The 144179-nt window shown below is 39.7% G+C and overlaps 2 protein-coding genes across 3 annotated transcripts; both read right to left on the minus strand.

Moving 5' to 3' along the window:
- Positions 1-20756: 20756 nt before the first annotated feature.
- On the minus strand, positions 20757-63537 carry LOC149244879 (putative disease resistance protein At1g61300). Its single transcript, XM_089436396.1, has 2 exons — positions 60871-63537; positions 20757-20939 (listed from the first exon to the last, which is right to left on the minus strand). Exons 1-2 carry the CDS (start codon positions 63535-63537, stop codon positions 20757-20759), a joined length of 2850 nt encoding a protein of 949 aa, XP_089292522.1.
- Positions 57175-115260, minus strand: LOC149244880 (putative disease resistance protein At1g61300). Of its 2 annotated transcripts, XM_089457585.1 has the most exons (4): positions 112232-115260; positions 111918-112033; positions 60481-60571; positions 57175-57400 (listed from the first exon to the last, which is right to left on the minus strand). In XM_089457585.1, exons 1-2 carry the CDS (start codon positions 114969-114971, stop codon positions 112014-112016), a joined length of 2760 nt encoding a protein of 919 aa, XP_089313711.1. In that variant the 5' UTR covers positions 114972-115260; the 3' UTR covers positions 57175-57400; positions 60481-60571; positions 111918-112013. The 2 variants fall into 2 exon arrangements, with proteins under 2 accessions (XP_089313711.1, XP_089313712.1); XM_089457586.1 differs by lacking the exons at positions 57175-57400; positions 60481-60571 and adding an exon at positions 103857-104145.
- Positions 115261-144179: the final 28919 nt, after the last annotated feature.

Here is a 144179-nt window from a genome sequence, read left to right on the forward strand (position 1 = left end):
AGGAACTGCACAATCCATACTAAGGAATTTCCTAATTAATAGGGGCCTAATTCCTCAAGAAATAACGTGTTGTAGCAGCTACAACCACCCTCCAAAATTTTGGCTCGCATGCAAATTTCGGAGCCTACCTTGGATCCTGCGATCGATCATCCTTGGTTGCTTGTTGGTAAGATGATGATTTCAATCTCCCCTGCTTGATCTTAAGAGTTTTCCATGTTCTCATCTTTATGTAGCATGTGTCATCTTTGGGCATAGGGGTTGTTGTTTGTTGTGAAAAGGGGATGTTGTTTTGCTTCAAGGGAAAGGATGTGCGTATGAGTTGTTATCATCACATAGACATGTGCCACACTCACTTCATTCACTCTTGTCATGAAGGTTGTTGCCTCAAGAGAAGTATTCTTATGCATTTTGGATGGTCTATGTTGTGTCACTAAGTGTCTGTGTGTGATCACAGTTGAGCCCTATCATTGTTTACATCTATGTCATTGATCTCACACTTAGCCATTTCCTAAGAAACCTAGCCTTATCCAACCTCCCGGAACTATGCACTTTGCTTCTGCAACCATCAAGCTTCCTCCCTTTCTTGCTGAAACCCTATGGTGCATAGAGACCCTAGCCAACACTGCTCTCCAAAAATGTGCAGAGTAGTCGGGTAGCCATCACTTCTCTCCAGAAATGCACAGAGAAGTCTGGCTACCATGCATTCAGAAATTGTGCAGAGGTGTCCTCCCATGACCCCCATCCAGCAAAAGTGTCTCGTGCCTCAAAACTGTGTAGTGTTTTCCATGTTGTCTTGTCAATCTGGCATGCAGAAACTGCGCAGATGGGCCTCCCAGGGCCTCATCCCAGCAACAATCACTACCCGCTAAAGTTGCATCGATCTACCTCTCAGTGACTACAGGAAGAGGTGACATGCTAAGATTACCCCCAAGGAGTTAAGGAGAAGGACCAAGAGACTAAGTGAGGGTAAAGGGCAGGACCACATGCAAACTCGATTGGATGCATGATCATCTTGATGGTAAGAATGGTAAGTAAAGAAATCCTTTCGAAGTTCATCTCCTAGAGTCTGCAAGACTACCTGTCGTGCTCATATCATCGTGTCTTTAGTAGCACACTAAAACACCAAAAAGTCATTTCATGTGTTTCCTCTACATGTATTGCTTCCTTTTCAATTATTTTACCAAATTTAGCATGTTGATTTCTATGTCATGCTTTCGACCTTGTTCTCGTGATGTTGAAGGTTTGTGTTTGAATTATGTTCATTATGTAAACATCTATTGCACTCACACATGATGTTGTAAGCACTATCACGCAAGTGTCGTCATGGTCGTCTGAACGTATATCCGAAGTGTCTCACTTGTCACTTTCACCATTAGACAGTCCCGCAGTCAAGCACACTGAGCATATGTTATCTTGTTGGTTCAATATGTCTTGTCGTCAAGTCATGTTGAGTGTGTGTTCACAATGTCATGTATACACGAGTTCACTCACTCACACACTCAACCATTTTTCCGAAGATCTGTCAATCGTACCACCCTCTATCAGTCAAACCTCCGTTGTGCTGCACTTCCCATTGTCAGCCCTCGGTGACTAAGTACTGCTACCCAGAATTGCACAGAGCTTGAGGCTGCCTCCCATGTAGTCTACACTGTGCGATATTAGAATCAACATGGCTAACTGTCACGAAAAACATCGCAGAAGTTTCCCAAGAATCCATCTCAATCTATGCTTCTCGTAAGCCAATCCATCAGGCCTCCCACTGGTCAACTAGAGAGTTTGATCGAGTAGTGACCTCAGGCTTCACTCCTACAAAAAATTGCATAGAAGTTATCAACATTCTTGACTCCACTGACTGAATAAATTGTGCAGAAAAGAGGGACAGACACCCGCTTCTTGTCATTGCATTATTTCTAGAAATTGTGCAGTTATGTCAGTCAGCCCCCCTGCCAGTCGACCTGCTACTCCTCCTGAAAATTGCACAGTTTTCCTAGAATTTCCACCAATTCCCCAACACCCCGCTCAGTCTAGAAACTACACAGACATGTTCATCATGACTCCCTCCCAGTTCTGCATAGTTTTGGCTAGCAAGCTCCCGCAGCCCCCTCACAACTTCCCCTGAAAATCTGTTTAGTTTTGACTGCCAGTGTCCTCTGCTGCCCGCACTGCCTTCCCTGTAAAATTTGCACAGTTCTGCCTCCCAGCTGATCCAGATCCTATAGAATGTCACTGTTGTTTTGGACTGCTCATCCCAACCTCCCAGTGACCTCTACGCAACTTTCCGTGAGAGTGCCCCGGAGCCCCACATCCTGGCCTGACATATGCTCTGCATTATTTGAGAGCCTTTTCCTCTCTCCCAGTCACTTGCACCCATAAATGAAAGACAATGCATCATAGCAGACTAGTTGATTTCTGGATTTGATGTCATCTCGTCATGATTGGTTGTAGAAATAGGTACATGGATGAGACATGGTGCAACGATGAACGAGATGAACAAGGGTCGTGTGCTAGAAGAATTTCTCGTGTTTGGACAAACACATGAAGCATGCCAAGTAGCAAGCTAAGGAGACACATGTGCATGAATAAAATATAAAGCAAACACCAATGCCAAAGAAGATTCCACACACTCTGCCATGTGGAGGTGAAGCTATGGTACACCACGATCACACTCGTCACTCAGCATCACAACAACTCAACATGAACAAGCACAACCAGCATGTGCATACATGTAGTGTCATGTCAAGTTGTGTCATGAATCACCTTTGCCACATCACTACTTTGGCCATAATTGTGTAATTAATGTAATGTAACGTGGAAGTCCAAGAGACCCACGGATGAAGTCAAAGAGTCATGTATGTTGAACAGTCATGAGGGTGTTGGAAATACTGAGAGGGGGGGTGAATCAATATTTATTTTCAATTGTTATTTTTACCAGTTAAATCATTTATACTTAGAACACAAAAATGAATAATAGGAATAAATTCTTTTATTAATATAATCTTTACAATAAATCAAGTAAAATATATAAGGCTCCAATCTGTTGCCAAGCACCAACTTGGTCTTTTGTGAGGCTCCAACCTCTAGGGCTCCAAACCTATCTTCGCAAGGCACCAACCTTGCGTTTAGGAGCACCAATTCCAAGGACACCAATCCTTCCAATTCTGAGGCACCAACCCCAAGGGCTCCGATCCTATCTTGTCAAGGCACCTACCTTGTGTTTATTTGAGGCTCCAACCTTCAGGGCACCAACCCTCTGGGCTCCAACCCACTGCTATATTTTGTCTAGATATGTTTGGTAGTTATTCTCTGCTCCCGACATTTTCTTCACTGGATCCTGTCAATCTACAGCTTCACTGTAGTCTCCATGCTACCTCATTAATGACAACCTATCCTCATATGAAGGAGTCTTCACAACTCTTCATATTTCCCACATAGAGTCTGAAAATTTACCTCGTGATGATATCAAATAGCCATCATGATCTCTAATAATGTCTCCACACAACTTCAGTGTGTCTACAATGAACTACACTAAGCTCTGCACAAAAACCAACTCTCTCTTTCAAGCCTCTGTTCTCACTGTCACAGTAAATGCTTCTGGCATGATTGCTTCTCACTGTTTTTGCTATCGCGATCTCTTACTTCCCATAAACAAATTCACATACGCTTCAATGTTGGTGCTGGCTACTGCTCCCTTCAAGCGATGTTAGATGAAACTTTATTTTTCCCTTCACAAAATTGTTCTCAGCTTGCATTATGTACCTGATTAATTTATCACTCGTCTGAGCCTTTCAAAGGTTAACTTGATCAACAAAGTTGCTCGTCCTTCGGCCTCCTCCTATCCCGCTAGACCTTCAGCTTCCTCTTGTCCTGCTAGACCTACTGCTTACTCTCTTTCTTCCAGTTCTCACGTTTTGAACTTTCCTTATTCTCTGTTATAGATGCCTGATACGCCTGACCTTTGGCTTCCTTTTTCACTCACTTGATCTTCGACTTCCTCTATGCTCGCTCGACCTTCTGGCTTCCGTCTTCGATCGCTTGATTTTCGGCTTCCTCTGCGCTCACTCGACCTTCTTCGCTTGCTTGATCTTCGGCTTCCTCTATCTCTTCGAGTTCACCAATACTCAAAAGACACGTTCATTCGGAAGAGAGGCCGAATTATAATAGTGTTGCATATTAAAATTATATCATAGAGGCCCTTTTTAATATTCATACAATAGACTCGTTATTTACGGAGGATTTCATAGGAGAGGCTATACCCACAAGGAAGTCCCACATGCCACGTCACTACCTCAATTCACAATCACAACTTTCGGAAACTCCCACAATCGCAACCCTTTGGCTTCACGATATAAAATTGTCGATGCCCCTATTTCCAACAAATGCGATATTCCAATAAGCTTCTTTTGATAACTCAACTGGGTCCACAACTTATATCACAAACGATGGTCAGGTTCACAAGACTTATTGCAATCGGCAGTCCAGCGGTGTCAACCCTTTTGAACTTTGTGATTCAACGGATGTGATATTACATTAAGTTATTGCATAGTGGTGTAGTCGGGTCCACTTAGTCCCAAGTCTTATCAGATTAATTCTCCACCTTTGATCTCATATTTAATTCGGCAGTTGTTGATCCACCCGATCAACAAACCGAATCGTCGATCCTCCACTGTTTGATCAAGGCGCGCTAGATCCAATGGTTCATAACAATATTGGCCTGGGAACTTGTGTGATGCTTAACTACCTTTACAGAGCTAATGAGGATTATAAATCCTTGATCTATAAAAGTTCGGGTCCATTCCTGAGATTAACATCTGATCATTTTTTGACCCAATATCCATTGGATATACGAGGTCATCAAACCTATGGCTTGCGGGTCTTCAACTAGCACACGGGTTAACAGAAGGCTTAACCCTCACCATTGACCATGATCTAAGGGTTAACTATGAGATCGACAGCTAGGATTGAGTGCGGGACTTCACGCACGATCAAGGAAGTTCGTACTTTCCTACCCCTTCTCTTCTGATAGTTGTTGCTCCTGTGACTTCTCTTCACTCTTCCGCTCTTCCAATAGTTGTTGCTCATGTGGCTTATCTTCATGTGACCTACAATAACTCTGTTTATGCTCCTCCGTTGTTTCTTCAATATTATTGTTAACTCCTATATTAACACTGTTTATGAACCTCCACTGATGTGTTCCTCTTTGCTTCTCGTGGCTTCCAGTGACCTCTTCCTCTTACACTTTGGCTTTATGATGGCTTCCGATAAACTACTTCCGATGAACTCTTCTTTGACTGCTCTTGTTCTTGACTTCCAATGGTTTCCACTATCTTTCCAATGGCTTTGCTTCTATTTCTTCATGGATCTCCTCTGCTTCTCCTTGGCTTCATATCATCATTTAGTATCCTGGAATATTTCCATATTGACATCAATGATAATCTAGATCAACAATCTCCCCCTTTGTCATTGATGGCAATATTCTTCTTCTCTCCCCCTTTGAATCAATGGCAAGGGAGTGCTTAGGGACTCCCCCTGTTGAACTGCTCCCCCTATCAAACTGCTTTTGTTCTTTATGAATAGTAGATCTTCATTGGTATGTTACTCCCCCTATCACAGTGCTCTTCTTTTCACTCAAGATAGAAGGATTGTTGCCTCATCATCCACTAGCACATTACCCCCTCTTCATGTCTCAGAACTTCTTCATAATGCTTTCAACAATGCTTAAATATGCTCCACTTCAATGCTTCCAAATAGTTTGCAAATAGCCACACACCAAATGTTCAAGTCCAAGTTTTTATGCTTCAATCCATATTCTATTGTCTCCACAGTCAGAATTAATAGGCCTTCATAGTCCAAATCAAGAGAAAATTCCATTGAAATTGTCTTTCTTGCTATCTCTCTTCAGATCTGAGTTCCTTTGTGTCTCTATGTTTCTTCTTAAGTCACTACCATCCAACATTTCAACATCATTTCAATTGGATGAAATGGTGAGAGGTTGTGCCTCAATGTTGATATTTTTCTAAGTGACCAGTGTCAACTTGAGTTATATTTGACTCCACAACATTCTCCTTGCTACAGTCCTTTTGATGAGCCCCTTTTTTTTGTGTTCTTGCAAGTTATCTCCACTAGAATATTTTGATATCCAATCTGTGACTTTCTTTTAAATTCTTTCTACTGATTGACAACTACTCTTGCTTCAAGCTCCATTCCTAGATGTATCTATTTGTTTGAAGGTTGCTTCTATTTGTGTCCATAATTTACCTATTCTTACATCATATCCCTGAGTCGAGACACTCAACTTCTGTAATAATAGCAACATAGTTATTTTCCTTACTAACATTAGATGGCCTTCTCTGCTACTCCAATTTATGCTTAGTGATAAAGTGAAAAAAAACATCTTCAACAACAGTCCATTGGATGGATAAGAGATCATGTTCTTTCAAAGGAATGTTCCTAAGAAAATGATCCATCAAAGAATTATTGTCAATATAGCTCATCAAGGATTACATAAGTCCCATTCATAGATGGCTTCTGCAAGAATGCTTAATCATCATAAGCTCCCCTAACTGTATGCATGATCTTCCTTTTGGTAGAGTCTCCCCATCAAATGCTTAGATTATCAAAGATCAGGTCAACAACATGTGTTGTTGGCTAGAGAGTTCAAGGGACTTTCGAATTGTATTTGCTTCCTTCTCCATACTTGTGTAACTTTATTATCTAGCATAGTTCTAGCTTGAGAAGGTTCCCAAGTCAAGTTACAATTACGTGCCATATGATCAATGTTATGACACTTGAAGCATTCTATGTTGTTCATGAATATGAATTCATGACTTCTTCTTGCAAAATTGTTCCTCGAAGATTGTTAGGGACCATAATATCTATCTTTATTATATTCCCTACAGTCTTTTGCCATGTGTCCAAAGTTTGTACAAGCATAACAATAACCAAGAAATAAGCTTTGGTACCTGGGAGATGGAGATTTCCTTGATGTACTTCTGAATTATTTCTGCCTTGAGATCCTTTGATGATAACCATTGCTTCTCACATCCTTGACATCATCTACATTTCTTCTTGGAGCGGGATTTATTCCATTGTTGCCTTGACTCTTCTCCTTGCCTTTGCTAGAACTGGGAGCATCAACATTTGTTTATGGCTTCCTCGCATCCTTTTTGTTTGAAGCATTATCACTCTTGCTTGAGGATTCTCCTTCATAGCCAAGACCTGATTTATCAAATGGAGATCTTTGATGGTTGAGCATGTCATCCAAGGCTTGAGAACTCTTCAAGATTTTGTCCATCCCTTCAACCTTTTTCTTGAGGGAGACAATCTCTTCTTCCAATCTTTCACAATCATTATTCTTCTTAGCAAGTTGTTTCTCAGTTTCTTCCTTGATATGAGTAGCTTCATTTGCTTCTATTTTAAGGGAGATGATATATGACTTCATTTTGAATATTTCTTCATTTTCTTTTGCTAGACTGCTCTCTGTTTCTTCCTTGATTCTTGTAGCTTTACATGTTTCGGCCTTGAGAAGGTTGATGTTAGATTTTAATTTGAAGATTTCTCCATCCTTTGATTTTAGTTGACATATCATGTTGTTTCTCTCCTTTTCTGCTTCATCAACCTGCCCTTCTATGATTTCCAATGCTTCCATTGTCTTCTCAGCTCCTTGTGCTAACTTTCTTGCTTCTTGTAGTTGAGATTTGAGAGAGGAGACCTCTACCTTGTACTGACCAATCTCTTCTTCAAGTTTTCTCAAGCTCTTGTGCCTTTGTTCAAGTTGACTTGACAAGGTATCTTCCCATTTCTTTGCTTTATCCAATTGATTTGTCATGGATATGACTTCTTTATGATGCTTTCTTTTGCTTTGATGAAATTCCTTCTTAAGCTTGGCAAGCTCTTCATCCCTTTCTTGTACTTGAAGCTTAACAAGGTAAACTTTCTTCCTTGTTTGATCTTGGTCACCAGCTAGTGCTTTCTTATTAAGTTCCTCGTTTTCCTTTTTCAAATTGATAATCTCTTCCATGGCAGCCATAAGTTTAGAGAGGAGATCTTCTACAAAATATTTTTCATTCTCTTCATCTTCTAGGTCTTCTTTAGCCTTGATGTCATCAATATTATCTTCATCTTCCTTGACGGGCTCTGGATTCTCTTCTTGTTTTCCATCATTTTCTTGACTAGTGATCATTGTCAATGCTCCTTTTGCATGAAGATCATGAAGTTTGTCCCATATATCCTTCGCTGATGAACATTTTCCTTACTTGTTCTTTATAGAATCAGGTAGCCCATTCAATATTGCCTTCATTGCTTTTGCATTGTACTCCTTGGATTCTCCATTCATCATGTTATTAGTAATTACTGATTCTCATACTTCAATGCCTTGAGTCTTTAAGAAATTCCTCGTTCTTGCTTCCCGTATATCAAAGTTTCCATTGAACCATGGAGCCTTCACAAATTGATTGACTTCTATTTCAGTGGTAGAGGAAGACACGCCTTTAGGAGGATTGGAGACTTTCTTCCTTGGCTTTGTCATTTGTGTTCTAATGATCAACCTTCAAGCTGTTAGGCTTTGAGTGAAGATACTGGCTCTGATACCAATTGTTGAATCAGTATTTCTTTTCAATTGTTATTTTTACCAGTTAAATCATTTATACTTAGAACACAAAAATGAACAATAGGAATAAATGTTTTTATTAATATAATATTTACAATAAATCAAGTACAATATATATAAGGCTCCAATCTGTTGCAAAGCACTAACTTGGTATTTTGTGAGGCTCCAACCCTATCTTCTCAAGGCACCAGCCTTGTGTTTAGGAGCACCAACTCCAAGGACACCAATCCTTCCAATTCTGAGGCACCAACCCTAAGGGCTTTGATCCTATCTTGTCAAGGCACCTACCTTGTGTTTATTTGAGGCTCCAACCTTCAGGGCACCAACCCACTGCTATATTTTGTCTAGATATGTTTGGTAGTTATTCTCTGCTCCCAACATTTTCTTCACTGAATTCTGTCAATCTACAGCTTCACTGTAGTCTCCATGCTACATCATTAATGACAACCTGTCTTCATATGAAGAAGTCTTCATAACTCTTCATATTTCCCACACAAAGTCTGCAAAGTTACCTCATGATGATATCAAATATCCATCATGATCTGCAATAATGTCTCCACACAACTTCAGTGTGTCTACAATGAACTGCACTAAGCTTTGCACAAAAACCAACTCTTTGTTTCAAGCCTTTGTTCTCACTATCACGGTAAATGCTTCTGGTGTGACTGCTTCTCACTGTTCTTGTTGTTGCGATCTCTTACTTCCCAAAAACAAAGTCACATACGCTTCAATGTCGGTGCTGGCTATTGCTCCCTTCAAGCGATGTCAGATGAAACTTTATTTTTCCCTTCACAAAATTGTTCTTGAAGTTTCATTATGTACCTGATTAAATTTATCACAGGTCTGAACCTTTCAAAGGTTAACTTGATCAACAGAGTTGCTCGTCCTTTAGCTTCCTCCTGTCCTACTGGACCTTTGGCTTCCTCCTATCCTGTTGGACCTACCGCTTACTCTCTTTCTTCTAGTTTGCACGTTTTGAACTTTCCTTGTTCTCTGTTATAGATGCCTGATACACCTGACCTTTGGCTTCCTTTTTCACTCGCTTGATCTTCGGCTTCCTCTGCTCTCGCTCGACCTTTTGGCTTCCTTCTTCTATTGCTTGATCTTTGGCTTCCTCTGTGCTCACTCGACCTTCTTCGCTCACTTGATATTCGGCTTCCCAATCTTCGGCTTCCTCTGTCTCTTCGAGTTCACCAATACTCAAAAGACATGTTCATTCGGAAGAGAGGCTGAATTACAATAGTGTTGTGTATTAAAATTATATCATAGAGGCCCTTTTTAATATTCATACAATAGACTCATTATTTACGGAGGATTTCATAGGAGAGGCTATACCCACAGGGCGGTCCCACATGCCACGTCACTACCTCAATTTGCAATTGTAACTTTTGGAAACTCCCGCAATCGCAACCCTTTACCTTCACGATATAACATTATCGATGGCCCTATTTCCAACGGATGCGATATTCCAATAAGCTTCTTTTGATAACTCAATCGGGTCCACAACTTATATCACAATCGGTGGTCGGGTTCACAAGACTTATCGCAATCGGAAGTCCGGTAGTGTCAACCCTTTTGAACTTTACGATTCAATAGATGCGATATTACATTAAGTTATGTCATAGTGGTGTAGTTGGGTCCACTTAGTCCCAAGTCTTATTGGATTAATTCTCCACCATTGGTCTCATATTTAATCCGATGGTTGTTGATCCACCCGATCAACAAACCCAATCGTCGATCCTCCACCATTTGATCAAGGCGCACTACATCCAATGGTTCATAATTATATCATCCGAAGAACTTGCATGACACTTAACCGCCTTTACGAAGCTAATGAGGATTATAAATCCTTGATCTATAAAAGTTCAAGTCCGTTCTTGAGATTAACATCCGATCATTTTGTGACTCGATATCCATTGGATATACGAGGTCATCAAATCTATGGCCTGCGGGTCTTCAACTAGCACACGGGTTAACAACAGGCTTAACTCGAGTCGTTGACCGTGATCTAAGGGTTGACTATGAGATCAATGGCTAGGATGGAGTGTGGGACTTCACCCATGATCAAGGAAGTCCATACTTTCCTACCCTCACTCTTCTGATAGTTGTTGCTCCTGTGACTTCTCTTCACTCCTCCGCTCTTCCAATAGTTGTTGCTCCTGTGGCTTATCTTCCTGTGACCTCTGATAACTTTGTTTATGCTCCTCTGTTGTTTCTTCGATATTACTATTAAATCCTCCGTTAACATTTTTTATGCACATCCGCTGATGTGTTCCTCTTTGCTTCTCGTGGCTTCCAATGACCTCTTCCTCTTACACTTTGGCTTCATGATGGCTTCCAATAAACTATTTCCGATGAACTCTTCTTTAAATGCTCCTGTTCTTGAATTCTAATGGCTTACAATGTCTTTCCAATGGCTTCCCTAATGGCTTTGCTTCTTTTTCTTCATGGATTTGCTCTGCTTCTCCTTGGTTTCATATCGTCATTTAGTATCCTAAAATATCTCCATAGTGACATCAATGACAATCTAGATCAACAAAGGGAAGTCGAACAATCACAAGGGTTAGTTTCACCCTTGGCTATATATACCCCTCATTTGTACATGCAAAGGACTTTTCACCTTGACTCCTCCCACATAGCCTTGAGATTTTGTATTCTTTTCTTTGAGGAGAAAGCAGTGGCTTCAACACCCCACTATCGAGGTTAGTGATGTATGGTGTACGAATGTGTCTTGGAACTTTTACTTAATTCAGAAGCCTGTTAACAGGCTATCATGTTTTCACACGTATTGTATTCGTTTGTAAGACTATTCTTTGGATGCTTGTATTGCATGTTGCTTTAACATGTATTAAGATAGTTGAACTATTTTAGTTGTTTTAGTGCATATGTTGTTGGAAATTTGTTGTATCAGTTGTTAATGGTGTCTCACCCGTGTGGACTACTTAGCCAGACAGTAGACAAATTCATTCTTGTAAACTTGTTATAACGATCTTCACACTTGTGTTGTCTGTTCACTTTGTGTTTGTGACTATCGCATCTGTGTGGACTACTCTGCCAAAAGCTGCACATGTCCAATTGTGTTGTGTGTCTCTAATAGAGTTGGGACTATTCCCTTTCGACTTGAGACTCACTCTCACCTTCTCCCTCTACAGTGAAAGAAATTAGACATGAGTTACACTAAGCACTCACTAGGCACACGAACCTTGTTGTTTGAAGACTAAGCATACCACTCTCATGTTCTAGCAAGCAAGAGCTAAGGCATAACTTTAAGATAATGGAAACCAGACCATCATACCGGATGGGACTTCTACACCAAATTGGTGTGAGGTCTAGTTGGGACTTCATACTGGGTAGATCCCCTAAATGTTGGCGGGTCTAGCACCATCAACACAACACAAAAAAATTGAAGCTTGGCAGGTTGATAAATTGGCTAAATATTGGCCATAGTCAGTCAGTGAAGTAGTAGGATAGATTATATAAGTGTAGGTTGTACTAAGACTTGAGCAAGCATACATATTCATTCAGATTCTTTGATTAATGCAATACAGATAGGAAGGGGTTTTGAGTAGTTGATTTCCCCTATATAAATCTCTGTGCATATGTATGGACTCTTGATGCATGTCTATGTTTTTTGTTCTCAATCATGAATTTCTTTCCGCAGTTAAGTATAGTAGATTTGAGTCTTATGTCTTCATAAATTACATGAGCGGCTTTTAATCTACATAGGAATTTCTACACTTGGACCCTTGACCAAGACCCTCCATGACCAAGTCAAACCTTTCTTCTATAAACTTCTGCAAATTTGACCTCTAACAACTTCTTCTACAAATTTGACCTGCAAAACAACTTCTTCTACAACTTTGAACTTCCCAACAACTTCTTCTGCAACTTCGACCTACCCAAAAACTTATTTTGCAACTTCGACCTGCCCAACATTTTTTGTAGAAATCCTAACCCTAGCACGTGAGAGGAATAATTGTGTATTTCTGTTCCTTTCTTCGTCGCTTGGGTATATTCTCTCTCCTATAGAATTTGGCTTCCAAAATAGCTCTTCTTGATGACCTAAATTTACTTCTGCAACTCGGATTTACTGTAGCGGCATGAACCCTAATCCCTTATCACATGTGGACATAAGTAGCCCAAAAACAATCCTAAAACTCAACTTCTTCTTCCTCCTTCGTCCTCATCTTTTTCACACTTCTTCACTTCCTTGTGATCGAACTTGTGTGAGTGAAGTGTGTATTCTAAATGAGGTCGAACTCTTCTTTATATAGGCTTCTCAATAGGTCAAATTCCTCCTTTAGGCCGAATTGTCTCATGTAGGTCGACTTGATCTTTGTGCCATGACGAGGTCTCGGAGGGTCTTTTGACTCAATAAATTTTCTTTTACAATATGTAACATGGGTCTTAAATACAAGACAATGACTCAATGACTTTATGGAAAACCTAGAAGCACTTAATGGGTGTTTTACCTATAAAATAAATTCCCTTGAGAATGAAACCCATGCCTCAAGACTCACAATAATAAGTTTATTTTTCTTTTTTCATTAAATAGATAAAATCATAATTACGTATGTCATTATGAAGACCGAACCTAGTTATATATTTCAACAATCCTTTCATTAAAATCCTCCTTGACTCTATCTTGAGTTATTAATTAAGCTTTAGGAAAAAAGGTTTTACTCTCTTGACGATTTTGGACCTGCCAACATGTCAGGGGATCTCCCCAATAAGAAGTCCCAACTAGACCTCAAATCGTTTGGTGTAGGATTCCTAGCATTGGGTAGTGCAGTAGTGCCTTGACTACGGTAGTGCGCAGAGGTAAGCAATATATCTTTGTCGAAAGTAAATGTGTGACCTTACGGCGAGTCAAGAGATATGCATGGGGGTTCTGACACATGAAAGGGAAAAGGAAGTGTGTCCCTTAGAAGCTTGTAATAGTACGTAGCCTGAAAGGAACACACGAGCTGAATGGCATCAAAAGTTGGAAAACAGAATAATCGACAATCCAGACTGACAAGTTAAACCAACAATATGACTTCAACAAGATTCATACAATCATATACAAAATAGTTCATACAAAAATGTGTAAGTTAAACAACATACATTGCTAAAGTAACCGAAATAGTTGAACTACAATAACAACATATGCATGAAGACATGTTGGCTCTATTATATATATAAAGTGAAATTTCCATTCATACATACAACCATGATAGCCACTAGCCCTAATAGTGGAACATTCCAGTCAACACCACCTGCTCCTCCAAAGAGATGTACTCGCTCTACGTTGTGGAGAAGCCAAGGCTCATCACAATAATCTCAAAACCCTCTCTAAGAAATTCCTAGCAAAATCTTGGCTCCTAGAATTCTCGTTCTATGAGTTATGAGGTTCTATATATAGCAAAGGGTGAGGTGACCCTTGACATTCCCCTTTGAATCTTGGACTACCCTCATGACTCTTCAACTTCATTACATATAACTCCTTACATTACATAATGATTGTTTGCATTCCACTAATGACACTTGGAATTTCACTTTACATTACATTTGATTACAACAGATACAGCTCATAGTAGTGAGGTGGTCGAGACAAGTGATAACACAACTCGACATGACACTCTTGACATGCACTGGTTGACTGTGGTGTCCATGTCAAGTTGTTGCGCTACTAAGTGATGGATGTGTCCTGGTATCTACTTTGTCTTCACCTCCACATAGCTTGGTGATGCGGGGTCTTCAATCGTCTTGGTCTTTGCAAGATGGTTCCATGCATGTGTTTCTTTCACGTGTTGTGTATGTGTTTCATTCGTTCGTCCAGCTGCAAGTATGTCTTCTAGAATATGAGCTCCTTCTTCATTGTCTTGCCATGATTCATTAGTATACCTGTTCCTGCGATTCACTCATTATGGGATGACATTAAATCCAAAAATTTCCTAGTCTAGCACAATGCATTATTTTCTGTGTTAGGGTCCAAGTGACCAAGAGGGAGGACATGAAATTGAAACTACGCAAAGAACAACTTAGGATGGGATGAGGAAATCCTGGATCTCGGTCTTCCATGTCGAGAAAAACTGTGCAGTGATCATTGGGCAGTGGAATTGTGCAGTGACTGTCACTAGTGTCAACTTCAAGATGGGACCCTGAGGGGGACAAATTCTGCGTAGTTTCCAAAGAGACGACAGAGAGGGGCTACAGAGGGACTACTAGCGAGTTCTACATAGTTTCTAGGGGGAAGACAGAGCAAGTCTACTAGGCATTTCTACGTAATTTCTAAAGGGAAGACAAAACAGACCTACAGAGGGATTGTTGGTCAGTTCTTCAAAATTCTTGGGAGGAAGACAAGGCAGAGTGCAGGGGAACTGTTGGTCAGTTATGCACAATTATTGGGAGGAAGACAAGGCAGAGTGCAAGGCAATTGTTTCGCAGTTTTCAAGAGAAGAGTAGACAGGCCACAAGGAGACTAGCTAGGAATTCGGTGCAGTTTCCTGAGGCAATGCAGAGAAAGCTAGTAGAGGACCAACCGGACATGAATTTTCAATTTTTGGAGATAGTGCAGAGCAAGGCAGCATACGCCTTGCTAATCATTTCTACACAGTTTTTGAAGGCAGTAAGGGAATCAGCTTGGCATGTCTATGCAATTTTGGAGAGCAGTGCAGACCTAGGTCTCAGTGTAGTGTAGGTTTCTGGCAGTCCAGAGGGAGGCTTGATGACTTTGCTTGAGAAATGCGCATTTCAGCTACGTTGTGGAGGCAATTTCTATGCAGTTATGGCCCTCTAGGAGGCTGACAGGTTTCTCACTTATGGGATTGCGTAATGAAGTTGGCCCAGGGGAGAACCTCAAGGACTGTGTAGTTCTAGACAAAATAGCAGCACCACTAAGAGATGAGACCGCGCGGGGCAGTTCAGTCAGGGTCCGGGGAAGTGAAGTTGTTCCGTCAAGAGATTTTTAGGAAAATGGCTAAGTAGAGAGGCAATTGAACTTGTGATGACTCGACATTGTATTCACACACTTAGAATACTTTGAAAGCATAATGACATTAACCACGGAGACAACATAGCAAAGTGTGACACTCTGTGGGACTGTCTAATGGTGAAAGCGACAAGTGTGACACTTGGGATAGACCTTCGGATGACTACAACACTTGCGTGACAGTGCTTACAACTTTGTGTGTGAGTGCGGCGGGTGTTCATATAGCTAAGACAACCCAAACACACAAAGAGAAACCTTCAAAATCACCAGAACAATATCGCAAGCATGGCACAACAATCAATATGCCAAAGACGAAAATTGGCCCAACAAGTGAAAGGGAGCAAGACATGTAAAGGAAACACACTAAATGACTTTCAACATTTGCAAACATGTATGTCATTGAAGACAGAATGATACGAAAATGATTAACAATACTTGAAGCTACTCTAAGAGATGTACTTTACTTACCTTACTTACCCTCCAGATGGTTATGCATTCAACGGAGTTTGCATGCGGTCCCGATCTTTTATCATAACTCAGTTCCTTGGTCTTTCTCCTCAACTCCTTGAGATTCATCTATCATCTCATCTTTCCATGTGGTCATTGAGAGGTAGATCTATGCAGTTTCAACGAGACGTGACTGCTGCTAGGATGAGGTCCTAGGAGGACACTTTTGCGCAGTTTCTGAATGCAAGGTAGATTTGGCAATTGAGGGACAACACTATGCAGTTTGTGGAGACAATGGCTTTCAGCTGAGGGAGGGACACTAGAGGAAACCACATAGTAGTTTTGGATGCCAAGTGAGCTTACGGTCTCTGTGCATCACACAATTCCAACATGCAAGGGAAAAAGCTTGAGGGTTACAGAAGCAAAGTGTGTGGTTCTGAAAAGATGGATGAGGCTAGGTTGCTTGAGAAACTGGCTAAGTGTGAGATCAATGAAACTGATGTAAATAGTGATAGAACTTGACTATGATTACACACTAGAACACTTAAGGATACAACATAGACCATCCAGAACATATTAAACATACTCTGCTTGATCCAACAACCTTCATGACAAGAGTGCATGAGGTGAGTGTGAAACATGTCTAACTAATGAGAACAACCCATACGCACAAATATTTCCCCTTGAAGCAAAACAAACTTCCCTTTGCATGAAAAATGGTAATCCCCATGCCCAAAGACGACACCTGCTACATAAAGATGAGGACATGAACAACTCTTACGATCAAGGAGGGGGGCGTAAGATCATCAACTTACCAATAAGTGTCCAAGGAATGATCGATCACAGGATCCACAGTAGGCTCTAAAATTTTCATGCGATCCAAAATTTTGGAGGTGGTTGTAGCCACTACAACATTAGCGACACACTAGTAGAACTCTAGCTCTCTGTATCGACCTTGTTTTGTGAAATCGAGTCTAAGCCTTCCGGAAGTATTGTTCAATTCTTTGATTGTCATGGCTTCCTCATTAGCTTGAGTGAAATATGTAATCCCTACCTTTCTCTTGATCAGTCAACACACGTACCAAGCCAAGTCAACTGAGTTGTTTCGATTGGGGATGAGGGGTATATTGATGCACAAGTAATATGAATGTCAGAGTTTTAGTTTCATATCTAGTGTTGCTCCACTGCCATTAGACCTGGACAGTACCCGGGTGGAGTCACGTAGGAACATAAGCATTGCTCTGCTGCCAGTGACCCTGATAAGTACTTGTTGGCTTGAGGGGGTCTAACCCAGGTTTAGCGTTAATTAGCAAAACAAATCCCTACTCTATTGGACCTTTCGGCATCAGCCCACGAAGCATGGACTCAAGTCTCACCTGAAGCAGTATGGGGGGATGTTGGAACCATGTTTCCACACCCTAATATGGTTATGATTTTGTTTGATTCCCTTTATCCCTACCTTCGCGCAGATTGCTTCTCTCTAGGGCTTGCAAGACGAGCCCTCTATTCCAGGCTTCTATACCTCCACAAAAGGGTATGATTGACCTTCGTGTAGCCCTAACCTGCTACTAAGGTACCTTCGCACTGCTATGGCAGCATGACGTGTAGATTCCCAATTTACTCTAGTGACTTACTTATCTTATCCAACAATTATAGTTAACACAACGTAAATAGATAATCGTAAATATGTTCAGTTATTCAATATAATTTCATTCATTCATGCATCACATAAGAATAACAAAGGAAATTCATACATAAAATATCCAGATGCATCAACAAAAAAAAGATATGGAAATTGCAGAATATCTCTCTTTATTAATACCTTCCAAGTGTTTACAAATTTTTTCCACCCTGCGCAAATAGTTGCAGCGGCCCGTGCACTCAGCTGCAGACTTCTACCCTAGGCCTCTGCACACTCACTTGTAGAGCCTATACCTACGTTATGACCCAAGACTTAGAGTTCTTGCTTCAAAGCTATGACTCCCTTACTTGTTGTGTCTCCCAAACTACTTAGAGCTTATCGCTTTTTATACAATCCCATGGTTCGCGGACCATGGGTAGATCTCTTAGAGCTGATTTTACTTTACAAAACTAAGGGCAAGCTACCCTTTAAGACACATGACACCTTTGTGCTCTACGACCACAAAATGCAGAGTCTTTACAATTATATTACAAAATTTTACTCAAACATGGGCTTTTAGCCCCAAAACTGTCCTTGGGGGATCCCACTTCCAACAAGCCCCCAACATAAACATCGTGACTTTCCCTCGAGTCACTCGGTAGGAACGGATATCTTTGCATGAAGCTCATCCAGCTCGACCCGTATGACCGCAACCTCGGTCGTGCACTGAGCTGCCGCATGCTTCTCATATTCAACTGTCTTCTCAGTCACTGCTCCTCCATTGTCAGCCTGAAGCTTTTGTTGCGTCACTTCCAGAGTCACAAGCTTGCCTTCAATATTTCATGTGAGTGCATAAGCTTCCTCTAGCTAGGGCTTTAGTCACGCCTTCAGCACTGCTTCCTTGTGTAGCAATGCGTCCACCTGCTCCTTCAACTACTTGGCTTCCTGCAGCTTGGCTAGCCTCTGTGTCAACATGATTGTTCATGTTGTGCCCTTAACTTCATCGTAGCGTTGTTGTAGCTTGTGTGCTTTCGTCTCTAGCCTTTATATGTATGGTTCCTCCTACATGATTGTCAGCACCTCAAATGATTGCTCGAACAACTGCGTGCAGCCTGCTACTGCACTTTCCACCGCCGCTACTGCTTCTATGATAGTGGTTTCCTATTGTTCCTTTACCTCTAGTGGTGTTGAAGGCTGGGCCCTCAACTATAGCTCTGTAATCTATAGGTTCAACTCCAACTGAACCCGCGTTATCTCAGTGTGAGTGCCGCGCTCCCCTGTGGCCAACTTGTGGATGCGTACCTCGACTGCCTCCTCCTTTGGAATGGCCAACTCTAGGACCATTCTACATGCCTCCTCAACTACCTGCATAATCTTCTTTCTCTGAATGGTCACCTCGATCTCAACAGCGACGGTAGTATTTCTTTGTAGGGCCATCTATTCATTGTTGATCCGTTGTTCACTGATCACCTGGACGACACGGTGCTCTCGAGCCCTCAGTTCTGCAATTACTCCATCTTGCAAGAGGTGGAGTGCTTCACACGGAAGCCCTGCCAAGTTCAACCCAACTTCCTTCAGGGCACTAACAGTGGGCCTTTCAACCTCATTTTACATGGTTAGTTCTCCATCTGGTAGCACTATCACACTAGAAGCCTTCGTGCGCAACATATCGGCAACCTCTGAAGTGCTAATTTCCAAGCTGGTAGACACCGTACCAGCTTGCAACTCGTGGGTCTATAACTCCTGCAACCTGGTCTGTATGGCCCCTAGGATGATCTTTTGTTGTTGTTCAAATTGTTGTAGGACCTCCGTGGTGACATCTCTGACTATGTCACCGATATCATGTAAGTTTCCCTTTGTCAATGTGATAGGGTCCAACGAGGTCTTGGTCGCCTTGGATTTTTTTCTAGACCCTCCCTTCTCTAGCTCTCTTGGGCGCTTAATGTGAGCAGACGTCTCTTGAGGGTCCACATCCTGCTATTCTATGTCTTCCTCTTTTGTCTCAAGTGAAGGTGACCGTGCACCTTTGTCAAAGCCCCAGTCTATGCCACCTTTCTGTTTTCCTGCCTGCTCAACCTGGGTCCTCTCAGTGGCCTCCTTTTTCCTCTTCTCAACCAACTGCACCATCTTCAACTTGGCCTCCTCCTTCTTCTTCTGCGTGGCGAACTTGCTTCCACCCACTGCCAAGTCCATGGTAGTGCACCACTCCACTGGCCATTAATCAAGAACTGCATTAATGGCGTCATCTGTGACCAGATATGGCAAGTCGTGCCACTTTTGTGCATTGTCCTTTTGCGCCCTGATGGAGACTCGATGGAAATCATATTTGAACCCAACATATATGATCTAGGTGGATGTTGGTGGCCACCCTCCTATCCCATTTGGACACCCACAACTGTCTCTTTCAGTCTTTTCAGTTTCCTAAATTGTAGCACAGTGTACTATTTTTAGCAGTTTTTCGGGTCCTGAACTTCCGGAGCTGTTTTGAGGCCCTAAACGAAGTTTTTTGGGAAATCTAGGGGCAACATGGGTCCATGGACCAATTTTTCCCTTCCCAAAGTGGTAGTTCTCGGATAGATCTTTCTAACAAGCTATTGTACGCGTCAAACGAAGATCGTATGCCAAAGTTACGACCCCGGGAAATTGATGTACCAATTTACCCAAACAAGGCCCACAATTTGGTGTTTCATCTTCTAGGGTTAGGTTTTGGGATGTGAAGGGTTTTCCATTGTTTCTCCACAATAAATAGGCCTTCGATCCTCATTGTAGCACAGTTGAGAACAGTTCAAAGGCATGTAGCCGCCACATCTCTTCTCAGAGATAAGTTACCATCGCCCCAACTGGTTTCTTTCCATTTCTGTTTGTAAGCATATTTCAGTATTTTCCATTAATGAAATGAAGTATTATTTCCGCTACATATATGTATTTATGGTTATCTCTGTAATTTGTTGCGTTCCTGTTTAATACCAGATCAATATATCTACATGTTAGTGTACACCGTGGGTGACAATTGCAGCTTGTGATTAATGGTCATCCTAATATTCATCTCCATCAAGATCCAGAAGATCTTGTTGTCCTGAACTCACTACGTGTCCTTGGGTCACCCACAACTAAGTGTACTTCACTGCTTCAGGGAGGTCTGGCACGACCGAAGGGAACTGGAACTTCCACATCACCTTTCTTGCAAGGATCTGTGTTGCTACCTTCACAGCGGCATCACAGATGTTGGAGATAGCGTACCCGCGTGACTTCTTCACCAGCTTAAATTTCTCCTTCATTGACTCTGCGAGAGCCTGCTCACCACCCTTGTGTTACACAGTAATTTGTCACTTTCCTCATCTCAGTCCCTCTGCTGTGTCATGTATCAAATACACATGTCCATATCTTCCCACTTATGCAAAAATATTAAACAGTGCTCTCTGATGCTGAAGAACTGACCCTTTTTCCTAAGTTTCAGCATCGTCGCTAATAAGACATTAAAAGGTGCAACTATCCCTTGTCATGTACTGTCTCGTCGTGACACTGTCGTTGGTTTACATGTGTTTCCTGTGATAGTGTAATTTTAGGGCTTGGCACGAAGCTCCCAGCTATTTACAGTGACGATTCATCTTAACACATTGCCTCTTTGCGATGTCGTCACTGATCCTTAATTCATGACTTGCGACAACCCAGATTTGGCAAATTTGTTCAAACAGTCAGCCTTGTGTGTGTTTCTAGAGTTGGTTGTTGGGTTAGTTTGGGTCGCTTTTCCTCCTCTGGGATGGTGGTTCCACCTCTTGTGCAACCTCCCTTAAGGATAAGCTCCTTCTCCCTCATTTAATGGAGACTCCTCCTATAAAATCACTCACCGTTGCTATGATATGCTAGTTCTTTAGTTCGGCAGTGCTGGCTAGTTCTTTTGAGTTTGCTTTGAAACTAAGTAGATAGTTTTGGTGTGAGTGTGATAAGTGTGGGATTGCTAATAGTTTGGTAAGAGGTTGTGGAGTGCCTTAACCTTGTATTAGAGCTTGTGAGTGAGAAAGAGATATCATCTATTTGGGAGACCCATTCTTGAGAGTGAATGCTTGAAGAAACATACTGGCTCGACCCTCTGAGAAGGCTTGTGACGTCAAGACTTGGTTGTAAGCTTTGCTCTTGATTCATTTTAATACAATCAATGATGATTTCTTATATCTTGTGTACAATTTACTTGATAGCTTATGATTTCTTATATCTTGTGTACAATTTACTTGATAGCTTATGATTTCTTAGATTTATAAGTAAATAGATCATTGTTGTTCTTGGTTACGTGATCTGTTGTTTTCTTGTGTTGTTTTAGGTTTATTTCTCATTGAGGAGAAAGACATGAAAGCTAGAGCAACACAACGGAAACTTCATCTACCACCAGTTTGAGGTAGGCCTCCAACGATTACTATTTAAGGGAATCAATTGTTGTTTTGTCTTTGTTGTGACTAGACCCACTCTAGGGCTAGAGGGGTTGCCTCTGTCCACCGAGGGAACACCTTCCTAAAGGGCTTAGGGTTTTCTGTTATATTTTGGGGTTTTGCCTATGGTTTTAGGTTTTTTAACCTAATTTTCAAATGTATAGTGCATTTTTCTCAAATGGATCTTATACTGTGGTTTTTCTGTCCATAAATAGGGACAACGGATACGTTTAATGATTAATACATGCTTGGTCCATATTTTCTACAAGTCTTCTTTAAGCCCTTTTCTGACTTACAAAAGATGAAAAGATTGTTGAGTTTTCCATTTTAACTTGTTAAATGGAATAATAGGCGGTCCACTTTCAGCTCTTTTCTGAAAGTATAAACATGAAAATATCACCGTATTTTTGTCGTTTCGAGTTAGATATTGGTTAAGAAATGACATGTCTCCAATCGTTTTTTTACTTTTTCGGATCATAGCCACTAATTACGAAAAGTACTCCTTGATCGTAATGGTCAAGCGGTTCTCTCAGGTATTGTTTTCTACTTTTTTGGGCTCGAAGGACACAAATTTACGAAAAAGGACCCCCCTGGATTTTTCTTTTCCGTGTCTTTTTCAAACCCTCTAAACATGAAAAATACTTCGAGTTTTAACTGTGTCAGACTCGTTAAACCCTGACGACATTGAACTCGTCACCATGACGAGACTCAAGCTTCTCCACTCTAGGGCTCATTAAACTATTACTAGGTTGGATTCGTCCAAAGGACGAACTTATATCACAAGCATATGTTATCCCCTTCAAGCTTGTTTTTCAAAAATAACTGGGGTACTCACTAGCAATGGTGGGGAAAATTTGGAAGTCGTCATTGGTTACCTACGGCAGCTTGTCACTCTTGAACATCGACACTTTTTCTTCTCTTCGGGTTGGGATATCCTCACATCGTCATTGGCCTTCCAGGGTTTTTTGGGTTGCCTTTTTACCTCATTCCATCTAATCCATGTTGTCTCCATCAAACCTCCAATCCCTTGGCACCAAAATGTTGTTGCATTCCGTAATCATGTCGTCGATATGTTCAAGAGTATAATCCTTCTGCAGTTCACACCCTTACCTCCTCCTCTGATGCTATATTTCACCATCTACCACTTGTTCCTTATCTCGCATTGTTGATGGGGGAAACATTATGGCCCTCTTGCAACAAATCGTCTCCTATCGACATCAGCTCATTATCCAGGAGATTAATCTAGAGATCCCTTTCGGTACCTTGGAGCTTGCATGCCTCAATGGTAAGTTCTTCGCACCTGACGACAGACTTTCATCATTGGTCTTCGATTGGTTGATTCCATGAGCGTTCGAATTCAACCCATTTTTCACACTTTGTGGATTGTACTAGCAGTACCTTGAGAGCCATTGGCATTATTGATGGTTTCTCTCACGCTTGTTAACGATTTTCATTATATCGGTAATCAAGCGACTTTCTATCATGCTCGACTTTAGCACATCTATTCGCATGCTAGAATTTGTACTAAGATCAGTTAGGGTTTCAAGACCCCGAACTAAGATTACATATGTTCGAGCTACGTGGTTTGGTTCGTGATTACATACATGACTCTTTAATCAGATGGTTGTGACCATACCTTTATCATTATATATGGTCTTATCAACTGGGTGGTTGCGTCCATACCACAGACCAAGTTTCATATGTCTTTTGGATGGCTGCATCCATGCCTAGACTACATGTATCTCACTATTAGAGATATCCGTTGTACTTGTACCTGCAGGTCCTTCAAGGTGGTGTTCCAATTCGGTCATGGTTTCGTAAAGCATTTCACCCCTCCCACTCTCTCGAGCTTCATGCTTTAGGGGGCATCTGTTACACAATAATTTGTCATTGTCCTCATCTCAGTCCCTCTGTTGTGTCATGTATCAAATACACATGTCCATATCTTTCCACTTATGTAAAAAGATTAAACAGTGCTCTCTGATGCTGAAGAACTGGCCCTTTTTCCTAAGTTTCTACATCGTCGCTGATAAGATATTAAAAGGTGCAACGATCGCTTGTCATGAACTGTCTCATCGCGACATCATCGCTGGTGTACACGTGTTTCCTGCGACGGTGCGATTTTAGGGCTTGATGCAAAGCTCCCAGCAATTTACAGCGACGATTCATCTGAATGCATTGCCTCTTTTCGATGTCGTCGCTGATCCTTAGTTCATGACTTGCGACAATCCAGATTTGGCGAATTTGTTCAAACATTCGGCCTTCTGGGTGTTTCTAGAGCTGGTTGTTGGGTCAGTTTGGGTCGCTTTTCCTCCTCTGGGATGGTGGTTCCGCCTCTTGTGCAACCTCCCTTGAATGATAAGCTCCCTCTCCCTCATTTCATGGAGACTTCTTCTCCTATAAAATCACTCACCATTGTTATGATGTGCTAGTTCTTGAGTTCGACAGTGCTGGCTAGTTCTTTTGAGTTTGCTTTGAAACTAAGTAGATAGCTTTGGTGTAAGTGTGACAAGTGTGGGATTGCTAATAGTTCGGTAAGAGGTTGTGGAGTGCCTTAACCTTGTATTAGAGCTTGTGAGTGAGAGAGAGATATAATCTATTTGGGAGACCCATTCTTGAGAGTGAATGCTTGAAGAAACATACTGGCTGGACCCTCCGAGAAGGCTTGCGACGTCAAGACTTGGTTGTAAGCTTTGCTCTTGATTCATTTTAATACAATCAATGATGATTTCCTATATCTTGTGTACAATTTACTTGATAGCTTATGATTTCTTGACTTTATAAGTAAATAGATCATTGTTGTTCTCGGTTACGTGCTCTGTTGTTTTCTTGTGGTGTTTCAGGTTTATTTCTCATTGAGGAGAAAGAAACGGAAGTTGGAGCAGCGCAACGGAAACTTCATCAACCACCGGTTTGAGGTAGGCCTCCAACGATGACTATTTAAGGGAATCGATTGTTTTTTTGTCTTTGTTATGACTAGACCCACTACAGGGCTAGAGGGGTTGCCTCTGTCCACAGAGGGAACACTTTCCTTTATCACACCTTGCCACCAAAGATCATCGCTGGATTCTCACCTGTATATGGTAGGCACATTATTCGGTGAATCAACCTATCTGTGATGGGTATCATCTCCTCCAGCCACAAACACCCATCATGCACCAAGCACAGCAGATGCTTGATGACCAAAATTGTCACCGGGGTGCAGTTATAGTGCGGCGCCCAGAGCAGGTTGAGCAACCCTGCCTTCTCTATGCCCTAAATCCACCTCCACGGCTCCAATGCATTCATTCCCAGAGCAGGTTGAGCAACTTAGCCTTCTCTATGCCCTAAATCCACCTCCACGGCTCCTATTCGTGTCTATGATGTAGCGCATTAGCTACTCGGTCGCCAGGTGCGGTAACTTCTCATGGTCCGCCAAGTCCCAGTCTTCAAGCTTCAATATCGGCACCTGTGCCAAACACGGACCGTCGAAAGAAATTTCATCCGGTAGCAGAGGGGTTTGTAGGGGATTCTTACTCTCATCAATGTCCTTTGGGAACTTGGACTTTGGCTTGCGCGGAGGGACATACTCCAGCAACTACGTAATAGGGTCCCTACCCTGGGCTTCAACCTCCTCCACTTCCATTCCCACATCCTCATTGTCCATCGAGATGTCTTTGATATCTTCCTCCTGTGCTTCTAGGTTTATAGCCTTGCCTTTCTCCTGTGCAGTGGGTTTTGGTGGGTTTCGCCTTGGTGAGGCACTCACCGGTATCACAGGTTGCTTTCCATTCTTGTCCTTCCCAGCTTCCTTGGTTGGAGTTGGCTTAGGTCTCGGCATTCTCAGTGACTTAGGGACCTCTACCAATACTTCAGGCACTTCCGGAGCAGCTACTTCTGCCTCTCTTTCCATTACCTGTGCTCACTCTTCTACTACTTGCTCTGTATTTATAATTTCTATGGGTGCTGACATGATCTTCTACAGGAATTCTTGTGTTTCCGTCGGCAAAGTCTCAAATACCCCAGTAGCTATTAGAAGCTCGTATTGCTTGCAATTCGTATGCACCTTAGAGCTCAACAACTCGATTCTCAAAATTCAAAGTGTTTCTTGTTGGACATCCACTTGTAATTTATAGGGCATTTTTAATTCAAATCCGACCGTTCCCCCCAAAATCGGTTCATTAATGCTGGATAGGCGGCATATTTTCAAGGATCTGAGCCATAAATTTCGTTTTAAATGTTGGTTTCCCCTCCATTTGGCATCACTTCTGTCATCAAATCATGAACTGTGACTTCAACGGTCACTTTCCATCTGACCTGCGTGATTTCTCCCTGGGGAACGCAGCTCCCTCTGCGCTGTTGTGGACCCAGTGACACTTCCTTGCTTCGCACCATCTTCCAATCGCGCAACTCCCTAACCTGGGCAATGTAGTTTATAATCCCGCACCTCCTTTCACCTGCCTTGAGTGCTAAGACTGTGCTACCTTCATCTAGTCACATGGCCAAACCGCCGATGTATGGCTTTAAGCGACTGCCATTCACCTTTCCTGGAAAGGGTTCTCCATTCAATTTGACCAGTTGTACCACTCCTCCATCGGTAATTTCCTTAATGACATAGGGCCCTAACCAATTCATTTTGAATTTCCCTGGAAATTTATCAAACTTACTATCATATAACAAAACCAGGTCCTTTACCTTAAATGTGTGCAGCTTAATATGTCGATCATGCCATGCCTTTTTGCGCTGCTTTTGGACCTGTTGGTGAAATCCAACTAAAATTCTCTCTTCCTCCAGTTCATCCAGTTGTTCGAGCCTTTCCTCCAGGGCTCCGCAATCCGTCATACCTGTGAGCACTACTATGCGCAAACTAGGCACAATATACTCCATATGCATTACCGCTTCAACCCCATAGACAAGCCTAAAGGGGGTTTGTCTAGTCAACGTCTTGCATGTCGTTTGATAAGCCCATAATATTGTAGGTATGCGTAGGTCCCAATAACTTCACTGAGCATTGTAAACCTTTGTCATTGCATTTTTGAGCACTTTTTTGAATGCCTCCACTGTCTCGTTAGCCTATGGGTGATAAGGTGTGCTCTTCTGGTGGTATACCTGAAATTCCTCCGTCAACACACTGATCGTCTCATACAGGAAGTGTGTACCGTGATCACTCATCAAGACCTTCAGACATCCAAATCACATCAATACATTCTCAAAGATGAACTTTGCAGCGGTCGTGCATGTGCAATCCTTCAAATGTTGTGCCTCTGCCCAACAAGTCAAATATTTTGTCGCAGTGATAATGTACCTTGCTCCCATCTTCCCTTGTGGCTGAATGGGTCCCACAAAATCTATTGCCCACTTCTCAAAGGGTTGCAATGTCATCTGAGGGTTCAAAGGCATCTAACCCCTCCGCGATGGCCTGCCAATCCTTTGACACACATCACATGCCTTGCAATATGCTTTTGAGTCATGATGAAGGGTTGGCCACCACAACCTTGCACGTAGAATCTTCTATGTGGTTGCTCTTCCTGCATAATTTCCTCCCACGGAGCCCCCATGAGCGTCTACGAGGATGCTACTTCTTTGGAACTCAAGTACATATCGTCGCAATATCTCATCAGTCCCCATCTTATACAGATGCCCAACAATGATAGAGAAATCTGCCACACACACCACTAATTCCTTCTTTTGTTGGATAGTGTATCCTTCCAGAGCAGTTCACGTTGTTAGGAAGTGTATTATATCCTCGAAATGACCATCCACGACATGCACTACAAATAGATGCGCATCGGGCAATCCCTCCTCCAAATTAGTGGGCTCTTCCCCTGTTTTGATGTGCGACAAATGGTCTAGTCCCACGTTCAGTGGTCTAGGCTTCACAAAAACTTCAAAATCATACTCCTGGAACAATAAGAGCCACCTGCAAATTCTCCCAGCCAACACAATCTTATTGACCAAGAACTTCAGTGTGGAGTGATCCATATACATCTTAAAATGGCCTCCAGCAAGTAGTGCCTATACTTCTAAAGCACATACACCATGGCTAGCCCTTCGCGCTCAGTGGTGGAATAGTTCTTCTCCACTTTGGATAATCTTCAGCTTGCCGAAATGATAGGATGGTCAAAGCCTTCTCTACTAGCTAGTGTCAGGACTGCTCCCAGAGCTATACATGACGCATCGACATGTACATGAAACTCTTTCTTCCAATCCAGGAAGACTAGAATCAGCACAATGACCATCTTTTCTTTTAATATATCCAAGATCTTCTTACAGTCATCGTTCTAGCAGAATGTGACATCCTTCTTTAACAATTTATCCATAGGTGCGGTGATCTGGGCATAGCCTTTGATACACTTTCTATAATATCCTGTATGTCCTAGGGTAGCGCATAGTTGCTTCACATTCCTCGGGGCTTCCAAGTTTAATATCACCGCTATATTTGTGGGACCTACCATCAGTCCCTATCTGCAAAGCACATGCCTCAACAGGTTCCCAAAAGGAACGAAAGGCAGACACTTCTTTAGATTGAGAACGATCTGGTATCTTCGACGGGTATCCAGCATTAGTCGCAAGCTTGATACATGGCGTTTAACCATCCCAAACACAGTCCAATCATCAAAATATACCTCCAGGAGCTTATAAATAAATTCTTTGAATGAAGCAAAAACTACGCGCGAGAAGATCACATGCGCATTCCTTAATCCAAAAGGCATTACAGTGTACTAAAAACAACCCCACTCTATCGCGAAGGTTGTCTTTCTCCTATCCTTCACACGATTTTGATCTGGTGGTACCCAGAGAACCCATCAATGAAGGAATATGCTTATGGGCCATCTACATTGTCCAACACTTCATCGGTGAACAGAGTCGGGAAAGGATCATGCACACAAGCGTCATTCAGCTTTCTGAGATGCACACATATCCTTATTTCATCCTCTTGCTTCTTCTCCTGTACCACCATTGGGCTTACCCAGTTGGATTCTTCCATAGGCTTGATGATGCCTACCGCGAGCATCTTGTCTAGCTCTACGCATACCTTCTCCTTATATTTTAGATTGAGATGGTAAGGTCTTTGCTTAACCGTCTTCGCATCTGGTTTTAACATAATTTTCATCATTCATAGGTCCCCAATTATCCCCTTCAGATCCATAAACTTGGTAGGTAATAAGTCCTGGTATTTGCGGAGCAATTCGGCGACCTTATCCACCATCGTGTCGTCCCAGTAGTCCCCAATCTTCGTGAATTTGTGTTCTACCTCCATACCAACATTTACTTGTTTCATTTTCAAAGGCACGGTTTTATCAGGGCTCTCAATCTGTGGTCCTTTAACTTTGCAGTGACCTTCTATTTCTCGAATGTTAATCTTCTGTGGATCCTCATCTCCTTCTTTAGCGGTAAAGCTGTAGCATTCTAGCGCGTGACTTAGTTAAGTAGCCCACTCAGGCTGAATCAGGTCCAAAGGATCGTGTGGTATCTGAAAGATAGCTGCTTTCACTTCTTGTAGCGCCTCATCAATATAGTCAAACCCGTCTTAAAAATTGAATGTCATCACAAAGCCCTCACTCAGAACATCTCATTCACTGGTACCATGCGTAGCTTATTTTCTACGTACCAATTCATCGGGAAAACATCCAGGGTATGACAGAACAAGTGCACCCACTCAAGTTGGGGCTTTTCTCCATAAACCTTGGCCCGTTTGGCCAAATGTGTGTGGGGATCATCCTGCCCAACATACTTATCTGTCATTCGCATCTTAGGCTTCTTGAATTGTGTTCTCATCATCCTCCTACATTCGTGCCAATTATCAAAGCTTCCTTTATGTGTACCCCACCATCTTGTGGGCGTACCACGCAGTGCCCAGTCCAACACCTGGAAGTGTTGCTTTTCTGGTACCTCCCTTTCAAATGCATCCAAAAAGATATCTACCTCATTCAGGTCATCATAAGTAGGCAAGTTCCTTACCTCTGAGGACACACAGCACAACGATTGGGTCATCATATTTCAATTCAACGTAGTCGCTTCATGTAACCGATTCTGCCAGTTTTCTATCTCCTCATTGGAGTATGAAGTTCAGGAACCCTTGCAATCCCAAGTAATTCGTCCATCCGCGATGGGATTCCCCCAATCTTGATCTCGCATCGTTATCTTATAGATACAGTCCAAATTTTCATCACTCTCATAATCGCAGACTGGTTCAGTATAGCACGATCCCTCCCCCGGATCTAGGGGTACTATTACGTGTAGCAATTTCCTCTCAAATATCATCTTCCACTTAGGTTGATTATTCTATTCATATCAGTAGCCCAGTCAATTCACAGGAGCGTAGGATAGGGATTGTTGTCATCCACTATCTCTATTACTTCAAAATCAGCCAGCGTGCTCGCACCTTCAATATCCACAGTCACTCCCTGCAGTCGTCCCATGGGGATGATCCTCTATTGATTTGACATCCTCAGTGGAATCGGAGACCATTGTAGTGCAGGTCTCCCCATCCGTTCCCAAGTATGCTTTGGTAGGATGTTTGCATCTAACCCCAGGTCCAAAATGACCTAATCCATCTCATACTCTCCTATCTGCATGGTCAGCCTCATCTCCCATCCCATCCTTGTCTTATGCTTGCCAATCTTTCGTACTATGCACGACTCACCCAGCACGGTTCCAACGCATCTATTAATGAGCCCTTGTAACCCTTTCACAGTCTTACTATTGCGCAGTAACTTCATACAGGTCTCCAAGAAAGTTGTGAGCATATAAGGGTCCATCTCCTGATCAGGTTTATCCTTGCTTCCTGAGGTGGAGGCCTCAACAAAGCTCTTCTTAGTTTTGGGTGTGGAATCCCCCCCAAGGCATGTTTGGGGCTTAAAGCCCAAGTTTTGACCAAGTGCATTGTAAAGACTCTGATTTGTGGGCGTGGAGCGCAAAGTCATAATAGAGTCACAGGGTTGTCTACCCTTGTTTTTGTAATGTAATGTTAGCTTGAAAGATCCACCCATGGTCTGCAGACCATGGGATTGTATAAATAGAGCGAGGCTCTAAGTATAGAAAACAAAAGTGAGGAGATAGAAGCATGATGAGTCTAAGAGATTGAGTCAAAGTGTAAAGTGTGTCTTTGGGTCGTAGAGTAGGAGAAGGCTCTACAGCTGAGTGCACAGAGGCCTAGTAGTCCACAGTTGAGTGCGCAGACTCCTGCAGCTAAGTGCATAGGGCAGGTCGAGTATGTAATCATTGGAAGCATTAATAAAAGAGAAGTTTTATCATATTTCTGTGTATCTTTTCCTGTTTTATGTATTATTGGGTAAAACTTGCAAGTTTATTGTTTATTTTTTGCGCGAACTCATATGAATGTGTTGTATAAATAAATATAACATAAGGCATCCATTTACGCGAAGATAACTAACTGGTGTAAGAAGATAAGTAAGATCACGGGTGTGACGTAGGGAAATAGTGAAAAGCGTTGCTCCAGCAATGCGGAAGCCCCATAGTCCCCGGTTAAGGTTGCGCAAAAGTGAATATATCAGGGCGCCATGGACCGGGAAGGGCGCGAAGTATACTGCACGTAGGGTCTAATAGTTGGACAGAGTCAACCTCTCATACATCTCAAGGGTGAAAAACCTGGTTCCAGCACCCCCCATACTACCTCGGGTGAGACCTCAGTCTGCGCTCCGTGGACCATTGCCGAAAGGCCCTGTAGTACATGGATTTGTTTGGCTAATTAACTCTAAACCTGGGTTAGGCCCCAACAAGCCAACACTTAGCTTCCATGAAAGTTTCACTTATGATCTCCAAATAGAACTCCTGTCGCAATTCCACTTCTGAGCACTATATTTATGTTTGGATCTTCTTCGCGTGGCTCAGACTTCATCATCTGTAGGTTCTAATTCGATAGAGGTGGTAGCGCCCCTTTGTCACGTTTCCTAGCTATCAGCGTAGGGCAATCTTCCATCTCATGATCAAACAGCGTGCAATACTTGCACGACGGACATGTTGGGTTAGTGAAATCATGGGCATATTGTCCTGGTCCTCTGCAATTGTAGCAGATCAACTATCCTCGACCTCTGTTAGGTCCTCCTCCACCTCGGCCTCGTCTGCACCCCTGAAATCCTATCCACGCCTTCCCTGCTCTTTGGTTAGGGGGTCATGTTTCATCCTGAACCCTATAGGAGGGAGTTCTATCCATCATTAATTCATAACTCCTGCAATTCCGCTCATCATTCCCTACCGACCTACAAAATTTGCAGAATAGTTGTTGCGGTGTCCGTACAAACTTCTGCAGCAAATGACAGTTTTTTGTGGCATGTTTTCCTGCTACCTGACATATAGCGCACCACAATGCAAGCCCTGCGCTCGGTCCTGCTTGAGCCTTTGGCCTCAAAGGAATTGCTCCTCCTCCTGCAATATAGTTCGTAAAGACAGGGCAATGATCTTTGTCATGACCCTGATTCTTGCATTTCAAGCACCATATCTCCTCGCACACCTCTGGTCGAACCGTCCTATCCTACTTCAGACTTTAAATTTCAAGGCACATATTCTTCAACTGCGCATGGATCTGCTAAACTCCTAGATTTGGATCTTGCATCGAGGTTTCATGTAGTCTCATGGCAGTCTCCAAGGCCTACGCCTGAGTAGTTATCTTCTGTTGTGACGGCGCAACCCTTAAGTGCGATAGTAGCGAAGCCACAAACCACTCGCAACGTTGTTCGTCTGTCAAATTCATGTTGGCCTCGTGGATTGTACACTTCAACCTCTGATATAGTTCCCAAGTCATCTCTCCTGGTTGCATCACAATATCCTTGAATCCCACAATCGACTGCACCTCAAATTTAGGCCTACTGAACTCTCTATTCAGTGTTGTCTAGATGTCTTCCACTCCAGCATTCGGGTTATCATCAAATTACTTGATATACCAGGTTAGCGCGCGATCTTACAGAGCACTAACCAATGTCGCCTTCTTTATATCATCATCTGTAACACCTTGAGCTTCCCATACAACTTTCACAAAGAACAAGAATTGGTTCGAGTCCTCATTCCCCAAGCCTTTGAACAAAGGCAGCTTCACTGAGTTTTCGATATTAAACTATGGTGGAGGTGGAGGTGGCATGAGTGAAGTTGGAAGTGATGGTGGTGAAGTTGGAGGTGGTGTGGGTGGAGGTGGTATTCATAGGAATCCTTGTATTATTAACTAAATACCACTTTGCGGAGAAACCTTCACTATCCCTTCCTCATAACCTCGTGGAGGTGAAATCAAGGGACTATATTCCAGACCATTTTTCTCTTTGTTCATATAAGTTTTTCCACTTCGTGTAGTTCTGAACATCAAGGTAGCTGCATAACCATTTTTCACACAATAGCATTTTAATCCAGGTATTCAAAGATCTTACATACTTACCTCGCGGTCCTTTAAAAAGTGTCACTCTGCCTCGCTGTAGCTGACTAAGGTGTCAACTGCGAATTCAATCACAAATCCTCCTATGACGCGATCGAGCCAATGATTGACATCACGGGCAATCTTGTCCTCAGATGCCTCCAATTTTTGTATTAGCTCCGGGGTCCAGACAATAGGACCGTCAAGTTTCCACCTTCCTTGGCTATTTGCTAGCTTTGTGATCCACTCTTATATCTCAATAGGGAAGAAGCAGAAAAATATCTCGTGGATCTTTGTATACACGAATATGTCCAACCATTGTTCCTTTATCAGTCGCGAGTTTCTGTTCTCCTGCGCCACGAACTCGTGGATCTTCCTATCCAACCAGTCTCTGATATCCTTCTTAGTTGGATTCCAGTGATACGACATCACACATCTCTTATGCAGATTCTAGTCCCGGAAATGGAACCATTTGTTGGCTTGAGGGGGCCTGACCTAGGTTTAGCGTTAATTAGCCAAACAAATCCCTACACTACTGACCCTTTCGGCATCAGCTCGCGGAATGCGGACTGAAGTCTCACCCGGTGCAGTATGGGGGGATGCTGGAACCAAGTTTCTGCACCCTGAGATTGTTGTGATGTCGTTTGATTTCCTCTATCCCTGCCTTCGCGTAGGTTGCTTCTCTCTAGGGCATGCAAGGTGAGCCCTCTATTCCATACTTCTATTATTACCTCCGCGAAAGGATACGATTGACCTTCGTGCAGCCCTAACCTGTTCCTAAGGTACCTTCATGCTACTATGGTAGCGTGCTGTGCAGATTCCCCAATTTACTCTAGTGACTTACTTATCTTATCCAACAATTATAGTTAACACCGTGTAAACAGATAATCGTAAATGCATTCAGTTATTCAATGTAATTGCATTCATTCGCACATCACATAAGCATAATAAAAGAAATTCATACATAAAATATCCAGATGCATCAACAAAACAAAGACACGGAAATTCCAGAATATCTCTCTTTGTCTTGATGAAGTCTAGGAAGTTCGCGAACTGAACCTGCGAGCTTGCGCTACTCCGCGTAGCCGTCTGTCCTTCACAACTTGTGTGACTACTTCTGCGCAGCTCTGTGAAGAGCGTGAAGATGTGTTGTCTAGATCCTTTATCCTTACTGTGCTATTATTATAGATCTTAACTTAATTGTGTGGACCCAATATTCTCATTAATCATTCAACATTCATAACAAGTGTGTGCAATCATAAAATTGTAAAGAGATGCATAAATATAATAGAAGCATAAACACACATTATTTTAGAATCAACTTATCTTTTATTAATCCTTTATTCAAGTACAATCCCAACTCTGCCCTGCACACTAAGCTACAGGGGTCCGCGCACACAGCTATGGACTCTATTAGGCCTCTGCGCACATAGCTGTAGAGCCTCTTCCTACTACTACAACCCAAGCCTTGGACTTACAGACTCAGAGCTAATTCATCATCCAAAACTTCTTGTTTCTTCTCAAAGCTAAGACTGACTTTACACTTAGAGCCTTGCTCTATTTATACAATCCCATGGTCCACGGACCATGGGTAGGCTGACATACCATACATTAAATTACATTATTTTAGGGCAGACAACCCTAGACTCTCGCGCTCCACGCCCGCATTTCGCGGGGTATTTACATTGCACTTGACCAAAATTTGGGCTTCAAGCCCCAAAAACATACTATGGGGAGATTCGCTACCCAACATGGCCCCAACAAAATCATCATGACTCGTCCCGAGTCACTCTGTTGGTACGGAAATCTTCGCGCGAAGTCCATCCAGCTATGCCTGTGCTGCACAAAGATCCGTAGCACACTGCTCTGTCGTCTACTGGATTCGTTTTGCTCGCTTGGCCAAATGCTCATTGTCAAGGTCAATTCCTTGTCGCAGGTCACGCATCGCTTTCATTTGTACGAGTTTTCCTTTGATTTCGGCCATGATGAGGAAGGCCTCATCAATCCAAGGCTGGACGTGTGCTTTAAGTACTGCCTCATTTTGGCACGCTGCATCCACTTGCTCCTTCAATGCCTTTGTCTGTTGTAACCTCGCGAGCCACTGAGATAGGACCACTGTCTACGCCGTCCTGCGCACGCTATCATATTTCATTTGAAGCTCCCACGTCTCTGTTTCCAACCGATATTTGGTGGGGTCCTCCTATAAGGTTGTGAGGACCCCGAAGGATTCTTCCAACAATGTGGTGTATCTCTGCATTGCCTGTTCAATTTCTTCCAACCCTTTTCAGATATCGTTGGCACGCTAATCTTAAATTTCTGGGGGCGTAGAGGGCTACGCCTTTAATCGTAGTTCAGCAATTGGTTGAGGTCTAGCTGGATCCTCGTAGCTTCCTTCTTCGTCTCGCAGAATCCACTGGCCAATTTGTGGATCTGCATTCCTACTAGCAGATTTGTCGCAATTTCCAGTTCTGGGACGTGGCGACATGCTTCCTCTACAATCTGCTCCAACTGTTGGTTCTCAGCCACCGCTTCATCACATTGTAGGCTAATTTGTTCATTGTTGATTCATTGTTCACTTAGCATTTTCACTGCACGTCTCTCCCTAGCGCGAAGTTCTGTCGTCGCTCCGTCCTGTAGCTGGTATAAAATATCCCGCGAAAGGGCAGCTAAGTATAGGCTAAGTCCCTTGATCCATCCTACCACGGCTCTAACCTCCATGTTGTCTGCTCTCAATGCTCCTTCCAGCAGTGCGACGGTGTTGACCATTTTGGCCCGCAACAACTACTCTGTTGCCGATGCTCCCGGGGCACCGTAGACGGCTACTTTTCCTTCTTATGGGAGTCACACCTGAAGTCCCTGCAGTTATGCCCTGAGTGCCCCCAATACATTCTACTGCTCTGTCATTGCTTCTTGGAGTGCCTCCCTAGTGACCTCATGAAATGTGTCGCCAATGTCGTATAGATCACCCTTTCTCAGTGTAATAGGCTCCCCATCCAATTTGGAAGCCTTGGTCTTCTTCCGTGGCCCTATTCGTTCTGTCCCGCGCGGCCGTTTCAATTGTGTAGAGGTGGTGCTTGGGTCCACGCCTTCCGCCGTATCGTCTATCCCATGTCCTGTGGTCAGGTCTAGTCCTCTTTCCTCCTGTGTCGTGGTGGCCCCAGCTACTGCTGTTTTTTCGGCGGCCTTGGTCTGTTCTGCAGCGGCCTTTTCTTCCTTGCAGGAAGCCCTTACCTCCTCGGCTAACTGCTCGTTCAACTTTTGTTGTGCCAACAGCTTGGCGGCATCCTTCTGTCTTTGTATCGCTGCCTCATTGCACGCTACCAAATTCGAGGTGCACCATTCGGGTGGCCATGAGTTGAGCACTGTGAAAACAACGTCATCAATTGCGATGAACAAGAGTTTGGTCTAGTTCTACTCTGGATCCTTTCGCACCTTGATATACACATTGTGCATAAAAGCCTTAAAGTTTGCAAAGCTCCACAAACTGCCGTATACCGTGGGGGATAGGTGCAGCCATTTGTGGATCCACAATCGTACGCTCACCTCCATGAGTATCCAAAAGATCTTGATCTCGCAGATGCATGTGGCATGCCTTGTCGCCCAGAGCAACGCATATTTTGTTGCCTCTGGCAAGTCCTGGTCAAGGGAGGAAACTGACTGTCCTCCAGCAGTTCCCTTGCAACCAACAAGATGGATAAGAGCAACCACGCGTAGTGGAAGGTCTAACCCTGCTCCTAAGCCTCCTTGCAATTAGTCAGGAACTCCTCGCAGAGGAACTACGCCCAGTTGAACTGTACCCCCTCGGTGCATTGTTCGGCCAACGCGATGACCATTGTTGGTACCTCATTGCCGCGGAATTTTCTCATCACTTTTCCTACCAGCAACTGAGTGGCTACGCGCACCCCTTTGTCTTGAATGCTAGTAATCACATAGCCCCTCTGCTTCTTCTCTAACTTGTATTTCTTCTTCATGGCTTCTGCGAGCGCCAAGTCTCCACTTTGGCCAGCTATTTCCACGGGGTCCCTTCTCGTACATGGAAGGTTTGAAATCCTATGAATCAGCTCCGTCGTAATGGGAATTGGCTCCTCCAGCCACAAGTACCCCTCATGCACTAGGAAAAGTAGTTACCTGATGACAAATATCGTGATTGGTGCACGGTGAAAATGCAGAATCCATAGTAGGTGGAGTAGCTCGACCTCCTCCACCCTACGCGGCCATTTCCGTGGCTACAGCGCTATAACTACCCCTCCTTGCTTTGTTTCATAAGTTGGCTAGTCTCCAAATGTGGGAACTTTTCACTGTCCGCAAGGTCCCAATCTTCAAATTTCATCATGGGTATGCGGCCCAGGACTGAACCCTCAAATAGAATTCCATCTAGGAGGAGTGGGGTTTTGAGTGCGCTCTTAACGGTATCCACGTCCTTGGGTACTTTTGCTTTCCCTTTCCGTGGGGGGACATATTTGGGCAGTTTTGCTACAGCGTGCACTGGCTGAATGTCTTCCTCCACTTCTTCATCTAGTTCAATCTCTTCTACAAAGGCCTAAAGATCCTCCTCCTCATCATCTGTCTCAATATTAACTATCTTGCCCTTATCTTCCATAGTCAGTTTGTTGAACTGCGGATTTCGCGAAGACATATGGACCAGTCCTGCCACCTGTGGATCCTTTTTGGACCTCAGCGTCCAGGGCGATTTAGGGATTTCTAATACATCCCCTACCAGCAGCGTAGAGCTCTACGCGACACCCTTGGTTGTTGACAACATTCTAATCAGGGAATCCTGTGTCTCCTTCGGCAATGTTTCAAACCATGGACTTGCTCTCACAGCGTCCAAATTTGTTAGGTTCATACCCAATTGATAGCGCAGCAACTGAATTCTCAAAATGCCAAGGGTTGTTTTGTGGAGAGCCACCTATGATTTATAGGCCCTTTTGAATTCAAATTCGACCATTCCCCCCATATTCGGCTCATTAATGCGAGATTGGCGGCAGATAGTCCCAAATCTAGTTCTGAATTTGTGTCTTAATTGCCTGTTATCTGCTCCTCATTGCCTTAAATTGGACATCATGTCATGAACAGTGACACTAACGGTCATTTCCCAGCCTACCTATGCGGTAGCTCAGCCCCCTATGTGCGGACGCGACCCGTGTGTCATACTAATCCTGCGCGCAACCCGTGTCAAAGAACCTTGACTATATCAGGATGAAACAAATCTCTAAAGAATCCAAAACAACAATCAAAAACACCCTGAACCAGTGGCAATGGCAGCCAGCGTGGAGCGACGAGGACCTCGATCAAAGCACGCTGACTGAGGACCATGGAGACTGCGCAGGAGGTCAAAGTAGCCCCTGAGAGCTCCAGATCGGGAAAAGGAGGCATTTCTCCTAAAAATGGCATAAAAGGCCTTATAAAGGAAAAATCACATCGCAAAAGGTTCAAAGAGCGGACTTAAGGCCAGGGTGGAAGGACCCCCGATCAGTGATCTCCGACTCATCACATCGGAGGCAAGCATGTATGCGATATCGGAACCCCAGACTTGGCGATTGAGATAATGCGATTATGTGATTGCGATAATCAGTGATTGGAGCGATCAACAGATCGGTGGTCGGCATGGCCAAAGGAAGGAACCCCCGGGGCCGTTGCAATTGCAATATGCCGATAGCAATACACCAATATCGACGGTTGGCGATCAGGCGATCGGTGATCTCCGATACAAAGGGTTTTTAAGCCCCACGCCATGCGATAGCGATTTGCGATAGAATGGCGGACCTGATGGGTTTATAGGGGTGATTCCATAGAATTTGAAGTCTGGATTTTGCGCCCGATAGAGTATTTCTAGTAAAACTCTGTGTATTGGAATTTTGTTCCATTTTCGAGTTTTTCCTGAAGGAAGGCCCCGATTCCTTTCTAACTGCTCCTGATCATTGTGCCACGCTACAAGTGGGTGTTTTATAGACAATGATGCATTTGTAAGGCAAAGAGAGCCACAAATTCACAGAGCCAGATGGCCAGTCAAAGAGACAAGGAGCAGAAGAAGCACAACTGCAGAAGGTGAATCGACAGAGGTGAAAGAGGAACCGAGCGGCATGGGTTCAAATGACAAAAAGCCATGAATAGAGACAGAATACATAGTTAAGTCGGAGGAAGTCTGGGAGACAAGGGAGAAAGGACCAAAATCCCGAGAGGAGGATGGAATACTGAGAAAAGGTAGTGAAGCAAGAGAAGAGCAGAAAGAGACAGATGGCCGAGCTGACCAGTGACAGCATCAAGCACCAAAGCTTGAAGATTCAAGCCATCCCATAGGGGAATCTGTCCATACTAAGTATCACATTTGGCTCTGTCCATTGTAGACCCAAAGGTCACAGAGCTGGTAGGAAGAAGAAGAGTCTGTGCACTCTAGTGGCTTGGGAAATCCAAGAACCACCCTGCCAAGCAAAACCTGCTTCAGGAGAACCCACATTGAGTCCCTGCATTGTAATTCTTTGCTAAAGGCACAATAAAACAAGGCCACCACTGAAAGTTGGACCGGAGACATAACCCTGGAGAATAGGGTGAACTCCTTATTAAAATTCTTGTGTCTTTGTGTTTACTTACTGTATTTCCATGTTGTCTTTCCATTTAAATATCTGTGTATTGGCAATCTAATCGATCCGTTGCTTAAATAACACAGAACACACACCAGCACATGAGTTTGTAATACCTTTTGTTTAATAAATCTTCAACTGAGGTCACTCATAGGGTGATTATCAGATCAAGTGGTATCAGAGCTGAGGGGTTGTAAGGTTAGATAAGCTTATGTTTGTTTAGCTGTGAATGCTCACTAGATCAAAGCTCAAATTAGGAGAAGGAGAGTTGGTGGAAACTAATCCTGAAATTGGGAGAGTCTATTCTCGGAAGACAATGTCAGAGGAAGGTCCTATAGGGCCAGACCCTCAATTCATAGAAAGTTTCCTAGCTATAAAGTCTATGGTAGAAGAAATGTATAGGGACTTTAGAAAGCATAAGGATGAAGATTCATCATGCTCTAAACAAGATAAAGAAGAAGATGAATCTCATTCCCATGACCACTCAAAAGGAAAGGGGAAAGAAGAAAGCTTTCCTACACCTCCTAGTAGCCCTGTGCATAATAAGAAATCATATTTGATTAAACTATATGTTAAATTTGATTTGCCTATATATGATGGAGAGCTAAATGCTGAAAAGTTGGACAATTGGATTAGATAAATTGATGTGTATTGCAGAGTACAGAACATAGACTCAGACAAGAATAAGATTCAACTGGCAAGCCTACGCCTAGGAGGCACTGCCTTGGTTTGGTGGGAAGGCAGAACCCAAGCTGATATGAAGAAGCATGGTAAGACCATCTCTGTCTAGAGTGGATTTGTTGCTGTAATCAAAAAGCAGTTCTATCCCTTGGCCTACATGCAACAAGCCATGATGAGTTGGCAAACTCTTCGGCAGTTGAAAGGGAAAAGTGTACAAGGGTATACTCAAGAATTCAAAAAGAGAGCATTGATGTTGGGTATCTCATTAGACTCACCAGAAACTCTTTTAAAGTACATTAGTGGTCTACACAGCTACATGAGGCATACCATCCTCATGTTTAATCCCACTAATATAGATGAGGTATCGGTACAAGCTACTCATCTAGAAGCTAGAGGAAAGAATGGAAATCCAGAAGTTGGGGGACCATCCCAACCCACTGTAAGCAAGAGGAAGGAGAAAAGAAAGTAGAAGTGGAAAGAAAGGAAGGCTAACACTGCGCACTCACTGTAAAAAGGAGGGGCATGATGATGAGCACTGTTGGATTCTGCATCCAGAGCTGAGACCTAAGAAGTCCAAGGGCAAGAAGAAGAAGACTGTTGCAGCTATTCAGAAAGATTTGGGGTCAGACTTGAGAGATGAAACAATCATTGCAGCCACAGGTATAAAAGGTAAGAATTCTGAAGCATCTACTAGTAATTATGCTCAATCTGTTATTGATGAAGAACATGAGAGAAAAAGGCATGAGCTTTTCCATATTAAAGTTGTTTCCAAAAATCAAAAGATTGATACTTTGTTTGATAGTGGCTCACAAGTAAATCTAATTTCTAAAGCAATTGTAAAGAAATTGGGATTAGCAACTACACCTCATAAGAAGCCATGCCCATTATGATGTTGAATAATAAAGCACAACTACAAGTGACTAGACAGTGCAAACTCAAGTTTTCTTTTGGGTCAGCATTTGTAGATGAGGTTGAGTTAGATGTAATTCCTTTTGATATATGTGGAATTGTTTTAGGAAGTCCTTACTTGTATGATAGAAAGGCCATTTTCTATAGAGATGAAAACAAGTATCTACTTGTTAAAGATGGAATTGAATACTTTGTAAGAGCTCATAAGCTCAAGAATAATTATACTCTCATAAACTCAGGACAGATGAAAAGAATGATAAATTCATGCAAACAATTCTTACTAATGGTTGTAAAGGAAAAGAAACCTAATAAAACCAATGTATTTGAGGGCTGTAATGTTGATCAGCAGGCTGATATAAAAAATATTGTTTCAGAGTATGATGTTCTGTTTCAGGAACCTAAAGGTCTGCCACCCAAAAAGGAAATAGTACATGATATTATTTTGCAGCAAGATGTTCCTTTGCCTAACATTGGGATGTACAGGTTTTCTGCTTTAGAGAATGCTGAAATTAAGAAGCAGGTGTAGGAATTGATCGATATAGGGTTCATCAGGCCTAACACATCACCATGTGGGTCACTAATCGTTTTGGTGAGAAAGAAAGATGGCTCGTGGAGAATGTGCATTGACTACCAAGCACTGAAGAAGATAACAATCAAAAATCGTTATCCCCTTCCTCGCATAAATGATCTTTTAGATCAATTAAAGGAAGTTGTTTATTTCACCAAGCTGGATTTGCACAGTGGATACCATTAGGTTAGAGTTGTAGAGCAAGATGCATGGAAGACTGCTTTCAAAACAAAGCAGGGATTGTATGAGTGGCTGGTTATGCCTTTTGGCCTAACTAATGCTCCTGCTACTTTCATGAGATTAATGAATGATGTACTCAGACCTTTTCTTGATGATTTTGTTTTTGTGTATCTGGATGACATTCTGATTTTTGGTAAAACGTGGGAAGAACATTTAAGGCATGTTAAGCAGCCATTAGATGTTTTGAAAAGAGAAAAACTTTATGTTAAACTCTCCAAATGTGAATTTGGCAAAACCTCTCTAAATTATTTGGGTCACATAGTAGGGGGAGGTGAATTGAAAATAGATCCCTCTAAAGTGGCAGTCATTGTAAATTGGCCTAAACCCAAGTCTGCTACAGAAGTGAGAAGCTTCTTAGGAGCAGCACAATATTGGAGGAAGTTCATTTCGAACTTTTCCTCAATTGCAGCTCCCTTACATGCTTTGACAGGATTGAACAAGGTGTTTCAATGGGGAGGCGAACAGCAGAAAGCCTTCGACACCTTGAAAGAAAAGATTAGTACAGCACCTGAACTAGCACTGCCAGATCTACAAAGACCATTTGAGATCCAAACTGATGCCAATGACTATGCCATGGGAGCAGTGTTGACAGAGCACGGTAAACCCATATGTTACCATTCTGAGACTTTTAATCCTGCGGTAGTTAACTATCCTACCTATGATAAAGAATTGTATGCATTAGTTCAAAGTGTGAAAAAGTGGAAGCATTACTTAATAGGAAAAGAAATAGTGATACATACTGATCATCAGCCACTTCAATACCTACACTCCCAAACTAAGTTGCAGCAATCAAAACACTACAGATGGATGGGTTTTCTACAACAGTTTCATCTAGTCATCATATATAAAAAGGGCATACATAACAAGGTTGTAGACATGTTATCTAGACCCATTATAAATGCATCTACCATACTTAAGCATAATTATGTGCTGCATGAAAGCTACATGGAACAATAACAATATGCTCAGGACATGGACTTTAAAGACGTATATGTAACTTTGAGTCAAGGCAAAAGAATAGAAGAATTGGACTATCACATGAAGGACCAACTCTTATATCATTGTGGGAAACTCTGCATTCCACAAACTGATAGAGTAAAGATAATTAGGGAGGCACACACTTCTCTGATATCAGGGCACTTTGGGGTAAGTAAAACAGTTGCACAGCTACAAAGGTTCTGTTATTGGCCAAGAATGAGTGAGATAATTTCTAGATATGTAAAAGGATGTGCTATGTGTTCTAAAAGCAAGCCCAGCAATACAAAACTAGGCTTATACACTCCATTTCCAGTTCCTTCTCACCCTTGGGAAAGCATTTCCATGGATTTTGTTGGAGGACTGCCTAAATCTAGGAAATGTCATGATTATCTATATGTTGTTGTGGATAGGTTGAGCAAAATGTGTATTTTGATACCCTATAGTAAACAGATTACAACTGAACAAACTGCAAAATTATTCTTTGAACATGTATGGTTTCATTTTGGATTACCCACTTCTATTGTATCTGATCGAGACACCCGATTTATAGGGAAGTTTTGGTCAAGTCTGTGGGAACTAATGGACACCAAATTAAAGAAAAGTACAGCTTTTCATCCACAAACAGATGGCCAGACAGAAGTAGTTAACAGGACGGTGATCCAGTTACCGAGAGGATATTGCGGCAAACATCCTAAGCTTTGGGATGAGCACTTGTGTTATGTGCAGCTGCTTACAATAGAGCCAAACACTCTTCTACACAGAGATCTCCTTTTGAGACCTGTCTTGGTTTCCTACCAAGGTCTCCTTTGGATTTTGTCTTTGGTAAAGACACCACATTTGATGGACACAGTGATGTAGACAAGGCAACTAGGTTCATTGAAAAAATCCAGGAGACCCACCAAGCAGTACAGGAACAGCTGGAAAAGAGCCAGGCCAAGTACAAGGCTAGGCATGATAAGCATTGGATTGAACATAGTTTTCAAGTTGGAGACCAAGTCTGTCTGTATATCAGCAAGGACAGGATGCAAGGTGAAGGTAAAAAGGTAAAACCTATCAGGTATGGACCCTTCAGGATACTTGAGAAGATTCGTGAAAATGATTTTCACCTTGATCTACCAGCTTACATGCACATCTACTCAGTCGTGAACGTAGATTGCTTGACGTTGTTTGAAACTTCAATGGTTGAGGACCCTGAAGAGCAAAGTCAATTACCTTTTGTTGATGACTTGCTACCTGAATATCTTAGTGAATTACGGGAAGACACAGTGCTGGACAGGAAGGTAAGGATGACACACAGTGGACAAGTGGAATACCTTAGGATTGGGATTAAAGGTTCGAAGCCGAGCAGTGCGAAGTGGATTGAGATTGGAAAATTGGAATACCTCAGGATTGGGGTTAAATGTTTGAAGCCGAGCAGTGTGAAGTGGATTGAGATTGGACAAGTGAGACAGCAGTTTCCTCACCTAGTAGATGCTTGAAGAAAACCAACTTTTAGTGGTCCAAAAGCTTTTTCAGTGGGAAGGTCATCATCCGAATCGGATCCATAAACGACTGTCAAAGAACCTTGACTATATCAGGACAAAACAAATCTCTAAAGAATCCAAAATAGCAATCTAAAACACCCTGAACTAGTGGCAATCGCAGCCAAAGTGGAGCGACGAGGACCTCCGTCAAAGCGCACTGACTGAGGCCCATGGAGCCTGCATAGGAGGTCAAAGTAGCCCCTAAGAGCACCGGATCGGGAAAAGGAGGCATTTCTCCTAAAAATGGCATAAAAGGCCTTATAAAGGAAAAATCGCATCGCAAAAGGTTCAAAGAGCGGACTTAAGGCCAGGGTGGAAGGACCCCCGATCAGCGATCTCCGACTCATCGCATCGGAGGCAAGCATGTATGCGATATCGGGACCCCTGACTTGGCGATTGAGATAATGTGATTATGCGATTGCGATAATCGGCGATTAGAGCGAAGGAACCCCCGGGGCCGTTGCAATTGCGATATGCCGATAGCGATACGCCGATATCGACGGTCGGCGATCGGGCGATCGGTGATCTCCGATACAAAGGGTTTTTAAGCCCCACGCCATGCGATAGAATGGCGGAGCTAATGGGTTTATAGGGGCGATTCCATAGAATTTGAAGTCCGGATTTCGCACCCGATAGAGTATTTCCGGTAAAACTCTGTGTATTGGAATTTTGTTCCATTTTCAGGTTTTGCCTGAAGGAAGGCCCCGATTCCTTTCTAACTGCCCCTGATCATTGTGCCACGCTACAAGCAGGCGTTTTATAGACAATGATGCATTTGTAATGCAAAGAGAGCCACAAAGCCACATAGCCAGATGGCCAGTCGAAGAGTCAAGGAGCGGAAGAAGTGTGGTTGCAGAAGGTGAATCGACAGAGGCGGAAGAGGAACCGAGCGGGCATGGGTTCGAATGACAAAAAGCCATGAATAGAGACAGAATACACAGTCAAGTCAGAGGAAGTCTGAGAGATGAGGGAGAAAGGACCAGAATCCCAAGAGGAGGACGGAATACAAAGAAAAGGCAATGAAGCAAGAGAAGAGCAGAAAGAGACAGAGGATCGAGCTAACCAGCGATAGCATCGAGCACCAGAGGTTGAAGATTCAAGCCATCCCATAGGGGAATCTGTCCGGAATGAGTATCACATTTGGCTCTGTCCATTGTAGACCTAAAGGTCACAGAGCTGGTAGGAAGAAGAAGAGTCTGTGCACTCCAGTGGCTTGGGAAATCCAAGAACCACCCTGCCAAGAAAAACCTGCTTCAGGAGAACTCACATTGAGTCCCTGCATTGTAATTCTCTGCTAAAGGCACAATAAAACAAGGCCACCACTGAAAGCTGGACCAGAGACGTAACCCTGGAGAATAGGGTGAACTCCTTATTAAAATTATTGTGTCTTTGTGTTTGCTTACTGTATTTCTCTGTTGTCTTTCCATTTAAATATCTGTGTATTGGCAATCTGATCGATCCGTTGCTTAAATAACACAGAACACACACTGGCACATGAGTCTGTAATACCTTTTGTTTAATAAATCTTCAACTGAGGTCACTCATAGGGTGATTATCAGATCAAGCTCCCATAAAGACTCTTTTATAGTCCCGCGCCCTCTTTCAACTGCTTGAAGCGTAGAGACTGTGCGTCCTACAGATAGTCAGGTGGTGGCACCATCGGTACGAGGCTTCAAGTCACCTTCCCACCCGGTTCGAGGGCCCTCCTTAATTATCCTCGCGCCTGTCAGCGCCTCGCATTCTTCCTTCAATGATGCACTCCCCTGGTTACTTTGTCTGATAAGGTGCGGTCGCAGCAATGGTAGCAGAGCCAGAAATTCCCGGCGAAAATCTTCTGATGCGGTGGTGTGGCTGCCTGTATCTTATCCTATCATTCTATCAACATGACATGCTTGCGTGATTTCGGTTTCCATTTTTCCGATTTCCACGTCCATTATCATGCTTTTCTTTCTCAGCCGTAGCCAATCGTCGTCAAATTCACAAAGTTTCAAGTTCCCTCGCTGAATGGCTTCCTGTAACTGCATAATTTCTTTACCCAAGTCCTCGCGTACTGTCCCACCTGTGGGAGTTGTTTTACGGGGATTCTTCTCTACTCTGATGGTTTCGTCTCTTCTCGTTAGTGTTGGGATCACTTCCACACGTCGGTTTTCGCTTATGGCCCTGTAGGCCCATCTAATCGCTGGTACGCACAGGTCCTAGTAAGTTCGTCTCGCCTCATAAAATCTGTTCATGATTCCGCATAGTTTTTTGAATGCTCCAATGTGGAATATTTGTGGTGCGCGTCACTTTTCCTGCTGCCGTGTCTGGTTCTGATTTTTTATCATTAGTCTAGGGCATGCTTGCACAACACTCATCTACACCCATCGACACAGGTGGGCGCACAAGCTACTTCGTCGTAGCTGCCCGGCTCTCATTCACCGCTAGGGGCTTCCAAACCATAAGCGCATCCGCCTTCTACATTCGCACTAGTTTCCAATGGTCTTCTGATGTGTACTCCACCATCGTGCGGGTGTTGCGCGCAGCGCCCATTCCATTGCACCGTACCACTGTTGTTCCGGTACTGCACTTTCAAATTTGTCCAGGAATTCATCCATCGTCGTTACTCCATCATATGTTGGCAGTTCCCTTGCCTCTATCGTCACGCAATGCAGTGATCTAATCATCATGTTGCAATTCAGCATTGTCACCTCGTGCAACCGGTTTTTCCAACGTTCTACTTCTTCGTCTGAATCTGAGGTACAGGAGTTATCACGCTCCCATGAGATTCTCCCATCTGCAATTGAGTTCACCTGATCCTGGTCTCGCACGGTTATATAGTAAATGTAATCCAGCTCATCATCGCGCATTGGTTCAGTGTAGCATGCTCCCTCGGCTGGGTCTAGCGGAACTACTACGCATAGGGAATTTTTCTTAAATATCATATTCTGCTTCTTCAGGTTAATGACTCCATTCATATCAGTGGCCCAATCTATTCCTATCAATGCGGGATAGGGATTGCTGTCATTGAGAATCTCTATTACTTCAAAGTCCGTCGGTGTGCTCGCACCTTCGATATCAACTGTTACCCCTTGCAACCTCCCCATGGGCAAAATATTCTGTTGGTTCGCCATTCGTAATTGAATAGGGCACCATTATAACGTGGTCCTGCCCATACGTTCCCATGTCTGCTTCGATAATACATTCGCATCTAAACCCAGGTCTAGGATTACCTAATCCATTTCATACTCACCAATCTGTGCCGTCAATCTCATTTCCCTCCTGGTGCGCAATGTATGCTTCCCAAATTTCTGGACTACGCGCGGTTCCCCTGATCCCGTGCACCTAGTGATCAACTCCTGTAGTCCCTTAACTGCCTTATTGTCGCGCAACAGTTTCATGCACATCTCCAAAAAGGTATTAAGTATAGAAGGATCCATCCCTGGCTCTGGTTGATCCTTACTACCTACAATAGAGGCTTCCACAAAGCTCTACTTAGCTTCCAAGAATGTCTCCTTTACGCATTCTAAGTCAAACTTAGTTTCCTTTGTAGGAGCCTTGCAAACCCATGTATCTTCCTCAGGTTGTTTCCCCTTATCTTCCCTTGTGGTCGCACCACTTCTGAGCATCATGTTCACATTTGGGTCTTCTTCACGCGGTTCAGACCTCATCATTTGGATATTCTAAGTCGGAGGAGGTTGGAGTACCCCTTTCTCATGCATTTGTGCGATCAACGTAGGACAATCTATCATTTCATGATCAAACTGAGCACAGTATGAGCGAGACATTCTCGTCGGGTTGGTACAATCACGGGTGTAGTGCCCTGGTCCTCCGCAATTGTAACAAATTAACTATCTGCAGCCCCTTCCTGGCCCCATTCCTCCTCGTCCTCAACCTTGCCCCTGAAATTCAACGCCCGCCATCCCCGCAGCTGGGTTGAGGCCTCACGTTTCTGTCTGCATTCTATAAGCTGGGGTTCGATCCATCATTAACTCGTAGTTGTGAAAAGTACGCTCATCATGGCCCACCGACCTACAGAAATTAGAAAACAGTTGTTGGGGTGTCGGTGTATACTTCTGCAACAAATGACAATTATCCGTCATGTGTTTTCCTCCTATCTGATAGATCACGCACCATAGCGCGGGTGTCGCACTTGGCCCTGCCTGTGCCTCCAGTCTCAACGGCATTGGCCCCCCTCCTGCCAAGTAGTTCGCGAATACTGGACAATGTTCTTTGTCATGACCCTAGCCTTTTCATTTTACGCACCATACTTCCTCGCGCGCCTCTGGCCACAGTGCCTTATCCTGCTTCAAGCTCTGTACTTCCAGGCAGAGATTCTATAATTGCACGTGGATTTGTTGAACTCCCAACCCAGTATCTTGTATCGGAGTCTCATGCAACCTCATTGCCATTTCCAATGCTTTGGCCTGGGTTGAAAGCTTCTGTTGTGACAGCGTCGTCCTCGGGTGTGGTGTCAAAGATGCCACAAACCATGCGCAGTGTTGTGCATCCGTTAGCGTCATATTAGCCTTGCAGATCGTACTCTTCAGCCATTGATCCAGATCCTAGGGGGTCTCGCCTAGAAGCATCGCAAACTCTTTAGATCCGATGATTGACTCTGTCTCTGATTTCGGTCAGCTAAATTCTCTGTTCAACGCATTTTGGATCTCTGTTATTCCTCCATTTGGGTGATCATTAGAGTGCTTGATGTACCATGTCAACGCATGATCCTGCAGCACACTCACCAATGTAGCCTTCTTAATGTTGTCGTTTGTGACCCCTTGCGCTTCCCACACTGCCCTTACCAAGAACCAGAACTAGTTTGGATCCTCATTCCCTACTCCTTTGAATACGGGTAGCTTGATCGCGCTCGCCATACTGAACTATGAGGTTGGTGGAGGTGGAGTGGGTGGAGATGGAGGTGAAGGAGGTGAAGCGGGTGGTGGCGTGGGTGGACGTGGTAACTGCGGAATGCGTTTTCTTATCAAACTGATCGCACTTCTCGAAGAGACCTGAGCAAGCTCTTTCTCGTTCTCTCGCAAAGGTGAAATCAAGGAACTGTTTCCTACTTCCCCGCTACCTTTGTAGATCTTTCCACTCCGCGTCGTTCCAAACTTTAAAGTATTCGCATAACCCATTTTTCACATAACAACATATTAATCCAGGTATTTATATATTTAACGTACTTACCTCGTGGTCCCTTAAGAAACCATCGTTCTGCTTCGTTGTAGCTCATGGTCATGTCTATCGCAAACTCAGTGATAATCCCCCTATTATCCGGTCAAGCCAATGGTCCACAACGCGCGCGATCTTATCTTCTGATGCCTCTAGTATGCGTACTAATTCTGGAGTCCACACTATCAGTTGGTCGAGCTTACACCTTCCTTCGTTGTCAGCTAACCTCGAGATCCACTCATACAGTTCAAAAGGAAAGGACGCGAAGAAGATCTCGTGGATTTCCGTATACATGTAGCGATCCACCCACCTTTTCTCAGATACCTGCGGAGTTCTGTTTTCCTGTGTCACGAACTCGTGAAGCTTCTTGTCCAACCACTCTTCAATTTCCTTCTATGTTAGGTTCCAGTGGCATGACATCAAACATCCCTTAAGCAGGTCTCGATCCCAGTAATGGAACCATTTGTTGGCTTATTAGGGCCTAACCCAGGTTCAGAAGTGATTTAGCCAAACAAATCCCGAAACTACCGGCCCTTTCGGCAACAGTTCGCGGTGCGCAGACTAAGGTCTCACTCGAGGTAGTATGGGAGGGTGTTGGAACCAGGTTTCCGCACCCTAGGGATGTCTTGATGAAGTCTAGGAAGTTCGTGAACAAAACCTGCGCGCTTGCGATGCTCTGCGCAGCCATCTGTCCTTCACAACTTGTGCGACTACTTCCGCACAGCTCTATAAAGAGCACAAAGAGGTGTTGCCTAGATCCTTTATCCTTACTGTGTCATTATTATAAATCTTAACTTAATTGTGTGGACCCAATATTCTCATTAATCATTCAACATTCATAACAAGTGCGCGCAATCATAAAACTGTAAAGAGATGCATAAATATAACAGAAGCATAAACACACAGTATTTCAGAATCAACTTATCTTTTATTAATCCTCTGTTCAAGTACAATCCCAACTCCGCCCTGCGCACTTAGCTGCAAGGGTTGCGCACGCAGCTGCAAAGCCTCTTCCTACTACTACAACCCAAGCCTTGGACTTACAAACTCAGAGCTAATTCATCATCCAAAACTTCTTGTTTCTTCTCAAAGCTAAGACTGACTTTACACTTAGAGCCTCGCTCTATTTATACAATCCCATGGTCCGTAGACCATGGGTAGGCTGACATACCATACATTAAATTACATTATTTTAGGGCGAACAACCCTAGACTCTCGCACTCCGCACCCACATTTCGCAGGGTCTTTACATTGCACTTGACCAAAATTCGGGCTTCAAGCCCTAAAAACATACTATGGGGGGATCTGTTGCCCAACAGGATGACATCAAATCCAAAAATATCCTAGCCTATCATGATGCTTTATTTTCCATGTTCAGGTCTAGGTGACCAGGAGGGAGAACAAGACACTAAAACTGCGCAGAGAACAACTCAGGCTGGGATGAGGAATTTCGGAGCTCGATCTGCACAGTCATGAAAAACTGCACAATGATCATTGAGAGGCAGAATTGCGTAGTGACAGTCAGGAGTGTCAACTATAAGATGGGACCCTGAGGGGGAAAACTTCTACACAATTTCTAGAGGGAGGATAGAGCGGGGCTACAAAGGAAATGTTAGCCAGTTCTGCATAGTTTCCAGGAGGAAGAAAGTGCAAGGTTGTTGGATATTTATGCACAATTTCTACAGGGAAGACGAAACAAGCCTGCAGAGGGACTACTAGTAAGTTCTGCGCAGTTCCTGGGAGGAAGACAAGGCACAGTGTAGGGGAACTGTTGCATAGTTTTCAAGAAGAAGACAAGACAGGCCATAGGGAGACCAACTGGGAATTTTGCGCAGTTTCCTGAGGTAGTGCAGAGCAAGCCAAAAAAGGACCTATTGGACAGGGCTGCACAATTTCTGGAGAAAGTGCAAAGCAAGGTAGCAGAGGCCTTGCTCATCATTTTTGCGCAGTTTCTGAAGGTAGTACGGGTCAGGCAACAGAGGAATCAGTTAGGCATGTTAGCTTAGTTTTGGAGAGCAGTGCAACCCCATGCCTCAGTGAAATGTAGGTCTTCGACATTCCAGTGGGAGGCTTGATGATTGTGCTTGAGAAATGCGCAGTTCAGTTAGGTTGTGGAGGCAATTTCTGTGCAGTTCTGGGAGGCAAGTAGGCTACTCACTTCTAGGATTGTATAGTACAGCTAGCCGAGGGGACAGCCTCAAGCACTGCGCAATTCCAAGTTCCAAATAGCAGAGCATCACCACTGAGGGCTAAGACTGCGCAGGGAAGCTCAGTCAAGGTCTAGGGAAGTGAAGTTGTTGCGTCAAGAGATTTTCAAGCAAATGTCTAAATGTGAGAGGCAAGTGAACTTTTTGTGACTCGACATTTTAATCACACACTTAGCATACTTTGAAAACAAGATGACACTAACCACTGGGACAACATAGTAAAGTGTGACCTTGTGTGGGACTATTTAATGGTGAAAGTGACATGTGTGACACTTGGGATAGAACTTCGGACAACCGTGACAACACTTGCACGAAAATCCTTACAATGTTGTGTGTGAGTGCGATGGGTGTTCATATGCTAATACAACCCAAACACACAAAGACAAACCTTTGAAATCACTAGAACAATATCGCAAGCATGGCATAAAAATTAATATGCCAAAGACGACAATTGGCCCAACAAGCGAAAGGGAGCAAGACAGGTAAAGGAAACACATAGAACGAATTTTAGCTTTTGCAAACATGCATGTAATTGAAGATAGAACTATATGACGATGATCAACAGTACTTCAAGCTACACTAAGAGATGTACTTTACTTACCATACTTACCCTCCAAATGGTTATGCATCCACCGAAATTTGCATGCAGTCCTGATCTTTTATCATAACTCGGTTCCTTGGTATTTCTCCTCAACTCCTTGAGAGTCATATAACATGTCATCTTTCCTTGTAGTCACTGAGAGGTAGATCTATGCAGTTTTAGTGGGTAGTGACTGTTGCCAGGATGAAGTCCTAGGAGGACACTTCTACACAGTTTCTAAATGTAAGGCAGACTAGGCAGCTGAGGGACAACACTCCGCAGTTTCTGGAGACAGTGGATTCCAACTGAGGGAAGGACACTGGAGGAAACCACTGCGCAGTTTTGGATGCCAAGGGAGGTTGGGGTCTTTGCACATTGTGTAATTCCAACAGGAAACGGAAAAAGCTTGAGGGTTGCAAAAGCGAACTGTGAGGTTCCAGAAAGTTGTATGAGACTAGGTTTCTCGGGAAACTGTCTAAGTGTTAGATCAGTGAAGCTAATGTAAACAGTGATAGAACTTGACTATGATCACACATTGGAACACTTAGTGATATAACATAGACCATTCAAAACATGTAAAACATACTCTGCTTGATGCAACAACCTTCGTGACAAGAGTGCGTGAAGTGAGTGTGAAACATGTCTATGTAATGAGAACAACCCATACGCACAAAGATTTCCCCTTGAAGCTGAACAAACTTTCCTTTGCATGAAAAATGATAATCCCCATGCCCAAAGACGACTTCTCTACATAAAGATGAGGACGTGAACAACTCTTAAGATCAAGGAGGGGGCACGAGATCATCAGCTTACCAATAAGTGACCAAGGAACGATTGATCATTGGTTCCACGGTAGGCTCTGAAATTTTCATGCGATCCAAAATTTTGGAGGGTGGTTGCAGCCACTACAACAGTCTCATAAAACCCAAGGACTATATTGAGAGTGTTTATCAATATAGAAGTGTTGAAAATAGCAACAAGAAATGCTAAAAATAGCATTGCTATAAATAGCATTTCAGGATATACTCCAACTCTGTTGGAAATAGAAAAAATATAGAAATACTAAAAATAGCATTGCTATAAATAGCATTTCAAGATAGATTCTAATTTTAATTAGTCTCTAAATTAAAATTGAGAATTAAAATTCGAATTTAGTCTCACCAGTTGTTTGAAAAATAAATAATTAATTCATCTTGAGTTAATTAGTTGGAGAAAATTAAACATGAAGTCTATGTGAAGACATGCAACAGTTATCCCTTTGATTGAGGAGATTATCCCTTAATTAAGGAGATCATGATGAGTTGTACTTTGAGTTGTAATTAGTTAGCTCAATTAACTGAGTTAAGTCTAGTTAGACTAGTTCCAACAGTTTGTGGAATTGATTGTGAGTTCAGTTAGTCAATGCATGCATGCATGCAACTAGTGTACTTCAGATAACTGAATATTCTCTCATAAATAACTCATGCATGTCAATTCAGACAGAGACCCAAATGAGATTAAAGGAAGGGACAGTGTATCATCAGTTGGAGGAATTTTCCTATATAGGAAATTCATCCATGCAGAAGGAATTATCTCCTTCAAGATTGCGCTGTTATTTCAGAGGTCAGAGAGCAGTGTGTGAGGTAATTACACACAGGTGGCAGCTTGAGGACCCAGGAGAAACTGCGCAAGGAAATAGGAGGCTTGGAGAACTGAAGGAAGGCATATGTGTTTTCTATTCTGTCTATGAGCAACAATGAGGGATTGTACTGAGAGCTGGATATCTTGTGAGCTAAAGCTTTGTGTAATCATGAGATATTTCCACTTGTATGATAATACAAAGATCGTGGTTTTTAGCTGAGGCTTTCCCCGGAGTATTCTTTTGTGTTCATGTGTGATTGATTTCTTCTTCTCTGTTATATGTATTCCGATTGATCTTGCTCAAATTGATTAAGCTTCCGCAAGTTTGATTGTAGAAATAGATTAAGTATTTTGCTTTAGTACATTGCATAATCAGTTTAATCTACAGTGAAATTTCTACAAGAAGTGTATTGTATTTTTAAACTCAAAACACCTTTGCAATAATGTAATTAAGCCATAATATTGTATAGGGCATAAAATTGTGACAAATAATTTTTCGTTTATGTATTTTAACAAATGTGTCATCGAGTAAAACAAGAATACATCCTCTATTTCTAATGATGATCTTTTATATAAAATTATTTCATCAAAATGTGACCCTGTAAAAGCACCAAATCATTACATTCACATTAGAATAAAGAGAAAATTGTCAAGTGTTTCATATCAAATCAATAATGAAGTTCATGGGAGAATGAATTTTTGGGAACTTATCATTGATGTTTGTAGCTCGTGAAAGTACTTTTGTATGGACCTAAGTGTCGAGGCATGCAGAAGTTGCTCAAAGTCTCCTTAGGCACTTGCTCTAGTATGAACAAGCTGCATTTGTATCTAAGCCTAAATTTTAACATGGAAAAATGCATAACTATTATGTTGGTTAATTCAATTACAGAGACATTAAAAAAAGTAAAGTATTTACTTTAATTATTATATTTTAATCTCAATCCTTATCTCAAATAAGGTGAGATCTAATCTTGATCATCGATGACTTTGAGAAGAGGGTTATGGATTTAAATCAATATGAAGTTATAAAATCAATACTAAGGAGAGGAGAATACACACCACACAACGACGAAAGATTGAGAGAGGAATCTCAGTGAGGAGTGTGATACTCTAAGTCCATTGGTCAGAGGAAGGGGGTAGAAAAGAGATCCATAACAACCAAGAGGGCTTGATCAACTGGATTAGATCCAATGTTGTACATGTATTTCCTCAGTTGGGCCACCATCCCAAGATGGGAGCCCAAGTAGGTTTTGAATCAATTTAATGATGGACTAATTTGATTAGGCATAATTTGTTTTTTATTGTGATTGTGATTGGTATATTTTGCTTCTGATGAACTTATTGTGTTAATGAACCTAGTTGTGCAATTAATTAGTAGATATATAATTTGCTAGGAATTAACTATTGGGTGCTAAGTTCGTAGGAAAAAACTAACACTTATTGCTTGATCATTAAATGAAAAAAATTCCCTTGGAAACCTTTCATCTAGAAAAAAAATAATTTAGATAAAGGAAAGTTACGAACATGTACCAAAACATATACCTTGCTAAATTATTCAACATTTACTACAAAGCTTATCTCAAGCTAGTTGTTAAGGAAATAATAACTTTTATGACATCCATCAAGCTCATTCCATTGTACAAGTAATTATTGAACCAAGGAACAAGAGAACAAGATAATGCACTTGGTTATGCACGAAGGCAAAGGTGCTTGGTTATGGATGCCATTCTAAAAGCATTATTTCACCGCATCTCAAAAAAATGATATCATTAATGATAGGTCCATAAAGATAATTCTTTTAGATAAACTCTTACAAAAGAACAAAATTTATGATAAATCAATCAAAGAGTAAATGACCTTCATTATAGATGAAATATCTTCATTTCCCTTTCCACTTTTAATTAACAACAATCCAAATAAGTTAAATAACTAAACAAATAAAGACATTAGATAATTATTTAAATATTTGTAGAAAAATGAGATAGCATAGTTCCATTTCCTATATTTGTAGAAAAATGAGATAACATATATCCATTTCCTTTCACCTAAAAGAAGGAGGAAAAAAAAACACGAAGAAAGAGAGAGAAAAAAGAAAGAAGATATTGCATTTCATCCAAACACAAAAATCAAATTGGAAATATTATTATTTTCTTAAAAAGAAAATGGGGGACTGGAGAGGTAACCAAAGTGGAACTATTTCTCACTCCACTAAAATCAAGCAATGCCAAAATCAAGATATGCCACGTAAAGGAGGACTTTAAAAAAGGTGTCTAAGATGATTGACTTATTTATTAAGTTTTTAGGATTTACATTATTACATAAATAATTATATATATATATGGAAAATATTACAATTTTAAGCTTGACAATGATACAAAATTATTGAGATAAATTTATAATTGTTTTTGAGAACTAAATAATTTCTCAAAAAAAATTATTAATGTTTTTTGGTATTATAATTCCAATTTTGTTACTATGAAAATTAATTTCAAAATATTTTATATTTATTTGAAGAAATACCTTTATATCTTTATATTCCAAATGTCTTTATATATTTATATTCCAAATGATGAATACATATTTATTGGTGTGTGAGGGATTGTTAAACAAGACTCAAATCCATTATAATGATATACTCATCATCATCTGGCCATTCCACATCTAGGAATTAAACTAAAATAGGTAAGATAACAATATTTCTCCCAACCACAAAAGTTACATCCAATTGACCAATTTTAAAATAGTTATAAATATATACAAATCATATATTAACTTGTGGCTTCCTTGAATAATGAATACAATATGTTCTTGGAATATGCCTTAAAACTAGTTTTTCTTGACTAAGAGCTAGTCTTCCTTGGATGTAAGCAAATAGGTTAACGACCCAAGACCTAAAGACATCTTGTAATTCAGGTGGAATGATTTTCCTTGAATAACAATGATGAGTCAACCTGCATTCATAAATAGTAATCAATAATGATTATCCTCACTACTAATTTGACAACTAAATTATGAAAAATTTTCCCATAATAAAAAAAATAAAAATAAATAAAATAATCTTCCACATACATAAATTTTAACAAATGGCTTTCTTCTCTATTTCTAATTCAAATTTTGAATTAAACTTCCATAATACTACATCCAAATTATTCTATATATCAATTAAAAACTTATAACATGAATAAAAAAAACTACTCATATATAAAATATTCTCAACTTAAAAGTAATTAGCTCTAATTTCCCAAAAAAATATGTCAATTAAATACTTGTAACCTGAATTAAAAAAACTACCTGTATGTAATATTCTCAACTTAAAAGCAATAATCCTGGATCCTAAAAGCATAATTTGATTATTCCTAATTTTGATAAAAACATGATAACCCAGGATTACCCAATAAATAATAATTTATAAAAAATATTTATTAAGTATTAAATTTTGTTTTATCAAAGCATTAATATTTATCCATACAATTTAAAAAAACTATCATGGTTCGTGAACCATTATTATTCTCACTATTCAGAAGTGAAGAATCTTTAATAATTTAATTGTTCATGGATAAATAACAGTGCAGTTACACTAAACATGTATCTAAAAATAAATCGGCATTTGTTATATAATTTTTATTCTGTGAGGAAACTAACTTGGCCAAAGAAAATTTGACATGTTGAGAGGTATTGACATTTTGACAAGAGGGTTCAAGGCCATTCATATTGCATTCCCTGAACGGCAGTGACTTATAATTAAAGTTGCAATGTTGATACGTGGAGTTTTTCGTTGCATTTTAAATATTTATATTTTTCCAAGAACGAGTTGTGGCTTAGAATTAAAGCTGCAATATTTACAAGTACAGCTTCCTAGCTGTAATTTAAATATTTTTCTATGAACGAACGACATTTTGACCTGAGGGTTCAAGGTCATTCATATTGGCATTCCCTGAACGGCAGTGGCTTAGAATTAAATTTGCAATGACATTTTGATATGAGGGTTCAAGGCCATTCAGATTGGCATTCCCTGAATGGCAGTGGCTTAGAATTAAAGTTGCAAGGTCATTCATATTGGCATTCCCTGAACGGCAGTGGCTTAGAATTAAATTTGCAATGACATTTTGATATGAGGGTTCAAGGCCATTCAGATTGGCATTCCCTGAATGGCAGTGGCTTAGAATTAAAGTTGCAAGGTCATTCATATTGGCATTCCCTGAACGGCAGTGGCTTAGAATTAAATTTGCAATGACATTTTGATATGAGGGTTCAAGGCCATTCAGATTGGCATTCCCTGAATGGCAGTGGCTTAGAATTAAAGTTGCAATGTTGACACATGAACGACCTGTGACTTAGAATTAAAGTTGCAATATTGACACATGAATTTCGGGTTGCATTTTAAATATTTTTCCAACCTAGAAGTTACACTCCAATGTGAGGGCTAAAATCTTTGACTTAGAATAAGTTATTCTCTTATTGTTAATTTAATATATGTGTTAAATTTAAATTTAAGAAAAAAATAAATTTTTATTTTTTTAATATTTTACATACATTTTAAATATATGTTTAATTTTTATATATAAATAATATGATATATATATATATATATATATATATATATATATATATAGTTATAAAAAATATTAATCATCATTAATAAAATAATTTATTTAATAAATATTTATATCATATAAATAGATATTTCAATTTTTATATTATTTTTAAAGAAATAAAGAAATTTATTATTTTAAAAGTACTTAATTAAAAAACCTAAAACTTAGAAATACAAATAGTTATCTAATTAATAAAATAGAAATTTATAATGATTAAATAAGAAATACAAAATTAAAAGAAATATACTTTATCTTATTCACCTCATCAAAGCAAGTCTTTATCTCTTGAAAGTATATCAATGACTAGATATCCTATGTATAACCAAAGATTAAACAACATGGAAGATGAGGTATCCTAAAATTGCTTATAATTCTAACTAAAACCATCACCTTCAGTTCAAGTGAGAATGACATAAGGATGCCAATCTTGACTTTAAAGTGAGAATGGCATAAGGATACCCAACCTTGACTAGAGCACTGAGGGATAAAGGAAGAGATGATTCTACTTAATAAAGATAATATTTAAAATACAATCACATCAAAATTTAAGGAGAAATTATGGGGTGACAAGGAGTTAGAAGGAAAAAATAAATCTAAAATATTATAAAAGGTGATGAACCTAAATTTTGACCAAAAGTACCTCTTTGTCTTGGTTAGTGTAAAGAAGAAAATAAACATTTTTAAAATAATAACAAATTGTCATGAGCTCCATAGTGAAAATGGGCATTTGTGAACTCCTAAAATACCATGTTTAAAGAGTTCATCACGTATGTGATACTCTGAGAATTGAAGATTGAAGATGAAAAACACTTTCTCTTAGACTTATACTCACATTAAATATAATTTTCTAAATATTTGTCACACTACCAACTTTTTTGAGTTTTTAGCTTAAGAAAAGTATGGAATTGAAGATTGAAGATAAAAAACACTTTCTCCTAGACTTATACTCACATTAAATATAATTTTCTAAATATTTGTCATACTACCAACTTTTTTTACTTTTTAACTCAAGAAAAATATGGTGATCTTAGAACACTAATTTTAATATTTTTTTGAGCATATAAATACAAATCTAAAAAAATCCAAAAAAACCTCTTAATCGTAATCTAATAACCTATTTAAAACTTTTAAAAGTTCCAAATATTCTCTTCAACTATTTTAATTTTAATAAATATTAATCATCATTAAAAAATAATTTTTTATATTATAATATTACTTTAATTTTTATAATAATATAATAATAATATTTTTTTATTATAATATTACTTTATTTTTTATTATTATAATATTAAAATATATATGGGAAATATCATATTGAATGAAACGAATTCTATTATAAATATCACAAAAATAAAAAATAAAAATAACAAAAATGTCATAATGAATGAGACGAAGTTTATTATAAGAAAAAGAAACAAAGAAAGAGAGTTAGATACCTTATTGTCAATGTCATATTGAAGGACACCATGGTTTTTCTTCTTATTGTTTCCACGACACCTCCCTACTTTCTGCTTCCTCATCCTCAACCTATAACAACATAAGAGAGAGTTAGAAGGAAGAGGCTCAAATGCATTTGAAATCCTATACCTTCATTCATTAACTGCGGTAACATTTACCAATAAAAGTAACGTGTAGTGAAATAATAATAATAATAATACGTACGCATCTTTAAATAAACTTAACTTACTTACAAATTATAGTGAAACCAGTAAAAATAAAGTGTACCGAAAATAATCTGTAAAAATAAAGTCTACGCGCCTCACTAATAAACTTTGAAGATGTGATTTCATATTGTCATCAACCCATTGTATGCCCTCCCACCAAACCTGTGTGCCCACAATTGATCTTAAACTGCGCAGTTTCTCCATTCCCTTGGGAAGTGTGGCCAAATCATAACATGCCAGTATCTTCAAAACACGAAGGTGAGGCAATATTGCTTCATTCCACACATCATCATTATTTGGTGGCCCCGCAAGGCTTTCTAACCTCTCTAACTCATCGAGAACCAACTTCTCTAACCTGGAATATCCATCTGACCTGCCAGATTGTCCTATACCCAACCACTTCAAATTAGGCAACCGCCTCAACGTCAGAGACTTTAGATTGGGCAACCGCTCCAATGGAGAAAGCTCCCTTAGATGGGGACAGTCAACCAAATGTAAGTATTCAAGGTGTTCAAACTTGCAAGTGTACTCCGGCAGACCCGACCCTGGGTAGTGATGGATAATGAAACTTTGAAGCTTACTCATCTTCTGCATGTCCTCAGGAAGAACATCCTCCATTACATCATCTCTGTCGCCGCCTATTTCAAAGACCAGGCATAAGTGCCTCATCTCTAACCAGTTTCCCATTATGCCCACTTCCATTCCTGATGACGCCCAGTTTCCCTCTTCCACATCTACCCTTACACGTAATCCCAGCATCCTCAGATTTCTCAGACTCTTCAAACTCCAAATGCTTGCTCTTGAGTCTGCGTCCACTGCACTTAACGTAACCTTCTCTGTAGCAAGTGTGCTCAACGAAGTAAGTTGAGAGATCTCATGTGGAATTGTCCTTAATGTCTCACAACCCCTTAGACTAAGATGCCTGAGATTCTTAAGCTTTCCAATCCCAGATGGCAATGATTGCAACTCCTTACATTTTGAAAGATCCAACAATTGAAGGGAAGAAATATGAGATATCTCTTCTGGCAAATCCTGGATCCCGAGATCTCTTAATCTCAGAAACTCGAGCTGTTTCAGTCGCCCCACTGACGATGGGATTGAACTTATCCTAGGGTTGCCACTCAGATCGAGAACCTTGAGAGACGTCAGGCTGACCAGAAATCCCGATGGAACCTCTGAAATTCCAGTAGAAATTAAGGAAAGACTCGCCAGTTTTGGGTGTGTGAACTGGGTGGGCAAATTTCGAATATGAGTATTATAAGAAAGTGATATCCTCTTGTAATAATCATTGTGAATCTCTGGGAAATTTTGCAGGTGTTGGCCTGCCTTGAATATACATTTTTCCTCCTTCTCGCCAATGTAGATAGCCATGTCACGAATAACATCATGTATTCTTATACGTTGGCGCTCTAGAAGAATCCACCCATTCTGGGTCTCCTCATATGGAACATTATGGAACAGACAACGATCTACAAGAAGGTTGATGTAGCTGCGGCCAATGGCCATGTCCGTTAAATGGCTCTGCTGCTTGCTCCTCACGAGCCCCTCTGCAATCCATATTTTCACTAAATCCTCCACATGGATTTGGGCATCTTCAGGATACATAGCACAATATAGGAAGCAATTTTTTACATTTGAAGTGGGCAAAGCATCATAACTCAGTCTCAAGCGTTGATACAGTTCTGGATCAACGCGGGGATGAGTATCTGGAAAAGAAGGGTCTGCAGTTTTCATCAATTTTAAAGAAATCTGCCAATCCTCTGCACTGGTTTTGCCGAACATTGCTGAAGCGATGACTGTTAATGCCAAAGGCAAACCTCGGCACTCGTCTGCCATTTCCCTGGCAAACTCCTGTATGTCCACAGAAACAGAAACAGTGTCGTCAGTGAAAACTATTCTACGAAACAGTGTCCACGACTCATCAGGAGAGAGGGGTTGTATTTCAATAGACTTCTCTGCTCTCATTTCTTTAATTAGATCTCTCCTCCGAGTAGAGAACAGGACTTTGCCAAATGCCACACCTAGTTCCTGCAGAGCAAGAGGACTCCACAAGTCGTCTAACACCAGAAGAAATTCTTTGCTCTGCAGAAATGCAGACAACCTCATCTTCTGCGTATCGATATCGGAATTGCTGGGCAGCTCTAAATTTATTGCCTTTGCAATGCGACTCTGCAAGTCCGAAATTCTATAATCTGCAGAAACAGTCACCCAAATCACATGTTGGTAGACATTGATACAATTGTTGTACACCATTTTGAGGCAAGAAGTTTTCCCAACTCCCGGCAGGCCGGTTACTCCAACTATGCCAACTTGGGGATCAGTAAGCCATTCCTGTACCTGTCTTTGAGCAGAATTTATGCCAGAACCCTCAAACCCAGAGGTCGGCACATCTTGAAGCAATGCCTTTTGCGGTGCTGATTTGGCAATCTGCTGAGCATTAACAATTGCTGAGAAATCGTCTATAAGGTGTTGATAGAGTTTATCGAAACCTACCTTCCATTCTCGTATTTGCTTTGGGAGTCTCACCGGCTTGCACACGAGACATTCGAGACACCGTTGCCGTCCCTTGGATCGATGAAGTAGGCTCTGCGCTTCTTTAACGGATCTTTGCAGCTCTTCCAATCCATCCTTCACAGTCTGCGGGGGAACTCTCTGTTGGTCCTGAAAGATGGTGCTGATATCCCCTACAAGTCTGTCCATACGCTCCAAATCAGCTTCTAAAATCTTACGGTTTTCCTCTTTCTCAATAACATCTTTCATAAGTTCAATCACTGGATCGACGACAATTTCGCGGATTGTGGCGCTCGCAACTCCGGTTAAAATTTCCATGGCTTTATAGCTTTCTTGATGTTCTTGCGGCAGGAGCAGAGTAGACTTTCTTGATGTTCTTGCTGCAGGAGCAGAGCAGAGTCGGAACAAAGCTACCAGAGGCGGGAGATGGATTTAGCTGAAGTATGCAATTTGCGATCACTCAAAGAGAGCTTGAAGCATGGGAGGAAGGAATGGCATCCAGGGATCTTCACAAACTGTCAAAGTTCATGCGAATATGGGTATGTCGCATTCTTCACAAATTGGTAAAGGTTGAAGCCTGGATAAAATAGTGCGGGACATTCGGGGCGTCTTCGGTCGTTGTTTCCATCACGAGAAACGAGACAGACACAAGTCGTAAGGAAGTGAACAAAGAAGCGATGGGTGCGCTGTAAAAGTGAAAATGTTCAATAATGTTGCGATGACAGTCAATCAAATTCACAACGAAAGTCACCAACGATGCGATGGGTGAGTTAGAAAAGTAAAAAGGTTCAATAACGGCCGACAACCCACAATGATCGGCTCGACTTTTGTGATGACAGCCAATCAAATTCGCAACGAAAGTCACCAAAGATGCGATGGGTGAGTTAGAAAAGTAAAAAGTTTCAATAATGGTCGGCTCCAGGGTTGGAATTTGACGGGCATTTTGCCCGTCAGAGACCAGTTTACCCGTAAAATACGTTGAATTTTTTTAAAAAACCGTCTGACCTGACGTGTTGGGAAGGAGGGAAGGATGCAGAACGTATTTTTGACGGTTAAGGTTTTTAATACGTTGAATTTTTTTAAAAAACCGTCTGACCTGACGTGTTGGGAAGGAGGGAAGGATGCAGAACGTATTTTTGACGGTTAAGGTTTTTTTGAAAACGTTATTAATATTATATCCCAAGAGTGATACCTTTCCACTTTAACTTGGAACACTATAATAAATTGATAATCATTTTATCAACAAATGAACTTTAGAAAAAAACCAGGTGCTTTAGAGGGCAGTTTCCTCGATTTTAGTTTACAGAAATAGTCCACTGAAATTAAAATTCGTCTGCATAAATTCCGTGATTATGGATTTGACAAGACTCGCTGAAAGATATTATTCATGATCATCTCGCTATTCAGAATTCGGTTATTATTAAGTATTTTAGATTTTTATGGTTTTTTTTGGATTGGAATTAAGTAGGGTATCTTTTAAAGAAATTGTAGATTTGTGTGGATTAAATATTTTTATTTTTTTAATGTCTAAATTAATTAAGTATATTTAAAAATCTCTCCAATTTTAAATAATTAAAATTTGATAAATATAATTCTTTAAAAAAGTTTAGTGTTTCTTATGATGTTTTAGTTAAAAATATACTTGAAATATATTAAGTGAATTTAGTGAATTGCTTTCTATAATATTTTAATATTTTTGGTTTCTTTTTCTCTTTTTTTCAAATATTGGGAAAAATGATTATAATTCAGTGGTGAAATTCACATTGGGGACAATCATCACTAGGAGCTATCCATAATGCAGGTTGAATCATCATGGTTTCACTCGCAGCTATCCATAATGCAGGTTGACTCATCATGGTTATTATAGAAAAACCACTCCCTGGAATTACCCTACTCCGAGTCCGAGTTTGACTTTCACTCTTACCAAATATCTCTTAGTCTTGCCCTATTAACCTATTTCCTTACATTCCATGAAATCAAACTCTTAGCCAAACAAAAGCAATTTTAAGGCATATCATAGAACTAAAAAAAAAATTGTCAACAATTCCAATTTATAAACACAATTCTTTTAAAAATTTGTAAGATTTGTGTGTATATTTAATGGTTTATGTTTTACAAAATCCATCACCAACAAGGTGTGTTATTGAAACACATACTTGTAATACGTTAAGTGGGTTCAAGTAAAATAAAACCTAATTTATTAATTGTACAATACCATCAGAATGAAACGAGTCAGAATGAAACGAGTCTAAAACATCACTGAAAACTATTTTTTAATTTATTAGAATTAATAAATGTAGAAATGGTGTTGAAGAACTCAATTGTAAACATGATAATGTAGATATCTTACCTTGGAAACCTTTTTTTAACAAAACCTTCTAGAAATGACCTTTGTTTGGCTCTTTTATACTTTAGGAATGATTACAAATAGAAATTATAAACTTACAGATAACAATGTTGCGTATTTTTATTCCTAGGCTTCACATTCTTCGTCTTTCTCTATTTTCTTTTGTGCCATTAATTTTGCAAGATTTCAATTTTCCATGGGTAAATCCATTTAGGCCCCTTTTCACCTTTCATTGATTTGCTTTCTTGTTGATGAGCTTGAGGTGCATGTGAGTGGACCATGCCAATTGAAGAGAGCTCTCAAGTGAATTCGAATATGCACACACATAGAAAGTGAAACATATTTTTATTAAAGTAGGAATTACGATACTTACAACTAGCACAAAAGCACCTAAAGCCTAAGGACACAACCAGGAAAATGGATTTGAGACCGTTCAACAAAGGTTATTACCTAGTCTCCTTAAATATATGTCTACAAAACTAAGTGATCAATAAGCATCTAGTCTAATAGAGACTTTATATCATTCATATATATATATATGCCCACAACACAACAAATTTGGCTTGGCTTGAAATGGTTTGTTCATGATGAGATCTCTTCAGATGCTCAATCTTAATATGATTGAATTCCCATAAGTGTCACCTAGAAGGTACAAGGGGAAGAAAACATATATATTTCGTACTCCTTAGAAGGAATGTTGTTCAATAACTCACAATTCGTTCATTTGATTAGGGTAAGTTGGATTAGAATCTAAGTCCAAATAGTTTCCTTGAAATCCAATGAATATGTATCTACCTCTTATGCAAACATCATTAAAATTCTCACTTGAATGAATCAAACAATCAATCCATGAGTGTGTTAGTGCATCATTGAACCTACATAACTAAAAGAACAAAACCTCTTCCTTGTCACAATAATTTTGGACCACAATCTTGCTTGTTCCCACTTACTCTCCCTGAGTGTATTGGCCACCCACCTTTATTGAATTGTTTGGGCCAGAGGTCTGTCACAGTGTCACCGACTCACCACTCACTTATGAAAGTTATCCTATGTCACAATATCACCTATGGAATAGTGGAAGTGTCGCTTCGACTACAATTTGCACCAGATATCGAGTGTCTCAACATATCACTTAAAAGATTTGAAAAATATGGCTCATGAAGCTTATGAAATACTAGAACACTTTTTATACATTGTACTTATTTGACTACAAACTCTCCACGGTGGACCCTCACATTGATTCCATGTGATTATGATCATGGAGAGGATGCAGAGGATAGTCCATCTCATAGTTTTAATTTTTTGGTCATCTTATACGTCCCATAAGAACTCCTTAGTAATATCATGTTATGGCATGTTTGAGTCAAGGACATTTGATTTCAGAGTTATGCAGATTTTATTGTGAGTGTTTCATATAATTTCAAACCAAATTTCAGAATTCAATAAGTCATTTATGTGTTATGGTCATTTTGTTTTTTCTTTTCTTATGATAGATATGTGTTTTTAATGAAACCTTTATTAGTGAAGCGTTAATTTATTATCAAAACATCACCTTTGGAAGGGCAAAATTTTAAACATAACGTTTCTTGAAGGGCAGCATAAAGACCTAAAACGTCAAAAAAAAATTGTACGATGGGTAAAGAGGAATCCAAATTCCAACCCTGGTTGGCTCGACTTTTGTGATGACAGTCAATAAAATCCAAAACCTATTATATGAAGTGATATATTTTATTTCAATTTATAAAAGTTTTAGGCGGGAAAAAATTTGGTGGAAATTTTTTAACTGAATTTATTTAAGCTATCAAAAAACAATTTAAATTTTTTCACAATTAGATTTTTTTAATAATTCCTTGCCATATTCCATTTATAAATTAGTCATCCAGGTAAAATTGTGGCATCTTTAGACAACATCTTTATCCGAGGTACAAGATTGAAGCGAAGTCCATCAGTGATGGCATGAAATGTTTGGGTTTTCATCTAAAACCTACTGGTTATTCAAAATATGACTGGCTATGGATTTCAGACCGATATTTCAAAAGGATAACTAGATGGGAATACAAGTGTCTCTCTATGGCAAAAAAAGTAGTTTTAGCACAATCAGCGTTGGCCTAACTATCAGTGTTTTGGGCCCATCTTTTTTACATTCTGATGAGTGTAATTCTTTTGCTAAATAGAATGACAGCGAATTTTATATGGGGAAGAAATAAGGAGAAAAGTAAATATCATTTGTCAAAACTATCAGACCTTACCCTTCCAAACAAGCAAGGGGAATGGGGAATCATAGATCTCCGGATCTTCGGGATGGCCTTGCTATGCAAGTCTCTATGGAGAGGTGTTTTTGGGGACAACATATGGAGCAGATCCATTAGGAAGAAGTATATGGCTAATAGAGATATCTCTTTTTGGTATAGGAAGGGGACGATAGGGTCTCCTCAAGGCTCAGCCATCTGGATGAGTTTTCGTAAAATTGAATCATTTTTCCTCCAAAACCTTGCCTGGAGCTTTCAAACAGGTAATAAGGTAATCATAGGTCTTGACCCTATATCGGGTGGGGGAGATGATATTAATATATCACGGCAATTAATAGAGTTCTTCCATCGGAAAGGGATTTTTACCTGGAATCAGGTCATTGCAGAATGGCAGGGCCCTTTCCCCATTTGGAAAAATGCTTTGACTTTGGGTTTAAAAGATTTTTTAGCACAACAGTGGACACAAATTCAGTGGATATTAAGGAACAGGGGCATATGTCGAACTGAAGCAGAGGATGTCCTCATTTGGAAGGGGAACAGTGGAAAGGACAATGCAAATGTAAAAGATATATATTCAACCCTTATCAGGTTTCACTCTTCTCAATCAGTTAACATATTTCCTTTATCATTATGGAAAACTGAGAGCCCTCATAAAATCATCATATTCTCCTGGTTAGTTTTCCATAACAAAAATCTTACTTGGGAAAACTTGCAAAAGAGGAACTGGTCCGGACCTGGAATATGTTTAATATGTAAAACGGAGGGAGAAAATAACTTACACATGTTCCTGCAATGTATTCACACCCTTCAGCTTTGGACGAACCTTGCTTCCTTTTTTGGTTTTAATTTTGTTCTGCATTCTTCACTAAAAGAAGCACTTGATTGGTGGAGTAATCAGAAAGCAATCTGGAGACTTATTCCACAACTAGTTTTTTGGTCAATCTGGAAATGGAGGAATAACACTTTGTTCCAAAACAGAAAGGAAGTTTTTAGGTCTGTTTTTTAGAAAATTATCACTCTTTATAACTCTATTCCTCCCAAGATTTCACAACATAAAAAGGAAAAATAAAAGGAGCAAACAACAAGTCACATGAACTTTCCAAGAGCTTATTTTGATGGGGCGGCACAAAACGGTATATGTGCTTGTGGGGTCTACATAGCCATGGAAGAATATCAGCAGTTTGCCATCCACTGGAATGGGGGAAAAGGAACAAACAATAAAGCCGAGGCAATGGCTCTATCTGGGCTTCTTTACTTCAGCTTATTCATGGTCCCTTCAGATCTATGGTGACTCTAAAATCATAATAGATCATGTCACAGCCAAGAGTTCTATAAAAAATCAACACCTTTCAGGTTGGATGAACAGAATTGACACACTCTGGAGGAGGAGGAAAGATTATACTATACATCATGTCAACAGATCTCAAAATACTCAAGCAGATGATTTGTTGAAGAAAGGGCTCCTAACTCAAATGGGCAAATGGAAAATGGACATAAAAATGGAAGCCGAAACATACTCGATTCAGGATTTTTCTCTACCTGGCTCATAATTTTACTTGTTCATATCAATTTCCCAGGTATGTTCCCTGCAACTGTTTTTTCTTGCTCATATTGCATACTTTCTCCCAACTGGAAGATGACGCTCCCAAAAGGGGTTTTTCCCTATCTAGGCAATCTATCTGGCAAAATTTTTGCTTTTCCTCAGGTATACCGCACATATACATCTTTTCTTTTTCTGGGACCTTTTGGTATAATAGGCTTTCATACATTTTTGCACTACATTGTTCCCCTACAGTCTGTATTGTCAAAGAATTTCTCTCATTTCAGTCTATAAAGATGTATTGGGCATTATCTAATTTTAATATAATCAAGCTTTTTTCGTATTGAAAAAAATGTTGAATAGTTACAGCATTCAAAGATGGGAGGATTTGTCTTTTGAGAAAAATAAATCTTCAAAAGGGTTTTTAGTGATGGTAAATGTGAATCCATATATGATGGAAGGATGCAATGTAGGAGTTCTACAGTTAAGTCAACCCCAATTAGTGTTTCTAATGGAGCTCTCAAGAACAATAAAATGGTGATATAAAGAGAATCTTCCAATGATTACTATGTATAAAGAAATAGAGCATCATTATGTAACATGACATTTTCATGAGTAACTATTACAATTCAAATAGACATACAAAACCATTTATTCAAATAAACACCAAGCAATTGATGTGTGAGCAAAGCAATTATTTAAAGACAAAAATATAAGTGCACATTGTTATGATGAGAATTTAACCTTGAACCTTGGTGGTAGTTTGCTACTAATAGAAGTGAAGGCCTTCATCTCAACTCTGTTTCCAAAATTGCAATTCTCATATTTTCCCTTGACCTTGGCTTGTTGCCCCTCAAGTCCATAAAATGCAAACATCTAAACCCATAAATAACCAAATTGAGGCTTCAAAATGTTAATGCTTCTATTTGTTTTAAATGGGGATTCTTGTCTTGCTATTAGTCACATGTGTGTTATTTCTATCGATGCTCCTCCAGTGAGCAGATTTTTCGATCATGTCTTCATATTTCCAACTTTAAAATAGCAATTTCCAACCATGAAAAATAGGTTGTACATAGGTAGGTCACACCAAATCCAGGTTAAATTATTGGTTGTGACAAGTATCCAATTAAGGCCCTTGATTTTTGAGATTTGACCGATCCACTTCCATTGAATGCTCCATGGCATGCCAAACATAAAATAGCCATGACCATGAATGATTACATCAACATGCAAATAAAGAACAGACTAATGAAATAGTATCCACCATAAAAGGTCATTAGAGTAATGAGCCCAAAGAAGCCCCTAAATTATAAAGAAAATAATAGTAATGCAAAAAGGCTTAAACCCAAATTAGACGGAACCTTAATTCAATGGAAGAGAGCATTGACATGAATGTATGTTGATTGTTTGGAAGTTGTAATTAGTACACATGAATTCAACAAGAATTTCTAAAGGCTCCCAAGCCTTCGATGATGGTTGAGCATGGAAATAAGATGTTAATCAAAGATGTTTTTGATCCTAGTAAATGATTGTTGAACTACAAAGATTTAAAAAGAGAGGCAAACAACTTCCTTGCCTACAAAGGCACACTATAAAGGGGTGCAAAGGCATCCATGTGGGGAATTTGTAACATATATTCATCTTGAGAAGAAGTGTGGATGTGGCTTGGAACGTTTGAGACAGTAGAAAAAGTGGCATTGGTTTATGGCAAAGCTACTTTGAATATGAGGGGAGCTCATACCTTTCTCAACTTTTTTCGAAACATAGTGGTGGAGGCCCTCTCACAGGAACTCAAAAAAAATTATGTCAACCTCCTTTCTTTCAACTTCCTAACCCTTTAATAGGTCAAATGATGGTATGTCAATGTATAGGAAAAGGCCCAACAAATTGTTTTTTGAAAAATGTCAGCGATTTAAAAAAAAAAATTGCAAAGGTGTGTATTGGATGGGTATGTTGTAATCTAGTGAAGATTGCACATAGTTACCAATAAACAAACATCAAATAGACACATGATAAGCATATAAAATATGTAAATATACACAATAATGGATAACCAACATAAGTGCACAAATATATCTTATTATATGTTAAAACCATAACCATAATTGTTACATCGTATTCAACTGAGCCGACTAGCTCCTCCAACATCTCCCCTGCCCTCAAAACCTTCTTCGTCCCAAAGAAGGGGAGAGTTGGAGTGTAACAAAAGCTGACAAAAAGAAAGAGTCTTTACATTCATGACAGTGGCTCTTAAAAGCAAAATGCTAAGTACAAGTATTACAATGAAGAAAGCTCAAATGGAACAATTGGTGGATCATGGTCGTGTGCCTATGTTGCTACAGTCAAAACCTATAAAGTTGTCTAAGATGATTGGTTCATTGTTTGGTTGACTTCCTCTTCATGATATTGTTGTTCTGAAGAGGTAGCATATGTTGAGACACTAGGTGCATAAATCTAATGGGTAGGTCGTTGTGGGTGTGGTGATGTCAAATGTTAGGTCCCTATAATACTAGTATATTCCCCTTATTGTTATTGTTAGTGTATCCCCCTATTGTTATTGTTGTGTCCATGTATCCCCCATGTTGTTATTGTTGTGTCCCATAGAAATCCACTATTGTTATTATTGCGTCCTTACATTATTATTGATATGTAGGCTCTGATTATAGTGTGACCCATTAGATGAATATATATACCAAGGAGGTCTTATCATTTATAGCATCCAAGAATTGTTCATTTATGTAATGTAAAGGAGGTTTCCCCCTCGAAGTGGATAATTTTTAAGTCATTGATCTATCTTTTCTTCTATTTTGTGAGTTGGTTTCATAACATTTGGGATCAGAGCTTTGGATTCTAGGGTTTCGCTTCTTCAAACATGCCATCTTGGAATTTTCGCTGTAACGTTTTTTCTACGAGGCTTCAGAAGCTGAAATTTTGAACACATGGAGACGAAATCTTGGTTAACGTCATGTTCAAATTTCAGATCTTGGTTCGCTATATTTCTTGAGATATGATCCATGGAAGTTAGGGTTTTTTGCAGGCTCCATAATTCAGTCTCAAACATGTGACCTACGAAAAATGGTCATAAATTTTGCTTCAGACATCATATTTGAATTTTATAAAAAGTGACTAAAAGTACACAAACTTTAGTTTTTTGTGTAGCAATTTCAGGGCCGAAGGTTGAAACAATGACACCTGGCATCCCATACAACTTCGCTCTACTGAACCAGTCCATAATCATGTCATCATGAGAGATTTGACTTAACTCTATATTGAATAATATAATATTGGTATGACTTGTGTCATTGGAAATAAGATTTAGAGGGCTACCATAGGAAAAAAATTTAGACCTTCGAGATCTGAAATTATAGAGTTACAACCATTTCAATATTGAGCTCCTAAAAAGCAAGAAAAATGTGTGTTTTTTAACTTTGCATAACTTTTGGTTGAAAAAATAGTTTGAAGTGATTCTGATGCAGGAGCATCAAGGCCAACTTTCATTTTTTATTTATGCAATAAAGGGGGGTGTGACATTTTAATTGTTTTATTAATTAATTTGGTATTTTTAAATAAAATAGGAGTTAAATTCTAAAAGTGACGATTTTGTAAATAATTCTCAAATATGAGAGAGTTTGGTCAGTTGAGGATGTAAAGGGATGAGAGATTTTAATTTAGAAATTAGTTTCATTAGTTTTGGGTGAGAGAGGATCCTTAGGGGTTCAAAAGTGATTTTAGGATTTGTTGAGATATTTGGGGATTTTGTTGAGTGATTAAAGGGATATGAACCAGAATTGGTTCAATTCAAATTGTATAAATTTATGAGCCTCAAAGGCAAATGGGGGTAGATATGATAGAATAGAGAGGAGAGCGTGAAGCTTGGACAGCCCAAGGCTTGAAAGCCTCTTGGCAATTGTAAGGCCATCAACCTAGAATATCAGGCCAATAAGAGTTTGTAAGTAATTTGTTTTGATTTCAGATTATATATATACATTCGGTGATTGATTTTTGGTAAAATCGACCAAAGGAAGGTGCAATAAAAGAATTTGTGAGGTTGATTTATGCGTACAAGCTAAAAGGATCGACATTCATATAACAATTGTCATCTGTGCTAAATAAATGAGCTTATCTATGTCGAATGAGTGGTTATGTTAAATTGATCTGAATTTGATTGATAATGGTAAGAGGAGAGCGCCAGTAAATTTGAAAACCGTTATGCATACTTGGTGAGTATAGAAAGTGTTAAACCTCTGCGTAAGGGGGTATTTTAATACATTTTAGGTATACAGTTTGGTGAGGAATCTTGTACGCAAAACTCTGTTATGTCAGGCTTATATATTTCTGAGTGATCGATAGCAGAAATTGCTATTCATTGGTGCGTTGAGACCATTGTTGAACTGAATGGAAAGCATTAAGCTGTATAGGAATAGGGTACTTTTATATGCTTTGATTAAGAAAAAAATCCAATTGCTATATGACTGTGCGGTAATGTAGAACAGTAGCAGTTTTAAATCAATCTCATCTATGGAGAATTTGGATGCGTTGTTCTATTTGGATCAATACTGTAATTGTTAATTGCAGAAATCGATGGGATTATAATTGTTTGCAGCTTGTTTGAAAGTTTTAAATAGAGCGCAGATTTAATTACAATTCAGTGGCAACAAAAGCGTGGAGTGAAAACGCTGGCGCAGAGGACGAGTTTATTATCAAAGGTGTCAGGACGGATTGATGATAGGTTGTATAAATTAGAAGCACTAGTATTGAGACAAACCAGATCGAATCCAATGCAGATGTTGAAGCGCCAGATGTGAACAAGGTAACGCAGGTAGGCACAGCATTCAATTAGCAATTGTATTGATGTGTTGAGTTTTGTATTAGACTTTGAATTAGAGCGCTGGCATGTTGAAGAAGTCAATATTGAATCTAGGTTTTACACGAATTACTGGTGTCTGAGGGACGCAGTAAGTCAATTTCTGAACTTTGTGGATATGTTGCTGAAATCGATTCCACTAGTGGCATCGATTGGAGGAATTCTGTTCGATTAAATATGTTGTAGACGAGTGAATACCATTGAAGTAGATTTCAGGTTGGTGTAATTTAGATTCAGAGGAATCGAATGTCAATTTGAAGTGGCAGTTTGAATACTTAAAGATCCAGTTTGGAAGCAGTGTCAAAGAATTGTGTCAGCGCTGGAGAATTGGGGAAATACAAGTCGGAAAATTCGTTGAAGGCAGCGTTGGGTAAGCATGAAATTCTATGAGTTTGGTTGGTTTGGTTTAAAACAGTGTCTAATAGAATATTAGAACATGGCGCATTTGTTTGGTTGAAATCTGATCATAAAAAGAAATCTGACCTTAAAAGGCTCATGTACAAGATTGGGCTTTAGAATGAATGATGTTTATGTGATTTGAAGGCAGGTAAACTGGGATTGGAAATACAAATATGTAAATTGGGATGATGTGTATAAACACATGTGCATGAATGATGTTTATATTGAAGTTAAATGAGTTTCTGTAGAAATGAATTTGCCAGAGATTGATATTTGGATTTGAGAATTACTGAGCATGCATTCTTATAGGCACCGATGTTGAAGATCCTGGGTATTGCAGGTTTATACCTGCATCATTTTTGGTATCAGAGCTTGGCTCTGTTGAAATGAAAAATGTTTATTTTCTGAATAAGGACAAGAAGGTTTGTTGAACTGAAATGTATTTTTGAATGTGTGATGAATGATGAAGATCAGATTTTAAATCTGATATGCAGCATACACAATTGCAAGTGAACAGGATGGCAGAAGTAAATGGAGACAAGATCCTGCAAGATCTTAAAGGTGAGATGATTTTTCTGATTTGAAATTTATGAATTGAAGTTTATGGTTGCAGAGAAGATGATGGCAGTGAACCTGACATTCAGCTAAAGGCTGAATAGAAAGGACAATTGCAGTAGAAGGTGAGTTGAAGAGATAGCCTAGAGAGTGAGCAGAGGAGAGTGCTCAAGAGGTTCCAGAGGCAGTGAACCAGTACTTACCAAAAGACTGAGTGAGGAGAGCTTGGTGAGGTAAGTGGTGGCAGCAGAAGAGATTGTTGTTGCAGAGGCTAGTGCAACTCATGATGAGTGAGAAACTCATAGAGAAGATGATCATGGAGGATCAGAGAAGAGGTTCAGAGGAATGCCATAGAGGTGAGATGACTGCAGAAGTCCGAGAGAGAGAGATTGCAGTAATGAAGGTACAATTGCAGGTACTAGAGGAATGGCTGCAAGAGCAGGAAAATCAGAATAGAGGATGGATCTTTCCACTGAAGGGAAAGAGAGTGATTTGGCGACAATTGCAAGTGAAACTGAGGCAAAGTGTGATTGCCTTATTGAAGAAAGGACTTAGAGTTCTTGAGCCAGAGTGGGAATTTGAAGATTCCACATGCAGATTTGTTCAGAAGGATGTGTCGGAGGAAGCAGGCAAGACTGAAAGGTCTTGTAGTTTTAAAACTGACAAGTTGTGTATGTTTGCAGGTGCAGTACAGGGAGATGAGCAAAGAGAAGAGTTGAATCTGAAGGCTGTGTAGAAATTTTGAATAATTTAACACATATTCAACAGAGATTATCCTGATCATGTACTATTGCGGAATACATACACAATACATAAGCTCCTCTACGTTGATCATCAATATAGCAGCATCAATAACAATAAAACATCAAGAGCATTCACACATTAACATAGTATGTAACCCGGGGAAAGCATCTCGCTAAAAATCCCAACTATCTGTATATTAATGATTGAGTCATGTAACATTACACAGCATAATACTTCTCACAAGTATCTCCACCTCTGTTACACACAATACAGCTCAGATCTGATCTCCAAATCTCTTCCACTGCTTGCATGCCTCCACTGCTCAATACCTGCTCAAGAACTGATGAGAATGGCTCACCAAACTCGTTTTTCACCTGCAAAATAGTCACTCACTCTTTGTTGGACGTGAGCACAAGCTATAATGTGGGCCAATACGTGAGCAAACTCATTGGCATACTCAATCCCTTGATTGTGCAAGATCTGGTGCACAACTATAGTCACAACTGATAGCAATCTGATTCTCTACCACCTGTCCCTGTTGAACTGAACATGCACTGACATGCAACTGAGTTAACTGATGTATTCATTAGTTGTATTATGAGTTAATAACTTGTGAATTAATTAATAACTAATTCACCCAACTCATCTCTAGTCTATTTTCCAGTTAGACTAAATACAACCAGTTTAACAAAGCTAAACTGAACACAACTCCATCAACTCCACAATCAACTCCACCAAACTCAACTGATTGAGTTCTAACTGAAGTCATGCATGCAACAACTCAACTGACTCATAAGAAAAGCGTATTTCCTTCTGACAGCTGCATGTGCCACCTCTGTAGCTCAAACTGAAGTGCTCCAAGAGAATAAGATTAAGTTTATAGTCCAAATATTATTGTGAGATAATAATATTTGACTTTTCTATTTTTGACAGCCAGTCTAAAAATAGACTTTGATCACTCACACTGTGATCACTCACACTTTCATCAAAAATAGAAGTCCATCTATTTTTTCCCAACTTGATCAATCATCCATAAACAGCAACCTGCAATCCATAGACATGATCCATATGTCTAAAAATAGACATAGTCTAAAAATAGACTTGCGCCAAAAATAGCCTGCGGGCCCACTTAGTGAAGGCGACTCTTTTCACTAAGCTCCATCATCTTGTTGCAATCTCAACACTCCCTCTCGACAAGATATGGATTATCAGCAACCCCTATCCTGCCTCGGTGGTACTCGAATTTGCTCCGGGTGAGAGCCTTCGTCAGAATATCAGCATCCTGATCCTCCGTTGGAATGTACGAAAGTAACATGATCCTCCGCTGCACACAATCTCTGATATGATGGTACCTGATGTCAATATGTTTAGATCTATCATGAAATACAGGGTTAGCCGAGAGTTTAATGCAACTCTGGTTATCACAGTAAATCACAGTAGGATCCAAATGAGAACCGAACAAACCAACTAGGATCTTCCTCATCCATATAGCCTCGCATGCAGCCAAACTTGCTGCCATATACTCGGCCTCCGCTGAACTGAGTGCCACGGATCTCTGTTTCCTGCTGTACCAAGAAACTGCTGTCAATCCAATACTGAAGACCCCTCCTGATGTGCTCTTTCTGTCTGTTGGGCTCCCTGCCCAATCTGCATCCGTGAAGCCACATAGCTTCACCTCATCCTCCTGTCTGTACCACAAACCATATCCCGATGTGCCTCTCAAGTAGCGCAATACATGCTTGTCCGCCTTCCAGAAGAGCTTGGTAGGCTTAACCATAGCTTGTGAAAGTTGGTTAACTGCATAGCATATATCAGGTCGTGTATTGACCAAATACATCAGCGACCCCACCAACTGTCGATAAACAGTGGCATCCACTTCTTCTCCCGAAGTGGCATCCTCCTTCCTCCAACCTCCAGGAAGAGGAGTATCAACAGGCTTGCAGCCATGCATGTTGAACTTCTCCAGTATCTCCCGAGCATACTTGCCCTGAGAAACAAACAGTCCACCACTGCGCTGCCATATTTCCAATCCCAGGAAATAGTGGAGGCCCAAATCCTTCATCTCAAACTCTGTAGCAAGATCCTTCTTGCATGACAGTATCAACAGCTCATCACCCGTTAGAATCAAATCATCAACATACAGTACAATGATAAGCAACTTACCCTCCACCACAATCTGGTATAGGTTTGGATCCGCCTCGCTCTTGGAGAATCCAAGTCCTGTGAAATAGCTGTCTATCCGTGTGTACCAAGCACGTGGTGCTTGCTTCAACCCATACAGTGCTCTCTTGAGCCTGCACACATGCGACTCGCTGTTGAAGACTTCAAAGCCTTCGGGTTGCTCAATGTACACCTCCTCCTCAATGACTCCGTTGAGGAACGCAGTCTTCACATCCATCTGATGAATGTGCCATCCCATCTACGCTGAGAGAGCAAGAATCGTCCGTATGGAAGAATACCTTGTGACAGGTGCAAAGGTCTCCTCATAATCAATCCCCTCAATCTGTGAAAAGCCTCGGGCAACAAATCTTGCCTTGTACTTCTCCACACTCCCGTCAGCTGCCTGCTTGACCTTGTAGATCCATCTCGAACCCACCACTGATTTCCCTTCCGGTCTAGGAACAATCTCCCATGCACTGTTTCTGACAATAGAATCATACTCTTCCACCATGGCGTCTACCCATGCGGATCCTCCACAGCTTCCTCGAAAGAGGATGGCTCAGTCACAACACACTTGCTTATAAGAGCCATGTATCCAGTGTACCGATCAGGTGACTGTCTCTGCCTACGTTGGGCTGTAGGTGGTCCTACAACTTTCTCTGCATCTTGAGCCAGTCGCTCAGCTTCTGTCAAGCACTTTCGCCCTCTGATGGTTGGCGCTACATGAGTGGTCTCTTCCACTCCATGAACCTCGTCCTGTGGCTGATCCACGTCCTGAAGCTTATCCTTAGGAACTAATAGCTCCTCATCTGCATGCAAGTGTAGCTCCCTCTCAAGCGAACACTTCATGGCTTTCTCCTCCTGAAATTTTATATCCCGTCGCACAACAGTTTTACCACTGTCTGGCAAATACACACGATAGTTGTGGGGCGTATCAGTGTACCCCACAAATATCCCAACCTCTGCGGTCGGCTCCAACTTCTTCCTGGCATCCTTCGTCACATGCATGTAAACGTTAGCACCAAAAATCCTCAAATGAGAAAGATCAAGCTTCTTACCAGAATAAGTCTCCTCAGGTGTACTCATGCCAAGTATCCTATGAGGACAACGGTTCTGCACATAAACTGTTGTATTGCATGCTTTCGCCCACAAGTGAAGGGGTAGGCCCTGATTATGCAACATTGCCCGTGCAGCACCCACAATCGTTCTGTTCTTTCGCTCAGCTACCCCGTTCTGTTGTGGGTTATGGGGAGCTATGAGCTCTCTACGAATCCCTTCTGTCTTGCAAAAATCCTTGAACTCGTCTGAGATGTATTCACCACCATTATCGCTCCTAAGAGCCTTCACCTTCTTCCTCGACTCCTTCTCGACCAGTGCTTTGAATTCACAGAACTTTGAATATGTCTCGCTCTTCTTCTGCATGAAGAAGATCCAGCACTTACGAGAGAAATCATCAACAAAAATCACATAATACCTGTGTTTTGCTGTCGAAGCAACTGAGAAAGGTCCACACACGTCTGTGTGAATTCTCTCAAGGATCGTCGTGGCGCGACTATCCTTCTCGTGAAAGGTGGCTTTCACAAACTTCCCCAAAGTACACCCCTTGCACTGATCTGACTGCGCAAGTGTGCCTTTAGGAAGCCCTGTAGTGATCTGCTGCAGTATCTTCAAGGCTCCATGGTGAAGGTGACCCAATCTCCTGTGCCACAACTCGCCATCATCCCGGCTCACCAATCCTTCTGCCTTGCCTGCCATTGCTGCGCATCCATCTACATGCAACTAATAAAGGTTCCTCACTCGAAACCCTATCTTCCGGGTCTCACCAGTTGTCTTGCTGCGCAGGAAAGCCTTTCCCTCGCTGAAAACAACATCATACCCCTTGTCTTCTAACATCGCCACTGAGATAAGATTCTTCTTCAATCCTGGAACATGCATGACTTCCTTCAATACGAAGGGTTTACCAGACTCCCTCTCAAAGGAAATGGTACCGATACCGGTCGCACTGTATCTACCATCATCGCCCATCTCGATGTGCACTCCAAGATCTTTTTCCTCCAGATCAGAGAACAAATCTCTATCTCCCGTCATGTGAAAAGACGCACCACTGTCCAAGAACCACACTGATCCCATCACACTTGAAACCAAGCATGCGATCAATGAAAAATCAAGCTCAAACTGTGAGGCTAGAGCCTCTCCTGCTGAAGATCCAGCAGCCTGCTTGTTCTTCTTCTTCTGCGGACAATTAGTGGCATAGTGTCCGTGCTGGTGACAGTGAAAACACTTCACCTTGGACATGTCCTACTACTTGCCTTTCGCACCGGAATGAGAAGCTTTCTTGTTCTTCCCCTTCTTTGCTTTGGCAGCCAAAGCGCAATTCTCTTCATCAGATACCTTTGATGAAGATCCATTCTCACCTTTATTGTTACCGAGTTTATCCTTGAGCACCAGGTCGCTCTTGCTTTGGAATAACATTTGCAATCCGTTGAAAGACATTTCAACAACACTGCTGCAAATTTGATTTCCACCAGCTCCAAACTCAACCGCCTCCGATCTAGAATTCGTGAGAACACAATATTTCTCGTACAGAGATTGACTGTATGGGCATTCACCGGATATCTCACCTTCCAAAGGAAGGATGAATCCAGAGGCTACCTGGCCCGATTACAGGCTCTGCCTAGAGAAATAGAATGTAAACACTTCCTGAATAGTAGATCTGATGATCAACAGCTCTGATACCATGTAGAAACTTTTTCTACAATTATCTAGCTCCGATACCATGTAGAAATTTTGAATAATTTAACACATATTCAACAGAGATTATCCTGATCATGTACTATTGCGAAATACATACACAATACATAAGCTCCTCTACGTTGATCATCAATATAGCAGCATCAATAACAATAAAACATCAAGAGCATTCACACATTAACACAGTATGTAACCCGGGGAAAGCATCTCGCTAAAAACCCCAACTATCTGTATATTAATGATTGAGTCATGTAACATTACACAGCATAATACTTCTCACAAGTATCTCCACCTCTGTTACACACAATACAGCTCAGATCTAATCTCGAAATCTCTTCCACTACTTGCCTGCCTCCACTGCTCAATACCTGCTCAAGAACTGATGAGAATGGCTCACCAAACTCGTTTTTCACCTGCAAAATAGTCACTCACTCTTTGTTGGACGTGAGCACAAGCTATAATGTGGGCCAATACGTGAGAAAACTCATTGGCATACTCAATCCCTTGATTGTGCAAGATCTGGTGCACAACTATAGTCACAACTGATAGCAATCTGATTCTCTACCACCTGTCCATGTTGAACTGAACATGCACTGACATGCAACTGAGTTAACTGATGTATTCATTAGTTGTATTGTGAGTTAATAACTTGTGAATTAATTAATAACTAATTCACCCAACTCATCTCTAGTCTATTTGCCAGTTAGACTAAATACAACCAGTTTAACAAAGCTAAACTGAACACAACTCCATCAACTCCACCAAACTCAACTGATTGAGTTCTAACTGAAGTCATGCATGCAACAACTCAACTGACTCATAAGAAAAGCGTATTTCCTTCTGATAGCTGCATGTGCCACCTCTGTAGCTCAAACTGAAGTGCTCCAAGAGAATAAGATTAAGTTTATAGTCCAAATATTATTGTGAGATAATAATATTTGACTTTTCTATTTTTGACAGCCAGTCTAAAAATAGACTTTGATCACTCACACTGTGATCACTCACACTTGCATCAAAAATAGAAGTCCATCTATTTTTTTCCAACTTGATCAATTATCCATAAACGGCAACCTGCAATCCATAGACATGATCCATATGTCTAAAAATAGACATAGTCTAAAAATAGACTTGCGCCAAAAATAGCCTGCGGGCCCACTTAGTGAAGGTGACTCTTTTCACTAAGCTCCATCATCTTGTTGCAATCTCAACAGGCTGTTCAGATTGATGTTGAGATAGCAAGACCTTAGAAGGGAATGAAGACAGAGGAAGCAGAAAATGATAAGTACTCTGAAAAAGAAAGCAGTGATGCTTTTGATGTTACAGTACAAGAGGAAATTCTTGTGGATGTTGAAGAAGAGAAGCAGTCTGAAGCGCAGATAAGGGAAGTAACAGCTGATACTGTTGAACATTTTGTGCAAACTGAAAGTTTATGTATGAATGCAGGTAATGATGATATGCTTCAACAATGTCACAGAGAAATTGCATTGCTAGAATATTTGTTGAAGAATTCGGAGTATGACAAGGAGATGGCAGAAGGAAGAGTTCAGTACAGTGAACGAGTGCAGAAAGATATCATGGAAGCAGATGATGTGAGAGAACGACTGGTTGACAGTGTTGAGAATTCTTCAGAGGATTCTTTGGGCAAAGAGAATCAGTATATTGATGTGCTGATAGTGGAGGAGAATTCGGAACAGCATACGGAAGTGCTGGAAAAGGAGGACAAGGCACTGATGCCTTCTGATTTTTATTCTAATAAGTGTTTTGTGAATGCAGGTATTGTTGCAGAACATTTGACTCAGTTGAGCAGTCAAATGATGGAAGAAGAAGTTTTCTGTTCCAGAAGACAAGAGGGCATGGATGATCGGGTGGCAGTCAGAACAGAAACAAGCATAGAAGCAAGAAGTCAGCAAGTGATAGTACAGATAGAGAAAGTAAAAACTGAGCAAGCCGTCTTAGCTCAGCAGGCAGCAAGAAATCAACAGCCAGGAGATTATTTGGACCGAGAGATTGAAAGTATCAGAAGACTGATGACAAAAGAATCCCGGAAGAGACCAGCAGCAGAAAAAAAAAAAAGGAAAGACAACAAGAGAAAAACAGCGAAAGATTGCAAGAGCAGAGCAAGTGGAGCAAGACAGCATAAGATATGGATACCTGGAGGAGAACAACAGACAGAAGCAGCGATAAATGGAAAGTTGCAGCATAAGATATGGGATCCAGGCAAACAGAGATCTGAACACATGATCAGGCGATCATGATTAATTTCAAACTTGGGAGTCTGATGCAGGAGCATCAAGGCCAACTTTCATTTTTTATTTATGCAATAAAGGGGGGTGTGACATTTTAATTGTTTTATTAATTAATTTGGTATTTTTAAATAAAATAGGAGTTAAATTCTAAAAGTGAGGATTTTGTAAATAATTCTCAAATATGAGAGAGTTTGGTCAGTTGAGGATGTAAAGGGATGAGAGATTTTAATTTAGAAATTAGTTTCATTAGTTTTGGGTGAGAGAGGATCCTTAGGGATTCAAAAGTGACTTTAGGATTTGTTGAGATATTTGGGGATTTTGTTGAGTGATTAAAGGGATATGAACCAGAATTGGTTCAATTCAAATTGTATAAATTTATGAGCCTCAAAGGCAAATGGGGGTAGATAGGATAGAATAGAGAGGAGAAAGTGAAGCTTGGACAGCCCAAGGCTTGAAAGCCTCTTGGCAATTGTAAGGCCATCAACCTGGAATATCAGGCCAATAAGAGTTTGTAAGTAATTTGTTTTGATTTCAGATTATATATATACATTCGGTGATTGATTGTGAAAGTTATATTTATTTCTGGTTAAATGTATATATATGGTTGAGGAATTGATTGTTGGTAAAATCGACCAAAGGAAGGTGCAGTGAAAGAATTTGTGAGGTTGATTTATGCGTACAAGCTAAAAGGATCGACATTCATATAACAATTGTCATCTGTGCTAAATAAATGAGCTTATCTATGTCGAATGAGTGGTTATGTTAAATTGATCTGAATTTGATTGATAATGGTAAGAGGAGAGCGCCAGTAAATGTGAAAACCGTTATGCATACTTGGTGAGTATAGAAGGTGTTAAACCTCTGCGTAAGGGGGTATTTTAATACATTTTAGGTATACAGTTTGGTGAGGAATCTTGTACGCAAAACTCTGTTATGTCAGGCTTATATATTTCTGAGTGATCGATAGCAGAAATTGCTATTCGTTGGTGCGTTGAGACCATTGTTGAACTGAATGGAAAGCGTTAAGCTGTATAGGAACAGGGTACTTTTATATGCTTTGATTAAGAAAAAAATCCAACTGCTATATGACTGTGCGGTAATGTAGAACAGTAGCAGTTTTAAATCGATCTCATCTATGGAGAATTTGGATGCGCTGTTCTATGTGGATCAATACTGTAATTGTTAATTGCAGAAATCGATGGGATTATAATTGTTTGCAGCTTGTTTGAAAGTTTTAAATAGAGCGCAGATTTAATTACAATTCAGTGGCAACAAAAGCGTGGAGTGAAAATGTTGGTGCAGAGGACGAGTTTATTATCAAAGGTGTCAGGACGGATTGATGATAGGTTGTATAAATTAGAAGCACTGGTATTGAGACAAACCAGATCGAATCCAATGCAGATGTTGAAGTGCCAGATGTGAACAAGGTAACGCAGGTAGGCACAGCATTCAATTAGCAATTGTATTGATGTGTTGAGTTTTGTATTAGACTTTGAATTAGAGCGCTGGCATGTTGAAGAAGTCAATATTGAATCTAGGTTTTACACGAATTACTGGTGTCTGAGGGACGCAGTAAGTCAATTTCTGAACTTTGTGGATATGTTGCTGAAATCGATTCCACTAGTGGCATCGATTGGAGGAATTCTGTTCGATTAAATATGTTGTAGACGAGTGAATACCATTGAAGTCGATTTCAGGTCGGTGTAATTTAGATTCAGAGGAATCGAATGTCAGTTTGAAGCGGCAGTTCGAATACTTAAAGATCCAGTTTGGAAGCAGTGTCAAAGAATTGTGTCAGCGCTGGAGAATTGGGGAAATACAAGTCGGCAAATTCGCTGAAGGCAGCGTTGGGTAAGCATGAACTTCTATGAGTTTGGTTGGTTTGGTTTAAAACAGTGTCTAATGGAATATTAGAACATGGCGCATTTGTTTGGTTGAAATCTGATCATAAAAAGAAATCTGACCTTAAAAGGCTCATGTACAAGATTGGGCTTTAGAATGAATGATGTTTATGTGATTTGAAGGCAGGTAAACTGGGATTGGAAATACAAATATGTAAATTGGGATGATGTGTATAAACACATGTGCATGAATGATGTTTATGTTGAAGTTAAATGAGTTTCTGCAGAAATGAATTTGCCAGAGATTGATATTTGGATTTGAGAATTACTGAGCATGCATTCTTATAGGCACCGATGTTGAAGATCCTGGGTATTGCAGGTTTAGACCTGCATCAGATTCAAAGGGAATATTGAAGCATAGATATCAATATTTTTCTCTAAAATGCCTCCCAAGCAAAAGAATTATACACCCATTAATCCCTTAGAAAGCTCTACTATGATGCATGAAGAGGAAGAATTGCAACATGACATATCAAAGTTACAGGATCAAGTGCAACAAATTTCGCTCTCAAAAAGAGCAACCAAATATTTCATGGATGGTATAAAAGGCAACATGGATGGCTTAAAATGGTACATGGATGAGATAAAAGGCAACATGGATGGCTTAAAAGGGTACATGGATGGGATAAAACTACTTTATCAACTTATCTCCCTATAGGTTTACTTAAATTTTGAGCAGGAACACTCGTTGGATGAATAATTTGATTCTTCATCAAAGGAATACCCATGTTGCATACTTTCGATGGACCCTGCTACATGAAAAATGAGAAATACGTGAAAAATGTGATTGCAAAAATGTTTTTCATGTATTTTTGTTTTTCTGTGTAGCAGGGTCCATTGAAAGTATGTAACATGGGTACTCATTGGATAAGGTATTAAATTTCGCATCCAATGAGTACTCTCAGTCAAAATATGAGTAAAAACTTAGGGAGATAGGTTGAAAATACAAGTTGAAAAAATAGTTTTATTATTTTATTATTTTTTAATCTTTTTACTTTTTTACCCCAAAAATGGTGAATCATCCCCCATGGTTGACATCATCATCTTGAATCCTATTGGTTCTTATAAAGTCTATTTTGGTTGTACATTTTTCTTAGGAGGCCCATTTTAGACCTCAAAAGTTCTCTAATATGAATTATGATTTTAGAGACTCCAATGTGGGGTTTAAGAACCACCACATTCCAAAGATATATATGATGAATTTTGATGGCAAGGATCCAGTAACATGGATACTACAGATGAAGCAATATTTTGATCTACATAATGTGCAACCTTCACAAAAGGTACATATTGCATCTTTATATTTAGAACCTAATCAGTTTGTATGGTATATATGGTTTTTTTCTCGTAAGCCACTTATCACCTGGTCAATTTATACAGAGGAAATGATAGCACATTGTGAAGATACAAAGAGCAACACGTTCTTTAGCCAATTGTAAATCTCAAACAAAAGGGTTCAATGGAAAAGCACGTTGAAGACTTCCAAAAATTGAATATTCGGGTAATTGATATTCCAAAGGAGCATATGATTGATGTCTTCATAGGGACTTTAAAAGATAACATCCAACATGAGGTTCACCTTTGGGAACTTGATTCATTGGAGAAGGCATCAGGGTGGCAAGAAAATTTGAAAGCAAAATTATGGCAACAAGGAAGTCTACCACTCACAACTATAAAGATGGAAGTATTGTTGCTCCTATTCTTCCACAACCCATAAGGTTGACACCACAACAATTGAAGGAAAAAAGAGAAAAAGGACTTTGTTACAGTTGTGATAGAAAATACACTAAAAGCCATAAGTGTGCTGAGAATAAATTATTCTACATGGATTGCGAAAAGGAGGAAGAAAAGGAACCAGAAACCTCAAAAGAAGAGGATATACACCAGGAACCAATCTTAGAGAAAGAAGAAATGAATCTGACCATATCTTGTAATGAATTGGTAGGAATTACCACTCCTTAAGCTCTCAAGATAGAAAGATATATCAAGAAGAAAAAGGTAATAGTTTTGATTGATTTGGGTAGTACCCATAATTTTATCCATTATAAGATAGCGAGGGAATTGAATTGCTTCCTATATCCAACACTAGAGTGTCAAGTGATGGTTACAAATGGAGGGACTATAAATTTCTTTGGAAAGTGCCATAATATCAAGGTAACCATGGAGTAATATGTATTGAATAGTCCAATGATTTCCATTCCAATGGGTGGTGTTGATGTTGTACTAGGAGTCCAATTGTTACAATCTTTGGGGACAGTAGCTTTTAATTTTCAAGAACTTTTCTTGAAATTTTTTTGGGAAGGAAAGGAAGTTAAATTAAGGGGTATTGCAAGGAAACTAGGAAATATAATTATCTCTAATGGCATGAAAAAACTTCTGAAGAAAGAACACTGAGGTTTCATTGCGTAGTTATGCTCACTAGAGGTTCAAACATCAAAATCATATATTTCTCTAGATCTCTAAAAATTCTTGGACAATCATTCCAAGGTATTTGAGACTCTCAAAGGCCTCCCACCTATTAATGATCATGATCATGCTATTCATTTGATTCCAGAAAGTGTTCCTCCCAACATTAGATCTTACATATATACACATGCCCAAAAGAGTGGAATTGAACATATGGTTGCAGAAATGCTAGATGTTGGTATAATTCAACCTCGTAAAAGTACTTTCTCTACTCCAGTACTATTAGTGCACAAGAAGGATGGATCATGGCGTATGTGTCCATATTATAGGGAGCTCAACAAAGTCACTACTAAATATAAATTTCCCACTCATGTCATTGATGGATTGTTGGATGAATTACATGAAGCAATTTACTTCACCAATATGGATCTTCATTTAGGACATCATCAAATTAGAATGAAGACTGAAGACATTCCAAAAAAAAGCATTCAAAACTCATGAGGGTCATTATGAATTTTTGGTCATGCCTTTTGGCCTTACTAATGCACCTTCCACATTTCAAGGTTTGATGAATTCCATTTTCAAACCCATCCTTAGAAAATTTGTGTTAGTATTTTTTGATGATATACTAATCTATAACAATTCTTGGAAGGATCATGTTCAACATGTTGGCAAGGTGCTCAAACTATTGGACGAGAAACAATTATATGAAAAAACCTCCAAATGTTTCTTTGGAGTACAGGAGGTGGAATATTTGGGTCATATTATATCTCATGAGGGTGTTAAGGTAGACCCTAACAAAATTAAAGCCATTAAGGAATGGAAAATTCCCACAACCATAAAGCATCTTCGAGTATTTCTCGAATTGAAAAGGTATTATTGCAAGTTTCTTAGGAATTATGGGAGAATAGCAGCACCTCTTACAAGATTACTGAAGAAATATGCATTTTCGTGGATTGCTTAACTAAGGCCTTTGAACATATTAAAGAGGCAATGTGCCAAGCACTGGTAGTTATGTTAAACCTCACAAAAACCTTTATTATGGAATGTGATTCCTCAAGAAATGGAATTGGTTTTGTTTTAATGCAAAAAGGAAAACCCATTGCTTTTGAAATTCATCCAATCAAAGGAAAGTATTTACACAAACCTATTTATGAGAAGGAAATGTTGGCAATACTACATGCACTAAAGCAATGGAGACCTTACCTAATGGGAAGACACTTCAAGGTAAAAGTAGATCATGATAGTCTTAAATACTTTTTGGAACAAAGATTATCTTCATAAGAGCAACAAAAATGAGTCACAAAGATATTGGTTTATGACTTTGAAATCATCTACAAAAGAGGGAAGCAAAACATTGTTGCAGATGGACTCTAAAGAAAGGATGAAGATGTGGAAGCATTGATTTGTGCCAATTATATTATCCAACCTAATTGGATAATCGAAGTAAGGAATGAATGGAAGAATGAAAAAGAGATGTGGACACCCATTCAAAAGTTGCTACAAGATCCAAGTACATCTAATACATTTAGCTGGAAAAATGATTCATTATGGTACAAATATTGCTTATATCTTTGTAATAATCCCCAACTCAAGAAAAAGGTTGTTTTAGAATTGCACACCTACCCCTTAGGAGGACACAAGATTTTTAAAAACTTACCACAGGGTCAAGAAGGAATTTTCTTGGGATGGCCTTAAATATAATATTCAGAGGTTTGTGGCAGAATGTTTGGTTTGCCAACAAAATAAAGTTGAGCCAATTAAGATCTCGAGTATGTTACAACCTTTAGGCATTCCAATCCAGCATTGGGAGGAGGTATCAATGGATTTTATCACAATTTTACCCAAGTCTCAAGGAAAGAGTGTCATCATGGTGGTAGTTAATAGACCAAGTATGCACACTTCTGTGCATTATCTCATCCTTTTAAATCTAGTACAATTGCTACTGCATTTATGGAAACAACTCAAAAGCTACATGAAAACCCAAAGATTATTGTAAGTGATAGAGATCCCATTTTCACTGGGAGTTTTTGGATGGAATTATTTTCTTGTCTTGGTACTCAATTAGATCATAGCTCATCTTATCATCCTCAATCTGACCCAAAAACTGAGATAGTGAACAAATGTTTGGAACGATATATTTGTTGCTTTGTATCTAATAAACAAACACAATGGGTCAAGTGGTTAGCTCTAGCTAAATGGTGGTATAACACTTCCTTCCATACTGTAGCAAAAAATGACCCCATTTATGGCACTTTATGGATGTCATCCACCATCCATCACATCATATTTAAGAAAACATTATGAGGTTCAAGTAGTGGAAGATCACATCAAGCATCAACAACAAGTTCTACAACTCTTAAAGGATAGCCTTTACTCTGGGGCAGAATAAAATGAAACAACAAGCAGATCAACATCGCAGTGAAAGAAGTTTTGATGTAGGAGACTAGGTATTTTTACAGCTACAACGATACAAAAAATGTCCCTCAAGCAAGCTAAGAATGATAATAAATTATCACCCAAGTACTATGGTCCTTACAAGGTGTTGCAAAACATTGGTACTATGGCATACAAATTGGAGTTGCATGCATATTCCTGAGTACACCCAATTTTCCACGTTTCATGATTAAAGAAGGTTATCGGTGACAAGCTCCTAGTTCAAATAGTGTTTCCAGAACTTGACAAAGAAGGAAAAATCATATTTGAGCTTGAAGCAGTCATGGAAACAGTGACCCGAACGCTACGAAATCAATTAATTTCAAAGTATCTCATTAAGTGGAAGAATTTCCCCCCTGAATATTCCACATGGGAGGATGAGAATTTTATATAAATGTATCTTAAACTACTCAAGCATTGAGGAAAACACTTTTTTGAATGAGAGGGGCATGTTAGGCCCCTATAATACTAGTATATTCCCCTTATTTTTATGGTTAGTGTAGCCCCATATTTTTATTGTTGTGCCCATGTATCCCCCATATTGTTATTGTTGTGATCCATAGAAGCCCACTATTGTTAATATTGTGCCCTTACATTGTTATTGATATGTAGGCTCTGATTATATTGTGACCCCTTAGACTCCTATATATACCAAGGAGGTCTTATCATTTTTAGCATCCAAGAATTGTTCATTTATGTAATGTAAAGGAGTTTCCCCCTCGAAGAGGATAATTTTTATCTTGTTGATCTATCTTTTCTTCTATTTTGTGAGTTGGTTGCATAACACTGGACTTGCTCGAGTTGGTGGAAATATGCCCGGAAAGGCAATATGGTAAATTACTGGAACAAGAATATGCATGTGCTCATCAAAGATCAACCATTCTCAATATACCATTCTAGCTTTAACACTAGGTTTAATAAGATCATACAAATATTGCACATTTTCTTCCACAAATGTATGGTTTGCTATCCTCTGACTGAAAGGCTTGGTTGCTTCAATACTCACAACTTGTTGAATAATTTGTTGCAGGAATTCAGACGTGTTTGAAGCTTCATGTTGATATTTATTTCCTTCACATAAGCACAAGTGATATTGTTGCAAGAGTTGTGAGTAATTTTCCCTTTCATGTTCCAATTGAGTATTAATTGTCTATTGCACTCTAGGATCTGAAGTTTGTCTCACCGACATCTCTCTAATAAGAAACCCTTGAGCCCTTATCTTTGAATGAACATAAGCCAAGTAGGTAGGCTAATTATTCAATGTAGTAGTGATAGCAGCTCCTCTATTAAGTGTGGTTTCTAAATTTTGATTTGTTTCTAGAAACTAATTGTGGGCCTTCTATAGAGCTTGTGTAAAGTTAGGATTTGCAACAACTATGGGTCGGGTTTGCAACTCTAACACTTGTGCATGAAGTTGGGCATTATGGTCAATCAACTTTTCTAGCATCTGTTGGATAGCAACGAGATGATCCTCAATCTTGGTTGGTGTTGGGATGTGTAGTTTTTTACTGCTTGGCTTTGACATGCCAGCCAAGTCTCCCTTTCTCGTTCCTGTAAATATTGAAGCTTTCCAGTATCTTTCTTTATTTTATGCAATTGTTTCTTAGAAGCCTTAACAAATTTTTGAATAACTTGAAAAAGATATTTATCACCGAAGATTTTAATGGCGTCATACTTAGTAGTGATATCAATAGGCTTCTTTTTATCCTTGGTTGCTAGAGTGGTTGTTGTAGCTACTTCTATAGTTGTACTTGTAATCAAAACAAACTTGGTACCTGGATTATTTGTAGATGTTTCATTAGTTGTAGGCACCTCATTTTCTTTTTCCTGTTGGCACTCAGTCAAAGCACCCATTGTATGTTGATTGTAGACTCTGAATGTTTCATCAGATTGAGTTTGTTCATATGAATTGTGCCTTGCGCAGTCTTGGCAGTCGATCTCCCGACCTCCTAACCGAAATTGCGCAACTTTCATGATCAGTCACACAGGTATGTTGCAAGTCAGTTCTCAAGTTCATTTTGGTTTTTCATTGACAGATTGCTTGCCATGAATGTTTTCATGTCTCTAGGTATTGTAGGTGTTCATCTGCCTCTCAGAAGTGCAGGTACAATGGTTTACAAGAAAGCTGAGTCGAAGACACCGTTCAGAGCACACCTGGAGATGCCAACGATCAAATTTTTATGAGCTTGCCTTCTCACGAACATATCAAGTTGCTCGTAGACAAGGACATCAAGATATCACAACGAGCAGCATCATGAACAGCAGCTGAAGGCAGCATACCGAATGTAGCGAATACAGCAAACGTAGTGAATGCAACGGATGCAATGAATGCAAGAGGAAGGTTTTTGACAACATAGAGGCGGAACAAAGTTGCAAGATCAAGCAGATCCACTGATAATGAAATCAACTTTAGAGACTTGAGCTATGAGGTGATGGCGCGACATGAAGATCATGCGAAGATAGAGAATGGGACAAAGAAGGAGTTGCAAGTGGTGAAGCAACGACTCACGAAGAACATGAAGCTGCACAGGTAGACGAATGAGTTGCAGTAGGAACATGAACAACAGTGGGCGCAACATGCACTCATGGATGAAACTGCGCCCGTACAAGTCAAAGATCCATCCCAACAGCTGGCATAGAGTAGACATGGTGAGCAGTGTTTTTGATCGCATGCAATGGATTCAACAGCATGCATGTCATTGTGCGCACACATGCGATCCAACTCATTTAGCACACTCACCAAGGCGAAGACAAGAAGCAATTCCAACTGGAGCTGAGCATGTACTTCGGCAAGTTGATGCACATGACCACCAACACACACTTGAAGATTAGCACAGAAACTATGCATCAGTGTGTTGTCGGTTCAACCGCACCTAGGATGACCATGCGCATGATAGCAGACGAGTTGGATGAAGGAGCCGAACCAATGCACTGGTTTCAATAGAGGCAAGAGTTCGCTTCAGCAAGATGTCACCATGAGGTGCATGCACACCATCACGGATGACCAAGCTTAGCATCATCTCAACACCTTCACCATCACAGGCATGCCAAAGAGTTGGTCTCATCACAACGGACCGAGTGTCAGTGATGTCTTGTGTAGCTTACTCAAGCCATGTTGTCTCACATGAGTACACGTGCATTGTAATGTAATGTCATGTCAAGTGTAAGTCAAGTGTCAATAGTCGGATGTGACAGTCATAGAGTAGGTGAAGAGTCATGAGGGTAGTTGAACTGTCACAAAGGGGAATGTCAAGGGTCACCCCACCCCTTGCTATAAATGGTCCCTCATAACTCATTGTAAGGGCTTTTGGTCATACAAGCTTCTGATAAGACTATCTTGAAGAAAGCTTGCACAGTATTGTAATGCACCTTGGTTTCTCCACTGCACGGAACTAGTTCATCTCTTCAGAGGAGCAGGCGGAAGTGGCTGTAACGTTCCATTGTTGGGGCTAGTAGGTTTACATGGATGTATTCTATGATTGGGACTTACACTTCTTTATATAATAAGAGCCATCACATTTTCATGCATATGTTGTTATTGTAGTTGGACTGCTCCGGTTGCTTAGAAAAATATTTTTTATTTACCTTACGTATTTGTGTATAGACTGCTTCCTATGAAATTATATGAATCTTGTTGCAGATGTGCTATTGGTTTAACCATCATTTTGGATTGTCGACTAATTTGCTTTCCAGCTTGTGATGCATCTTCGCTCGTGTGTTCCCTTCTCAGCTAAGTACTACTACAAGTTGCCAAGGGGTGCACTCATCTCACCCCCAATGTGTTAGAACCTTTCTTTCATCTTCCTTTACTAACTGCAGTGGTCACACTCTTGCTACTGACAGAGTTATCTTACTTGCCTCTGTGCGACACCATGGTGAAGGCATTACCTTATGACCCACTGCTGGGACTCCTACACCAAATGGTCTGAGGTCTCATTGGGACTTCTTACTGGGAAGATCCCCTTGGCATGTTGGCGGGTCCATCACTGTCAACAGAAGGAAACTCAAATTTTATAGCCTGGAGGGATAGAATGGAGGTTGTGCTAGAGGATAATGGCTTGAAGGAATTCATTGATCAAGAAATTCCTAAGCCAGCAGCATCGAATGCATAAAGCTTGGTCGAATGGAAGAAGTGTGTGGCGAAGGCAAGGCAGATAATCCTTGAGGGAGTTTGAGACAACATTGTCTCAAGTCTCCATGGAAAGGAAACTTTGTATGCTATGTGGAAAACATTGATGGACTTGTATCAGAAAAACAGTGACCAAAGGAAATTGGCACTAAAGGAAAAACTTCAAAAAATCAAAATGGAGAAAGGCAAGACTATTCTAAAATACTTGACCAAGTTCACTCATTGTTGTGATGAACTTGGAAGTGTTGGAATCACGGTTGTCGAGGATGATACGGTGAGTCTTTCTCTTCTACGACTCCCAAAGACTTGGCATAGTTATCAGGACTCTGTCAATGGTCAAGAGAAGCTACCGGATTGGGAACGACTGTGGTCAGATTTGATGCAGGAGGATATCAGGAGGAACACCATGGATGGCTCTTCATCAAAGACTGATGATGAAGAGAAAAATGCCTTAGCAATTAAGGAGAAGAAGGGGAAAGGGAGTATTACCATTCCAAATAATATACTTATCATGGAGGTAAGAAGAAAGACATGACGAAATTTAAGTGCTTTCATTATCTTGAGCTGGGCCATTTTTCTACAAATTGTCCACTCAAGAAGTCCTCAGGAGGAGCGGCAGGTGAGGCTTTTGCCTCTCAATTCGAATTGGAATTTTCCTTCATTTCATGCATGGTGTCATCAATGATGGGAAGTGTATGGTACTTAGACAATGGAGCTTCATTAAACATGATTGGCGACAAAGAGTTATTCAGTAACCTTGAGGAGAAAGATCTCCAGATGCATATCGAGATGGGTGGCGATGGGAAGTATAGTGTTACTAGATTGGGCACGATTACTTTTCAGAGGGAGCATGAAGCTCTACTCACCTTGAAGAATGTTATGTGCCCAGGCTGAAGAAGAACTTGGTATCCGTTGCCATGCTTGAGGATAGAGGCTATGATGTGATCTTCTCAAAAGGAAAGGCGTTCCTTCGACACATAGCCACGGGTCAAGTAAAGAAGATAGGGATTCGGGTGAAGAATCTCTATAAGCTGGAGGTAGAGGAGTGTGTCGCTTTGATCACAAAAGAAGAAAGGGTGCATATACGAGACGTTGGCAAGTTTTGGCACAGGCGATTAAGCCACTTGCATCATGGGGATTTGAAGATATTGTAGCAGATCCCTATCGATCTTCCCAAAGGTACGCTTGAGCAAGTTGATACATGAAAGGGGTGTACTTTGGGAAAATACACCAAGTCTTCCTTTTACGATAGAGGCAATCGAGGAGAGGTTATTCTATAGCGAGTCCATTTAGATGTGTGTGGACCATTATTGATAGCATTCAGGACCAAACATAGGAATCATGTTATATTTTTTAATGACTATTCTTGTAAATGTTGGATATTTTCATGCAGAAAAAGGATCAAACTTTCACAAAGTTTTGTGATTTTAAAGCATTGGTGGAGAAAGAGTCGGGAAATAAGGTTGAAGCTCTACGGAGTGATAACGGTGGTGAGTATGTCTCAAATGAGTTTAAGAACTTCTATGCGGCGGAAGGGATTAAACAGGAGTTGACGATATCCCATAACCCTCAGCAGAATGGGGTGGCCAAGAGGAAGAACAAAAGCATAGTAGGGGCAGCGAGGGTGATGTTGCATGATCAGGGCCTACCACTACACTTGTGGGTTGAGGCATGCAACACAATGGCTTATGTTCAGAACCATAACCTGCATCAAATACATGAGATGAAGATACTAGAGGAGGATTATTCTGGTAAGAGGCCAGATGTTGGTCACTTCAGGATTTTTGGGTCATCGGTATATTACCATGTGACCAAAGATGCACGGAAGAATCTTGAGTTGACAACAGAGTTGTGGATATTTGTGGGGTACACTAATACACCTCACAACTATCAGGTGTTCTTACCGACCATAAGGATGACAACGGTTCACAGGGATGTCAAATTTGATGAGGAGAGGCCATGTTAGTTTCCCTTGAGAGGGAGCTTAAGCTACATGCGGATGAGGATACTTTAGCTCCTAAAGTTGAGGAGCCTCAGATTGATGTGGAGAAGCCACATGCATAGGATCCAAGAGTGGAGACATCCACTCAGGTAGAGTCTTCTAGAGAGGGAAGAAAACGCACCAAAGAGGCTGGTAGATTGTTGGATGATGCACGGGAGAATGTGGGAGCATCCACTTCTCAATGCAAGCAGAGGAGGTCACCTGAGAGGTACACTGGATACATGTCTCTTATGGGCGAATGTGTTGTGACAAAACCATCTTCCTTTAAGGAAACAGTGCAGCAGCCGGTTTGGGTTGATGCCATGGTGGAGGAGTATGACTTGATATTTCGTAATAGTGTTTGGGATGTGGTCCCGAGACCGGAGGACAAGTCAGTGGTGAGCTCCCGTTGGCTTTACAAGTTAAAGAAAGTTGTAGATGGTAGTGTGGACAAGCATAAGGCTAGATTTGTGGCCCGTGGATTTTCACAGGTAGAGGGGATATGATGAGACCTTTGCTCCTGTTGCAAGGTACTCGTCAATCAGATCTATATTGGCACTATCAACACAGATGGGTTGGAAGATACATCAGATGGATGTAAAGACAACCTTCCTTAATGGCATGATTGAGGAAGAGGTGTACATAGAGTAGCCTGAAGGTTTTGAGACCTTCGACCGTGAGTTGCATGTGTGCTGGCTCAAGAGAGTGTTGTATGGGTTGAAGCAAGCACCCCATGCTTGGTACACTAGGATAGATAGCTACTTCACCGAGTTGGGCTTCACGAAGAGTGAAGCGGATGCGAACCTGTACCACATAGTGGTGGAAGGTAAACTATTGATAATTGTACTTTATGTTGATGATCTCATACTCACAGGTGATGCTCAGTTGATCAAGTCTTGCAAGGAGGACCTTGCAAGAGAGTTTGAGATAAAGGGCATGGGGTTCATGCATTACTTTCTTGGCATGGAGGTATGGAAGGGAGATGGGGATTTGTTTGTGTCTCAGGGCAAGTGTGCCAACGAGATACTCAGGAGATTCCGCATGGAGAGAAGTGAGCCCATGGAGACTCCTCTAGCAGGTAACTGGAGGAAGGAAGATGTTACTTCATGGGAAGTAGTGGAAGCTACTGTTTACAGGTAGCTTGTGGGTTCACTCATGTACTTGGTGAACACACGACCGGATATGTGCTATTCAGTTAACCAGCTTAGTCAAGCGATGGTTAGATCTACCAAGTTGTATTGGAAGGCGACAAAGCATGTGTTGAGATACCTCAGGGGCACTACTCAGTATGGATTATGGTACAGACGCATAGAGGGAGTGAAGCTTCAAGGATTCACTGACGCAGATTGGGAAGGGAGTCCATCTGATAGGAAGAGCACATCAGGAGGGATCTTCAGTATTGGGTCAATGACAGATTCTTAGTACAGCAGGAAATAGATATCGGTTGCACTCAGTTCGACAGAGGCAGAGTAAATGATTGCAATTCAGGCAGCATGTGAGACCATCTGGATGAGGAAGATCCTAGTTTGTTTGTTTGGTCAGCAGATGGGTCCAACTGTGATTTACTGCGATAATCAGAGTTGTATCAAACTCTCTGAAAATCCAGTTTTTCATTATCAGTCCAAGCATATTGATAAACGATATCATCATCTTAGAGATTGTGTATTGAGACAGATTATGTTGTTATAGTACATTCCCATGGAGGAGCAAGATGCTGACATTTTGAAAAAGGCATTGTCAAGATGTAAATTCGAGTTTCATAGAGACAGGATCAGGGTAGCTGATAATCCCTTTCTTGTTGAGAAGAAGTGTTGAGAAATGGCAATAAGAAATTCTAGTTTAATTTTTACTTGAATTAAACTGAGAATTAAAATCGAATTCTATTTTCATAGCAACTTGTAAACAGTTAATTAAGTTTAATTAACTTAATTAGCTTGGGAATTTCGAGTTGGAAGTCTTTTTGTAGTATTGTATATGTTCTCCCTAAGTTTTAGGGGTCTAGTATGAGTTTAAATAAATTATATCACATAGTTTACTGACTTAAGTTCAGTTAAATTAGTTCCAAAATGTTTGAGGAACTAATAGAGAGTTAACAGTCAGTTGGTGCACTAGTGCATCCACAAGTGCTACTCCAGTTAACTGAAGATTCCCTCATGAGAAACTCATGCATGTCAGTTCAGAGAAAGACCCAGTTGAGACTAGAGTGTAGGGACAGTGTACTATCAGTTGTATTATTTACTAGAGTGTAAATATCATGCAAGCATCAGAGATTGATCCTATGTTTGGATTGCACAGTTTTGGAAGCATGAATTCCCTTTAAATACAGGCTATTCATCCTAGGAATCACACAAGAGATTAGGGGCTTGGAGAGCTGTAGAATTGGCTAAGTGTTGGCCAAGAGCTAGCTTGTGAGCTAAGAGAGTTGAGCATACTTGTGCGGAATTGTTCTAGTGAGAACAAGCTTTGTATCTTCACTCATATTTCTGATATATGAAATATAGATAGCGGGGTTTTGAGCAGTGGATTTCCCCAAATACATCTTGTGTTATGTGCCATTGATTTATCTTCTTCTTTCTCATATTGTTTTCATCAATCTATTGGCTTCCATTGGTTGAAAGTAGAAGTAGATTCTTGTCTTTTGCTTTAGTACATTGCATGAGATTGTGAATCCACAGAAATTTATACAGATTCTTGGCATGAGTACACCAAAGGAATATTTTTCAGGGAAGAAACCGGATGTGTCACACTTCAAGATATTTGGATCATGATTTACTGCCATGTTTGCAAGGAATCAAGGAAAAATCTAGAGCCTACAGCTGAGTTGGGCATATTTGTGGGGTACCCAAAATCGCCTCACAACTATCATGTGTACTTGTCATCCCACTGGATGAAAATTGTTCATATGGATGTGAAGTTTGATGAGGATAAGGAAATGAGGTGTTCTCTTAAGAGGGAGCTTCAGTTACATTCAGATCAAGAGCTTTTAGCTCCAAAGGAAGAACCTCAAGAAGTTGTGAAGCAACCACAGGTAGAGGAGCAGAGAGTGGAGACACCCACTCAAGAGAGACATCCAAAGAAGTAAGGAAGCGAACCAGGGAAGCTGAAAGATTATTGCATGATGCTAGAGAGAATGTGGGAGCACCCACATCACAGCGCAGGCAGAGGAGGTCATTGGATCAGTACACTAGCTACATGGATTTGATGAGTGATCTTGTAGAGACTGAGCCATCCTCATTCAAGGAAGCAGCAGAGAAACCAATATGGGTTGAAGCTATGGTAGAGGAATATGATTCCCTTATCAAAAAAAAAAATTGGGAAGTGGTCCCAAGACCATAGGAAAAATCAGTGGTGGGTTCGAGAAGGATCTACAAGGTAAAGCAAGCAACATATAGAAGCATTGAGAAACACAAGGCAAAATTTGTGGCTAAGGGGTTCTCTCAGGTGGAGGGAATTGACTATGAGGAGGCCTTTGCTCCAGTAGCAAGGTACTCATCCATCATATCAATTCTAGAACTTGTAGTGCAGATGGGATAGAAGATCCACCAAATGGATGTGAAGACAACATTCTTCAATGAAGAGATGGAGGAAGAGGTGTACATTAAACAACCAGAATGTTTTGAGACCTTTGACAGAGAGTTGCATGTGTGCAGACTCAAGCAAGCATTGTATTGATTGAATCAAGCACCCCGTGCGTGGTACACTAGGATCGACAACTATCTCACCGAGTTAGGCTTCACCAAAAGTGAAGAAGATGCAAACCTTTATCATATTGTTGTTTTAGGTAGATTATTGATTATTGTGTTATATGTCAATGATTTAATTTTAACTGGTGATGAGAAGTTGATTTGTCCTTGCAAAGAGGATCTTGCAAGAGAATTCGAGATGAAGGACATGGGACACGTGCATTACTTTCTTTATTTGGAAGTGTGGCAAGGTGATGGGGAACTATTTGTCTCTCAAGGAAAGTATGCCAATGAGATACTGAAGAAGTTCTACATGGAGATTAGAAAACACATGGACACTCCTCTAGTAGGTAGTTGGAGGAAGGAGGATTCCACTTCGAGTGAGGAAGTGGAGGCTACCATTTACAGGTAGCTTGTGGGTTCACTTATGTATTTGGTGAACACACGGCCAGACATGTGTTATTTAGTTAACCAACTTAGTCAAGCTATGATTAAGCCAACCAAATTGTATTGGAAGGCATCCAAGCATGTGTTAAGATAGCTCAGAGGCACTACATAGTTTGGACTTTGGTACAGACAGATAGAGGGAGTGAAGCTTCAAGGCTGCACATATGCAGATTGGGCGGGGATTCCATCAGAAGGGAAGATTACAATAGGAGGAATTTTCAGTGTTGGATCATCAGTCGTTTCTTGGTACAACAAGAAGCAGAGATGTGTGGCACTCAGCTTAACAGAAGCAGAGTACATGGCTGCAATTCAAGAAACATGTAAGGCAATATGGATGAGAAAGCTTCTTGTTGGGTTATTTGGTGAGATGTCGAATCCTACTATTATTTACTGTGATAATCATAGTTGTATCAAACTCTCTGAGAATCCTGTATTTCATGATCGATCCAAGCATATCGATATCTAATATCACCATCTACAGGATTATGTGCAGAGGCAGATCATGTTGTTGGAATGCATTCCTACAGAGGAACAAGATGCATATAGTTTGACAAAGGCTTTATCAAGAGGAAAAATCGAGTTCCATAGAGGTAGGATTGGGGTAAAGGGTAATCCCTTTCTTACTAAGAGGGAGTGTTGAAAATGCAGCAAGAAAATCTAAGTTTGACTTTGCCTTGGTCAAACTAGATTAAAATTCAAATTTCTATTTCATCAGAAATATTGGAGGTAGTTAACTAAGGTGACATGGCACTTGTCACTCATTTAACTCGGTTAATTCGAGTTGGAGACACTTGAGTTCATTTCAGTATGATTGATTCCTAATTTCTAGCAATATATTTGAGTTAAATTGAGTTAAGACCAGTTAAACTAGTTCTAACTGCAAAAGGAACTAATGGAAGGTCCAAGAGTCGAAGTGTAACTTCAACTCACTATGTGATCAACCAGCTAACTAATCAATTAGCCCAAAATAATTGATGCATGCAGAGAAATTGAGTTACCCAGTTGAGATAGAGGTTCAAGGGAAGTGTACTATAATTTATAAACTAATCAAAGTTGTACTGTTGGTGCATGCAGTTAGAGATCAGCCTAAAGGAATTGCAAAACCCATATTGAGGATTTTCCTAATTAATAGGGGCCTAATTCCTCAAGAAATAGCGCAAGGAAATAAGAACTTGGTAGGCTAAGAATTGGCTAAGTTTTGGCCAGAGTCAGTAACTGAAGCAGTAGGATAGATTATACAAGTGCAGGTTGTGCTCAAACTTGAGCAAGCATATGTATTCATCCAGATTCTTTGATTAATGCAATACAGATAGGAAGGGGTTTTGAGCAGTTTCTTTCCCCTAGATAAATCTTTGTGTATATGTGTTGAATCTTGATACATGTTTATGATTTGTGTTCTCGACCATGAATTTATTTTCACAGATGAGCAGAGTAGATTTGAGTCTTATGTTTTAGTAAATTACATGAGCAGTTTTGAATCTACATAGGAATTTCTACTTTTTGACCCTTGACCAAGACCCTCCAAGACCAAGTCAAACCTTTTTTCTAGGAACTTCTGCAAATCTGACCTCTAGTAAATTATTTTGCAACTTCAACCTGCCCAACAACTTCTTCTACAGCTTCGATCTTCCTAGCATTTTCTACAGAAACCTTAACCCTAACACGTGAGAGAAATAATGGTGTATTTCTACTCCTTTCTTTTTCACTTGGGTATATTATCTCTCCTAGAGAATTTGGCTTCCAAAATAACTCTTCTCTATGACCTAACTTTACTTCTGCAACTCGGATTTAATGTAGTAGCATGAACCCTAATTCCTTCACACATGTGGAGAGAAGTAGCCCAAAAACAATCCCAAAGCTTGACTTCTTCTTCCTCCTTCGTCCTCTTCTTTTGTGAACTTCTTCTCTTCCTTGTGACTGACCTTGTGTGAGTGAAGTGTGTGTTCTAAATGAGGTCGAAGTCTTCTTTATATATGCTTATCAATGGGTTGAATTGCTCCTTTAGGTCGACTTGTCTCTTCATGCAGGGCGACTTGATATTTGTGCCATGACGAGGTCTTGGAGGGTCTTTTGATTCAATAATTTTTCTTTTACAATATGTAACATGCCCAAATGGGTCTTCAATACATGACAATGACTCAATGACTTTATGACAAACCTAGAAGCACTCAATGGGTGCTTGACCTATAAAATAAATACTCTTGAGCATGAAACCCATGCCTCAAGACTCACAATAATAAATTTATTTTTCTCTTTTCATTTAATACATAAAATCATAATTACATATGTCATTATGAAGATTGAGAGAGGCATCTCAGTGAGGAGTGTGATACTCTAAGTCCGCTGGTCCGAGGAAGGGGGTAGCAAAGAGATCCATATCAACCAAGGAGGGCTTTATCAACTGGATTAGATCCAGTGTTGTAAATGTATTTCCTCAGTTGGGCCATCATCCCAAGATGGGAGCCGAAGTAGGTTTTGAATCAATTTAATGATGAACTAATTTGATTAGGAAGAATTTTTTGTTTTATTGTGATTGTGATTGGTATATTTGTCTTCCGATGAACTTATTATGTTAATGAACGTACTTGTGCAATTAATTAGTAGATATATAATTTTCTATGAATTAACTGTCGGGTGCTAAGTTCGTAGGAAAACCTAAAACTTATTGCTTGATCATTAAATGAAAAACTTTCCATTTGAAACCTTTCATCTAGAAAAAAACATAATTTAGATAAAGGAAAGTTACCGACATGTACCAAAACATATACCTTGCTAAATTATTCAACATTTACCACAAAGCTTGTCTTCAGCTAGTTGTTAAGCAAATAATAACTTTTGTGACATCCATCATACTCATTCTAATGTACAAGTAATTATTGAACCAAGGAACAAGATAATGCACTTGGTTATGCATAAAGACAAAGGTGCTTGGTTATGGATGTCATTCTAAAAGAATTATTTCACCACATCCCAAAAAATTATTATTAAAAATGATGTCATTAATGATAGGTGAATAAAGATAAATCCTTTAAATAAACTCTTACAAAAGAACAAAATTTATGATAAATCAATCAAAGAGTAAAAGACTTTCATTATAGGTGAAATATCTTCATTTACCTTCCCCTTTTAATAAACAACTATCCAAATAAGTTAAATAACTAAACAAATGAAGGCACTAGATAATTAGTTAAATATTTGTAGGAAATTTAGATAACATATTTCCATTTATAAAAATACAATATTGCATTTCATCCAAAACAAAAATCAAATTGGAAAAATTATTGTTTTCTTAAGAAAAAAAGGGGGGGGGAGAGGAGAGGAGAGGAGAGATAACCAAAGTGGAACTATTTCTCACTCCACTAAAATCAAGGAATGCCAAAATCAAGATATTCCATGTAAAGGAGGACTTCGAAAAAGGTGTCTAAGATGATGGATTTATTTACTAAGTTTTTAGGATTTACATTATCACATAAATAATAATTTATTTATTTTTTGGAAAATATTACAATTTTACGCTCAGCAATGATACAAAATTATTGAGATAAATTTACAATTATTTTTGTGAACTAAATAATTTTTTCAAAATATTCTATCAATGTTTTTTGGTATTATAATTCCAATTTTGTTTACTATGAAAATTAATTTCAAAATACTTTATTTTTATTTAAAGAAATATCTTTATATATTTATATTCCATATGAGGAATACATATTTATTGGTGTGTGACAGATTGTTAAACAAGACTCAAATCCATTACAAGAATATACTCATTATGAATTCAACATGCCACATGTAGGAATTAAACCCAAATAGATAAGATAACAATATTTCTCCCAACCACAAAAGTTACATCCAATTAACCAATTTTAAAATAGTTATAAATATATACAAATCATATATTAACTTGTTGCTTCCTTGAATAAGGAATACAGTATGTTATGGGCTTGGAATATGCCTTAAATATGTTTTTCCTTGGCTAAGAGCTAGTCTTCCTTGGATGCAAGCAAATAGGTTAACAACCCAAGACCTAAAGACATCTGGTAATTCTAGGTGGCATGGTTTTCCTTGAATAACAGTGATGAGTGAACCTGCATTCATAGATAGTAATCAATAATGACTATCCTCAATACTAATTTGACAACTAAATTATGATAAATTTTCCCATAATAAAAAAATAAAAATAAACAAAATAATCTTCCACATACATAAATTTTAACAAATTGCTTTCTTCTCAGTTTCTAATTCAAATTTCTTTAATCAAACTTTCATAATGATACATCCAAATTATTCTATATATCAATTAAAAACTTGTAACATGAATACAAAAAACTACCTATATGTAATATTCTCAACTTAAAAGTAATTAGTTTTAATTTCCAAAAAAATATGTCAATTAAAAATTTGTAACATGAATTAAAAAAACTACCTATCTATAATATTTTCAACTTAAAAACAATAACCCTTCATCCTAGAGGCATAGTTTGATTATACCTAATTTTGGTAAAAGCGTGATAGCCCCATTATTCTCACTACTTAGAAGTGAAGAGTCTTTAATAATTTAATTTTTCCATGGATAGAAAACAGTATACACTAAACATGCGTCCAAAAATAAATCGGCATTCATGATATAATTTATGTTCTGTGAGGAAACTAACTTGGCCAAAGAGAACATGACATTTTGAGAGGTATTGACATTTTGACTTGAGGGTTCAAGGCCATTCATATCGGCATTTCCTGAATGGCAGTGGCTTAGAATTAAAGCTGCAATGTTGATACATAGACTTAAAGCTACAATGTTGATACATGGAGCTTTTTTGTTGCACTTTAAATATTTATATTTTTCCCAGAACAATAGCAGAGCTTCCTAGCTACACATTAAATATTTTTTCATGAACGACTTGTAGCTTAGAATTAAAGTTGCAATGTTGACACATGGATTCCTAACTATACTTTAAATATTTTTCCAAGCTAGAAGTTACACCGCAATGTGATGGCCAACATGTTTGACTTAGAATAAGTTAATATCTTATGGTTAGTTTTACTATATATATGTTAAATTTAACTTTAACCAAAAAAATAAATTTTTAATAATAATTTTTTTACATAAATTTTAAATATGTTTAATTATATATATATAGATATATTTTAAACATGTTTAATTATATATATACATATATTTAAAATATGATATATATATATATATATATATATATATATATATATATATATTTAAATATAATTAATTATATATATTTTTAAATATATTTAATTAAATAAAATAAATGAAATTTTAACATTCACGAGATTAGATATAGTCTATGGGACCACTAGCTTCCTTGTTTTTTGCCTTTTGCAATTCAATCCTCTTATTATTCAAATTAATGATGACCTGACCCAACCTTCTAACCATCTCCTCACTGAAAAGACAATGCTAAGGAACTGAAGTTAACATACTGTTGTAACTATCTCAAATGTCTCTGAAACCATCACATTCCAAAATGAAATATTTTTCCAATTCCACTGCCCCAAAAGTGAAAAAAGTGCACACCCACTCTTCCCAAGCTTCTTTAGGTCTTTTCCACCGACCTGTTTCACACCGTAATTGATGTGAGTTTGAAGCGAACAAAGTTCCTTCTTTAGATTAATTACTCCAGAAGACTTGGAATATAAAAGATATTCATGAGGATACAAATATTATATATTAAAATGTGTGAATAAGAATGATTGATACAATGAAAATGAGAGGATTGCTTATATACCAAGCAAGTGTCTCTTCATGGAGAGTCATGTCTCATTTAGACATGACTCTTCAACCTAATTATTAATTAACTATTCATTATTTATGATTATTATCATTTACATTATTTTCTATATATTTATTTATAATATTGCCTTCCTCCTCAAAAAGATTTGTCCTCAAAGCTTGTTAATGAAAAAGGCTTGATCTCTTTTTTGGCTTCGAATGTATTTCTGTCTCGGAACTGGCATCTTTGTCGATACATGTTGATATGATCTTGTAAGTGACAAACAAAATTGTCGCATTGAAAAAAAATCAAACCATCCTAAATTAATCTTCTGCGTTATATTCTAATCACTGGAATTTTGTAATGACTTGTCATCATAGGACTGGATTGAGGTTGCATCACTATTCTCTGGAACATCAGTTTGTTGTTTCTGGTCTGAATGCTCCCGATATGTAGCATGGTTGAGTTGTCTACTCTCATGATTCGGATGTCGATAGGGAACTTTTTTGGTTTGACATTCCCTTATTAAGTGTGTGGAACTTTTTCTATTTACTTCAAGAGATGATGTTGTTGAGTTGGTTACAAAACCTTCACTTGGGATGTTAATCATCTGAACTGCAACATCTAAGTGTGTCATTTCTTCAAATGACTTGCCTTCTGAGTTGTCATATTCACTGGATCGGTATTCGTTTCTTTACCTTCAACTTGGACTAACGACTTCGACATTTCTTTCGTGAGAAGTTCTTGTAACTTATTTTCCAATGATTTCCTATCATCCTTAAGTTTTTTAATTTGAGTGAGTAGACTTCGATTATGGTTTCTAAGACATAAAAGTTCCTCATTTTCTGAGTCAACTTTATTTTGGTATTCAAGCTTCTCAGTTTTTAAACACTTAATCTGTTCTAATAACCTTTGGTTAAGGTTCTTTAAGCATAAACCTTCCTCTTCTTTTCCTGATAGATTTTCGTTTTGTATCTTTTCAGAAATTTCATTTTCTTGTTCTAACTGGTGTTTCTTAGCTTTACATTTTCTTACTTGTGTAAGTAGCTTTTGATTATGCTCCTTCAAACATGAATTTTTCTGATTTTTGTTGGATATGACTTTTTCAAGCTCTTTTTGCTTCTTTGATATTATTTCTAAATTCTCTTGAAACATTAGTTTCGAAATATCCTTAAGTTCCTTCGCTGAAGGCATTATCAGTTTTGATTTTGTTGTCATGTCTTGGAACGTGATCATCGTCTTCTTGTAAAGGAACATCAAGAATTTGTTCCATGTGTATAGAATGAACGTACCTAATTCGTTGAACCAAGGTCGACCGAGAATTATGTCAACCTCTTTTTCAAGCATAGTTACGACACAAAATTGAGATATGTACTCATAATGACCAATTGTCACTTATAAATCATTAATTTCATATTTTTTCTACCAAAAAAACCTTCTCGTTCGCATATATTTGGCTCTAGAATTAATAATTGATTTTCCAAATTAATATTAATGTAATTATATTCAATGTTTGGATTAATGGCGATGTTAATATCTTTCCTTTGGATACACCCATTTGATGTAAATAATTTAAAATTTATAGTTAGAATACCTTCGTAGGAAAATCTTCCTTTCATTTTGCTTCTTTGATATGAACTTAAGATTTTAAAAATAACCCCTTCAAAAGTTTTAATATATTTCTTTTTCCTTTATTATCTTTGATATAATATCTTTACTTTTTGGTAATAATCTCTCTCTCAATTTCTATAAAAGTAATAATCTCGGATTTTAAAAATAACCCCTTCACAACTTCTAATTTATTTCTTTTTTCTTTATTATCTTTGATATAATATCTTTCCTTGTGGAACTCTCTCTTTTTCAATTTCTATAAAAGTAATAATCCCTTTTTTATTTTGTAACTTTGTACCTTGGAACTTAATTATCTTTTAATCAACATGAACTTTCAAAATATCCATTTTAGTTTTAATCTTTTTAATAATAATGATAAATTAATTTGTTATAATTAAATATACTATACCCTCTTCTTATATGTATGGTTCCACTAAATAATTTATTTGCTACTCTTGTGAACCTACGAATATAATTATATTTTATTTCTGGAAGGTCGTGTCTTATGACTGTCGTTACGCCCTATCCTTGAGTGGTACTTCTTCTTAAGACTGCACTTTAGTTACGATTTGTGCAATACGATTGTTGGGTTTTGATATCCTAGTTGATAGTGCCCTAATTTTCACTCACTACATCCTAGTCAATTACGTCACAATGCAGTACTGACAGGGATGATAGTGTCCAATGAAAATAACACGACTGCAAAAATCGAGTGGTGATTGTATAAGGATAGAAGCACAGAGGAAATTGTATCAGTAGTAGCAGTGCCCAAACTTGTTTTCAATAGTCTTAGCTATGAACTGTATAAATATAGCGATGTTTTCCAAAAATGTTTACCACTGTGGTGATAGTATGGCTGGTGAGGACTTCCAAACAGTGTGAACCGACTCACAAAAATATTTCTTTCAGCGAGTTTCTTAGTAAACTCTAATAACAGTGGCTCAAGTTCATATTTTGGTATGTATGGTGGTTTTTTTATTTTTTATTTTTTTTAAATATGTATGTATGATATAATAATTAATTGGATGTACATAAGGACGCGGACAACTACGACAAGTTGTTTGACTTCGTTGGGTCACCGTACGACTGCAAATGAAGTGAACAAGAGCCGAGAGCGGATCACTATCAGGAATGGTCGGAGAACAGCGTCGTTGACCGATGTTGTTATGCAGTGGGCTGCGGTAATAGAGTTAGTTTTTAATTGAGCAATAAGAATCTTTGCTCTCCATGGAATGCTAGCTTTGATGTACTTTTTTTCTTGGAGATCACAAGTGACGTTGAATTCTTGAACATAGTACTTCTTTCTACCCAACTCTTTTCCCCATATATGCTTATGAAACTTCTCCATAACATAACTCTTTAAATCCTTGCTATTTGTGGGACATGCATTGAGGTAAATATTCTATTTTTACATCCAATTGTTGTTTTGTCTCATCCATGATTTCTTTCTTTCACTCATTTTTTCATTGAAGATAACTTTATGCCATCTACCTTCTCCCATTTGCTCAATTCTCTAAAGATACCTTATGAGACGCACCATAGCAATTTCTTTAATCGAAGTTGCTCATGTTTCACTCAGCGTTATCTCATAAGAAACCGAATTTTTTATTTTAAACTTTCTCATGATCAAGCGTTTTTGGATTTTCTCAATTTGCTTCCATTTTGAGACAAGGATACTGCTTGCCCACAATTCACACCAATATAATATCATTGGACAAACTAGGAGCCCAAAAAGCACTTTAATTGTTTTTCAATCCCATAACTATGCCTCTCTACATCTGTTTTGAAGAGCATAAACTGTTTTCCACCCTCTTAAAATTCTCTTATTTCTGCAGTGCTCCCAATTTCTCATGATTGTTGTGTAACAAATGCAAGAGAATGTGAGGGACAAAATCTGCCCAATGTGACATTGTTGTCCCCCTCTAAACTGAATGCAAATCAACCTAATAATGTTGTGTTGACTGATCTCAACTTTGTGGGGACCTGGCAACTAATATTAATTAATCTTGTGCAAACGTATGATTTAAGTGGGAACAAAATTTGTCCCATGTGCCATTGTTGTCCCCCTTTAATGTGCCTTCCCTTTATGCTTTTAATTTTCTCGTCCCCCTTTTATGCTTTTAATTTTCTCGTCCCCCTTTTTTTTACTTTGGAAAAAATAATAATTTTCCCCAATTTTTAACCTTTTTGAATTTTGTTCCCACTTTTGCCACTTTCATTAGGAAAAGTGGGTTTTGAGGGGCCATAAATCATTTTTTGACCCTCAAAGTGGGTTTTAGGATAATGTCGGCGCTCTGAGGATGCATTTTGAGTATTCACATGCCCCAGACATTTCCTAAGACCACTTATTTACACATTTACATAGATATTAATTAAAAAATCTCATTTTGTGGGAATTTTTTAATTATTAACAAAGCATACCTAGACCTAGTCAAATTTCATGAAACTTCAGAGATGACCTAGCGCGATAATATACATCGATTATAGACACTAAAATGGAACCAAGGATCAATCTTCAAGTCGTCACCCCCGCTTTGGGGGTATATGTGAGTGAAAAAACTCAATTAATTATTCGTCGCTAAAAAACGAGAATAATTAGCTAAGTGAAACAAACTCTCTAGGGTGTACTCGATCAAGTTCCAAGTCTCCTAGGCCTGTTACAAAGTTTTATTCATCATGTAGTGACATTTTTACAATTCCCTGTAGCGTTTTGTAGAATTTGAAAACAAACTAAAGAAAGAGGAGAGAGAAAGGGGCTAGAATGCCCACTGACTTCTGGATTCTAAAAAATCTTGATGGATGCTTTGTGTCTTGGGCTATGGAGTCTTCATATTTGCTAAGTGCAACTCAGTGATCAACAACTTCCACACCTCTAGACACTTAGACCTATGCAGAAGTACTTGTCTCAACATAGATTGTCATTGAAGCTAGGGGGATCTCATTTATCTCCTAGGAAGGGATCTAATCTAATCATGTTGCTAAAATCTCATGGGATAGGCGAATGTCTAACAAGTACTAATTTGGAGTTTGATGCTATTATAAAAAGTTATAATAAATATTTTTTTTGTTAAGTTTGGTAGGACTCTCTCATTTTCGATTTTACATGTCCATTATTAACCTCGCAACAAGGGGAGGGTAGTACAAGATTCGAACCCAAGATCTTTGGTTCGGTGAGACTTCATTCCACGCCCATCGCCACTTGAGCTACCTGAGGCGGACAAAAATTATAATAAATATTAACCATCATTAATAAAATAATTTATTTAATAAATATTTATATCATATAAATATATATTTTAAATTTTATATTATTTTTAAAGAAATAATGAAATTTATTAATTTAAAAGTACTTAATTAAAAAACCTAAAACTTAGAAATACAAATAGTTATCTAATTAATAAAATAAAAATTTATAATGATTAAATAAGAAATACAAAATTAAAAGAAATATACTTTATCTTATTCACCTCATCAAAGCAAGGCTTTATCCCTTGAAAGTATGACAATGACTAGATATCCTATGTATAACACGAGATTAAACAACATGGAAGATGAGGTATCCTAAAATTGCTTCTAAATCTAACTAAAACTATCACCTTCAGTTAAAGTGAGAATGACATAAAGATGCCCAACCTTGACTTTAGAGTGAGAATGGCATAAGGATACCCAACCTTGACTAGAGCACTGAGGGATAAAGGAAGAGATGATTCTACATAATAAAGATACTATTTAAAATGCAATCACATCAAAATTTAAGGAGAAATTATGGGGTGAAAAGGAGTTACAAGGAAAAAATAAAGCTAAAATATTATAAAAGGTGATGAACCTAAATTTTGACCAAAAGAACCTCTTTGTCTTGGTTAGTGTAAAGAAGAAAATAAACATTTTTAAAAGAATAACAAATTGTCAAGAACTCCATAGTGAAAATGGGCATTTGTGAACTCCTAAAATACCATGTTTAAAGAGTTCTTCACGTATGTGATACTCTGAGCATTGAAGATTGGAGATGAAAAACACTTTCTCTTAGACTTACACTCAAATTAAATATAATTTTCTAAATATTTGTCATACTATCAACTTTTTTGACTTTTTAACTCAAGAAAAATATAGTGATCTTAGAACACTAATTTTAATGTTTTTTGAGCATATAAATACAAATCTAAAAAAAATCTGAAAGAACCTCTTATTCTTAATCTAATAACCTATTTAAAACTTTAAAAAGTTCCAAATGTTCTCTTAAACTATTTTAATTTTAATAAATATTAATCATCATTAAAAAACCATAGTTTTTTTTTATATTATAATATTACTTTAATTTTTATAATAATATAATAATAATATTTTTTATTATAATATTACTTTATTTTTTATTATTATAATATTAAAATATATATGGGAAATATCATATTGAATGAAACAAATTCTATTATAAATATAAAAAAATAAAAAATATTGAGACGAAGTTTATTACAAGGAAAAAAAAACAAACAAAGAGAGTAAGATACCTTATTGTCAATGTCATATTGAAGGACACCATGGCTTTTCTTCTTATTGTTTCCACGACACCTCCCTACTTTCTGCTTCCTCATCCTCAACCCAACTTAGTAGTCAAAGTGGTCACCTATAACAACATAAGAGAGAGTTAGAAGGAAGGCTCAAATGCATTTGAAATCTTATACCTTCATTCATTAACTGCGGTAACATTTACCAATAAAAGTAACGTGTAGTGAAATAATAATAATAACACTTACGCATCTTTAAATAAACTTAACTTACTTACAAATTATACTGAAATCTGTACCGAAATAATTATACTTACGCGTCTCACTAAATAAACTTTGAAGATGTGATTTCATATTGTCATCAACCCATTCTATGCTCTCCCACCAAACCTGTGTGCCCACTATTGATCTTAAACTGCGCAGTTTCTCCATTCCCTTGGGAAGTGTGGCCAAATCATAACATGCCAGTATCTTCAAAACACGAAGGTGAGGCAATATTGCTTCATTCCACACATCATCATTATTTGGTGGTCCCGCAAGGCTTTCTAACCTCTCTGAGTCAATCAGAACCAACTTCTCTAACCTGCCATATCCATCTGACCTGCCAGATTGTCCTATACCCAACCACTTCAAATTACGCAACCACTTCAACGTCAGAGACTTTAGATTGGGCAACCGCTCCAATGGAGAGAGCTCCCTTAGATGGGGACAGTCAACTAACTGTAAGTATTCAAGGTGTTCAAACTTGCAAGTGTACTCCGGCAGACCCGACCCTGGGTATTGATCGATAATGAAACTTTGAAGCTTACTCATCTTCTGCATGTCCTCAGGAAGAACATCCTCCATTACATCATCTCTGTCGCCGCCTATTTCAAAGAACACGGATAAGTGCCTCATCTCTAACCAGTTTCCCATTATACCCACTTCCATTCCTGATGACGCCCAGTTTCCCTCTTCCACATCTACCCTTACATCTATTCTCAGCATCCTCAGATTTCTCAGACTCTTCAAACTCCAAATGCTTGCTCCTGAATCTGCTTCCACTGCACTTAACGTAACTCTCTCTGCATCAAGTGTGCTCAACGAAGTAAGTTGAGAGATCTCATGTGGAATCGTCCTTAATCTCCAACAATAGCTTACATTAAGATGCTTCAGATTCTTAAGCTTTCCAATGCCAGATGGCAATGATTGTAGCTCCGTACAGTTTGAAAGATCCAAAAATTGAAGGGAAGAAATATGAGAAATCTCTTCTGGCAAATCCTGGATCCCGAGATATCTTAATCTCAGAAACTCGAGCTGTTTCAGTTGCCCCACTGACGATGGGATTGACCTTATCCTAGGGTTGCGACTCAGATCGAGAACCTTGAGAGACGTCAGGCTGACCATAAATCCCGATGGAACCTCTGAAATTCCAGTAGAAATTAAGGAAAGACTCGCCAGTTTTGGTTGTGTGAACTGGGTGGGCAAATTTCGAATATGAGTATTATAAGAAAGTGATATCCTCTTGTAATAATCATTGTGAATCTCTGGGAAATTTTGCAGGTGCTGACCTGCCTTGAATATACATTTTTCCTCCTTCTCGCCAATGTAGATAGCCATGTCACGAATAACATCATGTATTCTTATACGTTGGCGCTCTAGAAGAATCCACCCATTCTGGGTCTCCTCATATGGAACATTATGGAACAGACAACGATCTACAAGAAGGTTGATGTAGCTGCGGCCAATGGCCATGTCTGTTGAATGGCTCTGCTGCTTGCTCCTCACCAGCCCCTCTGCAATCCATATTTTCACTAAATCCTCCACATGGATTTGGGCATCTTCAGAATACATAGCACAGTATAGGAAGCAATTTTTGACATTTGAAGTGGGCAAAGCATCATAACTCAGTCTCAAGCGTTGATACAGTTCTGGATCAACGCGGGGATGAGTATCTGGAAAAGAAGGGTCTGCAGTTTTCATCAAATTTAAAGAAATCTGCCAATCCTCTGCACTGGTTTTGCCGAACATTGCTGAAGCGATGACTGTTAATGCCAAAGGCAAACCTCGGCACTCGTCTGCCATTTCCCTGGCAAACTCCTGTATGTCCACAGAAACAGAAACAGTGTCGTCAGTGAAAGCTATTCTCCGAAATAGTGTCCACGATTCATCAGGAGAGAGGGGTTGTATTTCAATTGACTTCTCTGCTCTCATTTCTTTAATTAGATCCCTCCTCCGAGTAGAGAACAGGACTTTGCCAAATACCACACCTAGTTCCTGCAGAGCAAGAGGACTCCACAAGTCGTCTAACACCAGAAGAAATTCTTTGCTCTCGAGAGATGCAGACAACCTCATCTTCTGCGTATCGATATCGGAATTGCTGGGCAGCTCTAAATTTATTGCCTTTGCAATGCGACTCTGCAAGTCCGAAATTCTATAATCTGCAGAAACAGTCACCCAAATCACATGTTGGTAGACATTGATACAATTGTTGTACACCATTTTGAGGCAAGAAGTTTTCCCAACTCCCGCCATGCCGTATACTCCAACTATGCGAACTTGGGGTTCAGTAAGCCATTCCTGTACCTGTCTTTGAGCAGAATTTATGCCAGAACCATCAAACCCAGAGGTCGGCACATCTTGAAGCAATGCCTTTTGCGGTGCTGATTTGGCAATCTGCTGAGCATTAACAATTGCTGACAAATCGTCTCTAAGGTGTTGATAGAGGTTATCGAAACTTACCTTCCATTCTCGTATTTGCTTTGAGAGTCTCACCGGCTTGCACACGAGACATTCGAGATACCGTTGCCGTCCCTCGGATCGATGAAGTAGGCTCTGCGCTTCTATAAGGGATCTTTGCAGCTCTTCCAATCCATCCTTCACAGCCTGCGGTGGAACTCTCTGTTGGTCCTGGAAGATGGTGCTGATATCCTGTACAAGTCTGTCCATACGCTTCAAATCAGCTTGTAGAATCTCACGGTTTTCCTCTTTCTGAATAACATCTTTCATAAGTTGAATCACTGGATCTAAGACGACTTTGCTGATTGTGGTGCTCGCAACTCCGGTTAAAATGTCCATGGCTTTATAGCTTTCTTGATGTTCTTGCGGCAGCAGCAGAGTAGACTTTCTTGACGTTCTTGCTGCAGGAGCAGAGCAGAGTCGGAACAAAGCTACCAGAGGCGGGAGATGGATTTAGCTGAAGTATGCAATTTGCGATCACTCAAAGAGAGCTTGAAGCATGGGAGGAAAGAATGGCATCCAGAGATCTTCACAACTGTCAAAGTTCATGCGAATATGGGTATGTGGCATTCTTCACAAATTGGTAAAGGTTGAAGCCTGGAAAAAATAGTGCGGGAAAAGATGGTGCCGTACATTTGGGGCTTCTTCCGCCGTTGTTTCCATCACGAGAAACGAGAAAGACACAAGTCGTAAGGAAGTCGACAGAGAAGCGATGGGTGCGTTGTAAAAGTGAAAATGTTCAATAATGTTGTGATGACAGTCCATCAAATTCGCAACGAGATGCGTGTGAAAGTCACCAAAGATGCGATGGGTGAGTTAGAAAAGTAAAAATGTTCAATAATGGTCGGCTCGACTTTTGTGATGACAGTCAATAAAATCCAAAACCTATTATAGTGATATATTTACGCCGTAAGGCGTTCTTTCTGAGAAAGATCTCCCTAAAATGTGATGTATCTCTCTAAAATGTGATGTGTGCGATCGTGAGCCATTGATTTTGTGTGTTAGATGATTGGAGTGTTTTCGGCCGTTCATTTAATCTGTTTTATTTATAAAAAAAATGGTATTTTCCCATGGTAATGGGCCATGAAAAGCCAGACCTCGCCTGCTGGCGATGAGACTCTTCTGCTGCCTTCGCATAGACTGCCTGCTGGCAAAGAGACTCTGCGATAAGACTCTTCTGCTGCCTTCGCATGCTGGCAAAGAGACTCTGCGATAAGACTCTTCTGCTGCCTTCGCATAGACTGCCTGCTGGCGATGAGACTCTTCGCAGAGATTCTTTGTCGACAGTTATTTGGCCTCCATGATTCAGTGGATTAGTAGCTATTTAAGGTTCGACCCACAGCTATCAAACCCTCCTCGTTTACGTTTTCCTACTGTTCATACTACATAGCTGTCTCTTCTATAAGCTTACATGCTTTCTGGGTTTGTCAAGTATCCAGTTATGATCCAAGTCCTCCAAGGTATGAAGGGTATCATGCATTGATTAATCAATTTTCCAACACGAGATAGAGGGATGCTCTTCTTCTGCACACATAATCCTTTGATAAATCATTTTTTTATTTTACTTAAATCGCTTCAGATGGGAAGGTAGCCTTCCCAACTTATTATTTTTTTCCTGTTCAATGTTTTTCCAGGTATGCAGTACACTTTGGTTCATGGCATGAGCCTCGGCTCTTTCTAACTACATTGGCGCTTCTCACCTTCATCTCTATGATTTCGATGGTTTTCAAGGTTGGTCACCTGAATGGTTAGTCCTAGATACTTAGGACAAATTTCTGTGCTGAAATTCCTGATGCTGAAATACTTTCGCTGTTTGAATTACAAAATTTGTAAAGTGTGTGCTTGAATGTCGAGAACAGAGTACTATTCTAATTGCTGCCGATTTTTCTTTTTGGGATCTTGCTTTTTGATGTCCGGAACTACACTTGATCATGTATGAGGAGTAATGTGTTCCTGTTTTCTCAAGCCCTCCAGGACGGTATTTTGTCATATCACTGTTTATTTTCTGTGAATGATATTTACTTTTTTGTCATTGCTGGTCGTAGCTGAAATAGTTGTGAGACCACTTTATGTTGCAAGAGGCTGAGGTGCCTAAACCATATCAGTGATATCCCCATCATGAGCTTTATCTGCTGTATCAAGAATTTCTCCAGTCTCAAAACTTAATCATTGTAACATAAAATTAAATGCTACTGTAATGACCCAATCATCTAGTGAGAGAGTCATCCGGTCATAATGCAGAACTAACCCCTTTTCATGTTACAAAGGTATTGGTAACTACTTCAAACACTTGGGATCTTCATCAAGATGGTACCAACAATTAATTTTCCATATCAATGCAAATTGAAACCATGAAACTAGATTCTAAACAGAACAAGATCTCCATGCAAAGCTCTGTTTTGTAGCTTCCGACCAGGAACTAAGATCTCTAATAGAGATGCCTCAAAAAAACATGATATTGAAACCTTTCCATGATTCACTTACTGATGAAGAGCTCAGATGGTTTCATGACTTCTACGATTTGAAAAGGACCAAGCCATAGCTTCTGGAATTTCGTATGTTTGCCCTTCTCTTCGTGAACCTTATCCCACTTCAAAACTAAATCTCCCATCTGAAAGTTTTTTCTGGTCATTATCTTCGAATCAAAAGAGGATTTTATCAGCGCTTGGTGGTGAGCATGGGTTTTCTTGGCCTGTTCTCGTTGTTCTTCTAGCTTGATTATTTCCATTTGCCTTAGTTGTAAGGGAGAAGTGGATACTTCATCAATGTATTGTACTAAGGACAAGGAGGGAATGACTAAGTGAGTAGGAAGAACTGCTTCTCTCCCGTAAACTAAATTAAAGGGAGAAGTGCCGATAGAGGCTTTCTTTGTAATTCTGTCTGCCCATAGGGCGTTTACCAGCGCTTTATGCCAATTCTTTTGGCTTTGGTCGACTGTCTTTTTGATAATCCTAATTAGGTTCTTGTTCGTTGATTCAACCAACCCATTACCTTGCGGATAGTAGTTGGCAGAATACTTTAGTTTGAACCCTCTTTTGAGTGCGAACTCAGTCATGGTATTTCCAGAAAAATATGAAGCGTTATCGAATATTAAGGCCGTTGGCAATCCAAACCTAGTAATGATGAACTGATCTATGAATTCAATAATATTTTCAGAATTAGCTGTCTTGAGAGGAACTGCCTCTACCCATTTAGTAAAATAGTCAGTTGCAGTGAGGATATACCTATGTTGTTTAGAGGAGTGAGGAACGATCTCACCTATTATGTCCAGGCCCCATTGGCTGAACGGTTGTTCGATGTTAACCGGCTGCAGTGGCATGGATGACTTCTTTTGTTTCCCTGCAGCCGTTTGGCAGACTTGGCATTTTCTTACGTGATTGTACGAGTCTTTGAACAGCGTGGGCCAGTAGTATCCTGCACGTAAGATTTTGTGTGCGGTGGCTTCTCCAGCATAGTGTCCACCTGCTGGTCCATCGTGGAGTTCCTGCAAAACCTTTTCGGCTTCAGTTTTCTCAAGACATCTAAGAAGCACAGAATCATAGTTTCTTTTAAATAACCAAACGACATCTTCTGATACGCGTAGGTACCCCATTTAGTTCGGAAGGTGGTTTTTAGCTGATCGTCTGGGTGTACCAGCACTTGATTATATCCTGAAAATCCATCCAGGAAAGACATCAATTCTGAGCCTGCTACAGCCTGTAGTATTTGCTCCATATGTGGGAGGGGAAAATTGTCTTTCTGACAGGCTTTGTTGAGATTCCGGAAGTCGATGCAGATTCTAATATCTCCGTTTTTCTTCCTAACAGGTACCATATTGGATACCCATTTGGAATGTCTGACCGGGAAAATTATTCTGGCTCTCAACAACTTATTCAGCTCAGATTTTATCTGATTTTCCAGGTTGGGGTGGATTTTCCTGAGCTTCTGTTGGACGGGTTTCTCGTTGTCAATCATAGGGATAGTGTGTTGAATGATAGAAGTGTTATAAGTTTTCAGCTCATCGTAGTTCCAGGCAAAGACGTTTTTGTACTGTCGTAGAAGACGGATGTATGCTGACTTTTCTTCAGGAGCTAGGCCTTGGCCTAGATTAACGTTTTGGGGTTTCTCTTCGGTTCCTAAGTTCACTGATTCGTAGTTCAGAGTTGAACTGTAAAGTTTGGCATTAGCTGATCTTTTGAACCGACTTTTTAAGTCATACAAATCTTCTAATTTGACCACTGATTTGGGTATAGCATTATCCGTGCCATTTTGTTGTATTTGGTGGTCATGACAGTCCTCGTCGATTATCTGGTTTGAGTAGGATCCTTCAGAGGTAAGGAAACTTACGATGTCTGGGTCGTCGTTGAATACTCTCCAGTTGGTGATATTGTCAGGGATAGACGGCTTAAAAATTAACTCTATGGAAAACCTATCTGGACTAAAGTCTTCGGAGGGGATGAGTCTGGAGGCTACGTTTGCTAGCAGGTCTGCGCTTGCATTGTGAAGTCTTGGGATTGATGAAATATTGAATGCTGTAAAATGCGCAGTGAGATCTTGCACTAAAGACTGATAGTGCTTTAAATGACTAGACAGGCAGTGTATGGTGTTACGTACCTGTTTGACGACGATCTCGGAATCTCCAAAGACTTGAAGATATTTGACGTTGCAGCCGATTGCTTTGTATAGGCCTTGCACCAAGGCTTCGTATTCCGCTGTGTTGTTCATGCAATCGAACTCCAGCCTGCATGTGAGCATGGTCTTGATTCCGTCGGGGCTAATCAAGACGCATCCTGCTCCCGCTCCCTCATTGGACTTAGAGCCATCAAAATATAATTTCCAAAATAAAGAAGTATTTACAGGGTTATCTAAGAAACTAACACATTTTGAATCATCAGTCTGGGAAAAGTTTTCTACTTGGGACACGACTGAATTTTCTAAATATGGTGATATGTGAGCATTGAAATTTCCAAGGAAAGAGTCTACCGAGTAGTTGCCTATGATGCTGCTGTTGTATGCTATGGCTTCGTTCTCTCCCTCCAAATCCGTCACTATGTACTTTTGGTGCAGTTCTCGTTCAACCTTTATTTGATTTGGCTTCTCGTTGAAGGGTAACCACATGTGTGACCAGTCAGTCGAAAAATATCCGTGGAGCTTCTCGGACCAATCCCTGCTAAGAATTAGACCATAAAATTCAGGGATGTCAGCAACTAGAATATCGATGACCTGGCATACCTTGGGGTTGGACGACAGCCTTATGTTCACTTGATTAAGTTCGCCTATCACTTCGACTTGTGATCGATCAAGTTGAACTATGCGCACTGCGGATTTTTGCGGTTGAACATTAAGTTTGGCACATATTGACTTGGGTAAAATATTGGTTGAAGCACCAGAATCAACCAAGCAGTTATGCACGTTTCTGTTAAAGATCTCATAAGTGAGGAGGAAAGGAGGAGTGTGAGATCTAGACCTCCCTCCAATCAAAGCGATGTCATTTGGATCGATTTTATTGATCACGTTGATTGGGGGTCTTCCTATATTATGGGAAGCTATAGCTGTAGGTAGAGGTGCAGTAGGTACGGCGTGTAACTCTTTCATCATGATCTTCTGTTGGTGTTTCAATTTGCTCAACTCGTACAGGGTGATATTAGCCCTAGTCTTCTTCATGTCGTTGATGATGTTATACTCCATTTCATCCGACACTATTAGTGTCTTTGATGGAGGCGATTGCTCTGATTGGACTGGACTAAATGAGGTCGCTTTAGGGGTTGTCTTCTTTGTTGCGACCTTTTCTTTCGCTGGAGGGCTTGCGCCCTTCTGTTTTGAGGTAGTCTGGGGAGGATCAAGTTGATTTCTGCTTCGTGTGCTAACCGGAAGTGCTTCTTGATCTTCCCCTTGTGGGAGGATGAAATCCCACATTCCTTGCAGTTCCACCACTTCTTCGTCGTCGGTCTGCGTTTCGAAGGTGCTCTCTTCTTCTTCTTCTTCAAATTCCACATTCGAGACCACGTTGGGTGGCTTCGTCTCCATAGGGGGATTTCTTTTGAAATTCCTAAAAGGCTTTCTTGGGGACGATTCTGCTACTTGCTTTCTTATGTCAATCATCTCATTAGACATGGCTTTCAAGACTTTTTGTAATCCTTCCATGTCGAAAGGATCCTTCGTTTGCTTCTTCTTGGTTTCTTCTTTGAAAGAGATTTTCTTAGATTTACGCTCTTCGATTGTAGATCTCTTTTCTAGGGCTACTACGCGTCTTTCGACTGCCAATGCCTCAGCCAAGTTTTCGACTAAGGTTGTCTTGCTTGCCCTATCTACGAAGATGGCCAAGTTTGAAGGTAAGGCCGTGATGTACCATTCGCATCTTACTTCCTCGCTGGGCTGGGAAGCAGCGAGGATTTTATTGAGGATCTTGTTGAACCGTAAGTTAAAATCTTTAATGGGTTCCCTAGCCTCAGCTTTAAGATTGGACAGATCGTTGATCAGCGTCGCTGTCGATCTATCATCGCCGAATTTGGTGAGGAATTGATTTTGAAAAATATCCCAGCTGGTGATAGATCCGGAGGGTAGCGAAAAGTACCATGACCCGGCTGTCCCTTGCATCGTATAGGGGAAGAGTCGGACCACGGCATCTTCGTTGGTGACCCCGTTGAGATTAACAGAAAGCATGAAATTATTGATATGTTCTTCAGCTAGCATTCCAGTTTCTGGATTGAACTTTGGTAACCACTTCTCAGGATGGGCAGGTATTGGACTCAGGGGTGGAGGCATTAAAACCGCCCCAGGTTTGTTCCATGGAGATTGTGCCATCGCTGAGTTGCTGGTTAATAAAAGTGTAGAAGATGATCTTCGAGGTTGAGAAGATAGAGATGTTACGATCTTTGACGATTGTGGAGGAAGGGTTGCGGAAGATGGATGAGTGATTTGAGGTGGAGATGTGGGTGGTTGACTTCGCGAAGAGGGAGTTGAAATGGACGAGGTGGATGAAAGAGTCTCTCTGTCAGACTCTTGAAGTGCTTTCCTTGCTCTTTTCCTAGTGGGGAGAGGGATTTCAGTTGGCTGAATGCCGAACTTTTCACTCTTCAATCGGGTCAGGGGATGAGCAGGGTTGTATTGCGAAGTCAAGCTGCCTTTAGATTTATCAGATTTCTGGTTAAAAATAGAGAATCCCTGGAGTTTACGGATCAAGGTTTGAACTTCAGGGGGATCGACAATAAGTTGTTCTGATGTATCGGGATGTATAGCAGCGGTGGATGTCCGAGCGACTTCCAGTTCCGAGTTTAGTCGTACCGGGGAAGTCAGGGAAGTTGGTGAGGGTGACTTGCTCTTAGAATGGTATTTGAATTTTGAATTATGCGCCATTCATAGCTCGGCCCTCCTTCTAGCGCCAGAAATGTTGAGGGCCCCAAAGTCGGGTCAACAACAAGGGGGATACCCACCCGGTCCGGAACCTGGTTGGCGGCTCCTTGCCCGTTTGGAGTAGCGGGTCCGACTGGGGGTAATGGGACCAGTTTCCCAATGTGATGGGTGTGTGTGTGTGCGTAGAGTCTGATGATATTAATCTAGAGGTTTTTCTAAACTAGTCTTGATTTTAACTGCTAAACTAACTCTATGCTAATGTAATCTAATGAAGAGAAATACATCTGATCTATGCTAACCCGGGGTGTTTTTCTTTTGTTTATGCGATCTAGAAAGATTTCTAATAGCAGCTGGTAATAAAGATCATTCAACTGATATCAGAATATAAACCAATAAAGATAAACCGTTCTGCATAAGAAGTTAGGCAGAGTAGTTGTGAAAGCATATCGCATAATCAGTTTTCTATATGTTAAGCATGATTAAATGATCCCACCGTACAGAAGTGCCAAATGGTAATACAGACATTCATACAATAACATATAAAGAACTCAGCTACATATCACTTTAGGGATACTAGCAGAATCTAGTCAAGAGATAAAAGTACCATTTATGACTAATTTAACCAATAAACTTCAAGTAATAAGGATTTATTTCTACTTGTTCTAACATCTGCTAAGAGTACAGAAGTGCAACATCAATAACAGATATTAAAATGCAAACATAAATAAATCTTGATCCATCTATTCATCAAAAACCTCCTCTGAGGGTGCAGAAGTGCATGTTCTGAGGATAAGTTTTTTGACAGATTTCCGGACCCTTCTCCAAATGCCATGAGAAGGGTTAAATACTACTAGCTAATTGATATTAATTACATGAATCTAAGGAATCGGCTTCAAATGACCGCCCTTTACTAAAAGCAAATTTATTTCTAAAACTTTAAATCTAATTTCTGACCGTTTCTGTATATTCTCTTTAGTGTTGTCAACAGCGCAACGTTTTCCTGGGAAGAGTCGGCTGACTGCCTTCTTCTTTTGCTCGGGAGATAAAAGTGGAAATAACAAGAGCTGACACTTTCTTCTGACAGACCAGAAGATATTTTCGAGAACCTTTCTCTAGCTGGGTGTATTCGCCGCGTGTATACTTAGCACAACCCAGGTTCTTCTCGAACTGATTTTGTTGTTGCTGTTTTGGTTTCCGGTTGTGCGAATGACTGAGTGGGTTAGGAGTCGCGCTGTATGGACAACCCTCTGTTTCGAGAATTGTTTCCGCTCTTTGTTCCAGGCTTTTCTGGAGCGTCCTCCTTCTTTTGCGTTTCTCTTTTTGCTTTACCCAGTCTGAGCTTCAAGATCTTTTGTGAACACGCTGCTTTTGTGCGCCTTTGACTCTGAGTCCTGGATAGTCTAATTTCATCAGTGCCGGTTGTCTGATAGTCTAGAATCCGCGGTCCTGCTGCATGCGGCATTCGTTTGCGGAGGCATCTTCTCTCTGTTGTTTGATTGGCGCTTTCCCCTTTCTCTCAGATGTTTCCTGCATATAGATTTATATCAGTTGTGTGTCTTGCAGTCTACGCAAAGAAGAAGGGAAATGAAAAGATTGACATGAAAGCATTAAACTCTAATGAATGCATAATCCTGACATGCATCATGACTTGACTCTTCGATAAATGCGATGCAATCATTCCTTGATACTCAAGCATGAGGTCATTAAATTCCTTCAAGGCGCGCACTTAATCCTGGGCTTGTCGTGTGATAAGTCTTTTCAGATCGCAGATCGCAAATCGCTGCCATCGCAGATCGCAAATCGCTGCCATCGCAGATCGCAAATCGCAGATATCGCAAATTTTGTTTAATGGTTATGCCGTATAGCGTGATGCTTGCGATTGGCGATTTCGCATATCGGCGGTCGGCGTTTTTCGAAGGTCTTCTTTTAAAGGGGCGCGTGTGATGTATGCGACGCGATGAACTTCGCATCGCTCATTCGCGGTCTTGCTTTTCGCGCTCGAGCCATGCTTCGGCCTTTCTTTGCGATGCGATTTAAGCCTTAGGGAGAGAAATATAAAAACTTTAGAAAAATATTTTTTGGGATTTTTTGTTCAGGGTCCCCTCTTTGCTTGACGTTATTGCTAATGTCAAGTGAAGAAGGGGGGTTGTTGGTGACCACAACAGGTCCCAAGACCATAGGAAAAATCAGTGGTGGGTTCGAGAAGGATCTACAAGGTAAAGCAAGCAACATATAGAAGCATTGAGAAACACAAGGCAAAATTTGTGGCTAAGGGGTTCTCTCAGGTGGAGAGAATTGAATATGAGGAGGCCTTTGCTCTAGTAGCAAGGTACTCATCCATCATATCAATTCTAGAACGTGTAGTGCAAATGGGATAGAAGATCCACCAAATGGATGTGAAGACAACATTCCTCAATGAAGAGATTGAGGAAGAGGTGTACATTAAACAACCAGAATGCTTTGAGACCTTTGACAGAGAGTTGCATATGTGCAGACTCAAGCAAGCATTGTATTGATTGAATCAAGCACCCCGTGCGTGTTACACTAGGATCGACAACTATCTCACCGAGTTAGGCTTCACCAAAAGTGAAGAAGATGCAAACCTTTATCATATTGTTGTTTTAGGTAGATTATTGATTATTGTGTTATATGTCAATGATTTAATTTTAACTGGTGATGAGAAGTTGATTTGTTCTTGCAAAGAGGATCTTGCAAGAGAATTCGAGATGAAGGACATGGGACACGTGCATTACTTTCTTTATTTGGAAGTGTGGCAAGGTGATGGGGAACTATTTGTCTCTCAAGGAAAGTATGCCAATGAGATACTGAAGAAGTTCTACATGGAGATTAGAAAACACATGGACACTCCTCTAGTAGGTAGTTGGAGGAAGGAGGATTCCACTTCGAGTGAGGAAGTGGAGGCTACCATTTACAGGCAGCTTGTGGGTTCACTTATGTATTTGGTGAACACACGGCCAGACATGTGTTATTTAGTTAACCAACTTAGTCAAGTTATGATTAAGCCAACCAAATTGTATTGGAAGGCATCCAAGCATGTGTTAAGATAGCTCAGAGGCACTACATAGTTTGGACTTTGGTACAGACAGATAGAGGGAGTGAAGCTTCAAGGCTGCACATATGCAGATTGGGCGGGGATTCCATCAGAAGGGAAGATTACATTAGGAGGAATTTTCAGTGTTGGATCATCAGTCGTTACTTGGTACAACAAGAAGCAGAGATGTGTGGCACTCAGCTTAACAGAAGCAGAGTACATGGTTGCAAGTCAAGAAACATGTAAGGCAATATGGATGAGAAAGCTTCTTGTTGGGTTATTCGGTGAGATGTCGGATCCTACTATTATTTACTGTGATAATCATAGTTGTATCAAACTCTCTGAGAATCCTGTATTTCATGATCGATCCAAGCATATCGATATCTAATATCACCATCTACAGGATTATGTGCAGAGGCAGATCATGTTGTTGGAATGCATTCCTACAGAGGAACAAGATGCATATAGTTTGACAAAGGCTTTATCAAGAGGAAAAATCGAGTTCCATAGAGGTAGGATTGGGGTAAAGGGTAATCCCTTTCTTACTAAGAGGGAGTGTTGAAAATGCAGCAAGAAAATCTAAGTTTGACTTTGCCTTGGTCAAACTAGATTAAAATTCAAATTTCTATTTCAGCAGAAATATTGGAGGTAGTTAACTAAGGTGACATGGCACTTGTCACTCATTTAACTCGGTTAATTCGAGTTGGAGACACTTGAGTTCATTTCAGTATGATTGATTCCTAATTTCTAGCAATATATTTGAGTTAAATTGAGTTAAGACTAGTTAAACTAGTTCTAACTGCAAAAGGAACTAATGGAAGGTCCAAGAGTCGAAGTGTAACTTCAACTCACTATGTGATCAACCAGCTAACTAATCAATTAGCCCAAAATAATTGATGCATGCAGAGAAATTGAGTTACCCAGTTGAGATAGAGATTCAAGGGAAGTGTACTATAATTTATAAACTAATCAAAGTTGTACTGTTGGTGCATGCAGTTAGAGATCAGCCTAAAGGAATTGCAAAACCCATATTGAGGATTTTCCTAATTAATAGGGGCCTAATTCCTCAAGAAATAGCGCAAAGAAATAAGAACTTGGTAGGCTAAGAATTGGCTAAGTTTTGGCCAGAGTCAGTGTTGTTGGGAAAAGTATCTACTCAGAACGCCCCTATCCCACTAAGGTGTGACAGTGCCTTAGCAACAAACAAGGAAAACTACTTTCGTATTCTTCTTTATGAAATGTAAACGAAGAGGAATAGGATGAAATAACCTGTGTCTTATGCTAGTCCGTTGATCCAATCGCTCTCCTCTTTGACAGCTTCCAGCTACCTGCTCCCTTACTCGCCCAACTTCACCAAGTTCCTGCAAGATCACAGAAGAGGAAAACTACACAAAGACATAGATTTACATTCATCACTAGCTTAGGATCAAATTTAAGCTAAACATGCAAATATAACAAAACATCATTGATACACAAGCATGTAGGAGAAACTCAAATAGTTTTCTTGATATAACAAGAAGATCCAGGAGGAGATACAACCAAGTGAGTCCCGATCCAGCATCTACCTCCCAGCAACGGAATCCCTTCTTCACCTCCAACAAAGCATAAATCACCCAATGCACTAATCTCAATCTCAAAACCAACAACAATTCTCTGCAAAGTACAAAATTCCAGCCTCCGGATCTCTGGGATGAGGGATCCATATATAGATGTAAGCAGAGAGGATGAGTCAGCTTATGATTTGACTTGTGGCTTCTCTCTGTCAGTTCTTGCTTTCACTTGGAGGCTGAGAGCCTCTTACTCATCCTTGGTCGAACTCAGTGAGGCAAGTGTCATTGAGAAAGATTCTGGAAGCTTCCATGGTCTGTCCACCTCGCGGAATGACACTGCCATTTGGCATTTCCCGCTCAGCGCACCCTGGTAGTGCATTTAGGTGCGTTGCAACGCACCTAGCTAGTGTACTTGGGTGCTATGCAACGCAGGTAGCTAGTGGAGCAGCTGAAATGATCCTGATTTGACTGATTCTGAGTAGTTTCTGGTGGGGAACTTACGGGAGAAGCTGTAAATGGTTGACCTTGTTCCTCTAGGGGTAGGAACAACACTTTTAGGGACTTAGGATCCCTTGGTTTATGGACATTTCATGCTTAGAGCTGTAAGGCACAAAAATGTCTATAACAGTTGCCCCCTAAAGTATGAGGTCGTTTATCGGGTGAAATGCTTTATTAGGAGGATCCGAAGTTCTTTCAATGCTGGGAGGAGACCTGTAATAAGATACAATACAATACATTATTTTTCATACTGTTTTCATGATCTAGCTGAGGCGGGCATTCCCATGCTCAGCTTTATAAATTCATTTTTATGTACACAGGACAGACAATCGTCTAATGGTAGACTGATGATTTTGATGAAGTCATCATCCTTTTGGTAGGATGATTATCTATGCTGCAATGTTGTACATGTCAATGTCTTTATTTTTCCTGAATATATATCGCAGCTCGGATGGATGAAACTAGATCCGGGGTCTTCAATCTCGTCCGATTTTCACTCGAAGTACAAGTCGATCCATGTGAAAAATGTTTTGAAGTCGAACATGGAAAGACATCGCTTGATTACCAGTCAGTGATGTAAACTGTTAACAAGCGCGAGAGGAATCACCGATAAGGATGATGACCCTCAAGGTACTGCAGTTCAATTCACGTGTTGTGAATAAAGGACTTGGCGTCGAACACCACACAAAATCTTTCGGTCGAAGGTCATTGATGTATACCTGTCGTCGGAAGTGAGAAACTTGCCATTGAGGCATGCAAGCTTCAAAGTAATGAATGGGGTGTTCCTAGATCAACTTCTTGGATAATGAGCTGATGTCGGCAAGAAGCAATCCGTCAAAGGAGGGCCTTGATGAATCCCACATCAATGACACGGAACGGAGCAAATGATTTTGATGGAGGTGAAAACGATCTGATGATATATGGTTCAGGGTGGCGGTCATGAAAGAATGAAGTATAATGTATGGTAGTGGATGGGACACGGGTGACTTCTCTGGATGACTTCTCTTGAACATGTCGGCAACACTTATGTGATGGATCGGTAGCATTTACCCCAAATGTGGATGGTATGGCGAGACCATGGTGATGTGACCGGTGAATGAAACAACCCAACCCGACTCAGGCACGGAGTGGAAGTGTCATGTTCAAGAGCGACTTGCTACCAATAAAGATTCTTTGAGTTTTTCCCAATTTTTCCCCAGTCATTGTTGACCAGTATCTCTTTATTTTTGTCAAGCTTGAGGAGGATAACATATGCTTGTTCTATAATTTGCCCTTCGGGCAAACCCATCGCTATGTTTTAACGAGCCTAGCGATAGTGAAACTCGTTCTCGTCTAAAGACAAGTTTGTCGCTATTAATGTTTTTAACGAGTTTAACGACAAAGATAACTCGATCCTTTTCATTTTTAGAGAGTCTGAAAAGGTACGTAAAGGTAACTCCAAAATTCCTTTTTCGTCATCTAATCCCTTAAGTCCGAAAAAGTATGAAACAATACAGAAGGGATGAATTTTCGATAGTTTTAACGAGCCGAAGAAAACAAGCGCTCGATCTTTTTGTGCAATAATCCCTCAGGTCCAAAAAGATTAAAATCTAGAGGAGGGATATCACTTCCTGTCCCTTTAACGAGCTGGAAGGCCAAGGACTCGGCAATCTTTTCATATTTTACGAGTCAGTTGAAAAGAGCTTAAAGAAGACTCGACTTTTGAGGAACGAGTGATAAAATGGGTAGCAGCTGATTCCAGGTAAGGTTTGGAATTTTCCAATCACGGCAGTGTCACAAGGATGGCTAGTGAAATCACTCTTCGCGGCTGTTCCTCAAAATGGGTAAACAATCAAATGGAGGTGAATGATCGGCCAATAGAAAAGTGGAGGTGACGGTGCAAACACGACCAAGGCTTTAATGGCTGAAGTACTACATTCACGGTGGTTATTTACCAGGGAATAGTTCATTTTTTAACGAGCTTAAACGCGGGTGGAAACATTTGCTCGGTCCGGGTTTATTTTTTAACGAGCTTGAACCTCGCGGTAAACACTGCTCGAGGCGGGTTTATTTTTTAACGAGCTTGAACCCTGCAGTAACACTGCTCATGGCGGGTTTATTTTTTAACGAGCTTGAACCCTGCAGTAACACTGCTCGTGATAAGTTTGCATGCCCCCAGCATAATAACGCAAATCGAGGTGCATGCCCCCCAAGCTTCATTGCATTCAACTTGGTGGTTGAAATGAAGGTTTACCTTTGAGAAAGGGGATTTGTTTCATTTTTTAATGAGGTTGACACAGTAAAAGAACCATCCTCAAGACTCCTTGTTTCATTTTTTAACGAGGTCGACACGAGATAACAACTGTCCTCGAAGTCCAAATCCATTAGATATAGAAGGTTTCATATTCCACTGTGGCCACTTCCGCCAGATTACTCGGAGGCGGTAGGGCAAAAGTACCCATTAAGGCAGGGTCTTTTAGGAGACCTACTCCTATATTTTGGAGCGAATGATTGCTTCCATGGATCATTGGAATGCTTCCCGTAACTTGTGAACTGTTGGGGAGAAATGTTTGTTGGTCGACGATTGTAATTCCTCCTTGGAAGGGAAATGCAATCTTCCTGAAGTAGGTCGACACAACTGCGGCCATGGCATATATCCAGGGTCTTCCCAATAGGATGTTGTAATCAAGGTTTCCGTCGATTACTTCAACATCAATTTCTACTGTTTTCCCTCCTAGTTCAACTTTCAAGTTACTTAGGATACCATATGGTGTATATATCCTTCCGTCGAATGCTTTTAATTTCGTCGAAGATCGCGACAAGGTTGGAGATCCTAAAGTTTTCCAGCAACTCATCGACATAATGCATGTAGATGCCCCCTCATCAATAATTGTTCGATGAACAGTTTTGTTGAGGGCTTTCACTTGAATAAGGAAAGCTAGTTGAGCTAGTAACTGAGGCTCATATCCTTTATGATCAAAGGCCACAAGATTGGAATCCATTGGGTCAATCCCACCTATTGCTGATAATAAAGCTTGCTCTTGGGAGAGGCAATTTTTCGGTACCTCAAGTGTCGACATAGCGGACGGCGATTGGGCCAGGTCCTCTATTATATTATAATTCTGTGCTATTTTTGCATGAGGATTAAATGTCGATTTGTGCACTACTCCCTTTGGCGACTTTATCATTTGTTCAGGAATGATGGGTGGCACAACTTTGGTCAAAGTTGTTGTCGAACTATTAGCCTTGTTATTCGACACCTGTGGATTCCCGTAATCTTTATTCCTTGCAAAAGCATCATTTTGCTGCTTTGAGATAGACAACATAAGCACTTGGGATCGGGAAGCATTTTGATTAGCAACTAGTTTGGTTCCCGAGCTTGGAAACGGATCAGTCAATACTGCTGAGGTTTTTGAACTCTTAAAGAGTTTCTTAACTTCAGCTATATGTGGATAATCTCTCGTCCAATGATCCTCATCACATATATGACACCCCACAGGGGGTTTCCTTTTTCTCCCTTTCTTTTTCTTCTTGCCCCCTGGTTGCTTCAGTTGTTTGCCCTTGTCGGTCGACACGGCATTTACTTCCGAGGCAAGAAGTTCCTCATTTGCATTTTGACTGGAAATCTTACGGGCCTTTTTAGATGTAGCCTTTGTCGATTTCGTGTCTGTCGCGCCAATCACGCCATCGATGGCATGAGAGTCATTGTTTGATTTAGGAGGAGGAGGAACTGAGAATTCGGGTCTAGGGGCGTCAGGTATTTTATCGTAGAGCGTGCCGGACTGAGTGTAAATCAAGTCCAAATATTGCGCACGAGCGATAACTTGCTCTTCTGTGATGACTCCCCCTTTTGCCACATCTTCCGTGATGGAAGGCAGTAATGACTTAATAAACCATTCAGCTAAAAGCTGATCGGGAACATACGTTTTCACCATTCTACAACGACGTCGCCATTCATGTATATGATCAGATATGTGAGTGGCCGTCGTTTGTTTGAAGTTGGTAAGGAGTTCCGTTCCCGTTTCATACCTTATCGGTAATTGAAAATGGGTTAAAAAGGTTGTGGCTAGGGTACTGAAGTTGTCGAATGAAGCTCTAGGCAATTCGATATACCATTTTGCTGCCGGACCAGTTAACGTCCTCTGAAAAAGGCGAAGCCTAATCGAATCATCGTTTAGGGTGTTTGATGAACACCACAGATGAAAGGTCATCACATGATTCGACGGATCTTCACCCGGATTTCCATTAAATTTAGGAATATCTGATGGAAGTTTATGCGGAATCACTGGCCACCAAGCGGCATAAGCAATTGGATCATTCGTCAGCCGGTTTAGATCTGGTAATTCTAGAGTTGCTAAAAAGGGCAACTGCTGATTCAGGTTAGGCGAAGCATACCCAGGATAAGATGGAATCGCCTGAGCAGTGGGTCTTTGCATACCAGCATAATGTATTTGATGCTGGCAACTTTGACAAGGTTGATGGGCATAACCATTATAGTATGGTTGTTGATAACCGCTTTGGAAATGCAGTTGCCCATTACTTACAAAGACTTGTTGCTCAGGTCCTTGATATGATTGCTGGAATTGCGGTTGTTGAGATTGAACCAACCCTGGTTGTTGGACCATTTGCTGTTGTCTAATACTGGATGATTGACCAAGATGAGGAGTCATAGTACTTGTTTGAGCCTGAGTCGCTCCAAATAAGGAGGCACTAACCTGAGGTTGTGATTGAGTTGTCGAGACAAGAGGTTGTTGTATTGCAACTTGAGAAACTTGGGGTTGACGTACAACAGGTAGCGCTTGTACTTGCGACGCAATCACCATACCAGGTATAGTGGGAATATTCGACACAGGGTAGACTGGTTGCATTGAATATGCAACCCTTGGTTGTTGAGGCAGTATTGGTACCCAACCACTGGATGTAATTCCAGTTTGACTTGAACTTTGTTGTAAACTCCCACATGGTTGTTCTCCGGGAGGGAACAATGAAAAGGCATACTGCCCTCCATATGGTGGAAATCCAGTACTTAAAGGGTATATTGGCCTTTGAAGACACATTGGATCGATTTGTTGAGTTTCAACATAAGAAATACCAGATGATAATCCGGATGAAGAAATAGGAACTGACCATGTCGTCGAAACAGTCCCCGATTGGACTCCGGCTTGTTGTTGATAACTTACCGGGACAATTGGTATACCATCGAACATCGTTGGAGTAGCAGCAGGAGGCTCTGCCACTGCTGCATCGGATGACACAGTCCTGGATGTTGATGGTTGTTCAGACATATCTAATCTATCCAAAAGATTTCCTAGCGATTCTACAAGAACTTGTGATGAACGGAGACTAACTTCGAAGATCAACGAGGGAAAGGTGATGATTATTCCGTTTAAAATAAATTTTAAACGCTTTGACACAACTCGTTTTTTCAGTTTTTAAGAGTCGAGAAAAAACAAAAGATGACTCTAGTCTCCTTCGATTTTTAATGAGCCTGAAGTGACAAGTGCTCAGATGGACCTTTTCCGTTAAGGAGTCTGAAAAGGAACGAAAGGGACTGCTCTGGAGATCTAGGTAGAGGGAGTACCAAACCAATCGCAAAACTGCAGAATACTTTTTATGGTACGACAGTCAATCTTCCCGAATGCTGTGTTCGGTGCATTGCGATCAGTAGGGCGGCCGACACGGCTTCCTATGGATAAAAGGTTTTAAACCTATAGGGGTCTCCCAATATATACTCGATGGTACATGGGAGCACAAGTCCGTACTGGCACTTTTTATCTCAAAGTGGAGGAATCACCCAACCATCAGTGAGGACAACAGTTACCAGGCTTTACAACGCCGGAATACGTCTCTAGCCTAGACCTCTATGTTGTGCGTTAAGTTCCAAAGCATTGTTAGATTCATTCAATTTATTTTAAGTTGATCTTTCTTAGAAGTTTGCCTTTTTGGATCACCACGAGATGTAGATGTAATTCCTAAATGCAATCTAAAGATGATCAGCAAGCTTTTATCTCTTTTCAACAAAGAAAATCCTAGCTACAAGGGGAAAAGAAAGACACAATCTTTTCTCAAAGAGCAAAGAGCACACTGTAAATGCACTTTTCCTAAATCAAACCATACAAACTATCAATATGCAAATGCACATATGCATGTATTTGTTTTCACTTTCTTAATATTGATGCCTAAAAAGAAAGTTGATGTACAAATATGAATTTGCTTTCAAGTGAAAAACACAAACAAGCTTCTTTTCGAAATCAAAAGGGTAGAGAAGATTACGACACTTTATGATTTTGAAATAAACACTCGTTTTGACACTAGAAAGAGACAAATTCAAACCAAAGGCAAAAGTAAAAAGTATAATCAACTGTCAACAGCAAACAAACTTTCTCCTAAGATCCAAATCGACACTTACGACAGATCTAAATCTAAGGACGACAGTATGACTATTCTACTCTTTCAATGGAAAACTGTAAATGATGTAACAAACACATAAAGAACATCTAGAGTCTTTTTGTACAAAGGAGGCGGAATTAAGGCAAAGAAAAGGAGTTTTCAGACAGGTACACACACTAATAATAGGCTGCAAAAATCAGAGATAAAACTGGACAAAATGAAGCAAAGAACCTCAGCTACACAGGGCAAAGGCTGATCAGCGCACCTGTTGCACAGAGAAACTGAATTGCAGCGCAGGTAGCCCTCTCGGGACCTGCGTTGAAATGCAGAACCTCTTCACAGAGCCTGCGCTGGGGCAGAAACGAGACTTCTATCCGGGTTCTGGGTCACGGTTTGCAGTTTAATCTATGGATTTTGGCCGAGTAAAAGCAATCAGTAAGGTACAATCAGAGGGATGATTTAAAGGAGGACTAAGAGCTATCACAAAGGGTAATTAGAGCATTTGCGGATCAGCTGTTCAAATCATAAACAAATACAGTGAGTGGATTGAAGTAGCAGCTACTTTGCATTTGATAATGGCAAATGCAGTTCGATTGCTACTTCTGTGTTTATGAAACAAACAACAAGAGAAACACAAATAAACTAACTAGACACGGTCCCTAGTGGAGTCGCCATTTTGTTGTTGGGAAAAGTATCTACTCAGAACGCCCCTATCCCACTAAGGTGTGACAGTGCCTTAGCAACAAACAAGGAAAACTACTTTCGTATTCTTCTTTATGAAATGTAAACGAAGAGGAATAGGATGAACTAACCTGTGTCTTACGCTAGTCCGTTGATCCAATCGCTCTCCTCTTTGACAGCTTCCAGCTACCTGCTCCCTTACTCGCCCAGCTTCACCAAGTTCCTGCAAGATCACAGAAGAGGAAAACTACACAAAGACATAGATTTACATTCATAACTAGCTTAGGATCAGATTTAAGCTAAACATGCAAATATAACAAAACATCATTGATACACAAGCATGTAGGAGAAACTCAAATAGTTTTATTGATATAACAAGAAGATCTAGGAGGAGATACAACCAAGTGAGTCTCGATCCAACATCTACCTCCCAGCAAAGGAATCCCTTCTTCACCTCCAACAAAGCATAAATCACCCAATGCACTAATCTCAATCTCAAAACCAACAGCAATTCTCTGCAAAGTACAAAATTCCAGCCTCCGGATCTCTGGGATGAGGGGTCCATATATAGATGTAAGCAGAGAGGATGAGTCAGCTTATGATTTGACTTGTGGCTTCTCTCTGTCAGTTCTTGCTTCCACTTGGAGGCTGAGAGCCTCTTACTCATCCTTGGTCGAACTCAGTGAGGCAAGTGTCATTGAGGAAGATTCTGGAAGCTTCCATGGTCTGTCCACCTCGCGGAATGACACTGCCATTTGGCATTTCCCGCTCAGCGCACCTTGGTAGTGCATTTAGGTGCGTTGCAACGCACCTAGCTAGTGTACTTGGGTGCTATGCAACGCAGATAGCTAGTGGAGCAGCTGAAATGATCCTGATTTGACTGATTCTGAGTAGTTTCTGGTGGAGAACTTCTGGGAGAAGCTGTAAATGGTTGACCTTGTTCCTCTAGGGGTAGGAACAACACTTTTAGGGACTTAGGATCCCTTGGTTTATGGACATTTCATGCTTAGAGCTGTAAGGCACAAAAATGTCTATAACAGTCAGTCACTGAAGCAGTAGGATAGATTATACAAGTGCAGGTTGTGCTCAAACTTGAGCAAGCATATGTATTCATCCAGATTCTTTGATTAATGCAACACAGATAGGAAGGGGTTTTGAGCAGTTTCTTTCCCCTATATAAATCTTTGTGTATATGTGTTGAATCTTGATACATGTTTATGATTTGTGTTCTCGATCATGAATTTATTTTCACAGATGAGCAGAGTAGATTTGAGTCTTATGTTTTAGTAAATTACATGAGCAGTTTTGAATCTACATAGGAATTTCTACTTTTTGACCCTTGACCAAGACCCTCCAAGACCAAGTCAAACCTTTTTTCTAGGAACTTTTGCAAATCTGACCTCTAGTAAATTATTTTGCAACTTCAACCTGCCCAACAACTTCTTCTACAACTTCGATCTTCCTAGCATTTTCTACAGAAACCCTAACCCTAACACGTGAGAGAAATAATGGTGTATTTCTGCTCCTTTCTTTTTCGCTTGGGTATATTATCTCTCCTAGAGAATTTGACTTCCAAAATAACTCTTCTCTATGACCTAACTTTACTTCTGCAACTCGGATTTAATGTAGTAGCATGAACCCTAATTCCTTCACACATGTGGAGAGAAGTAGCCCAAAAACAATCCCAAAGCTTGACTTCTTCTTCCTCCTTCGTCCTCTTCTTTTTTGAACTTCTTCTCTTCCTTGTGACTGACCTTGTGTGAGTGAAGTGTGTGTTCTAAATGAGGTCGAAGTCTTCTTTATATATGCTTATCAATGGGTTGAAGTGCTCCTTTAGGTCGACTTGTCTCTTCATGCAGGGCGATTGATATTTGTGCTGGAGGGTCTTTTGACTCAATAATTTTTCTTTTACAATATGTAACATGCCCAAATGGGTCTTCAATACATGACAATGACTCAATGACTTTATGACAAACCTAGAAGCACTCAATGGGTGCTTGACCTATAAAATAAATATTCTTGAGCATGAAACCCATGCCTCAAGACTCACAATAATAAATTTATTTTTCTCTTTTCATTTAATACATAAAATCATAATTACATATGTCATTATGAAGATTGAGAGAAGCATCTCAGTGAGGAGTGTGATACTCTAAGTCCGCTGGTCCGAGGAAGGGGGTAGCAAAGAGATCCATATCAACCAAGGAGGGCTTTATCAACTGGATTAGATCTAGTGTTGTAAATGTATTTCCTCAGTTGGGCCATCATCCCAAGATGGGAGCCGAAGTAGGTTTTGAATCAATTTAATGATGAACTAATTTGATTAGGAAGAATTTGTTGTTTTATTGTGATTGTGATGGGTATATTTGTCTTCCGATGAACTTATTATGTTAATGAACGTACTTGTGCAATTAATTAGTAGATATATAATTTTCTATGAATTAACTGTCGGGTGCTAAGTTCGTAGGAAAACCTAAAACTTATTGCTTGATCATTAGATGAAAAACTTTCCATTTGAAACCTTTCATCTAGAAAAAAACATAATTTAGATAAAGGAAAGTTACCGACATGTACCAAAACATATACCTTGCTAAATTATTCAACATTTACCACAAAGCTTGTCTTCAGCTAGTTGTTAAGCAAATAATAACTTTTGTGACATCCATCATACTCATTCTAATGTACAAGTAATTATTGAACCAAGGAACAAGATAATGCACTTGGTTATGCATAAAGACAAAGGTGCTTGGTTATGGATGTCATTCTAAAAGAATTATTTCACCACATCCCAAAAAATTATTATTAAAAATGATGTCATTAATGATAGGTGCATAAAGATAAATCCTTTAAATAAACTCTTACAAAAGAACAAAATTTATGATAAATTAATCAAAGAGTAAAAGACTTTCATTATAGGTGAAATATCTTCATTTACCTTCCCCTTTTAATAAACAACTATCCAAATAAGTTAAATAATTAAACAAATGAAGGCACTAGATAATTAGTTAAATATTTGTAGGAAATTTAGATAACATATTTCCATTTATAAAAATACAATATTGCATTTCATCCAAAACAAAAATCAAATTGGAAAAATTATTGTTTTCTTAAGAAAAAAAGGGGGGGAGAGGAGAGGAGAGGAGAGGAGAGATGACCAAAGTGGAACTATTTCTCACTCCACTCAAATCAAGGAATGCCAAAATCAAGATATTCCATGTAAATGAGGACTTTGAAAAAGGTGTCTAAGATGATGGACTTATTTACTAAGTTTTTAGGATTTACATTATCACATAAATAATAATTTTTTTTTCGGAAAATATTACAATTTTACGCTCAGCAATGATACAAAATTATTGAGATAAATTTACAATTATTTTTGTGAACTAAATAATCTTTTCAAAATATTCTATTAATGTTTTTTGGTATTATAATTCCAATTTTGTTTACTATGAAAATTAATTTCAAAATACTTTATTTTTATTTGAAGAAATATCTTTATATATTTATATTCCAAATATCTTTATATATTTATATTCGATATGAGGAATACATATTTATTGGTGTGTGACATATTGTTAAACAAGACTCAAATCCATTACAAGAATATACTCATTATGAATTCAACATGCCACATGTAGGAATTAAACCCAAATAGATAAGATAACAATATTTCTCCCAACCACAAAAGTTACATCCAATTAACCAATTTTAAAATAGTTATAAATATATACAAATCATATATTAACTTGTTGCTTCCTTGAATAAGGAATACAATATGTTATGGGCTTGGAATATGCCTTAAATATGTTTTTCCTTGGCTAAGAGCTAGTCTTCCTTGGATGCAAGCAAATAGGTTAACAACCCAAGACCTAAAGACATTTGGTAATTCTAGGTGGCATGGTTTTCCTTGAATAACAGTGATGAGTGAACCTGCATTCATAGATAGTAATCAATAATGATTATCCTCACTACTAATTTGAAAACTAAATTATGATAAATTTTCCCATAATAAAAAAATAAAAATAAATAAAATAATCTTCCACATACATAAATTTTAACAAATTGCTTTCTTCTCAATTTCTAATTCAAATTTTTTGAATCAAACTTCCATAATGATACATCCAAATTATTCTATATATCAATTAAAAACTTGTAACATGAATACAAAAAAACTACCTACATGTAATATTCTCAACTTAAAAGTAATTAATTCTAATTTCCAAAAAAATATGTCAATAAAAAATTTGTAACATGAATTAAAAAAACTACCTATCTATAATATTTTCAACTTAAAAACAATAACCCTTCATCCTAGAGGCATAGTTTGATTATACCTAATTTTGGTAAAAGCGTGATAGCCCCATTATTCTCACTACTTAGAAGTGAAGAGTCTTTAATAATTTAATTTTTCCATGGATTGAAAACAGTATACACTAAACATGCGTCCAAAAATAAATCGGCATTCATGATATAATTTATGTTCTGTGAGGAAACTAACTTGGCCAAAGAGAATATGACATTTTGAGAGGTATTGACATTTTGACCTGAGGGTTCAAGGCCATTCATATCGGCATTTCCTGAATGGCAGTGGCTTAGAATTAAAGCTGCAATGTTGATACATAGACTTAAAGCTACAATGTTGATACGTGGAGCTTTTCTGTTGCACTTTAAATATTTATTTTTCCCAGAACGACTTGTGGCTTAGAATTAAAGTTGCAATATTGACCAGCAGAGCTTCCTAGCGGCACATTAAATATTTTTCCATGAATGACTTGTAGCTTAAAACTAAAGTTGCAATGTTGACATATGGATTCCTAACTATACTTTAAATATTTTCTAAATATTTTTCTAACCTAGAAGTTACACCGCAATGTGATGGCCAACATGTTTGACTTAGAATAAGTTAATGTTTTATTGTTAGTTTTACTATATATATGTTAAATTTAAATTTAACCAAAAAAATAAATTTTTAATAATAATTTTTTTACATAAATTTTAAATAGGTTTAATTATATATATATAGATATACATAAATTTTAAACATGTTTAATTATATATATACATATATTTAAAATATGATTAATTATATATATATATATATATTTTAAATATATTTAATTAAATAAAATAAATGAAATTTTAACATCCACGAGACTAGATATAGTCTATGGGACCACTAGCTTCCCTGTTTTTTGCCTTTTGCAATTCAATCCTCTTATTATTCAAATTAATGATGACCTGACCCAACCTTCTAACAATCCCCTCACTGAAAAGACAATTTTAAGGAACCGAAGTTAACATACTGTTGTAACTATCTCAAATGTCTCTGAAACCATCACATTCCAAAATGAAATATTTTTCCAATTCCATTGCCCCAGAAGTGAAAAAAGTGCACACCCACTCTTCCCAAGCTTCTTTAGGTCTTTTCCACTGACCTGTTTCACACCGTAATTGATGTGAGTTTGAAGCGAACAAAGTTCCTTCTTTAGATTAATTACTCCAGAAGACTTGGAATATAAAAGATATCAATGAGGATACAAATATTATATATTAAAATGTGTGAATAAGAATGATTGATACAATGAAAATGAGAGGATTGCTTATATACCAAGCAAGTGTCTCTTCATGGAGAGTCATGTCTCATTTAGACATGACTCTCCAACCTAATTACTAATTAACTATTCATTATTTATGATTATTATCATTTACATTATTTTCTATATATTTGTTCATAATATTGCCTTCCTCCTCAAAAAGATTTGTCCTCAAAGCTTGTTAATGAAAAAGGCTTGATCTCTTTTTTGGCTTCGAATGTATTTCTGTCTCGGAACTGTCATCTTTGTCGATACATGTTGATATGATCTTCTAAGTGACAAACAAAATTGTCGCATTGAAAAAAATCAGACCATCCTAGATTAATCTTCTGCGTTATATTTTGATCACTGGAATTTTGTAATGACTTGTCCTCATAGGACTGGATTGAGGTTGCATCACTATTCTCTGGAACATCAGTTTGTTGTTTCTGGTCTAAATGGTCCCGATATGTAGCATGGTTGAGTTGTCTACTCTCATGATTCGGATGCCGATAGGGAACTTTTTTTGTTTGACATTCCCTTATTAAGTGTGTGGAAATTTTTTTATTTACTTCAAGAGACGATGTTGTTGAGTTGGTTACAAAACCTTCACTTGGAATGTTAATCATCTGAACTGCAATATCTAAGTGTGTCGTTTCTTCAAATGACTTGCCTTTTGAGTTGTCATATTCACTGGATCGGTATTCGTTTCTTTACCTTCAACTTGGACTAACGACTTCGACATTTCTTTCGTGATAAGTTCTTCTAACTTGTTTTCCAATGATTTCCTATCATCCTTAAGTTTTTTAATTTGAGTGAGTAGACTTCGATTATGGTTTCTAAGACGTAAAAGTTCCTCATTTTCCGAGTCAACTTTATTTTGGTATTCAAGCTTCTCAGTTTTTAAACACTTAATCTGTTCTAATAACCTTTGGTTAAGGTTCTTTAAGCATAAACCTTCCTCTTCTTTTCCTGATAGATTTTCGTTTTGTATCTTTTCAGAAATTTCATTTTCTCGTTCTAACTGGTGTTTCTTAGCTTTACATTTTCTTACTTGTGTAAGTAGCTTTTGATTATGCTCCTTCAAACATGAATTTTCCTGATTTTTGTTGGATATGACTTTTTCAAGCTCTTTCTGCTTCTTTGATATTATTTCTAAATTCTCTTGAAACATTAGTTTCGAAATATCCTTAAGTTCTTTCGCTGAAGGCATTATCAGTTTTGATTTTGTTGTCATGTCTTGGAACGTGATCATCGTCTTCTTGTAAGGGAACATCAAGAATTTGTTCCATGTGTTTAGAATGAACATACCTAATTCGTTGAACCAAGGTCGACCGAGAATTATGTCAACCTCTTTGTCAAGCATAATTACGACACAAAATTGAGATATGTACTCATAATGATCAATTGTCACTTATAAATCATTAATTTCATATTTTTTCTACCAAAAAAACCTTCTCGTTCGCATATATTTGGCTCTAGAATTAATAATTGATTTTCCAAATTAATATTAATGTAATTATATTCAATGTTTGGATTAATGGCGATGTTAATATCTTTCCTTTGGATACACCCATTTAATGTAAATAATTTAAAATTTACAGTTGGAATACCTTCGTAGGAAAATCTTCCTTTCATTTTGCTTCTTTGATATGAACTTAAGATTTTAAAAATAACCCCTTCAAAACTTTTAATTTATTTCTTTTTCCTTTATTATCTTTGATATAATATCTTTCCCTTTTGGTAATAATCTCTCTCTCACTAAGGACGGCTCTCAGCTGCGCGCGCATCGATTAGGGCAAGAAACGCAGCGGGTTGAACCGCCGCCATGGACGCTCCAGGGGGCGGAGAGGCCTCTCCCCCCCCCTCCATTATCTGCTGAAATCGCATTCAAAAAGCTTCTGACCCAGAAAGGGAAAAAACGGCCAAACCCTGAAGTTCCAACGTTTATCAAAAAGCTTGAAGAAATACCAGAGATCGCGCTGCCTGAAGAACAACCAATCAAAATAGCTCTTGCACTGGCGGACAGAGGATTGGTCGGGCAATTTATGGGTCGCTGGCCATCAAAAAAATCGACAGATGAATGGGTTCAACGAAATTGGAGGCCTCTGCTGAAGAACAGCGTGATCTGCTATGCTGTCGACCGAGGATTTTTCATCTTCGAATTCACTACCAAGGAAGATCGTGATCTGGTGTTCAGAAACGGTCCGTATTTCATGGGAAACCAAGGCCTTTTCCTGAATAAATGGACCCTTGATTTCGACCCTTCAGTTGATGTTCCAAAGGAGGTCCCTGTTTGGGTCCGGCTCCCCAACCTGTCGATCCACTGCTGGAGCTACCAATCTCTTCAAAAGATTGGAAACGGGCTGGGTCGATTCATTGACAAAGCTGATAATAAAGGCCAATACACCTGCGCAAGAATCTGCGTGGAAGTTGACTTGGAAGCTGGTCTACCGGAAGCCATTAAACTCACAGTGGGAGATTGGCAGCACTACCAGAAACTGGACTACGAGCAACTGCCCTTCAAGTGCAGAATCTGTCATGAGCATGGTCACTTCCAACGAAACTGCCCTAAAGCCCCACCAGGGGACAAGGCGGAAGAAGAAGGATGGAAAGAGATAAAAAAGGGCAAAGTAATCTCAAAAGCCACTGAACAGAAAAAATCTGGGACAATGGGGAACCCCCAGGCCAATTCTCAGAATAAACCAATCACAAAAGAAGGCCTCCCTTCAGCTGAAAAGGTGAATGTAACAGAGAATCAGGAAGAAACTGAAGACCAATCGAATAAAATGAAAGAAACCGAAGAAAACTCTCCGGATCCCCTAGTAGATGCTAAACAAAGGGGAACCGGAGGGAATGAGGAGCACATCAGCCCATCCTTTGATTCAGGGGAAGATTCGGAAGAGAGAGACACTGAATCAGATGGATCACAAATCACTCCTATCAAATCAACTAGGGGACGGAAATCCAAGAAGAAACAGAGAGAGGAGAAAACGTATCTGGATGTCCTTCAAGGCTCCCAGAAAACTCTAAAAGGAATGATGAACACCAGATCCGGGCGCAAGCAGAGCAGGGCTCCAAAAGGAGCCACCACCTCCCAAGGCAGTAAATAATGAAATACGTCTCCTGGAACTGCAGAGGGTTAGGCAGCAGACTGAAAGAAGAAGCCCTGAAAGACATTGTTAGGATTCATTCGCCTGAAATCCTTCTCATCCAGGAGACAAAGATGGAGGATATTACGCTCCTCCAAACTAGTAAGACATACTGGCACAAAGGTCCCGGAAGAGCTGTCAGCGCAAGGGGAGCCTCTGGTGGGCTTGCCTCCTTCTGGGACAGCTCAAAATATGAACTGATTCAAGAAGAAATCTGCTCTCACTGGATTTTCATCCAGCTCCTTCACAAAGAGTCCGGGCAACAAGTAAGTATGTTTAATATTTATGCTCCGGTCCTTCCAGTTGAGAAAAATTTTTGTTGGGACTCGCTTCAGTCCTTTCTTTTACTGCACAAGCCAGGAAATATCATTATTGCAGGTGATCTGAATGTCACTCTTACCATTGATGAGAAAAAGGGGGGCTCCCCAGTAAGGGATCCAGCTAGAGAATGGGTGGAAGACGTAATATTAGACTGGGACCTTGAGGATATCAAGCCTTCTGGCGGAAAATTTACCTGGACCAATAAAAGATTAGGGCCCAACCACATAGCTGCTCGTTTGGACAGATTCCTTGTTCAATCCTCTTTCCTCTCATGTGGCCTAACTGCCTCGTCTAAGATTCTCCCAAATTGCACATCTGACCATAAACCCATCAGTCTCGAGCTATCCCTTGATGGAAACCTTGGCCCAATACCTTTTAGATTCAATCCCTTATGGACTCAGCAAGATGGTTTCCAGGACGTGGTTTCTGAAGCTTGGAATCGACTGATCCTGGGATCTCCTTTCTATGTGTGGGAAGAAAAATTGAGGGGCCTTAAAAGAAAACTCAAGGAGTGGGCTAAAAACCTGAAAACACCCACTGCCAAGAGAAAAGAATCCTTAGAAAACCTTGCTGCCCATCAATCTGCAATGGAGAAATCTGTTATATCTCAAAATCTGATTCAAAGAGAAGTTGAGCTGCAAAAAACTCTCCATAGAGACAGTAGGGAAGAAGAGGAGTACTGGAGACAAAAATCCAGAAACTTATGGCTGCAGGCTGGCGACAAGAATACCAGTTTCTTCCACAAGCAAGCCGAAGCTCGCAAGCAATTTAAATCTATATCAGAAATTCGATCCCAAGACACAGTGGTCAAAGATTTTGAAGGCATCAAAAGTGTTGCTTACACATTCTTCAAAGAGCTTTATACGGCTCCTGAAAATCCTCCTTTAGACCTCCAAGCCTACCCCTTTGACCGAATCCCTCATTGTGTTCATGAATCTGCCAACGCTATGCTGATGGCTCCGATCAGTATGGATGAGCTCAAGAAGGCTTTGGACGGCATGGAGCCAGATAAAGCTCTC

This window comes from Pinus tabuliformis, chromosome 7, assembly GCF_031772625.1.
Source record: "Pinus tabuliformis cultivar Carrire ecotype Pingquan chromosome 7, CPIR1, whole genome shotgun sequence".
Lineage (NCBI taxonomy): Eukaryota > Viridiplantae > Streptophyta > Pinopsida > Pinales > Pinaceae > Pinus > Pinus tabuliformis.

Bases quoted from the DNA above. Each gene is read 5' to 3' on its own strand.
- LOC149244879 (XM_089436396.1), bottom strand. From the start codon at position 63,537: ATGGAAATTTTAACCGGAGTTGCGAGCGCCACAATCCGCGAAATTGTC. The intron at 20,940-60,870 runs GTTTGGTGGGAG...GGTGGTGAGCAG, and splicing joins GATCAATTGTGGGCACACAG to GCTCTCGCAGAGTCAATGAA.
- LOC149244880 (XM_089457585.1), bottom strand. From the start codon at position 114,971: ATGGACATTTTAACCGGAGTTGCGAGCACCACAATCAGCAAAGTCGTC. The intron at 112,034-112,231 runs GTAAGTATAATT...ATGTTGTTATAG, and splicing joins AAGTTTATTTAGTGAGACGC to GTGACCACTTTGACTACTAA.